Source organism: Schistocerca cancellata, chromosome 3, assembly GCF_023864275.1.
Source record: "Schistocerca cancellata isolate TAMUIC-IGC-003103 chromosome 3, iqSchCanc2.1, whole genome shotgun sequence".
NCBI classification, from domain to species: domain Eukaryota; kingdom Metazoa; phylum Arthropoda; class Insecta; order Orthoptera; family Acrididae; genus Schistocerca; species Schistocerca cancellata.
In genome coordinates this window covers 673,958,547-674,102,725 of record NC_064628.1, presented here as the reverse complement: position 1 = coordinate 674,102,725, position 144,179 = coordinate 673,958,547, and the positions used below count along the sequence as shown (strand labels likewise).

At 42.6% G+C, this 144,179-nt stretch overlaps 1 pseudogene; it reads right to left on the bottom strand.

The window, feature by feature from the left end:
• Nucleotides 1-133,999: 133,999 nt before the first annotated feature.
• LOC126177597 (5S ribosomal RNA) lies at nucleotides 134,000-134,117 on the bottom strand (annotated as a pseudogene).
• Nucleotides 134,118-144,179: the final 10,062 nt, after the last annotated feature.

Below are 144,179 nucleotides of genomic sequence, written 5' to 3'. Positions count from 1 at the left end.
TGACCTCATTTGTACTAACAAGGGGAGTGCCAGGGTTGGGAAATGAAGTTCGGAGTGCGACGGCGCGTGTTTGCAGCTCTACCCCATAGAGTTACAATGCCCCAGACATACGGACAGATGGCCAGCCATTCACGAGAAAAACGCTCCGAAACTTTCAGGTGTACAGTATATAATACCCATGCGTCCGCTCACTGAACCGAATGGCGCGGTGGCCGATGCAATATTGGTAACAATTCGTGCTTGGTATTTTCCAAGCATCTAATTGTTTTTCCTTATTGAAAAATACAGTGACGTTTAAATTGAAAACTTTTGTTCTTTCAACATTTTCAACTTTTCCAACCAAATTATTTCGTTCAAATTTTCGTTCGTATTGTATATTGAAAACTGTGTGCATGGGAGAATAATATTCATATTGTGAAGACTATGAATAATGATATGTTTATTCGCTGGATTCCGAAATTACACAAGAGCCAGAATGATATTCGTCATAAAACACTCGAAACAAAAGATGTTTAAACAATTTGCGCATCGAATAAATGAAAATTTTTTTACACGAGCCGCGTGTTTTGAGGATGTCTGTTGAAAAGCAGACCTCGTTAACATTTATAAAGATGTGTCCTTCTGCGGTTAGTTTCGACGCGAACCATGCGTATTGGATCATATTGTGAAAAACAGGAGATGATAACTGATGGTGAACGATCGAGTGAATTTTAATACAATCTTCTCGTGAATTAATCTCTCGTTCTTGTTCAATTAACGTGGCGCAATTTTGCAAGTATTTAATGAAATTTTTCACCTGTCTGTAAAAATAAACATCACAGGGCTGCACTATTGGTGTACATTTCGGTGGAATAACTTTGAGGGTACAGGTGGGATGTTGTTCGTCGTCCTGGAAAACCTCGTTATACAGTTCTGGTTGTGTTTGCCCTCCCCAGGAGTCGACGACGAGGAGAAACCTTTTGTCCCAACATAGGGCTTCAAAGATGTTTTAAGAAACTTGTTGTACGTGCTTGTGATCAGCTTTCCAGATTTTGATGACGTCATAATATGTTTTGGCGTATTCATCGATCGTCTTCTCAATTCGGGTACCAAATGCACCTGTTGTCTCCTGCAGGCATACGAAAACACTCGGCAGGACACGTCCAGAAAAGGTAATAGCATATTGTGTTGTATATGAATGCGTAACTTTCTTCATGTCCACGCTCTTCACAAGTACGGTTTGCTTCCTTTGTGGGTGAGAGTCAGGTTGAAAGTAGACTGGTACTGACATCCTGGAAGCAAATGAAACAGCACGATATTAAATGACCGAAACGATTGTACAATTACATGATTATATAAGAGAATTATTCAATAGGGTATTCGTTGTTTGAAATACCATTTATAGAATGTGGTTTCATTTTGTGTCACATACCTGTTTGATCCGTGTTGATAATATAGTTCTCGACAAAAGTGGGTATTAAATCTCGAGTTTGTAGCCAGAAAGTTCCTGCAACAGCCAAGGTTTCTTCCAACGTCACTGTTTCCTTTCGTGATACGAATTTTGTTACTTTCCGTTGTGGAATTCTGAGCCGTTGTTTAAATCTCGCCACCCATCGACAAGAAGCTTTAAATTCAAAGTTTTCATATTGTGCGGTCGCTGCTAAAGGCCATTGATGCAGATTTCGAGTGGTAACTTGCTGGTAATTGTGCCTAGCTTCGACACAGCGATCGTAAGTCCACCAATCTATCGCTGTGTATTTGTCAAATACAGATCCACCCTTTTAATTTCGTCTTCCCGTCGTGATAAATATTCCTTTTTTTCGATGACATCATTTACTTTTCAGCGCCTGCAGACTCCACCGAGGATGTGCTTTCGCAATGTTGACGCATTGTATTTTGTATTCTAGCGGAATATACTAAAGCTCTTTGGATATTTTTCTGTGGGGGTTCATACTCTTCCGAAGAATCGTCTATTGTAACCTCTTCGAATTCTACATCTTCACCACTTTCATTCTCATGAAGCAACTCTTCATCAACCATGATAGTGTTTTCACTCAAGAAATCTATCACTGTGTTGTACAACTTCTGTGCCATCAGCATAGCTTCGTGTGGAATTGACGACGAACCTTTTGACGCTAGTAAATCGTTTTCAACATTGAAGTCGATCGTGTACCTGAACTAGTCGGATAGAAGCCGAACTAGTCTGATAGAAGCTGTCGGATAGAAGCCGTACGCTCCTGTTCGACGGATGTTATGTATAATATACATGATAGAAATGAAATATTGTCAGTATACAATACGAACGAATATTTGAAGGAAATAATTTGGTTGGAAAAGTTGAAAATGTTGAAAGAACAAAAGTTTTCAATTTGAACGTCATTGTATTTTTTTTTTCAATGAGGTAAAACAAATAGATACTTTGAAAATACGAAGCACGAATTGTTACCAATATTGCATCGGCCACCGCGCCATTCGGCTCAGAGAGCGGACGCATGGGTATTGTATACTGCAGGACTGAAAGTTTCGGAGCGTTTTTCTCGTGAATGGCTGGCCATCTGTCCGTATGACTGTGGCATTGTAACACTGTGCGGTAGTGCTGCAAACACGCGCCGTCCCACTCCGAACTTCATTTCCCAACCCTGGCACTCCCCTTGTAAGACTACAGTACACGCGAGGAGCCTGTTTGCTTCCACCGCGCTGAGTGGATGCATATGTTCTGGTTAATGTTCACCAACTTGCAATCTTCTATAGTTGTTGACCCCTGCGCAAAAAGCAGCACTTAGGTCGTGAATCCGTTATCTTGAGACCGTAACAAGCTCTTAGCGAGGATCTGATATTTAGATATAATTAAATTTCTAATTAGTCTGTTTGTGCGGGATGCCATTCACTTTTTATTAACAGAACACGAGAAATTGCATGATTACATTCTAATGTAGTCACAAATAATTTCCACTCGTCAGCAAAATAATGAACTGGGTATTTCCGTAAGTACTATCACACCATTCTCTTCTATATGCCCAAATAACCAGATATTGCTAATAAAGTCTTCACTGACAACGACCGCCGGCCGGGGTGGCCGAGCGGTTCTAGACGCTACAGTCTGGAACTGCGCGACCGCTACGGTCGCAGGTTCGAATCCTGCCTCGGGCATGCACATGTGTGATGTTCTTAGGTTGGTTAGGTTTAAGTAGTTCTAAGTTCTAGGGGACTGATGACCTCAGAAGTTAAGTCCCATAGTGCTCAGAGCCATTTGAACCATTTGAACTGACAACGACCGTGCCAGACAACATGTCTGTGCTCCGAGGCTGTTCAACCAGCTCTCACATTTACAGATCATATACTGCTAATAAGGTCTTAAATGACACCGACCGCGGCAGACAACAAGTACGTTCTCCGTCACTGCCGAATCAGCTCTCATCTCACAGTCGAACCACTTCGCCCGCCATCGAGTTAGGCGCGATCCGAAGATTACCGAAGTGCTTCGTCTACCTTTTCATTTAGCACGCTGTTGAGACATGCTTTAATTTGAAATCCAAATAAAAATTCATTGTTTACTTTTTCTAATGTTAATAACAGAAATTATTATTTTGGCGCGCAATTTTTGAACGCAGCAGCCAACTACGGAGAAGGACCGTAATGTACGCGGTCTTTTGCACGATACCCGTACCGAAAAAACCATCTGTCTCTGGTACGTCACACCACATTACCTCATCTTGCAAACTGCTCCTTTTACATTCTTATCTTGCAGGACCGACCACCTGCGCATTTTTACCTTCACGGCTACACATAGAAAGTACGTTTCAGCACTACTCACCACGTGGAAAAAAAAAAAAAAAAAGGATTTGCTAGCGTGTGCTTCAGAGATCAAGCTACTTCTAGGATTGCTACTTGTAATGCGTCGTGAGTATACTTATTCTATCCTTGGCATTTGACAAACCTTCATACTACGAAGAATATTTACAAGTGCTCGTTTGTGAGCGAGTATGGGGAATATTTTATCCCTTGACAATCCTGACTTCATCGCTGCTTGTTAATTTTCGCAATATTTCATATTCACATACACATATTTCAAGCTGTATATCTGCCTTTTTGGTGCGATGACATATATATGTTTACCTTTGTAACGTGCGACCGGTAACTTATCTGTATTTTTGTCTTGTATAACTTCACTCATAATCCATTCCCGCTATAGAAGAAGGTGCTTATGCTAAATGTACTGCTTTCGCTTCTGCGAGTGTCAAGAGCTCAGTGTAGATAATATTGTTTCACTGCATTTTGTGTTCATCCATTGTACGATCTGTATATCATATTTTCATTCATATTCACCTTATGTTTGTTCAAGCTGTAACAGTTAGTCGCTAAGGAACTAGTTTTCATACTAAGTTGTTTTTCATTCTGATGTATGTCTAGCAAATTACTGTGCTGTGGTGTACATTAAATGTACCGTGTTCCTTCGTACTATTGACTTCACTGTCTCTTCTTTACTCTTCACTGCTTCTTCAAGATGTTCGTTTTCACAAATATTTATCTTACATGTATCGTACTTCGCTTTCACACTCATACAATCATTCATTCTAAGACTTAAAACTACATAACCTATTTTTTTACGTCGATTTCGTAGTCCTTTCCTAGATACCCCTGTAATATTCATCTTCATATTCATCGCCGTGTACTCATATAACTATTCATTACAAACCTTCCACATAAATCTCCATTTATACTCATATATTACCTGTGGGGTTCTCACACTGGCACCACCGCCCTATGTATTTCTGCAGATTAATATAAATAAACTCATATTACTCTAATACACTTTCATTCACTTCCTAGTTTCACTCCATGTATGATATGCCACCACTAACGTAGATTAACTAATTAATGCCTACAGTTGAATCTAGAAATCTTTCACACTCTCTCTAATTTCTAGTATTATCCAGCAATGGAATTTAATTTATTTCCACATATTCCTTATTAAACATACAGTACTTACCTCAATTATTTTGTTAAAGTTCATGTAATTACGTTGTATGCCTGTTGGTTTGTTTTCTTATTTACTTAGCTTATCTCCTGCATATTGTACGATTTATGTTTACAGTTTTGTTTCTCTGATTATGCTTTTCCTATAAGGTACTATGTAATCAATAGCAACTAACGTAAGTGAGTTCCGTAACAGCAAATTTGTGGGTATGTATTCTCCCTGGATATTTAGCTCGCTACTTCTAATGTTGCCTGTAAAGAAGTGTAGGTCTATAAGTGCACAACTGCTCCTTTCGTTATATCTTGAACGACATGTTATTTTATAGTTTACGTCTCAGTCACATGCATTTTTCTCTTAGTTCTTAAGTTCTGTGCTAATCGCTGTTTTTTAAGTGTAAATGTTATTACTTCTCTTTCAAACTTGGCTTAATCCCTGGCACCCCTGGAAGGGGGGCGCCACGTTTGCTGAGTGACGTCCACAAGCAGCAATCGGTGGATTCGGCCAGAATGTTTAGGAAATGTATCATGCTCTCTTCAAACGGCTTTTCACTGGTGATGAGGTAAAGATCACACATTCGGCAGCGAAGGTTACCGCAAGCATCTTTTGAGACTGTCAGGTGTGCTTCGCTCGTTCATTATATGCCTCGTAACACCACAATAAATGCACAAGAATCTGCGAGCGTAACAGTGAGTAAAACAGTCTCGGTCGCTACAAATGTTTATTTTGTTTGGCAACCAGTTTCGGTCTACAATTTAGCGCTGCAAATCAATAGTAATACACAGACGAGCCAAAGATACTGGCACACCTGCCTAATGTCCTGCAGGGCCCCCGCGGGTACACAGAAGTGCAGCAACACGAACTGGCATGGACTCGACTAATGTCTGACGTAGCATGGGAGGGAACTGACACCATGAATCCTGCAGAACTGTCCATAAATCCGTAAGAGTACGAAGGGGTCTAGACGTCTTCTGAACAGCACGTTGCAAGGCATCCCAAATTTGCTCAGTAATGTTCATATCTGGGGAGTTTGGTGGCCAGCGAAAGTTTTTAAACTCAGAAGAGCGTTCCCGGAACCACTTCGGAGAAATTCAGGACTTGTAGGGTGTCGCATTGTCCTGCTGGAACTGCCCAAATTCGTCGGAATGCACAATGGGCATGAATGGATGCAGGTGATCGACAGGACGACAGGACGCTTACGTACATGTCACCTGTCAGAGTCGTATCTAGACTTATCGGCGGTCTCATTTCAGCAAACGGTGTTTGGCTAATCATACTGTTGTTGTTGTTGTATTCAGTCCAGAGACTAGTTTGATGCAGCTCTCCATACTACTCTATCCTGTGCAAGCCTCTTCATCTCCGAATAAGTACTTCTGTATCTGCTTAGTGTATTCATCTCGTCTCCCTCTACGGTTTTTAACATCCACGCTTCCCTCCAATACTAAATTGGTGACCCCATGATGACTCAGAACGTGTCCCACCAACCGATTCCTTCTTCTAGTCAAGTTGTGCCACAAATTCCTGTTCCCCCCAATTCTACCCAGTACCTCCTTTTTATTTACGTGATGCACCCATCTAATCTTCAGCGTTCTTCTGTAGCACCACATTTGGAAAGCTTCTATTCTCTTCTTGTCTACACTGTTTATCGTCCATTTTTCATTTCCATACATGACTACACTCCTTACCAATACTTTCAGACAGACTTCCTCACACTTAAATCTATACTCGTTGTTAACAAATTTCTCTTCTTTGGAAACGCTTTACTTGCCATAACGAGTCTACATTTTATATCATCTCTGCTTCGACCATGATCAGTTACTTTGCTCCCCAAATAGCAAAACACATTTAATCTAATACCCTCTGCATCACCTGATTTAATTCGACTACATTCCATTATCCTCGTTTCGCTTTTGTTGATGTTCATCTTATATCCTCCTTTCAAGACACTGCCCATTCCGTTCAACTGCTCTTCCAAGTCCTTTGCTGTCTCTGATAGAATTACAATGTCATCGGCGAACCTCAAAGTTGTTATTTCTTCTCCGTGGATTTTAATACCTACTCCGAATTTTTCTTTTGTTTCCTTTACTGCTTGCTCAATATATAGAGATTGAATAACATCGGCGAGAGGCTACAACCCTGTCTCACTCCCTTACCAAACACTGCTTCCCTTTCATGCCCCTCGACTCTTATAACTGACATCTGGTTTCTGTACAAATTGTAAATAGCCTTTCGCCCCCTGTATTTTACCCTTGCCATCTTCAGAATTTGAAAGAGAGTATTCTAGTCAACATTGTCAAAAGCTTTCTCTAAGTCTACAAATGCTAGAAACGTAGGTTTGCCTTCCCTTAATCTTTCTTCTAAGATAAGTCGTAAGGTCAGTATTGCCTCACGTGTTCCAATGTTTCTACGGAATCCAAACTGATCTACCCCGAGGTCGGCTTCCACCAGTTTTTCCATTCGTTTGTAAAGAATCTGTGTTAGTGTTTTGCAGCCATGACTTATTAAACTTATAGTTCGTTAATTTTTACACCTATCAACACCTGCTTTCTTTGGTTCTGGAATTGTTATATTCATCTTGAAGTCTGAAGGTATTTCGCTTGTCTCATACATCTTTCTCACCAGGTGAAAGAGTTTTGTCATGGCTGTCTCTCCCAAGGCCTTCAGCAGTTCTAATGGAATACCTAAACATGTTACGGTCAGTATTAAATCTAATACTTGTATTATACCATATGTTCAACAAAAAGCAGTATCCTATGGTTGAAATTAAAAATTGAAGACGCTTTTAAGAAAAAAGATGCACTATATCTACGCTACATCTACAAAGATACTCCACAAGCCACCGTACGGTGTGTGGTGGAAGGTAGGCTGTATCACTACTTGTCATTTCTTTTCCTGTTTCACTCGTAAATAGAGCGAGGGAAAAAAGGCTATCCCTATGCCTCCGTATGAGCCCTGATTTATCGTATCTTATCTTCGTGGTCCTTACGCGCAATGTTTGTTGGCGGCAGTAGAATCGTTACGCAGTCAGTTTTAAATGCCGGTTCTCAAAATTTTCCTCGAGAACAGCGTCACCTTCCCTCAGTGATTCCTATTTGAGTTCCCGAAGCATCTCCGTAACACTTACGTATTGTTCGAACCCACTGGTAACAAATCTAGCAGCCCTTCTCTGAACTGCTTCAATGTTTTCCTTAGTCTTACCTGCAACGGATGCCGAACACTTGAGCAGTATCCAAGAATAGGTCGCAACAGCGTCTTATACGCGGTCTCCTTTCCTAAAATTTTTCCAATAAACCGAAGTCGACCATTCGTCTTCCTTACCACAGTTCTGACATGCTCGTTCCACCTCGGGTTCGATTCCCTGCCGGATCGGGGATTTTCTCTGCCCGGGGACTGGGTGTTCGTGTTGTCCTCATCATTTCATCATCAACATCATTCATGACAGTCGCTAGATTGGATTGTGTATAAATTGGGTCTTTGTACGGGCGTTGATGACCGCGCAGTTGAGGCCCCACAAACCAAACATCATCGTCATGATCATCGTTCCACCTACTATCACTTTGCTACGTTACGACCGGATATTTAAACGGCTTGACTCTGTCAAACAGGTCACTAGTGACAGACAGTAGTAATACTGTATCCGAACATTATATGTTTGATCTTCCTACTCATCCGCATTAACTTATATTTTTCCACATTTAGGGCTAGCTGCGATTCATCACACCAATTGACAATTTTGTCTAAGTCGTCTTGTATGTTCCTACAGTAACTCAGCTTCGACACCTTACCGTATACCACGACATCATCATCAAACAACGCAGACTGCTGTCCAACCTGTCAGCCAAATCATTTATGTGTATGGAGAGCAACAGTGATGCTATCACACTTCCCAGGGGCACTTCTGACGGCACCCTTGTGTCTGATGAACACTCGCCGTCGAGGAAAACACACTGGGTTCTGATATTTAACGAGTCTTCGAGCCACTCACATATCTGCGAACTTATTCCATATGCTCGTACCTTCGTTAGCAGCCTGCAGTGGGGCACCGTGTCAGATGCTTTCCCGAAATCTAGAAATATGGAATCTGTCTGCTGCCGTTCATCCATCGTTCTCAGTATATCATTGAGAAAAGGGCAAGCTGAGTTTCACACAAGCGATGCCTTCTAAAACTACGCTCATTCGTGCGTACAAGCTTCTCAGTCTCAAGAAATTTTATTATATTCGAACTGAGACTATGTTCAAGGAATCTGCAGCAAACAGAAGTTAGGGATATTGGCCTGTAATTTTACGGATCCGTTCTTTTACCTTTTTTCTTTACTGCAGTCATCTGAGCTTTTTTTACAGTCGCTTGTAGCTGGGCTAGACATTCACAATAAAAGCAACATTGAAATGTATACATTAGAGCTTAGGTTAGGTAGTACAGTTTCTCCTTTAATTTTTTCTACGTTACTTCATATTACAGATAATAAAATCGATTTCTTACAAGAAACTATTTCAGAAAGACGTTTCAAGATATCTGATGCACTAATTGAAGAGTAGCATTAGGTTTTAAATGAATGTCCAAAAAATGTGCATAAATTTTTTCCGAAGGTTTCTAGCCTTACTAATATCAAGTTTACAGTCACAGAGAAGGCACTATTAACTAACAGATTAAAATATAATTTATCTCTGATGCCCTAATAATGCAAATGTGAAGCGCATCATTGCTGACGTTAGAGTAGCTGCCAAGCGTTCACAACTCAGGAAATCTGATGTTTGCAAAATTGCATTAAAAATTAAAGACATTATCATTGCAGAAAGGAGTAGAAAAGAATTGTGATTCTGAAGTTGTGAAAAGTATTAATAATAGGTTCAGAGATGGAAAAGCTGTTGAGAACTAAAGTGGATAAAGGCAATACTCTGACTTTAGTTAGCGAGAACGATTATATTTATAAAACTTTACATTTTTTGGCTTTGGGAATGGCATTATGGAAATTGATAGAGATCCTACCCCGAAATTTCAGGTCAAGATTAAAATGCTAATCGATGAAAAAAATAGTCATTTAATTTCACTGAATGAGAAATTGTCTTTGCAAATGATGAATGCACAGCTATGAAAGCACAGCAACCGAAGTTACGACTGCAATTAAAACTTCAAAAGACTGGTTGGCAATACACCCAGTTGTTAATCGTAAAAAGTGTCCAACATACAAATTAAACAAAAATATAAATGAGATTTAAAACCATTTTACATATTTGAAAATATTGTTTCGTGATTTGCTGCTCGCATTGTTAGTAATCTCATAACTGTCATGCAAATACGATATCATTGACTACGGGCGATTATACACAATGTCATACAGGATGTCAACCGTCTCATGCAGCTAGCATACAGCTAGCACTAGAGAGGACAGACACATTGTGCAATCGGCCGTGCAGAATCCTGCGACCATGTTATGTACCTGGAGTCAGAAAATGAGCTTACAACCATGTAGACAGTGCAACAGTGCTTGGAGCACTAAGGATTGTCTGCGCGGGGACCAATGCTGTCACACTGGACTCGCATTCGGAAGGACGACGGTTCAATCCCGCGTCCGACCATCCTGATTTAGGTTTTCGTGATTTCCCTAAATCGCTCCAGGCAAATGCCGGGATGGTTCCTTTCAAAGGGCACGGCCGACTTCCTTCCTCCTTCCCTAATCCGATGAGACCGATGACATCACTGTTTGGTCTCCTACCCCAAAACAACCCCAACCAATGCTGTGACATTCCTTGAAGTGGCAGCAGAGAGAGTGTTAGTAGTACACCCAACACCAATACAGGACAGTAGTACATAAAGTACCCTTTGCCACACACCATAAGGGGACCCGCCGAATTTGTATGTGTTGACTTTTGCATACACAGGTTCACAGTCACTGAGAATTTCTTGAGCATAGTCATTTTCCGGTTGGCAGTTGATTTATTTTGAAATATTTGGAGTTGAAGCGCGAGCCCGGTATTTCGGCGGCTAGGTCCTGTTGTGCCCTGCAGGTGCCTTCCGGCTGTGTTGAGGCGTGTCTGCTATTGCGGCAGTGGAACTGTTCACTTCGGCGGCTTGCCTTCTTTAAGTTAAATTTAGTCTTTCCCTTCATAAGGCTCTGATCTACTTGCTTTATTTTCTAAATATTCTGCCTAAACGCCTATATGTGGGCGATGTTGTAATTAAACATTGAGGCAGTTTTTAATGTAATTCTGTTCTGATTGCTTTCTCCTTAGAGTTCCATTTTTAGTTATAATTCACTATTCTTTGCTTGAGCTTAATTTGTCACTGTATCCATTCTATGTATTCTAAATACCCGTTCTTAATTTAATAACTGTGACTGCTTAAGAAGATTTTAGAGAGGATTTAATAGAGATTTTATTATCATTTATTTTTATTTGTTACTGGTACTGATTCCTTGGAACAGCAAGAATCGGAAATTTACTCATGTCAGTATGTGGTTGAAATTTAAACATGCTTACTTTCATTTAACAACCTCTTATGTTCAGAGATATTTGGTGATTATTGTATTTTATTTTGTTCTACCATGTGCAATATAAATAAATATCATTCAAAGGACAAATGATGCAAGGATTGTGGACCCATCCTTCTATGTGATTCTTGTCTTATCCCAACCTGTATATTGAGGTTTCAAATAGATGTGCCTGTGACTGCTTCCTTCACAGTTGTTTACTGTACTGTAGCTTGACAATTCCCAAAGAGTCGAAATTAACAAATCACAAAATCTCTTTATCATATGTATATATGTATGTATATGTATATATATAAGTGTATATGTCTTTGTACAGGATCTCCTGTCAAACTTCCGGATCGATTTTAACAAAATTTGGCACAGAAACAGCAGGAATCATGAGTGTCAGCACCATATGGTTTATAACCTCCTAGCCACAGGGGGAGTGGAGATACAGGAGAGAAAGTATTTTTCCAGCTCCTAGCACATAGGCTGCCCTGTACAATATCTGTGTTGTGAGGGTAGTAATAACCTGCGTTGCAGGGTGTAATGATCGCCTAGACGTAGATATTGCTAATTGCTATAATCGCACTACTTCACTCCCATTTACAGAGCTTGATGTTAGGTTGGCACCATTAAAATGCATTGTGTTGTGGTAATCGCTGCTACTTGCTGGATCGCTGCTGTGTCTCGATGCTGATGCTGGCTCTAAATCTGGTTGTCTAGGGTTAAAAAAATGAGGTCCCGGGTTTTTTATGTGCTTTTGATGATAAAGAACGAGCGAAACCAACAAATATGTAAAAATCAATTATTTATTACTCTGGTGGCCATCTTAATTCCACAGTCCACCAAAGACCATGACACAACACAAAATAGTACTTCCTTTACATGTTCTCTGCATTGTTTATCCACCTCAAACAATAACACACAAACACACTTTACCAAAGTGACATTCTGACTGCCTCTCGACCCTTCTTGCTGCTTGTATTTATAACATTGTCAAAGAACTACTAAAAAGAGATATAGTTTATAAGTCACATGTACATCTGTTATCATAATTTGTGCAGAAAAGTTATTAATTTGCATCGAGTGACATAATTTAACATGTTATTAAAATGACAGACAGATTTGTTGACTTGACAGAATAATTCTTTGTTACAAAAAGGCCGTTTTTTAGAAGTTTGTCAATTGACTTCTCTAATTTGCATAAATAAGTAAATAACATGAATTATTAAGAATTACATTGGTTTTCCTCTAAAATAGGATTGATTTCGTGAATACTGAGTGAAACCGCTCCTAGTGAACAAATAGGTTTCACTGGGTGATTTTTATTTAAGGAGATCCAAAATACCTAAGTTGGCCACTATTTTTCGTACTTCATATTAATTATTTAAGATGAACTTAGTATTTTTACATGATGACATTTGCTGTATCAGTGATCAAGTGATATTAACTTTTGTGTGGGTCAGTTATTCAGTATAATTTAATGGGTTGACTGTTTATGGAGACATGTTATGCAATCATTGTTAACATACACAATAACTTTTCTATAATCATAAATACTCGTTAAACTGGTTGAATTTGGAGGGTATCGCATACTTCGGTACAGTAAAGCCTTTAATATGTTCCGTTACAAGGGCAGCCTTCATATAAAAGACAAGAAATGTTTTTCCTGCCCCACCATTAGGCTGCCTGCATGACAGGCATGTTGTATAGGAGTCAAAGAACCTGCCTCATCCACATGATCAGCTGGTCGCTTACACTGTTTTTTCCCTCTCAGAAGATACCACCTTAGAGTAGCACTGTCCGTGCAAACGAGAGGGTTTGCGTGCTTCAGGGAAGCAGAGGGCCATCCTGGCGGTAGCATAGCAGGGCCTCCCAAGCTGGACGGGCCTCTGCAGAGGAGGCAGGCAAAGTGTGTCTCACAACACCCTTTCTTTCCTCTTATCCTATCCTGTTTCCCATCTCTTGTCTTTGGAGATAGCGACTTTGTTAGTACTGGCATGCCATCCATATAGGAGAGAGACAACTCCAAATTGAAACCTGGAATCGCCACTTCCGTTAGGTGCAAGTACGGTCCAACCGGAAACGAGTGGCAGTTGCCTGCAGCCAACCTGACTCAGCACGTCGCGTATTTTAGCTCCTGTGGAACCAATCAGCTAGGCTGAGAGGGTGGTACACGTACTGGGCAAGCTCTTCATAATCTAAAAGCTGCGTCCCAGGTGCAGTAGCATCCACATAGAGCACACTCCATCCAAGGGAAAACATAACAGGTAGCGGCAGTTACTGGTCATAAGCTCGCTCAAACGGGTGTAGGAGCGGGCGCCAGAGGTTGCTATTGACAGTGGGCGGGACCATCGTAGGTCCACTGGCCAGTCACCACCCGCTTCGAGCTGGACAGCCTCCAGTCAGTTAGGTACTGGCCCATCTTGGTGCCGATTGTTCCTTTGGTGTATGGAATACTAGCACTGCTAGAAGCCGTCACCATAATATCGACACCCTCTGCTACAAAATAAAAATAAAATAAAAAGTAAAGATATTTCATTACGCATTGGTACATGGAACATTCTCACTATGCTGCAAGGCTTCTCGGACACCTGTGGAAGCTCACAAGACTTACGTAAAACGGCTGTTATCGACTTAGAGCTAGTCAGACTCAATATCGCTATAACAGCGTTGCAGGAAACCAGGCTACCAGAAGAACACTCAATACAGGAGAAAGCTAAATTTTTTCTGGAAGAGCAAAGATGTTGCTAGCCCAGACAGCACGGAATCGGTTTTGTTGTCTTCAATGACTTGCTGTGTTGTACCGTAAACCCGATTGGGATCTCAGAACGCATTATAACTCTGCGTTTCACGACAAATAGTGGACCACTGCCACTGATATCTGTATATGTATCAACACTGTCCATGAACCATGGACCTTGCCGTTGGTGGGAGGCTTGCGTGCTTCAGCGATACAGATGGCCATACCGTAGGTGCAACCACAACGGAGGGGTATCTGTTGAGAGGCCTGACAAACGTGTGGTTCCTGAAGAGAGGCAGCAGCATTTTCAGTAGTTGCAGGGCAACAGTCTGGATGATTGACTGATCTGGCCTTGTAACACTAACCAAAACGGCCTTGCTATTGTGGTACTGCGAACCTCTGATGGTTCAAATGGCTCTGAGCACTATGGGACTCAACATCTGAGGTCATAAGTCCCCTAGAACTTAGAACTACTTAAACCTAACTAACCTAAGGACATCACACACACCCATGCCCGAGGCAGATGAGTTTGGATTCCGTAGAAATATGGGAACACGTGAGGTACCACTGACCTTACGACTTAACTTAGAAGAAAGATTAAGGAAAGGCAAACCTACGTTCTATCATTTCTAGACTTAGAGAAAGCTATTGACAATGTTGACTGGAATACTCTCTTTCAAATTCTAAAGGTGGCAGCGGTAAAATACAGGGAGCGAAAGGCTATTTACAATTTGTACAGAAATCAGATGGCTGTTATAAGAGTCGAGGGGCACGAAAGGGAAGCAGTGGTTGGGAAGGGAGTGAGACAGGGTTGTAGCCTGTCCCCGATGTTATTCAATCTGTATATTGAGCAAGCAGTGAAGGAAACAAAAGAAAAATTCGGAGTAGGTATTAAAATCCTTGGAGAAGAAATAAAAAATTTGAGGTTCGCCGATGACATTGTAATTCTGTCAGAGACAGCAAAGGACCTGGAAGAGCAGTTGAACGGAATGGGCAGTGTCTTGAAAGGATGATATAAGATGAACATCAACAAAAGCAAAATGAGGATAATGGAATGTAGTCGAATTAAGTCGGGTGATGCTGAGGGAATTAGATTAGGAAATGAGACACTTAAAGTAGTAATGGAGTTTTTCTATTTGGGGAGCAAAATAACTGATGATGGTCGAAGTAGAGAGGATATAAAATGTATACTGACAATGGCAAGGAAAGCGTTTCTGAAGAAGAGAAATTTATTATCATCGAGTATAGATTTAAGTGTCAGGAAGTCGGTTCTGGAAGTATTTGTATGGAGTGTAGCCATGTATGTAAGTGAAACGAAGACGATAAATAGTTTGGACAAGAAGAGAATAGAAGCTTTCGAAATGAGGTGCTACAGAAGAATGCTGAAGATTAGATGGGTAGATCACATAACTAATGAGAAGGTACTGAATTGAATTGGGGAGAAGAGGAGTTTGTAGCACACCTTGACAAGAAGAAGGGACCGGTTGGTAGGACATGTTCTGAGGCATCAGGTGATCACAAATTTTACATTGGAGGGCAGCGTGGAGGGTAAAAATCGTAGAGGGAGACAAAGAGATGAATACATTAAGCAGATTCAGAAGGATGTAGGTTGCTGTAAGTAGTGAGAGATGAAGAAGCCTGCACAGGATAGAGTAGCATGGAGAGCTGCATCAAACCAGTCTCAGGACTGAAGACCACAACAACAACAACAACAACAACAACCAACACTTACCTCAGCTGCAGATGCCATGAATCAGTTTTACGAACTACTCAGTGATGTGGTACAAGAAGTGCATTCCGGGGACTGTCTATGCATCACTGGTGATTTCAACCCTCGTATTGGTAGTTATTTTGCCACTTCGCCTGGCTGCCTAGGCAAACACGGAATGGACAAGATGAATGAAAAAGACTACGGTTGCTTGAATTCTGTGCAAAGTATCAGTTGTCTGTCACCAATACATACTTTAAAGGCAAACTGAACCACAAGGTTTCCTGGATGCAGCGCCGCTCAACACATTGGCACCAATTAGATCTTATTCTAAGAGGAAAGATGCGGCTTACTTCCTTGATACACGTTCTTTCCGTAGTGCAGACTGTGGCACGGATCATGCTGCACTAGCAACAACAAAAATGCGCTTTTAGACTAAAAAGTTACACTCTGCCAGAACACCTTGCTAAACAAATGTAATCTTTGCCAAACAAGAAACACTGCTGCAGTGAAGTAGTTAGTGACGAGATAGGAAAAGAAGTGGATCCTTCGGACCCAGTCGCTCCTGTTTCTGAAGATAAAATCGCTTCTTACCGTTATAGCTGGAAATGTCTTCGGTAATCTGGAGGCAAATCCCAGGATTGGTTCATCGAGGGTGTAGATGTCCTGGAAACTCTCCTTGAGGCTAAGCGTCAGGCCACCATCATCCGGCATAAAAACCCACGCAATTATATACGCAGGGAACTAGTCAAAGCAACGGCAGCTATTCAACGCACTGTCCACAACTGCATCAATTCCTGTTGGGAGCAACTTTGCACTGGCATACAGGAGTATTTCAGTGCTGGCGTCATTGGTGGTGTGTACCCGGGCATCAAACTGGCCACTGGACCCATTCCAAAGATGAGCATACCACTCAAGGAAATAGATGGAAAAGTCATCACAGATCGAAATCGACAATTGCACCGTTGGGGAGAACATTACTCCAGCCTATACTCACATCGCATCAACATTAGTTCAAACGTAATGGATGAAATTACCATGACTTGGATGCCACGCCTACTATGGAGGAGCTTGAAAGAGCAATTGCACAGCTCAAATGTGGGAAGTGTCCTGGCAAAGACAACATCTCCACAGAAATTATAAAACTTAAGCCAGTTTTTCCGCTGCTTTTCAAACTCTTACTGAAATGTTGGGCTGAGGGTACTGTACTGCAAGACATGTGCGATGCCAATATTGTTACTTTATAAAAAGGTAAAGGTGATCGTGGCGATTGCAACTGTCACCATGGAATCTCACTTCTGAGTATACCTGAAAAACATTTGCCCGTGTGTTGTTGGGCAGATTTCAGAAGCTTGCGAGAGCATATATCCTGCGGAACAATGTAGGTTTCGTCCCCAACGATCTACAGTTGATATGATCTTCACATTCCGGCAAATTCAGGAAAAGTGCCACAAGCTTATGGAGCATCTCGGGAATATCATGGAAGGATCATGCGACAAATGATACGGTTCTGAAAACTTCAAAACAACAGAGTATCACTGCCACACTCAAGCAACGTCGCCTGCGATGGTTAGGATATCTGCATCGTATGGACCACTCCCGTCTGTCCCGGCGTACATTACTCAGTGAAACAGCAGGAGCGAAGAGACCTCTTGGAAGACCTTCACTGTGCTTTAGGGATTCCTTCAAGCATGATATGTGCGCATTTAATATTGACAGTGACAAGTGGGAGCAACTCGCTGACGATCGCAGCAATTGGAGGAAACTGACTACCGATGGATGCAAGATGGCTTAACAAGTTAGCTGCAAAACAATCTCACAAACATGAGCTTATGACTAATCTTCCTGCTGTAGCGACTCATGTTTGCCTCGCTTGTTGGCGCCAAGTCGGCTCTCGCATCGGACTTCTTAGCCACCAGCGAAAATGTCTCCAAGATGCCACTTGAATCTTCTGACAGGAGATATAGTCTACCCTGCACAACACGCATATTTGGGAGTAGTATCAGCAAGCTTTGTCAGCCTGCTTTGAACAAATACATGTATGGAAGGATACACCTGGGGGGAGTTTGAATGATTAGATGAGAGGATGGACAGAGAAAGAGGCAGAAGGGATGGCTAGAGGGAGAGGGGCATTAGGGGATGGACAGAGGGGGGGGGTAGGAGAGGATGGATAGTGCAAAAGGGAGGAAGAGTAGAGGGACTGAGAGAGAGAGGGGCAGGAGTGGGTGGGACTGGGGAAGGGGAAGGAGGAGATTGATACAAAAGGGCAGGAGGAGATGAATGTGGGACAGGGTGGGAGGAGATGAAAGGTGAGAGGTAGAGGGGTGGTAAGGAGAAGAAGATGAAGGAGGCGCGTGTAGAGGGGGAGTGGGTACATGGAAAAGAAAGAAGGAGGAGGAGATAGGTATCAGGAGGAGGATATGGACAGAGGGAGGGGACAAGATGTGACTGGAGAAGGGGCAGCAGAGATGGGCATATGGAGAGGCAGAAAGATATGAAAAGATGGACTGGGAAGGTGGAGATGGACAGAGAGTGATGGGAGGATGAGGTGAACTAAGTGATGGAGGGAGGTGGGACAGAGAGGGGAAGGAGGAGATGTATTCAATATTTGTGTCAAACGCATAAGCAAATGAAGCTGCTGTCAAATGGCTAGTATATATAAAAAATAGCATATGTGTATGAATCCAAAATCTCCCCCTAAACCACTTGATCGATTTTAACCAACTAATTGCCTGTTAAGTGAGAATCACGACTATGGTGATGAGGACCTCTGACCTCCAATATGAGCAGAGATACACACAAACAAGTGGTTTTCTACTCCTGACAGCAAGAACTGCCCTGCACAACTTGCATGCTATACAGGTTGTATTGGCATCCTTCACAGGAGCTGTATGTGCAGACTGGCATGGCTGACCAAAGAGAAAGGGGTGGGGGAGGAGACAGATAGTGAGAGGGGAAGATGAAGTGGACAGAGAAAGGGAGGAGAAGGACAGTCAGAGGCAGAGAGGAGATGATGGCCAGAAACAGATGGTAGGTGGGAATGGACACAGAGTGAGAGGGAGAGAATGAGTTGATCAGAGAGAGGGGACAGAAGAGATGGACAGAGGAGGGACAAGGAGGGAACATACAGAGAGTGAGCGAGGACAAGTTGTACAGGAAGGAGGGGAGAAAGAACTGATCATGAATTGGGGAGGTGGAAACTGACAGAGAGGGGAGGAGGGGTAGATGCAAGAAACAGGTGGAAGACTTAGAGGGATAGTAGGCAGTGAAAAAGGAAGAGGGAGCAGGGGGTGATGGTCAGAATAACTGGAAGAAGGATATCGATGGATGAAGGGTGGAGGAACAAATGGTCAAGGGGGAGGGGCAGAAGAGATGGACAAGGAGAAGGAGGAAGAGGAGACAGAGAGAGAATGAGGTGGATGTGATAGACAGATGGAGCTGTGAGGATGAGGACGACATACAGAGGAAGAGGGAAGATGGATATGTGTGCAATGTATGTATCAATAGCATATGCAAATGAAGGCGCAGAAAAAGAGCCAGTATATACATAAAAGGGATGTACATATATGTGTGTGTACATCTCCTCCTAAACTGCTTGATCGATTTCCACGAAAGTTGGTGTACATACTACTTGATATCTAAGAGTCAGGACTATGGGGGTTAGAACCTCCTAGCTTTCACAGGAGGGCAGATATGGGTGAGAAAGCTTTTTAACCTGTGACATCTAGACTGCCCTACATGACAGGTATTTTGTGTGGGTTGTATCTGCATACATTGCAGGGACTACATGAGAGGATGGGCATGGCTGAGCAAAGAGAGGGAGGAGGAGGAGATGGGTAGTGAAGGAGCAGAGAATGACATGGACAGAGAAAGGGGGCAACAGGAAATGGACAGATAGAGAGGGGTCAGGAAGAGATGGACACAGAGAGGCGAGAGGAGAAAGAAAGAGGGAGGGGGAGGGGAGGCTGGCACGAGAGACTGGGAAGGAGGACATTGGCAGAAAGAGTGAGGGAGGGGAGCTGATGGGCAAAGGGAGGGGGCAGAGGGGATTTTCAGAGATAGCGAAGGAGGAGGTGGACATAAAGAGGGAAAGGAGGAGGTTGTTACAGAGAGGGGGAGGATGACATGGACAGTGAGAGGAGGGAAATGGATGTATATGAAACATGTGTATCAAATGTGTACATGGGTGAAGCCATGGGGAAAAGGCTAGTTATTAAATAGTGCTTATTTCAAAATAAAACAACAGCTTATGCAGGAAGTTGACTGCAGTCAAGAGCTGCAGATGTTGAAGGACACAGGAGTGACAACAAGTTGCCTTTGAGATCCGTTCCACTACTGCGAACGAATGTTGTGGGGACCGCGTTTGTCATCATAACATGGGTCCAAGATCTGGAGTGACGGTACAGTGTGCCCCTGGGTATACAACACGATCATTTAATCTGGACAGCAACCATTACATTTCTGAAGTGTTATGACCGAAGTCTGTGCTGAATCTTCAAGATCTTAGAGACATTATGTTTCAATAAGATAATGCAACGCCACATGTTGCCCGAGCCATCTTGACAAACATCGACACTGTCGATGTTTAGCCGTCACTCACTGAAATCGTCTGGTTATGGATTGCTAAGAGATGGCGCGCAGCTACTAGCTCCACTCGATGCATTCCTGAATAGAGTTGAAGCAGCAGGGAATTTCGTACCTGGATCTGTCTTCCAACATCAGTTCGACTCGATGACCAGCCAGAAGTGGCTGTCCTCGGTGATAAATTTCGCAACCTGTTTATTCCTAAATTATAAATTTAATCCCGTTTCCTTCCGAATAAGAGTCAATAAGAGACTGGAATGATCCATCATTGTACACAAAGCGCGTCAGAACACTGTAAAAGAAGCATGCCAAATTCAGAAGAACGCAAAATCCCCAAGACTGGCTAAGTTTCACGGAAGCTTAAAATTTAGTGCGGACGTCAATGCGAGATGTTTTTAATAGGTTCCACAATGAAACGTTGTCTCAAAATATGGTAAAGAACCCAAAGAGATTCTGGTCGTATGTAAAGTACACCAGTGGCAAAAAAACAGTCAATACCGTCACTGCGCGATAGCGATGGAAATGTTACCGATGGTGGTGTCATTACAGAGGAGTTACTAAATACAGTTTTCCGTAATTCATTCACGAAAGAAGACGAAGTAAATATCCCAGAATTCGAAACCAGAACAGCTGTTGGCAAGAGTGACATAAAAGTAGGTATCTTAGGTGTTGCGAAACAACTCAAATCACATAAGAAAGGCAAGTCTTCCGGTCCAGATGGTATACCAATCAGGTTCCTTTCAGAGTATGCAGACACAATAGCGCCTTTCTTAGCAATCGTATACATCCGCTCACTTGTCGAAAGGTCTGTTCCTAAAGACTGGAAAGCAGCACAGGTGACTCCTATATTCAAGAAAGGAAATAGGAGTAACCCTTTGAATTACAGACCCATATCACTGACCTCAATTTGCAGTAGGATTTTGAACACATACTGTACTCGAACATTATGAGTCACCTTCAAGAAAATTACTTATTGATAGATAACCAACACGGATTTAGAAAATATCGTTCTTGTGCAACACAGCTAGCTCTTTATTCCCGTGAAGTAATGAGTGCTGTCGACAAAGGATCTCAGATCGATTCCATATTCCTAGATTTCCAGAAGGCTTTTGATACTGTTCCTCACAAGCGACTATTAATCAAATTGCGTGCATATGGAGTATCGTCTCAGTTGTGTGACTGGATTCGTGATTTCCTTTCAGAGAGGTCACAGTTCGTAGTGATAGACGGTAAATCATCGAGTAGAACAGAAGTGATATCTGGCGTTCCGTAAGGTATTGTCATAGGCCCTCTGCTGTTCCTGATTTACATAAATGATCTAGGTGATAATCTGAGCAGCCCCCTTAGATTGTTTGCAGATGACGCTGTAATTTACCGTCTAGTAAAATCATCAGACGATCAATTCCAGTTACAAAATGATCTAGAGAGAATTTCTGAATGGTGCGAAAAGTTGCAATTGGCACTAAACAAAGAAACCTACGGGGCCATCCACATGGGTACTAAAAGAAATCCGATAAATCCGATAAATTTTGGGTATACGATAAATTGCACAAATCTAAGGGCTGTCAATTCGACTAAATACCTAGGAATTACAATTGTGAGCAACTTAAATTGGTAAGACCACACAGATAATATTGTGGGGAAGGCGAAACAAAGACTGTGCTTTGTTGGCAGAACACTTAGAAGATACGACAAACCCACTAAAGAGACAGCCTACATTACACTTGTCCGTCCTCTGCTGGAATATTACTGCGCGGTGTGGGATCCTTACCAGGTGGGATTGACGGAGGACATCGAAAAAGTGCAAAGAAGGGCAGCTCGTTCCGTGTTATCGCGCAATAGGGGTGAGAGTGTCACTGATACGATACGCGAGTTGGGGTGTCAGTCACTGAAACAAAGCTGGTTTTCTTTGCGGCGAGATCTGTTTACGAAATTTCAATCACCAACTTTCTTTTCCGAATGCGAAAATATTTTGTTGACACCTACCTCCGTAGGGAGAAATGATCATTATAATAAAATAAGAGAAATCAAAGCTCGAATGGAAATATTTGAGTGTTCCTTTTTCCTACGCGCCAATCGAGAGTGGAATGGTAGAGAAGTAGTATTAAAATGGTTCGATGAACCCTCTGCCAGGCACTTAAGTGCGAATTGCAGAGTAACTATGTAGATGTAGACGTAGACGTAGATATGCACAATAAGTAAAAATCGTTAGTTGCTGTCTTTCCTGTTGCTGCAGTTTTAATGTTAAGCAGTGCAGTTGGTAAGCTACCTCGTATCTCACCCTATAGCCGTCCGCCATGGGGGGCTTTCGTTCAGTAGGTATCTTCTTTAGAAAGCTCTTTCGACGAAATTGCCATCCATTAAAATGCCGACGAATTTCGCAGAGGGGGGATATCAAAGCGTGTGTGGTAGTAGACGGGTTCGTTTGGGGTCCTGTGGTCCATATAAGTCTGTAACATTTTTGTTTTCCTATTTCCGTCGTCGTCGAAAATTATGGGGAACATCTCCGAATTTCGTTTACACGCGGGTTTATAGCTTCAAACGTTCAACTGCAGCTCCTATTGGAAGCCGCAATTGGTCCTTACTTCCTTGTTCTTTCTTTTCACTCACAAAGGTGCGGGAATGACACATATATTTTTAGGGGGACGTATTATCTGCGGACTTTCGCGCCTTCAGTCGTTAAATATGCTGCACTTGCCGATGGCCACCGAGTCCTCTGCCTCTGCCTCTTCATGCTTCTTGTCGACACAGTTACGCGCTGCCTGGCGTTCGGAGCAAATGATACACTGGAAATGGATACATGATCTTGTAGCGCTGATATGTTACACGTTAAATCAACATGGTAAATTGTCGTCGTTTTTGAGCAAATAAAAGAATATCTACTTTTCTGTTATAAAACTGCTTTCTAACAGCGGTGAAGTACAACTTTTATAAGACTTTTTTATGTATGTTCAACACAAGGATTTTAAAATATTTGCGGTTGTGCAACTATTTCCGACAGTGCATCATTGTCCGGCAGACTAGAAAAGTTTTAAACGCTGTATACCACATGTCTATAATTTTAAAATATGCATGGAAATTATGTTGAGCTGGATGACATCGTGCCGTATTCCAAAACCGATTACCTTCGCAGCATACCTCGTACAAGTGTGATTCTTGAGCAGAGCATTCGCTACTAATAGCTGAAATTTACTGCAGAACTCAGTTTGTGGTTGAAAATGTACAAATGTGTGTGAAATCTTATGGGACTTAACTGCTAAGGTCATCAGTCCCTAAGTTTACACACTACTTAACCTAAATTATCCTAAGGACAAACACACACACCCATGCCCGAGGGAGGACTCGAACCTCCGCCGGGACCAGGCGCACAGTCCATGACTGTAGCGCCCTAGACCGCTCGACTAATCCCTCGTGGCTCAGTTTGTGGTTCCCTTCTTTGATTCTTCCTATCAAACTCATATCCTCCCGTAACCCTTTCTTCTACTCCTTCCCCTACAACAGCAATACAACCCCCCGGGACTATTAGATTTTCATCTTCCGTTGCTTACTGAATTACCCATTCGATACACTGTAACCTTCTGTCTCTTCATCCTCTGCTTGCGACGTCGGCATATATACCAGAACTATTGTTGGTTTGCATTTAATTCTGGTGAGAACGATGCTATCACTGAACAGTTCACAATATCTCCCTCTCTGCTCTACCTTCCTGTTCATAACGAATCCTAGTCTCGTTTTACGGTTTTCTGCTGCTGTTGATATTACCCTATAATCGCCTAGATTGAGACTTAACATTTCGTTTCAGGTTTTCTAGCTGCCTTACCACGATCAGGCTTCTGACATTCCGCGTCCAGAGTCATAGAACGCCAAACTTTCGTTTATTATTCAGTCTTTTTCTGATGGTCACCTACTCCTTGGAGAAACCCTAATTATTGTGTAATCTCCTATACGCTGTCATCCGCGCATCTTGCATAAATTATCATCATAATTCTAAGTCATTTGATTCAGGGCAGTGCTGCCACGTTCTCAACAGTCTGTAACGGACTGTTCAGATACCGTGACTGGACTTGCGACATACGTGCATCTGACCGCAGTATTCTGGCGTCATAAACGACACATCTTAAAAAGGGGGCAACTGGCCCGTGATATTTTGTCACAGATTTTACATTTATATGTGTTTGGAGCGCTTGACAAATCTGTTTTACAACCACAGGTGGAAGCACAAGCGGCCAAAGACACTGCTAGCTAGGGCATAGCCACCTATGGTAAACTAACATACGCAAACAGCGACAAACGTCGGCAAGCCCCTGCATATCAGCAACACTGACTGGCAACTACCAGCTGCTATTAGAGCCGACCAACAGGTCATAGCAGGGACACCGACGAGCTCGCCCACAGACGCACAAACAATCTGTCAACATTCCCTCACACTGTGCCTCCGGTATATGACCTCTCGGATACAAGATCGATAACAAACCTAACTGTTGCAGATTGCCGACGCCGAACGAGGACTCTGTACCAGCACCCAGCGCCAGCCGCCGAGCAGCAAAAACGCACAACGTCAAGGTATCGACATGCATGATACCCACTACTAACAAAGCCTATCCTTGCACAAACTATCGCAGGCAGCAAGACAACCGCTACTGCTCTTACCACCCGACCTAACTTTCGCAGAGGTTTTTTTTTCCCTTGGCTCTTGCCTTGGCACTTTTTTTCCTTTGCCCTTCAAACCGCTACCCTTCGTCAGATTTCGACCAATCATCTCCAGATGAGCGCGTATTAATGGTTAATCCTAACCAGACGCACGCAAACATCGCAGTACCCACATCCTGCGACACCTCACTTTAGTGGATACTAACCCTTACGCAGAGATGGCAGTAGACCTTTTGTGTTGGCCATCATGCCGGTGTGGGCGTGGAGGGGCTCCACCTCTATTAAAAAAAATGACAATCTGTAAATTCGCGCCGACGTGAACACTGTAAGCTGGCCAAGCTGCAGCGAGACTGGCTCGGCCTGCAGCCGGAACACAATTAGGACGAGCGACCGGAAAGCTCGTTAAACGCGACACGGCCGTGCATGCCTTTCACGCTGACCGGCCCGTGGAGTGGGCTTTAATCAATACCGAATTAACTGCTGACGCCGAAGTTACCCGCATCGACTTCGTCCGTAACGCAATCACCAGCGGCCGCGCTGCGTCTGATGCGCGGCGCTGGGGACCAGCTAGCGAAGTTTCGTCCAGCAGGGGTCGGAATAAAACTGAAGATTCCATTCCAGCTTCTTGATAATTCTGATGGCTAGTACTTACTTCGTCTCGGTATGTGAACTGTACTACAAAGAACCAAGCACTTCTACAGATGGAAGAGGGTAGTGTTACACCTCGAACACCTTCACTGAAACTTCCTGGCAGATTAAAACTGTGTGCCGGACCGAGACTCGAACTCGGGACCTTTGCGTTTCGAGGGAAAGCGCTCTACCATGGCTTGCCCGCGAAAGGCAAAGGTCCCGAGCTCGAGTCTCGGTCCGGCACACAGTTTTAATCTGCCAGGAAGTTTCATATCAGCGCACACTCCGCTGCAGAATGAAAGTCTCATTCTGGAAACATCCCGCAGGCTGTGGCTAAGCCATGTCTCCGCTATATCCTTTCTTTCAGGAGTGCTAGTTCTGCAAGGTTCGCAGGAGAGCTTCTGTAAAGTTTGGAAGGTAGGGGACGAGATACTGGCAGAAGTAAAGCTGTGAGGAGGGGGCATGAGTCGTGCTTACGTAGCTCAGTTGGTAGAGCGCTTGCCCGCGAAGGGCAAAGTTCTCGAGTTCGAGTCTCGGTCCGGCACACAGTTTTAATCTGCCAGGAAGTTTCATATCAGACCACACTCCGCTGCAGAGTGAAAGTCTCATTCTGGAAACCTTCACTGAATTTTACCAAAATGATCCTCCAATACTTCCAAGCCTGTGGGATACAATTTCATTTTCTGTACAGAGATAAGATGTGTCTAACGTTACTGAAATTTTTCCACTAGAGATCGCAGAAAAGCGTTCCCGGGGGTGTGCAGGTGTGCGTTTCAGATTTTGACAAATGTCGAGTTATTGGCATGATATGGGAACATCATACCGATAGATCGCACAGACAACTGACTGCATGAAATGATTGCAGAACGATTACTGAGATGGACTCAGAACATCACCGTGGCAAGAAGAGAGGTCACCCCTTCATAAAGGCTCTAGTCTGACGAGTAGGACGATAACGTCCGAAGTCCGAGCAGAGTTTACAGGCAGAATATCACCAAGAAACTCGGGGAACAGATTACTGGAAGCTGGGTTGACATCACGAGTTACCATGCGTCGTTTACCGTTGACGCTGCACCACAGACAACGGAGACCTGAAGAGTGTAGTGCGAGGGTGTAACTGTGGCCGCCAGATCGACGGCAGCGTGTCCGTAGGCGAGCTGGTGAAGGGTCATAGTAATAAGTGATTCTCCAAGTCTATAACTTTTCACCTCCTCGAGTCATGGCGTGGGCAGTTATTGGAAATGATTTGCTATGTGGCAAGAATGGCAAACTTTTGGTCATACTGTGTGTCACCAGGGTCCCAAATGGCATATTCCAGCAGCAAAATGCAAGACATCATATTGCATTTCACATCACAAATCCCATGATGTCCAGTACCCTGATTCGTCTCTTATAGAGCAGGTTTTGGACGCGATGGGAAAACATGCACTTTCACATCGAGTTCCAGCCAACAGTTTGTTTCAGGTATGACAAAAAATTCCTTATGATGACAATCGGAGGCTCTTCACTTCCATGTCATATCTAATAAAGTAGTCAGGAATTACACCGTAAAATACACAGCTGTAATTATTATTTTAATTAGATTTCCATCAATTTCAGATGATATTCAGGTCATAAAACTTGTTCAGTTGTGTGTACCACATTTTGAAATGACTAATCATTTTGAAATATTGTACAAAGACAAAAAAAAGGGACAAAATCGGCGCACCACAAAGGAATTATCCGAATGGGATCGAAAAGCGGCAGATGTGATGTATATGTACAAACAAACAAATGATTAGATTTTCAGAAAAAATTGAATGATTAAAGAACTTCACAAATTGATCAGGTCAATAATACGTTGGTCCACCTCTGGCCCTACAGTTAGTCGGCTTGGCACTGATTGACAGAGATGCTGGATGTCCTCCTTAAGGATATCATGCCAAATTCTGTTCAATTGGCGCGTTAGACCGTTAAAATCCCGAGATGTTTAAGGCCCTGCACATAATACTCAAATTTTATCAGTTGGGGAGAGATCTCACGACCTTGCTGGACAGGGTAGTGGCTGGCAGGTACTAAGATTTTCAAATGGTTCAAATGGCTCTAAGCACTATGGGACTTAACATCTGAGGTCATCAGTCTCCTGGACTCAGAACTACTTAAACCTAACCAAGCTAAGGAGAACGCAGCATGTCATTCTCAATGGAGAGAAGTCTTCCGAAGTAAGAGTGATTTCATGTGTGCCGCAGGGTAGTGTCGTAGGACCGTTGCTACTCGCAATATACATAAATGACCTTGTGGATGACATCGGAAGTTCACTGAGGCCTTTTTGCGGATGATGCTGTGGTACATCGAGAGGTTGTAACAATGGAAAATTGTACTGAAATGCAGGAGGATCTGCAGCGAATTGACGCATGGTGCAGGGAATGGCAGTTGAATCTCAATGTAGACAAGTGTAATGTGCTGCGAATACATAGAAAGAAAGATATCATTTAGTTACAATATAGCAGGTCAGCAACTGGAAGCAGTTAATTCCATAGACTATCTGGGAGTACGCATTAGGAGTGATTTAAAATGGAATGATCATATAAAGTTGATCGTCGGTAAAGCAGATGCCAGACTGAGATTCAATGGAAGAATCCTCAGGAAATGCAATCAGAAAACAAAGGAAGTAGGCTACAGTACGCTTGTTCGCCCACTGCTTGAATACTGCTCAGCAGTGTGGGATCCGTACCAGTTAGGGTTGATAGAAGAGATAGAGAAGATCCAACGGAGAGCAGCGCACTTCATTACAGGGCCATTTAGTAATCGCGAAAGCGTTACGGAGATGATAGATAAACTCCAGTGGAAGACTCTGCAGGAGAGACGCTCAGTAGCTCGGTACGGGCTTTTGTTAAAGTATCGAGAACATACCTTCACCGAGGAGTCAAGCAGTATATTGCTCCCTCCTAAGTATATCTCGCGAAGAGACCATGAGGATAAAGTCAGAGAGATTAGGTGCCCCACAGAGGCATACCGACAACCCTTCCTTCCACGAACAATACGAGACCGGAATAGAAGGGAGAACCGATAGAGGTACTCAAGGTACCCTCCGCCACACACCGTCAGGTGGCTTGCAGAGTATGGATGAAGATGTAGATGTAGATGTAAGGACATAACACACATCCATGCCCGAGGCAAGATTAGAACCTGCGACAGTAGCTGCAGCTCGGTTTCGGACTGAAGCGCTTAGAACCGCTCGGCCACAGTGGTCTGCAGGTACGAAGACAGGCAATAGAAACTCTCACCGTCTGCGGGCGAGAATTATCTTGCTGAAATGTAAGCTTTGGTTGTCGGTCAGTATGTTGGTGACAGTCAGGTTGGTGTTCCACTGCTGTCCGTGGCGTCTCCAGATACATCTTCGCTGGTCGTCGGCGTTCAGTTGAAGCGGCACTGAAGGCAATTCTAGTCCAATCAATGAGAGTCCAGGCCAAAGATGTGTCTAGAGATGACCAGGGCAGCAGTAGGGTACCAAACCGACTGTCACCCGCCACACTGCCTGACAACCGGGAGCGAAGGTCTGGGATGCCATTACTTTTCATACCAGGACCCCCTTGGTTGTCATCTGTGGAATCCATACTGCACAGCGGTACGTCGACGCACAGTTCTGTTGCCTTTCATGACAAGCTAGCCTTACATTTCAGCAAGATAACACCCACCCGCACACGGTGAGAGTTTCACTGCATGTCCTCGTGCTTGCCAAACCCTACCCTGTCCAGTAAGGTCGCCAGATCTCTCTCCAACTGAGTAAATTTGGAGCATTACGTGCAGTGCTCCCCAAACCATTCCGGGATTTTGATGATCTAACGCATCAGATGGGCAGAACTCGGCGCGATATACCTTAGGAGGACATCCAACAACGGTATCAGTCAGTGTCAAACTGAGTAATTGCTTGCGTAAAGGCCAGAGGTGGACCAACGCGTTATTGACTTGCTCAATTTGGTGAATGAATCATCCAATTTTTCTGAAATTGTAATCATTTGTTTGCTTGCACATGTACATCGCATCTACCGATTTCTATTCCGTTCAGATAATTGCTTCGTGGTGCGTCGTTTCTGGTCTTAGAGTGTCTAAGACAAAAACTCATGTGGTATACACAGTTGAACAATCTGAGTGAAATCCATAACCTACATCAGTTTATGAAAGCTATCCTGCACCACCTATACAAAATAAATTATGTGATCAAAAGTATCCGGACACCCCCAATAACATACTTTTTCATATTACGTGCATTGTGCTGCATTCTACTGCCAGGTATTCCATATCAGCTACATCAGTAGTCATTAGACATCGCGAGAGAGCCGAATGGGGCGCTCTGCGGTACTCACGGACTTCGATCGTGTCATACTTCTGTAGGCGAGATTTACACATTCCTAAACATTCCTAGGTCCACTGTTTCCGATTTGATAGTGAAGTGGAAACATGAAGGGACACGCACAGCACAAAAACGTACAGGCCGACTTCGTCTGTTCACTGACAGAGACCGCCGATAGTTGAAGAGGATCGTAATGTATAATACGCAGACATCTATCCAGACCATTACACAGGAATTCCAAAATGCATCAGGATCCACTGCAAGTACTGTGAACGTTAGACGGGAGAGGTGAAAACTTGGTTTACATGGTCAAGCTGCTGCTCATAAGCCACAAATCACGTCAGTAAATGCCAAACGACGCCTCGCTTGCTGTAAGGAGCGTAAACATAGGACGATTGAACAGTGGAAAAACGTTTGTGGAGTGGCGAATCACGGTACACAATGTGGCAATCCGATGGCGGGGTGTGGGTATTGCCAATTCCCGGTGAACGTCATCTGCCAGCGTGTGTACAGCCAACAGTAAAATTTGGAGGAGGTGGTGTTATGGTGTGGTCGTGTTTTTCATGGAGGGGACTAGCACCCCTTGTTGTTTTGCGTGACACTATCAGAGCAAAAGCCTACATTGATGTTTTAAGCACCTTCTTGCTTCCCACTGTTGAAGAAAAATTCGGAGATGGCGACTGCATCTTTTAACACGATCGGGCACTTGTTCATAATGCACGGCCTGTAGCGGAGTTGTTACACGACAGTAACATCCCTGTAATGGACTGACCTACACAGAGTCCTGACCTGAATCCTATAGAATACCTTTGGGATGTTTTGGAACGCCGACTTCTTGCCAGGCCTCACCGATCGACATCGATACCACTCCTCCGTGGGCTGCCATTCCCTAAGAAACGTTCCTGCACCTGATTGAACGCATGCCTGCGAGAGTGGAAGCTTTCATCAAGGCTATGGGCGGGCCAACACCATACTGAATTGCAGCATTACTGATGGAGGGCGCCACGAACTTGTAAGTTATTTTCAGGCAGGTGTCTTCGTTTGCTTTCCTTAAACAAATTGAAAAGTAACTTACTATTTCCACAACTCGTAAGTTATTTTTCGGTTTGTATTAGATTTGTAAATTAATATTCACAATGTGCCATTCTGCGATATACCATTATAATCTTATCAGGACCAGAGTTTACCTAAATAGGGAAAAAAAAAACGATGCAGATTGTCGGAGCACCTGAAGATGTGCTCCCAGGGCTCGAAATGCATTGCACACTGAAATAAAATTACGATTGTGAATGACAGCTATTGTTCTTTATTTTACTGTAGTAGTTACGTTTACATGTAGGATTCTAACGTTTGATAAGATAATGTGCAGTGTGGAGGCTACTGGTGAACCAGTAGTTATACCGGTATCATAAACAACGTGTATAGCCATTGTGGCCATCCGATTCTGAAGCCAGATTGAGTCTAGAAGTTGTCCTGTTGAAAGTAGTACGCTTTTACTTGTTAACTAGGAAACTGTGTGTGCAACCGAAGGTCTTGCTAGCAATGTGAAAGCCAAAACTTTTAGTTTCTGATTACAATGTCTGATCTAGAACCGTCTTTGATACACTACTTTTGAATGTGAACAGCTCAGTGAAAATCACTTTTTCGGTGTGTGGCAATGGTGCATGGCATGACAATGCGGAATTTGACAACTGTGATTTTAAGTAACCGGAAACCCATATAATTGTATACAACCTCTGGCAGCCAAAGACTATATCACTAATGTGTTAGGGCAAGCAAATATGCTCGTAATGGGAAACATTCCGAACTCCTACTTTCTCAAGATATTTGCATTTTTTACAACATTTCTCGTAGTGTGTAAACCTTTCACTGTCTGACATTTTGTATGAGGTTAAGTTGCTGCTGTAGGGTTTCAGCTTCTTGTGTCAAACAAAACCTTAGATGTATATACATACATCGGTTCCTTATCTCAAATTATTCAGTGTAGCCGGCCGGAGTGGCCGAGCGCTTCTAGGCGCGCTTCAGTTTGGAACCACGCGACCGCTACGGTCGCAGGTTCGAATCCTGCCTCGGGCATGGATGTGTGTGATGTCCTTAGGTTAGTTAGGTTTAAGTAGTTCTAAGTTATAGGGGAATGATGTCCTCAGCTGTTAAGTCCCATAGTGCTCAGAGCCATTTGAACCATTTTTGAACTTTATTCAGTGTAGTTTACTCTAACATCAGTATAACTTTCATCTTAGAGTTTTGTGACACCCCACATAATGAGTTAACTTACCAGAAATATTTTTTTCGTTGAACTTCAAAAAAGTATCTTACTATAATTACCTTAGATAACTGCAAATCACAGTCATAGATGAATTCGTAATAATCTTGAATAATATTGTTTAACGGAATGATTTATCACTCGGCAGCGGTGTGTCAACATTATTTACGTAATATCTTTGGATCTGTCTCTCTCTCTCTCTCTCTCTCTGTATATGTGTATATGTGTGTGTGTGTGTGTGTGTGTGTGTGTGTGTGTGTGTGTGTGTGTGTGTGTGCATCTGTTATCTTTAAGTCACATAAATAACAGTTTTTTATCTCCTCAAAATGCACAAAAATTTTGTATACGTACTTTCCTTTTTGCATCCGACGTGCAACAGGTGTCATTCCAATTGGAACTATGGGATCAGTCAACGGCCCCTTGCTATTTCATGATTATATGAGACCGGTGATATACCATATGACTTACGGAAAAACACCATCCACACAATTCCGAAAATTGAAATGGCCGACAAGTGCGAGAATTATCGCACAATCAGCTTAACAGCTCATGCATCAAAGTTGCTGACAAGAATAATATACAGAAGAATGGAAAATAAAATTGAGGATGTGTTAGATGACGACCAGTTTGGCTATAGGAAAGGTAAAGACACCAGAGAACCTGTTCTGACATTAAGCTTGATAATGGAAGCGAGATTGAAGAAAAATCAAGAAATGTACATAGGATTTGTCGACCTGGAAACAGCGTTCGACAATGTCAAATGGTGCAAGAAATTCTGAGCAAAATAGGGGTAAGCTGAACGGGAAGGCGGGTAATGTACGAGTACAATCTGAAAAAGAACCAAATGGGAACAATGAGACTGGAAGACAAGGACGAAGTGATCCAATTAAAGAGAGTGTAGTCTTTCGCCTCTACTATTCAATCTATACAGTGAACAAGCAATGATGGAATTAAAATAAAAGGTTCAAGAGTGGAATTAAAATTCGAAGTGAAAGGATATCAGTGATGAGATTCGCTGATGACGTAGCTATCCTCAATGAATCTGAAGAATTACAGGATCCGTTGAATGGAAAGTATAGACTAATGAGTACAGAATATGCGTTGAGAGTAAATCGAAGAAAGACGTAAGTAACGAGAAGAAGCAGAAATGAGAACAGCGAGAAATTTAACATCGGGAGTGGTAATCACGAAGTAGATGAAGTCAAGGAATTCTGCTGCCTAGGCAGAAAAATTATCCTTATTTAAAGGAACAGGGAGGACATAAAAAGTAGACTAGCACTGGCGAAAAGAACGTTCCTGCTAGTATCAAACATAGGCCTTAATTTGGGGAGGAAATTTCTCAAAATGTATGTTTGGAGCACAGCATTGTATGGTAGTGATACATGGACTGTGGGAAAACCGGAACAGAAGGGACTAGACACATTTGAGATGTGGTGCTACAGAAGAAGGTTGAAAATTAGGTGAACTGATAAAGGAAGGAATGAAGAGGTTCTGCCCGGAATTGGCAAGGAATATATGGGAAAAACTGACAATATGAAGGTGCACGATGGTAGGACATGTGTTCCAAGACTTCGCGGGAAAACTTCCATAGTACTAGAGGGAGCTGTAAATGGTGCAAGCTGTAGAGGAAAATAGAGATAGGAATACACCCAGCAAATAGTTGGGGACGTAGGTTGAAAGTTCTGCTTTGAGATGAAGTGGTTGGACTTAGCGGCGGGCTGCATCAAACCAGTCAGAAGGCTGATAATTCAAAATGGAAAAATGGTTTCATTTTTCTGCGTGTGAATGTTGTGTGCCGATATGAATGTGTGAATATTATGTGAGAGCTCAAATTTGGCACTGACTGTGACGTCGGTCGCTGCTGCTTAAGCCAGTGGTGTGGACATGCCACCGTACATCCCTGGCAGAATGCCCTCGCGCCCCCGCCTTCAAACTGGCGGCGATGGGAGTCACGGCACAATGTCGATCGGCCTGTACGCCTCTGCGGAAGCGACGTGGAGGCCATTTGTCCAACACATGTGATCATCCTGTGCGGCGGTTTACCTGTGTGGTAAAGAGTCACCCTAGACACTGATGACTTCGGAAATGCAATATGATATGATCCATACGTCTGGCACCGATTGTTATCCCACGTTCGATGTCGGTTAACTCGCTGCGTGCAACCGTGTTGACTACAGATCAGTATGGAAAAGACTGCTCAGGTACAGTATCTATACTACCGCTGTAAGATGCATCTACCCGTAACATTTTAGCACCATATAATGCATGTCTTCAAATGAGAAAAAGCTTCTATTGACTTTTAGCCACTCGGTTTATTTCCATTCATAACTGCTGCTTTCAAGTGACAAAGTTCACATGCGCTGTGAGATGCGGCACTCATCTAATATAGCATCACTAATACTGTGTTCTCTGTATTGAATATCCCTCTGTTTCATGCCCTGGCATGTAGTTCCTTTGAAAAGAACACATTCTATTTCCTTCACCATCCTTTCCCAGTCTGAACTTCTGGTTTGTGTGTACTGACCACGCCGTCGACGGGATATTAAGACTTATTCCCCCTTCCCTCTTTACGCAGCTCTGTCGCGTTACTAATGGTTGCTTTTTAGAGTGACAGCAACAGGCTGCTTCTGCCAACTCAACTGCTTCAGAGCTGAGGTGGACCGTTTCTCAGTAGAGGTATCTCCTGACGGAAATATCGCTAATAAGCTACGTAGAACAAGGAAATGTTGTTGTAGCCTAGAAACTTTCAAAATAAATTTGACGTAGCAACTGTTCACGAGTGATATCAATTAAGGTCTAAAAGGAAAATAATTATTATTTAAAAGGAAAACATTTCTCAATGATCCGCAAAACTATATTTATTTGGCTACGAAGCGGCTTTTAGGTACAGGTCATCTTCAGGTGACAACTGAATGTCGCCAACACAGATAAACGTCTTACACAGATATTATTTGTATAGCAGGTACAAAAATGTCTGTTTACATAGGAAAACATTACACTTTTCGTCGCATAGAAATAATTGCATTAACTAAGGGGATAAAAAAAATCTTTTTATGTGGAAGCACATTTAACAACAGACAAGAAATGATGTGAATTTACGGTCTGAGTCTAGTATCTGTAGCACAACTTTAAGAAAGGGGAAAATGGGAATTGAGTCTGATCATTTAATATTAGACTGGCATTCTGTGTCATGTGTTTGTTGATTTCCAGTCTTTCCAGTAGGATCATCTTTCTCCTTCTTATAACAGAATGTAAAAGTTCATATTCTACATCGTATGGATCGTTTTCTGCTAAGAGATCGCCAGCAAAGTTTGAATGTGTCTTCCTTAATCTCCAGATTCTCTAATTTTCACGTAGTCTAATTGCCACAGCTCTGCCTTGCTGAACAATATATACTTTTTCACACTGCTAGCGAGTGATTTTATGTACACCACTCTGGGTCAAGAGTTTATTTTATTAATCTGAATCTTCTGCAGCACATTTCTGTCCGCAGAACGCTGGGGGACATTAAGTAAATCCTAATTGCTATGCCTTTTTAATATAAAGAAACGCTATCTGTATTTTCACTATATTATTACTAAAATGAGTTGACGTGTACATTCTCTGTTCTCGAATTGGTTCCATTTCCCTCAATTACAACAGCCTCCGACTGTTGCACAACAAACAGTCTGTCACTTTGGTACATTTTCATATTTAATATTATAACAATATTACTGGAATTGGTGGAAGCAGACACATGCTATAATTAGCACTTCTCATTCAATGCAATGTAATGCAATCCTGGTCCTCGACACTCTTCTGTTTGTCACTAGGCACGTGAAACTTGAAAGCCGTCCGATTGGCGTTCAATTGAAAGTTTTGCACCAAACCAAGGGCTACATAGAAGATAATGTAAGCAAGTCCAAGATAAATGTTGCTATTTTTGTGGACTGACTCACATTTTACTATCATAAAGCTTTTCATTACCCTTGCACTCTAACTACAATATTTTGGAATAATATCACTGGCCTGAACGGAAGTTGCCTAATCCCTAAATGCGGGCTGATAGTATACCTTTTCTATGGATATATTTTCTTTTACGTTTTTGTTTGCATAAACCAGTACCATGGCATTTTTAAAGGTCAGGACTTGTCCGTCAAACCAAGAATTCCGTCAGATTTTCGCAGTGTTACTGGCGGTATTCATATGTTGTTTCCTTTTTATTCTCTCGACATAATTAGTGTGCTGAGAAATGTGAACGGACGCCGTAATTCACGTGCGGGTAATCTGAGCACCATAAATGATGTGTGCTTTGCGTGCACTTGGATGAAATGTGATCCAGGGATTGCGTGCAAGCAGTATGTATACTTTCGACCCTGAACACGATGAAGAGGCTACGCAAACAAACAGAGCGTGTTTGTAATGGTAAAGCCACAAAAATAAATAAATAAATAAATAAATAAATAGATAAAAAATAAAAACAAATCACGAATGCTATCGTGCGCTGCCTATTCCTCTTTTGACCTAATTATAAGCGCAAAGTATTAGTATTCGTTTGAGTAAAAGACATGGGAGCTTAACAAAGAATTCCTGAGAGATAGGAAGTGCATGGCCAGCCCAGGCGAAATGGCTGCAGGAAAAATGCGAAGACATCGAAAAAAAAAAGGTCGTCGCAAGACGCCTTCAGCATATAATAAAGTCAAAATCAGAGACGTCAACGTTATGTAATCTATAGTGAAAAAGAGAGCCTCAAATATATACAACAGACAACTGACGACGTTTGGACCAAGTTATACTCTGAGATGAAGACAGGAGAGGAATTTTTAACGGGGCACATCAAACTATTCAGACGACAAACAAAAATTTGTAAATGTGTCTTTGAGGTTGTCCACATTTGTTTAACAACTTTTTGTTCGAAGCTCCTTGCAATGTTTTTTGATGATAAGCTACAGCCGTCACGAAACTGACGGGCAACGGCAAGTCGTGAAAGCTACACAGACATAAGGAACACTGCTTTCGCTGCTAGCAACGTGTCATAAGTAGAGAACTCGACCAATAGCAGTGAAGCGAATGAAAATAACACAGGTATCGTAACAATTTGTTTCGACACATAAAAATGGTACGTTTCGCAGAAACTGAAACAGATAAAGCTACACAGCAGTGCGTGAAAACCTGCGTCGGTCTGATGACATCGTGGACGTGTCTTGGCGTGGTCTCTACAAGATAACAAAAGTGATGGACAGCCATCCTAATCTGCGACTGCTCTCCTGATACGCACAACAGGACTGAATTCAGGAGAATTACAGGGTCACTCAAGTATCATGAAGTCCTTTCATTGTCCTTCAAACCATTTTGAAAGTAATTGGGAGAGATGGGGTACATTGTCATGCTGAAGTTCCAGAGCTGTAGTATGCAATAAACGGTTGCACAGGGCTGCACAGTAAGTCACTCTTACTTTCGCCCCTGAGAGACGATGGCAGATTCCTCTAAACCCTTGTAAACAATACTAAGTCGAGAATACCTACATCACCTGCCTGGACGACTTGGTGATGGTAAGAGAGATGTGTTGCAATATGTAATTTCTCTTTATACATTCTACACCAGTGATCTGGAATCGCCCATGGCCTAGGTGCAACTACATCGAGAGATATAATGCTAGACGTAAAGAATATAACAACTACGTACCACACAGTTAAAGTATTCAGTCCAGTCAAACAACTCATTGTTACCTGTAGGATCCAAAGTGTCAAGTTTACAAGACACGAAAGGTAATTAAAGTCTATGTAACCTAGTACTTTCAAGAATGCTGCACCAGCACGGGCGTCCTGTCACACAATTTCCGATAAGACTTGGTCGAGCCCTCTGCTGAAGACGGAGGCGGCAAAACCTGGACTTTCTAGACCCTTCGACCTAGAACCATTTACCGTTGGTTAATTTAACAATCCTTCCCCAACTGCCGGGGCTGATTGGACGTAAGGACTGGAGTAAACTGAGGTGCCAAAAGTCATGAAATACCTCATAATATCGTGTCAGACCTCCTTTTTATTGGAAGTCCCCTGCAGTAATATTGAAACATGCTGCCTCTATAGCCGTCCATAACTGCGAATGTGCTGCCGGTGCTGGATTTTGTACACGAACTTATCTCTTGATTATGTCTTATAAATGTTCGATGGATTTTATGTCAAACGATCTGGGTTGCCAAATCACTCCCTCGAATTGTCCAGAAACCAATCACGAACAACTGTTGCCCAGTGACATGGTTTATTATCATCCGCAAAAATTCTGTCAGTGTTTCGGAACATATCGTCTATGAATCGCTGCAAATGGTCCCCAAGTTGCCGAACATCCAGACGACTCAGTCCATTCTATATAATGCAGCCCACACCATTATGGAGCTGAATGGGAGTCCCACGCGTCTTGCTCCAAGTACTATTCCGCGCCAAATATTTGTAAATTCCCGTCGTGTGGCCATAATCACAGCCGAAAGCTTTTCACATGAATCACCTGAGTACAAGTGATAGGTGCGCGAATGAACTACCCTTTTATACTTTGTGTACGCGACATTACCGCCATCTGTATACGCACATATCGCTTTACAATGACTTTTGTCGCCTTTGTGTATATACTTCGAAACACTCACAAAATTGGTTACTCAAAAAATATGAAGACAAGAAGTTCTTAACATCAGTGTGACAGTACAATGCATACGTCATCAAAATTAAAAATTAAAAAAAAGCTACTACAATGCCTCAACAACTTTAAAACGATTACCCCAAAACAGTACAATGTCAACACAAGATTTAAAACAAGAAACATAAAACATTACGTAAAATCGCAAAAACATTAGGTAAAGGCTGTTCAGTTCTGTAAAGAAGACAGGAAACCATTCAGTAGAACAATAAAAAAGTTTATAAAAAATTACAGTCTGGCTGGAAGGTAATTAAGGTAATCTGACCTTTCGGAATCACAGCACCCTTTGCGGCAGACATTCCATATATTCTGAACATCTCTTAACGCTCAGTGGGACTAATGACGTTCGCTTTCGTTGCAACGTAAACCAGCAGCGCAATGTACCTTCGAACATAATGCAGTCCGTTTCTTGAAACATGTACATAGTAGACACAGGCTAATGTTTGATCATACAGGCAAGAAACTGAGAGTAGCGCTTGCTGCGCGACCGTAACCTATTAAATCTCGTCCACGAAAAGTGACAATATTAATCTTTCAAGTGATGCGCAATAGTTTAAATAAATCATTATAAGGTCCAGCGAGTCATGCAACGCCTCAAAAAATAGTGGAACATCAACCTTCGTTAGCAGTACAAATCGTAGACCACAATTTTACTTAATGACTCGCACAGGTTAATCAGTAATATTGAACAAGACAATCACAACAACATTCTTAAAATCCACTCGGACGAAATACCAGTCATTGTGCATCTTGAAGCAAGTAGAAAAAACTGCTATGCAGATTACAGTTGTAACAGCGATCTTTAGACTATGGTGAACAAGCGCAAGCGTACACAGTAAACAGCCTCCAAACCCTTGTCCCATCATCACAACATCATCCAATTGAAAGACGACCCATTAAGCATTACACTAGAGCGCCCACTCTGCTCGCCGACTGTGACTGTTACTTCCTTGTGGACACACATGAACAGGCATACTCAGCCGTACGCCGCAATATGTGTATTCCACCCGGGAAGCATTCGAACGATACTGCAGCAGCAGAAAATATTAATCAGGAGCCTGTAATCACAGTGCAGCTAAACACGGTACTCTTCGACGGTGCAGAAACCATGTGCCACTCCCCAAGATCTAACATCCTGCTCTCGGCACCATTTCCGTCGAATCCATTCGTAACCACAATACTGTCCTCTTGTCGGAACGCCCACCTCCGTTACTGCATACTCCGCAGATAACGTGTTGAAGAAGTCGCCTGACCCCGCCATGTCTTTGAATCGGCTGCAATCGGCTACAGTAGTGCCAACCACCGGCACAATCACTAATGAAAATTGTACAACAGGCTCCATGTAATTAGATGCTTGGGGTAGACGGTAATCTGACGAGATTTAATACACTGTGGACATAAAGAAGCTGGTACACCTTCCTAATATAGTGTAGGGCCCCCGCGAGCACAGAGAAGTGCCGCAACACAACGTGGTATGGTCTCGACTAATGTCTGAAGCAGTGCTGGAGGGAATTGACACCACGAATCCTGCAAGGCTGGCCATAAATCCTTAAGAGTACAAGGGGGTGGACATGTCTTCTGAACAGTACGCTGCAAGGCATCCCAGTTATGCTCAATAATGTTCATATCTGGGGAGAATGGCGGCCAGCGGAAGTGTTTAAACTCAGGAGAGTGTTTCTGGAGCAACTCTGTAGCATCTTCAAGTTTTCGCGGCGCAAAGACTGCTCCATTAAGTTTCGGGAATGCAGCCGCATGAATTCTGCTTCTTCTTCTAATATTTCGGCTGTATACCTTTCAGCCATCTTCAGAGAGAGCCGTACGACTGACGCTCCAGCGCTCGCTCCATCCATTTAAACTCGCGGACCGCGCCACTGCGCATGCGGCCACAGATAAACAAGGCGCCAGTGATGTTGATCGGCGGCAAAGACGTATAATATACATGAGTTACGTCTGTGGCTGCGCATTCGATCCATGCTGGGAGGTCGATGTATTACTGGGAACTGAACTGTAGCGACGTCTTTGTAAGTTCAATATTGAAAGTGCAGGATTCCATGATTTATCTAATGTGAAACCGCTGTCTCTATTAATTAGATTCTTCGTCAAGCGGATTTCAATGGCCTCTTTTACTACGGAGTCCCAGAAAGATGAAACAGAAGTCAGAATTTCGACATTTTCATATACCATAGAGTGACCAGAATCAATACAATGCTCTGCCACAGCCGATTTACTGGGTTGTAAGAGCCGAGTGTACCTGCGATGTTCCGTACACCTCTCTTGGACAGTACGATTCGTTTGTCCGATATATGAAAGGCCACATTCACATGGTATCTTGTAAACTCCAGGCTTGCGGAGTAGTAAGTCATCTTTAACGGAACCCAGGAGTGCAGCCGTCTTCGCCGGTGGACGAAAAATCACTTTTACTTTATTTTTAGTGAGGATCCGTCCTATTTTGGATGAAAGGCTTCCCACATACGGCAGGAAAGCCATGGATTTAAATGTTTCTGAAGAAAGCTGAAAGGTATACAGCCGAAATATTAGAAGAAGAAGCAGAATTCATGCGGCTGCATTCCCGAAACTTAATGGAGCAACAAAAAACACACCCTCTCTATCAGCTCTGTAGCGCTATAACACGGAATATAGGGCTGAGCATGGACTCACTCTGTTCATGGAGCATTCAACATCATCTACTTGAGAGAGCAGTGCTATTCAAGTCTCAGATGGAAGTTTGCTTTCGTAAATGTTGAACTTGTGCTTCAAATTAAGAGTTTGTAACTGAGTGCATCAAGTGATGCTTTAGTGTTCGTAGACAGGTGTATATATTCGACACACTCCTATGACAATTGATCGTACAAAGTTAAGTAAATCTTTCTATCATTCTCATAATAAAGTGAACTAACGTTTCTTATGTTGTCGTTCCAATCCGCTATCTCCCAGAGGAATCAAAAACCCAAAGCTACGACATTTGAGAGTGAGATTATTGAGCTTTTAACTTTTTTACTGAGGTGCCGTGACCATGGCATAATTCCGAAGTTTGCCAGGTTAGTACACTTTATAAAATCGACTTCCATGAACAAGATTTTAATTAAAGCTGGTTCTGCTATCGTTAAGGAGAGGATCCGATTTACACGAAGGAAGCTGGATCTTGTTTCTCAAGAACTTTATCGTCTGCACCTGAAGATGTCTGTGGAGTTACCCAGCAACTCTTGGAACTGGATAGAGGGTACAACATGGGCCAAATCAGACTGGGTTCGTGAGGTAGCGACATCAAGACAGACTGCAAAGTTCAGCCGACTTGAGCCATCTCCACAGCAAGAAAGTATCATTCGACGCTCCGTCATTAATATGACGGGTAGAGATTTGGACGATGCTACGATGATGGTCTTAAGCAAAGGACTGAATTTTGCACCCACGCCAAAGGTTTTGCCTATACCTGCATTCATCAGTGCCGTTGAAGAAGCTGTTCGACCACTCTCTACGAATTCTGCAGATGAAATAAGACGCGAAACTTGCCGAGCTGTTATGAAGGCTCGCCCACAAAGAAGCAATATATCTGTGGCAGAGAGAACTGCACTACGTATGCTTCGCCAAGATACCGAAACGGTGGTTCTCCCTGCTGATAAAGGTAATGCCACTGTTTTAATGTCACGTGACGACTATCATGATAAGATATACAGCTTACTGAATGATAGTATGTACCGGAAGATCAGTAAGGACCCCACCAACAGGGTGGTAAGGAAGACGGCGTCGCTTTTGAATGCCTCCCCATTTCCACCGGAAGTCATACGAAGACTGAAACCAAGTGGTGCAGTGCCTCCAAGGCTTTATGGACTCCCAAAGATCTATAAGAAAGACGTTCCTCTACGTCCTATCGTGAGCAATATTGGGTTTCCCAACTATGATTGTGCCAAGCACCTGGCGTCACTATTGAGGCCGCTTGTGGGAAAATGTGATCATCATATAAGGAACTCTGCAGATTTCATTGGCAAATTAAAATCTTTGAAACTGAACACCTCCGATCTATTAGTTAGCTTTGATGTAGTGTCGCTATTTACTAAGGTACCTCTCTCTGAATCTTTAGATCTCATTGGAAAAAGTTTTGATAAGGAGATTAGTTTTTTATATCAATTGTTCTTTTTTCTGCTCTTTTAATAAGATTTGGTTTAAATGAAAAAAAGTTTATTTGATTAAATAAAATTAGCCTTGTTTCACCATGTGATGACCTCCACATACTTTTTATTTAATAACGACTTTTTTGAACAGACTGACGGTGTCGCCATGGGTAGTCCTTTGTCACCCTTGGTGGCCAATTTATTTATGGAGGACTTCGAGGAGAAGGCCCTGGAGTCTGCTAGTTTGAAGCCTACAGTTTTTTGGAGGTACGTTGATGATACCTTCGTAGTGTGGCCCCATGGCGAGGACAAATTGCAGGACTTCTTAAACCATCTGAATTCCATCCATGGACAAATTCAGTTTACAGTGGAAGTGGAAAAGGAGGGATGTCTTCCATTTTTGGATGTCTTGGTTCGGCGTAAAGAAGATGGCACTTTGGGTCATGCAGTATATCGGAAACCGACCCATACGGACTTATATTTACATGCAAATAGTTGTCACCATCCTTCGCAGACGAGTAGTGTTCTAAGAACTTTGGTACATCGAGCACACATCATATCTGATGAAAGTAGTTTAAAAGACGAACTTTTACATCTGAAGAGAGTTTTTGAGGACAACGGGTATTCTCCACAACAGATACGTAAGGCACTACAAATAAAACCTAAGGTGTCCGTAAAGAATGCAGAAGATGACAAGGAAACATTTAAATCCATGGCTTTCCTGCCGTATGTGGGAAGCCTTTCATCCAAAATAGGACGGATCCTCACTAAAAATAAAGTAAAAGTGATTTTTCGTCCACCGGCGAAGACGGCTGCACTCCTGGGTTCCGTTAAAGATGACTTACTACTCCGCAAACCTGGAGTTTACAAGATACCATGTGAATGTGGCCTCTCATATATCGGACAAACGAATCGTACAGTCCAAGAGAGGTGTACGGAACATCGCAGGTACACTCGGCTCTTACAACCCAGTAAATCGGCTGTGGCAGAGCATTGTATTGATTCTGGTCGCTCTATGGTATATGAAAATGTCGAAATTCTGACTTCTGTTACATCTTTCTGGGACTCCGTAGTAAAAGAGGCCATTGAAATCCGCTTAACGAAGAATCTAATTAATAGAGACAGCGGTTTCACATTAGATAAATCATGGAATCCGGCACTTTCAATATTGAACTTACAAAGATGTCGCTACAGTTCAGCTCCCAGTAATACATCGACCTCCCAGCATGGATCGATTGCGCAGCCACAGACGTAACTCATCCATATTGTACGTCTTTGCCGCCGATCAACATCACTGGCGCCTTGTTTATCTGTGGCCGCATGCGCAGTGGCGCGGTCCGCGAGTTTAAAAGGATGGAGCGAGCGCTGGAGCGTCAGTCGTACGGCTCTCTCTGAAGATGGCTGAAAGGTATACAGCCGAAATATTAGAAGAAGAAGCAGAATTCATGCGGCTGCATTCCCGAAACTTAATGGAGCGAACTCTGTAGCAATTTTGGACCTGTGGGGTGGAGCATTGTCCTGCTGGAACTGCCTAAGTCCGTCGAAATGCACAATGGACATTAATGGATACAGGTGATCGCACAGGATGCTTACGTACGTGTCACCTGTCAGAGTCGTATCTAGTCGTATCAAGGGTCCCATATCACTCCAACTGCACACGCCACACATCATTACAGAGTCTCCACCAGCTTGAACAGTCCCCTGATGACATGCAGCGTCCATGCATTCATGACGTTGTGCCCATACCCGTACACGTCCATCCGGTTGATACAATTTGAAACGAGACTCGTCCGATCAGGCAATATGGTTCCAGTCATCAACAGTTCATTGTCCGTGTTGACTGACCCAGGCGAGGCGTAAAGCTTTATGTCGTTAAGTCATCAAGGGTACACGAGTGGGCTTTCGGCTACGAAAGCCCATATCGATTATTGTTCATTGAATTGTTCGTTCGCTGACAGTTGTTGATGGCCCAGCACTGAATTCTGCAGCAATTTGTAGAATGGTTGCACTGTTGTCACGTTGAAGAATTCTCTTCAGTCGTTGTTGGTCCCGTTCTTGCAGGATCTATTTCCGGCCGCAGCGACGTCGGAGATTTGATGTTTTATGGGATTCCTGATATTACACTTGTGAAATAATCGTACGCGAAAATCCCCACTTCATAGTTACATCGGAGATGCTGAGTCCCATCACTCGTGCGCCGACTATAACACCACGCTCAAACTCACTTAAATCTCGATAACCTGCCGTTGCAGCAGCAGTAACCGATCTAACAACTGTACCAAAGACTTACATATGCGTTGCCGACCGCAGCGCGGTATTCTGCCTGTTTACATATCTCTGTATTTGAATACGCATGCCTATATCGGTTTCTTTGGCGTTTCAGTGTCCAAGGTATTAGAGATAAAGTTAGTGAACTGCTTCTAGGTGCTGACCCTGACATTATTAATACTTCAGACCACTTGTTCAGTAATGTGATAATTCAGAGTTTTCTTTTACTAGGATACAGGTTAGATGGCTATTTTTCTAGGAGTTCTTTAGGCGTGGGGGTGTGGCCACGTACGTGAAAAGCAGTATTCCATTTCAGTCCACTGATGTTTCAAAGCACTGCACAGAATATTGGAATGTTGTGCAGGCGTGACTGAATTTAGTAGAACTACTACTTGCTGTTATTTATAGGTCCACTGATTTAAGAACATTTCTGCGAGAGAGGATTCTTGGTTCACTTTATAGGCAGTACAAAAAGTAGTTTTATGTGGTGAATTCAATATTAATTGTGTAAGTGAGGGTGCAAGAAAAAGGATACTGGTAGATCTCCTTAATTCATATAATCCGATGCAAATTGTAGTCTTGACAACGAGAATACTGGCGAACAGTAGTCTAACCATACACAAACAACATTTCTGTTCATTTTTCATTACCAGGGGGAGCATTCTGTCGCAAAAATGTGAATGGCCTTTCAGGCCACGATGGACAAATTTTAACGCTAAAAGGTTTTGCACTCCTTCGCATAAATATAATTACACCATTTAGAAAAGCTAATCCAGCTGCAATAGAGACGTTTTAAACCTCATTAAGGAACGAGAGTAGCAGTTTGTTTATAGTACTGATAACCAGACGATAAACATAATGCCTTCCTCAACAGGTTTCTCATGTTCTTTGAAATTTGTTTGCCATTACAACATTCAAAACATGGTACTAGCTTTAACAGGCAATCCGGGTGGCTGACTAGGAATAAGAATATCATGTAGAACCAAGTGGTAATTATATCAAAATGTTAGTCATAATCGAGTTGCAGCAGTCCTTACAGACAGTATTGTAAGGTGCTTAAGAATGTGATAACGAATGCAAAAAGTATGTGGTATGAAAATAGAATAGCTAATTCTTAGGATAAAATTAAAACTATATGATCAGCCGTGAAGGAAGTATCTGGTCAGCAGCACAAGGTTGAAGATATAAAGTCAGTGCGCTGTAGAAATGTTTCAGTTACTGATAAGTCAGACGTATGTACAGTTGAGCCGTGCTGTGGCTCGCGTTAGTGCTGTTTGTAGGTTTCCATCCTCTGTTGGAGGCCAGACTGTATCGTTTAGTTGACATGGTTGCAGTTGTTTGTCTTCTTCACGTGTTGACTGGCACCACTTGGTTTCGCAAGCGTTGCCTGTCTGCTGTGGCCCTATCTTTGGGGAGATGTTGTTCTTCCGCCGGCCGCGGTGGCCGTGCGGTTCTGGCGCTGCAGTCCGGAACCGCGGGACTGCTACGGTCGCAGGTTCGAATCCTGCCTCGGGCATGGGTGTGCGTGATGTCCTTAGGTTAGTTAGGTTTAAGTAGTTCTAAGCTCTAGGGGACTTATGACCTAAGATGTTGAGTCCCATAGTGCTCAGAGCCATTTGAACCATTTTTTGTTGCTCTTCCGGGTGGTGTCAGTGTGCAGTCCGGTAGGGGGACTCAGGAGGAGCCAGATTTGCACAGTGCGAGAACACGCCGGGACAGCTGACGGCACGCATGGACTACCGAATCGAAGGCATGTGGTCACGAGGGTGCACGACCTCGTCGTAAACCGGATCCTGCAAGCTTTAAGTAGAGTGCTTTTGGATTCAAATAGAGAAACCTTCTTGCGATTCTCAAGTGACTTGGGTTCATGTTCTGCTCATAGCGTTGCAATGTGAAGAGCAGCGAGTGGAGTGCTTGGGGAAGGCGGATCTGATTAGCTTTCCCCGACTTCTAATTACTATTTATGGCGTTCAATTTATTGCTATTTGTTAAGTTCAACCAGCGGTATTTTTCCTGCCTCGTGGCCGCTAACGCCCCAGTTAGCTGCCCTGTGGGTTAGTATATGTAACGCCAGTGTACGTTTCCACGGCTTGCCGCTGCTGTCAGGTGAGACGTGTAGTTTTGACAGCTTTCTTGATTGTACGTTGGTTGGCCATTCTTCTAATCTGGTGGTAGTGATTCCTTTCTCGTTCCAGGTGCTCTAAGCACAGTATTCTGTGGGTGTAGTCCAGGCTGCCAGCTCCAAAAAATGGCTCTGAGCACTATGGGACTTAACTGCTACGGTCATCAGTCCCCTAGAACTTAGAACTACTTAAACCTAACTAACCTAAGGACAGCACACAACACCCAGCCATCACGAGGCAGAGAAAATCCCTGACCCCGCCGGGAATCGAACCCGGGAACCCGGGCGTGGGAAGCGAGAACGCTACCGCACGACCACGAGATGCGGGCTGCCAGCTCCAGCTTTGGCGTATTTTTACATCTTGGCATTTGGTTTGTTGGACGCCAGGTAGCCTCAGCAAGATTATAATTAGTCATTCGTTAGTCTGCCACTAGTCTGAGTTACCATCTTGTGAAGTGAATGCCACTCTTGGCTGCCTATCTCATCGCTCGCGAAAATGTTTTTGCCGGACCTACTCATAGGTCGATTCCTGGTGCACTGTCTGTGACTGACCCTTGTGTTTTATTATTGTATTTGCTATTTTATTGTGTGTTTCTAAATTTTTCTATATAATTGCTATTCTTGGCGTTACTGCAGGTTTAAATGATTGTGCTACCAAGTTCACCATCATTTTGTCTCACCTGTTTGATGATCAGTTGCTTTTCCTTTTAAATTAACCTTTGCTGTTGTATTTGCAGTTTTACTGTGTGTTTTTTAAATTTTTTATATAACTGCCATTCTTGGCGTTACAGCACGTTTAAATGGTTGTGCTATCAAGTTTACCATTTTTTTGTCTCACTTGTTTGATGATCAGGTGCCTGTCTTTCTAAATTAACCTTTGCTATTACATTGCTGTTTTATAGTATGTTTGTTAATTTTTTTATAATTGCCGTTCTTGGCGTTAAATTCCTTCAGCCGTGACTGTGGTTACTTGCCTTAAAATTCTAATTAGCATCCCATTGGCTTGTTTTTAAAACATTATTTGCTGTGTCGGTATTTTATGCTCATTTGGTAAATTGTAACGCACTGAAAGTGCTATTAATTACACAGTTGTTTATTCCTTCATTAATAACGTGTGATATCTTTATTTATTAGTGAGTCTGGAATTCACGTTTTAAAATAAATGTGTGTAATTGCAAAAGGGAACCAATAGTAACTGATTATGGCCCCGTCCATAATCGTAACCGAATCCTGCCTTCCTTGATTACCAGGTTTCAACAGTATTTAATAATCACTTTCTGAATATAGCATGTGATTTAAATAGAAGCTTAGTTCCTACAGGGGATCATATAACAGTCTTAGAAAATAGCTTTTCGAGACTGTTGTCTGAAATACTCCTCCACGATATTGACAAGGGGGTGATTGAGACAATAAGTAAATCACTAGAGTAACAGACTAGACTAGATAGTCTCACGGCTCTATGGACATGACAGGATATCTAGCAGAATACTAAAGTACTGTTCTGCATATGGTAGCCCATATTTAGCCATATCTGTAACTTTTCCTTTCAGAATGTCAGTTTCCTGACCGATTAATATACTCAGCAGTGAAGCTACTTTATACAAAAGGAAAAGGGATAATGTAGACAATTTTAGACCTATGTCTATGCTATCAGAGTTTGCTAAAGTTATTGAAAAGGATATATATACAAGGATAACTGATCATTTCAGTTCACATAATTTGCTTCAAATGCACAGTTCGATTTTAGAAGTAGTTTAACAACTGAAAATGATATATTCTCTTTTCTCTGTGAGTCTCTGGACGGATTAAATAAATGGCTGAGAACGCTAGAAGTCTATCCGATTTAACTAAGGCATTTTATCGAGTTGATCACGAAACATTGCTGCAGAAGATGGACAGTTATGGAGTAAGGGGAGTAGCTACAAATTGGTTCACCTCTTACTTTAAGAACAAACAGTAGAAAGTCATTCTCCGCAGTAGTGAGAATGACTAGGGCTTGCTGTCCCAATATAAGTGGGGTTTGGGGGTGGGGGGGATTGCCCCAGGGGTCGGCGCTGGTGCCTCTCATCACACAGAAAGATTGTATTGAGTGCACAAAAACGAGCAGTAAGGATAACGTGTGGTGTTCACCCGGGAACGTAGATACCCCTTCAAGGAGTTAGGCGTTTTAGCTGCGCTGCCACAGTACATCTACATCTACATCTACATCCATACTCCGCAAGCCACCTGACGGTGTGTGGCGGAGGGTACCTTCAGTACCTCTATCGGTTCTCCCTTCTATTCCAGTCTCGTATTGTTCGTGGAAAGAAGGATTGTCGGTATGCCTCTGTGTGGGCTCTAATCTCTCTGATTTTATCCTCATGGTCTCTTCGCGAGATATACGTAGGAGGGAGCAATATACTGCTTGACTCTTCGGTGAAGGTATGTTCTCGAAACTTTGACAAAAGCCCGTACGGAGCTACTGAGCGTCTCTCCTGCAGAGTCTTCCACTGCAGTTTATCTATCATCTCCGTAACGCTTTCGCGATTACTAAATGATCCTGTAACGAAGCGCGCTGCTCTCCGTTGGATCTTCTCTATGTCTTGTATCAACCCTATCTGGTACGGATCCCACACTGCTGAGCAGTATTCAAGCAGTGGGCGAACAAGCGTACTGTAACCTACTTCCTTTGTTTTCGGATTGCTTTTCCTTAGGATTCTTCCAATGAATCTCAGTCTGGCATCTGCTTTACCGACAATCAACATTATATGATCATTCCATTTTAAATCACTCCTAATACGTACTCCCAGATAATTTATGGTATTAACTGCTTCCAGTTGCTGACCTGCTATTTTGTAGCTAAATGATAAAGGATCTATCTTTCTGTGTATTCGCAGCACATTACACTTGTCTACATTGAGATTCAGTTGCCATTCCCTGCACCATGCGTCAATTCGCTGCAGATCCTCCTGCATTTCAGTACAATTTTCCATTGTTACAACCTCTCGATACACCACAGCATCATCTGCAAAAAGCCTCAGTGAACTTCCGACGTCATCCACCAGGTCATTTATGTATATTGTGAATAGCAACGGTCCTATGACACTCCCCTGCGGCACACCTGAAATTACTCTTACTTCGGAAGACTTCTCTCCATTGAGAATAAAATGCTGCGTCCTGTTATCTAGGAACTCCTCAATCCAATCACACAATTGGTCTGATAGTCCATATGCTCTTACTTTGTTCATTAAACGACTGTGGGGAACTGTATCGAACGCCTTGCGGAAGTCAAGAAACACGGCATCTACCTGTGAACCCGTGTCTATGGCCCTCTGAGTCTCGTGGACGAATAGCGCGAGCTGGGTTTCACATGACCGTCTTTTTCGAAACCCATGCTGATTCCTACAGAGTAGATTTCTAGTCTCCAGAAAAGTCATTATACTCGAACACAATACGTGTTCCAAAATTCTACAACTGATCGACGTTAGAGATATAGGTCTATAGTTCTGCACATCTGTTCGACGTCCCTTCTTGAAAACGGGGATGACCTGTGCCCTTTTCCAATCCTTTGGAACGCTACGCTCTTCTAGAGACCTACGGTACACCGCTGCAAGAAGGGGGGCAAGTTCCTTCACGTACTCTGTGTAAAATTGAACTGGTATCCCATCAGGTCCAGAGGCCTTTCCTCTTTTGAGCGATTTTAATTGTTTCTCTATCCCTCTGTCGTCTATTTAGATATCTACCATTTTGTCATCTGTGCGACAATCTAGAGAAGGAACTACAGTGCAATCTTCCTCTGTGAAACAACTTTGGAAAAAGACATTTAGTATTTCGGCCTTTAGTCTGTCATCCCCTGTTTCAGTACCATTTTGGTCACAGAGTGTCTGGACATTTTGTTTTGATCCACCTACCGCTTTGACATAAGACCGAAATTTCTTAGGATTTTCTGCCAAGTCAGTACATAGAACTTTACTTTCGAATTCATTGAACGCCTCTCGCATAGCTCTCTTCACACTACATTTCGCTTCGCGTAATTTTTGTTTGTCTGCAAGGCTTTGGCTATGTTTATGTTTGCTGTGAAGTTCCCTTTGCTTCCGCAGCAGTTTTCTAACTCGGTTGTTAACCACGGTGGCTCTTTTCCATCTCTTACGATCTTGCTTGGCACATACTCATCTAACGCATATTGTACGATGGTTTTGAACTTTTTCCACTGATCGTCAACACTATCTGTACTTGAGACAAAACTTTTGTGTTGAGCCAACAGGTACCCTGAAATCTGCTTTTTGTCACTTTTTCTAAACAGAAAAATCTTCCTACCCTTTTTAATATTCCTATTTACGGCTGAAATCATCGATGCCGTAACCGCTTTATGATCGCTGATTCCCTGTTCTGCGTTAACTTTTTCAAATAGTTCGGGTCTGTTTGTCACCAGAAGGTCTAATATGTTATCGCCACGAGTCGGTTCTCTGTTTAACTGCTCAAGGTAGTTTTCAGATAAAGCACTTAAAAAAATTTCACTGGATTCTTTGTCCCTGCCACCCGTTATGAACGTCTGAGTCTCCAAGTCTATATCCGGCAAATTAAAATCTCCACCCAGAACTATAACATGGTGGGGAAATCTACTCGAAATATTTTCCAAATTATCCTTCAGGTGCTCAGCCACAACAGCTGCTGAGCCAGGCTGCCTATAGAGACATCCAATTACCATGTCTGAACCTGCTTTAACCGCGACCTTCACCCAAATCATTTCACATTTCTGATCTCCGTCAATTTCCTTCGATACTATTGCACTTCTTATCGCTATAAACACGCCTCCCCCTTCACTGTTCAGCCTGTCTCTGCGGTATACATTTCAATCTGAGTTTAGGATTTCGTTACTGTTTACGTCTGGTTTCAGCCAACTTTCTGTCCCTAGTACTATATGGGCGTTGTGATCGTTTATTAATGAGAGCAGTTCTGGGACCTTTCTATAGACGCTCCTGCAGTTTACTATTAGCACATTAATATTGTTATTCCCTGTTGCATTTTGCCTACTCCTATCTTGCCGCGTCTCAGGAGGCGTCTAGTCGGGCCTAGGGAGGGGATTCTCTAACCTAAAAAACCCCCATGTGCACTCCACACGTACTCCGCTACCCTTGTAGCCGCTTCCGGCGTGTAGTGCACGCCTGACCTATTCAGGGGGACCCTACATTTCTCCACCCGATAGCGGAGGTCGAGAAATTTGCACCCCAGCTCTCCGCAGAATCGTCTGAGCCTCTGGTTTAAGCCTTCCACTCGGCTCCAAACCAGAGAACCGCGATCGGTTCTGGGAACGATACTACAAATAGTTAGCTCTGATTCCACCCCGCGAGCGAGGCTTTCCGCCTTCACCAATTCCGCCAAGCGCCTGTACGAACTGAGGATGACCTCTGAACCCAGACGGCAGGAGTCATTGGTGCCGACATGAGCAACAATTTGCAGTCGGGTGCACCCAGTGCTCTCTATCGCCGCCGGTAGGGCCTCCTCCACATCTCGGATGAGACCCCCCGGCAAGCAGACAGAGTGAACACTGGCCTTCTTCCCCGACCTTCTCGCTATTTCCCTAAGGGGCTCCATCACCCGCCTAACGTTGGAGCTCCCAATAACTAACAAACCCCTCCCCCCGGGTGCCTGCTCGGACCTTGCTGAAGGAGCAGCTACATGTCCCATCACAGGCAGAGCGGGTGATGCCACACGGCCAGCCTCCACATTGACCTTCCGCCTCGTGCGCCGCGAACGCCGCTGAACCCGCCACTCCCCTTGGGGAGAGGGTGGCCCAACCGCGCCCGGTACCCGCGAAGATGTCTCGACAGCAGGGACAGTGGGTGAAGCATGTAACACCTGGGGTGTACCTTGCGACGCACCAGACTCCCCGCTGCCGCTACACTCCGAGGCAGCAGCCTGAAGACGGCTGACCGCGGCCATCAACACGCTCAGCTGTTCGCGAACAGTGGCCAGCTCCTCCTGCGTCCGTACACAGCAGTCACACATCCTATCCATCCTAAGGAAACAATTTACTGAAGAGACATAGTATACTGGCTGATGGAATACCTCATAAATAATCCTTCAAAATCTGAGAAGAATAGTGATGCACATAGCTACAACACTAGAGGGAAAGGTGACCATTATTACCCATTGTTAAAGTTGTCAGTGGATCAGAGAGGCGGTCAATATGCAGCAACAAAAATTTTTGATCACTTGTCCAGTAACATAAACTGTCTGATAGGTAGCTAAACAAGTTTTAAAGCTAATTTAAAATCATTTCTCCCCGACAGCTCCTATTCCGTTGACGAATTTCTACTCAAAGACTCGTAGCCAGTAAAAAAGTTAAGAGTAGTTGCATCAGTAGGACTAAAGTAATTTTTGTGAATGTTAACACAGATCATGCATTCATATTCCGTAGATGGACTCGTTTCACATCTTTTTGATAAACGTATCGTCGCAATGATCTATGGAAGATGTAAGTAAATTATTCTGGTACTTACTGGGACCACAGCTCCTGCAACCCTTTAACGATGTTTTCAATAGTATACCATTCTCGGAGGCTTTCACGGAGGGAATCGATGACCTGACATGCTCATGCTTCCTTACTGTTCGCATTTTTAGGCTTTCAAAATGCCCACGATTTCATCGAGTGTTCCTATCTAAGAAACTGTCTGCTGAGTTATGGGTTTTAGCCTCTTTCTTTCAGACTGTAAGGGGATACATCTAGCATACCAAAACCAGAATTAGGGTCAGTCAATCCCTCACATGTGCCGCAACCTTATATCGAGATCTGAAGCAAAGATGCTTGCTGTTGGCGACGTCATATGTGATGTGTTCCGCGCCCGAGGCGCAATCAGAACACAGCTCTGGTAAACAAGGCGGAATAAGGTTATTAAAGAACACATAAATTAAAGCTCTCTTTTAGAGTAAGTTCGTTACAAAAGCTGTAGTCGTAGATCGTGGTAATCACTGATTTTTCACAAGTTCTTAATTGTGCAAATGGCCCCAATAACGGACAAACTTAAAGTCTGAGTTCACTCTGGAGTTGAGAAGTTACAACATAAAGTAACGGCGACGGCCAATAACAAAGTCCTCTGCAGCATCCGGCGTAGATGTCATTTCCTGGCGAAGCATTAGGTAGTCACTGGCAGCTCTACATAAGGTGGTGACTAGTGGCGGTACGGCAGCGGACATTCCGATAGTTTCCTTAGCAAAAGCCGACTCCAGAGGGCTCGAAGGAATAGACTGGTTCTACGGATGAGACCACGCGGCTTGTCACTACTCGGTAGAGGCGCCAAAAAGTAACTCATAGAAGTAACTAGTTACTGACAAGCAGCAGGTACTGCAGTAATCGCTCATATGTTACTAACAGTTACGTTAACAACTGCCAATAGTGTGTTTACCGATGAGCATACTACGCTTTTGCTTCGTCTGAGATCTGATCACGGATAAATGAACGGAGCAGAGGGACCGACCATTTTTGAGGTATTCTGCAGCTCATGGAAATAACTCTCAGAATGCGCAGTCTTTAGTCTATCGCAGTGTGTACCTCGGATTCGTGTTATTAGGTAGAGTGACCTAAGGAATCCATCCGACTATGGAAATAACTGCCAGCAGACGAGTATATCTGCACGTTGTTATTCTGTGCCAATTACTTTTCGTTCACAGTTCTTTTTCTCTGGAAGCTGTGGGTTACAACTACAGGTAACCTGGAAGTTCATAACTGTGTCTTGGACTCCAATAAGTTACAGCAGATGGTGATTTTTCAGAAGACAGATACTGGAGTGAAACAAATATTTTCGTACTTCTACGGAAATAGGTGCCGGTCGTCAGCGGGTTCCACTGAATTTACAAATGATTGCATTGTTGTTGCTGTTTAAGTGAGTCACATGCCGCCACAGACGTAGTTGCCGCTAATCAGTATGCAGTTGCTGTTAGGCTGGCGTCGCGCACCAGAATCAACTTGCATGGCTACAAAAAAAAAAAAAAAAAAAAAATTAAATATTTCAATGAACGGTTCAGAGATTTAACTATAGGACCACAACAAAACAAAAAAATGAAAAATATTAATTAACAAAAAAGTTTCAAAGTAAGCTGTGGAGTCACACAACTGAGTTGCCGTGATGAGGCCCTGCCAGTTGGCAACCTTAAGAGGCCGGACTTCCCACAGATTAAGCGGCAAAATTTGAAGTCTGTCCCATAAGAAACATATTGGAGGGAAATTACTTAAGTCCGAGTGTGCACATATGCGAGCTGTGGGAAATGTAGCAGTTCGCATTTCGCGTGTGTTCAGTTTTAACTTACCCCCGTCTGGGGAATCCAGTACGTAAAATAACTGATAGTTATAAATAAATGTTAAAAGTAATTGGCATAAAAAATAACTGTAATCGCGACAACTGATACTCCGAAACAACAGTTTGGTCCATGTAATATCCACGACACTACGTTCTAGCCACAAGATGTTAAAATTAACTAAGTGTACAAACTTCAACAAATATTATCGATACTACGTATAAAAAGACGACCGTATCGTGTAAAAATGAAGATAATTATTTATGTAATAATTTAATTTCTGTGTAAATTAAAACTATTATCAGAGAACTACATTCATAGACAACGACAATTATAATCTTTTTTTTGTTATCTGTGGTAACTGTTGTTCAGTTGTTCTTCCGGTGCTAACCGATGAACTGTTCGGACGTGAGACGTGTGAGGTCTGTAAAGAGAAAGCCTGTAACTATATTGTTAGTTATTATTTGAAAAATAGAGTACCTATTGTCTAGACGTGGATTTGTATTTATTTCAATTGTAATCCAATGTAGTAAATATTTTTAAGTGTTAATTTTCAGCTCCGCAATTAGAAGCGCAGCCAGTAGCGCTAGGAGCTTACAGCGGAGTTTACCAGTAGCTGGTATAAAAAATATGGAACATTTTCACTGAGAATAACTTTAAAAGCTAAAAAATAGAGAACAAAAAGCTTAAAGACTTTTATCTGAATATATTAACTTGATATAAAAAGAATCGAGAATAACAATAGACACATTGACTATCGTTTGTCTGCCGACATCTTAGCAAAAATATCACCGCGGCAGTTTTGAATCGAGAATTTTAACAAACATAAACGTTGTTATACACTCCTGGAAATTGAAATAAGAACACCGTGAATTCATTGTCCCAGGAAGGGGAAACTTTATTGACACATTCCTGGGGTCCGATACATCACATGATCACACTGACAGAACCACAGGCACATAGACACAGGCAACAGAGCATGCACAATGTCGGCACTAGTACAGTGTATATCCACCTTTCGCAGCAATGCAGGCTGCTATTCTCCCATGGAGACGATCGTAGAGATGCTGGATGTAGTCCTGTGGAACGGCTTGCCATGCCATTTCCACCTGGCGCCTCGGTTGGACCAGCGTTCGTGCTGGACGTGCAGACCGCGTGAGACGACGCTTCATCCAGTCCCAAACATGCTCAATGGGGGACAGATCCGGAGATCTTGCTGGCCAGGGTAGTTGACTTACACCTTCTAGAGCACGTTGGGTGGCACGGGATACATGCGGACGTGCATTGTCCTGTTGGAACAGCAAGTTCCCTTGCCGGTCTAGGAATTGTAGAACGATGGGTTCGATGACGGTTTGGATGTACCGTGCACTATTCAGTGTCCCCTCGACGATCACCAGTGGTGTACGGCCAGTGTAGGAGATCGCTCCCCACACCATGATGCCGGGTATTGGCCCTGTGTGCCTCGGTCGTATGCAGTCCTGATTGTGGCGCTCACCTGCACGGCGCCAAACACGCATACGACCATCATTGGCACCAAGGCAGAAGCGACTCTCGTCGCTGAAGACGACACGTCTCCATTCGTCCCTCCATTCACGCCTGTCGCGACACCACTGGAGGCGGGCTGCACGATGTTGGGGCGTGAGCGGAAGACGGCCTAACGGTGTGCGGGACCGTAGCCCAGCTTCATGGAGACGGTTGCGAATGGTCCTCGCCGATACCCCAGGAGCAACAGTGTCCCTAATTTGCTGGGAAGTGGCGGTGCGGTCCCCTACGGCACTGCGTAGGATCCTACGGTCTTGGCGTGCATCCGTGCGTCGCTGCGGTCCGGTCCCAGGTCGACGGGCACGTGCACCTTCCGCCGACCACTGGCGACAACATCGATGTACTGTGGAGACCTCACGCCCCACGTGTTGAGCAATTCGGCGGTACGTCCACCCGGCCTCCCGCATGCCCACTATACGCCCTCGCTCAAAGTCCGTCAACTGCACATACGGTTCACGTCCACGCTGTCGCGGCATGCTACCAGTGTTAAAGACTGCGATGGAGCTCCGTATGCCACGGCAAACTGGCTGACACTGACGGCGGCGGTGCACAAATGCTGCGCAGCTAGCGCCATTCGACGGCCAACACCGTGGTTCCTGGTGTGTCCGCTGTGCCGTGCGTGTGATCATTGCTTGTACAGTCCTCTCGCAGTGTCCGGTGCAAGTATGGTGGGTCTGACACACCGGTGTCAATGTGTTCTTTTTTCCATTTCCAGGAGTGTATATAAATGAACGGAAGTAAATGTGCACCGGTTGTCCCGAATCTACTTTAAAAGACAGAATTCAACTCAGATTGAATTTTTAAAAATAATGCTCACAGCACGTTACATAATATCAATTTCTTATTTGCTGATGTATGAAGCCTAATTATTTCGGACGATTTACATGAAATATTTTAATAGGAGACATACGTCGGTGTTGTGAGCGCGTAGTATTTCTTGACTAAATGTTCCTTTTGCTAGAGAAAAGTGATTCCATCTTAAGTAACAGTTGTGTAAAATCTGATAAATGATATGCAATTTAGTTCCACTCACGACTTTACAGACAACATTACTACAGAACGTCAAGTGGAGATTTCTTCAGGAGAGTGACAAATATTAGCCAGGATAATCATTTTTGAGATCAAATAAACTGTTACGTTGACAATAGGTAATTGCTTTTATATTTTTTTGATCTACCTGAAATATCATTTATAAGTAATTAAAGTCACGAAATACTGTAAACCGGTTCCACCAAATCCACCTCTACTACTCGGGCGCTGACCCAAATACCCTGGCGGCGCAAGGATACAGCTGGAACTATTTGCGGCCACGTGACCCTGAAGAAGGGAGCAGGTCTACAGGGCCATTGACCTTTGGGGCTGCTAACATTGGCGCCTGTCTGCCGAAGAACGCGTGATTTCTACTGTTTATGGTCTACTGGTGAGTCCCCTGTAGCTTAATCAGGTAAGCCACTCGTATGACGTTGGTGTGAGAGGGGTTGCCGATAGAGAGGGCGACGAGCACCGGCGTATATCTTGTTGCCGAGAAGCCGACACGCAGCAATATGCATGAACTACTGAACCACTCCTGCAACGCCTCCATGCTAACTTCGAATGTTTCACATTACTCGGATATAAATATGGAGTGCAGACATGTGCAAATGAAGTGAGCATCATCGTTGCTGACGAAGAGGGTCTTTGTCTCACGCAACAACTTATACAAGAAATCACAATCACCAAATTTCTCCTCCGAATGCGAAAATATTTTGTTGACACCGACTTGCATAGGGAGAAACGATCGCCATAATAAAATAAGGGAAATCAGAGCTCTCACGGAAAGATAAAGGTGTTCGTTCGTTCCGCTCGAGACTGCTCGAGACTGGAATAATAGAGAATTATTGTGAAAGTGGTTCGATGAACCCTTTGTCAGGCACTTAAGTGTGATTTGCAGAGTATCCACGTAGATGTAGATGTCCAAGAATATGAAGAGGACAGCGACGCCATCCAAAATAGGCAAAAATTAGTCCGGCTACATGTGGGCCGTGAATTATGCCATGCACCAATCTCATTTGCTTCAAAATGCTCGCTCCATAAGCAACTGCGAATATACAGGACCTAATGGGTATAAGTGCAGACATTTCTATATGTGGTACCTCAGTGTGTTGCTTGTTTTTTCTCTGCGTTGAATAGTCTTCCTGCAAACACGTCACATATCGCATTTTACCGACTATAAGACGCATTTTTTTTTTCTCGCAAAATTGCCTCCAATATTCAGGTCCATCTTGTTTTCGAAGTGTCTGATTTAAAATTCCCGCCAGTCTTAAAAATGGCCATATATTCGATGCTGCGGGGAACCTATCTCTATCTGGCAACATTGAATTCAACTGGCGCAGCAGTGCAACGTTGCGACGAACATGAGGCGCGGGGGTTCACAAGCTTGCTAACACCCTCCCTCTCCGCCGTTACAAACCCAGAACACTGTCTAGCCTATGATGCGTCATTGCAGTCCACGGTGGCAACGATTGCAAGTGATTTGTGCAATCGGTAACAGTATAATATTTTTCCAGGATGAGATTTTCACTCTGCAGCGGAGTGTGCGCTGATATCGAACTTCCTGGCGCATTAAAACTGTGTGCCCGAGAGAGACTCGAACTCGGGACGTTTGCCTTTCGCGGGCAAGTGCTCTACCATCTGAGCTACCGAAGCTCCGTAATGGAAAAAATAAAAGATATTCAGATGATGCGAACTATAAATTGAAAGTAATATAATATGTAGAACAACATGGAAACAGAACAGTTAAGTGGCATTTCGGCCCTCCATCAATCATAAAAAAAACAGTTCGCGATTGGCGGGCTAGTAAAGAAGAACTGAAAAAAATGAGGAAGACTAAATGTGGAAATAGAAGACAGAATGAAAAAGACCGAAACTGGAAGATGATGATTTTCAGGGATTTGAAAGATCAGTCCAGTTTGATAAACTAAGAATTTCTTAAATCTGACTTTGCAATCTAACTATGAAAATGGTAAAAATGTTATTTAAAAACTGCTTAAAAAGTAGTCCGCATCTTATTGTCCGTAGCGTCTTAGAGTCCGCAAAATATGGTAGTTTACCACCTGACGTTTTCTGTATTGTCGTAACTGGACCACTAAGTGAAATATGCATGTCATGATACTAATCGTTTTGCTTCCATACGTCCACTCTTCGACACCTGAACTTCTCCCCCCGGGGGGGGGGGGGGAGACAAACATAACTGGTTTGCTGTTATCACAGGTGGTCTCGCGGACGCGTTCTTGCTTCCCAAGCGCTGGGTCACAGGTTCGATTCCCGGCGGCGTCAGGGATTTTTCACCTGTCTCGAGTTGACTGGGTTTTTTGTGTTGTCCTCATCGTTTCATCTTCATTCATGACAGTGGCGAGATTCGACTGAGCAAAGGTTGGGAATTTGTACGGGTGCTGATAACTGCGCAGTTGAGCGCCCCAAGAAACCAAACATCATCATCATCTTATCACATGTATCTGGACGTAGTAACCAATGTAAAAACATTCGACCTCTAACATTTATAATTAAATACTATAATTAAATATTGATTCTCAGTTACCAATAGAAATATCTTTAATTACACGTGTTATACTCCGTATCAGAGAACCGAATTAGGCATTTTAACGCACTGAAAGTGACCCATTTCATTAACATCTATGCCTTACCTAAACTCCACCACGTTTCTTCAGTCTACCCCATGCCAGTCAGCGTAGTGAAACAAATTCTTATAGCCGCTGATCTGGCAATTTGGTTGTCTAGCATCTTCTAGTTCCCTTTTCTAACAATAGATTTCCAAAGGCGGTTTGGATTTGCGTAATCTGCCAGAGCATTTCAACATTATTTAGGCTACTACAGTTTACAGTTTCTAACCAGCTACTAGAAATTCTATAACTTTAACGCCTCTAGGCCATTCGACGTGTCTGCACCAACATCCATGCCTGAAACCCCCCAGGGGGTCCACAACTCTTTTGTGGATACGTGCGTAGCGAGCACGGGACCCCGAGCTAATGTGGCCTTCCTTCCTTTCCGGGCTGCATACCTTCCCTTTCCGCATCCTTCCCCATCCCTATCTTCGCCCCTCCTCCCCTCACCTCTGGCTCTTTCCTTCCCTTTCTCCCCATCTGGGAGTATGGTTTGTGCCTACGTCCGGAGGCGGACGCTCATAAATGTACTGCATTCTTCGCCTTCCTTGCTTTTATGTCTTCTTCCTTCCTTTGTCCTTCTCTTTTCCTTACCTCTTCTCTTCCCCTTTTCTCCGCTGCGGCGTTTGAGACCTCTTCTTTCCTTTCCCTTTCTCTTTCTTCCTCCCTGTGCGTGTCTGAAGGCCGACCCAGGCCTTTTGTGCGTAGCCGGTGACGGGGTAACGCGTAATTCCCCGCCCCGGGTAGACAGGTAGGACACGTACGTACCCCTTGGTAACGGCCAGGCCCAGGGAGGGGTGATTACCCGAGCTGATACCTTCCGAAAATGCCGATTGGTCCCTCCGTCCGTTTGTCGGGAGGTGTGACCTGAGGTGTGAACAATCACCTAAGGCGGGAGTGCCCTCAGAGAGGGCCCCCACAAGGGAGGAGCGCGCCATCGGAGACGCCGGTAATCATGGGGGATTCTTCCGCAATGGTTTCCTCACCTTCCACTATGTCTGCTCACAAACGTAAGTATACTGAGTCTCAGCCACAGACGATTCTTCCATCGTTGCCACAGTTCCTTGTTGTTTCTCGGACTGATGAAGGTCACGACTTCTCCACGGTCAACCCTTTCATTATTCAGAAAGGTGTCGACGCAATTGCAGGTCCTGTAAAGTCTTGTTCCAGATTACGTAATGGCACCCTGTTGTTAGAAACACACAGTGCCCTCCAGGCACAAAAATTGCTGCGTACTTCTCTGCTCCACACCTTCCCTGTCCGGGTGGAACCGCACTGTACCTTAAATTCCTCGCGTGGAGTCGTTTATACACGCTCCCTCGATGGATTGTCTGACGAAGAAATTCAGCACTATCTGTCTGACCAGGGCGTAACGGCAGTTCATAGAGTAATGAAACGGGTTGACACGAACATCATTCCCACCCGCACTGTCTTCTTGACATTTGACAAAGTTCAACTCCCATCGAAAATCAAAGCAGGCTATGAGATAATTTCCGTTCGCCCTTACGTCCCAAACCCTACGCGTTGCTATCGATGTCAGCGGTTCAATCACACCAGCCAGTCCTGTTCCAATCCGGCCAAATGTGTTACGTGTGGCAAGGATGCCCATGAGGGTGCTTGTCCACCTCCATCCCCTTGCTGCATCAACTGTATGGGTGACCACGCTGCTTTCTCTCGAGATTGCCCCGTTTTTAAGGATGAAAAGCTCATCCAGGAAATAAGAGTGAAGGAAAAGGTGTCGACCTTCGCTGCTCGAAAATTATTCGCCAGTCGCAAGGCCACCGTGCCTCAGACATGAAAATACAGCACTGTCCTTGCTTCTCCTCGGCCAACAAAGGAGGCGGCCACGCAGACTTGCGACCTCACCTTTAGTGCCACGGTCGTCAGATCGGCCAGCGCAAAGATCGCTCGTTCAACCTCACCACTTTCGCCTGCCCACTCTATGGCTCACCATTCGTCGGGTTCTGCTAACTCTCGAGCCCAAAAGTCGGACGCCAAGTCTTCGAAAAAAGAGCATACTCGTGAAGAGTTTTTACGTACCGCAACTTCACAACCATCGGTTCCTCCTTCATCTAAACATCATTCTTCCAAGAAGGCTACAAAGAAACCCAGTTCCTCTCCTTCTCCGCCAAGGCGTGTCCCATCTACAGCACCACCTGGCGGAAATCGCCCTCGGCCGTCTTCTGTGTCGCCGAGGCGCACTGCTGGTGGCCGGTCAACCGGCCGATCGCTGGTGGCAGGGGCTGCTCCTGACCAACCTATGGATCACGATCTTCTGCCTTCGGCTGAATGTCGGTTGCTAGCTCCGAGCAGTCTTTGAGTTGACAGCAACTTTGGTCACATTCCTCCATTTTCTGTTCACCCCATGTTCATTATCCACTGGAATATCCGCGGCATTCGAGCCAATCGGGATGAATTGTCGGTCCTCTTACGATCCTACTCGCCGGTCATCTTCTGTCTTCAGGAAACAAAGCTGCGTCCCCATGACTGCTTTGTTCTCCCTCACTTTCAGTCCGTCCGATATGACCTCCCCTCTGTTGAAGGCACTCCAGCCCATGGAGGACTCATGATTCTTCTCCATGATACTCTCCATTATCACCCAATCCCCTTAAACAGTTCCTTCCAAGCTGTCGCCGTCCGTCTTTCCCTTTCTGGATACACGTTCTCTCTTTGTACTGTATACATTCCATCATCCACACCAATGGCACGAGCTGATCTCCTTCATCTTCTTGGTCAGCTTCCACCCCCCTATTTGCTGGTTGGAGACTTCAATGCCCACCACCCGCTCTGGGGATATCCACATCCTTGTCCACGTGGCTCTCTATTGCTAGACGTCTTCCACCAAGCGGATCTAGTTTGCCTCAACACTGGGGTCCCCACATTTTTGTCTGCCTCCACGACAAATTTATCTCATTTGGACCTTGCGGTCGGTATGTTCCACTACCTCGGCGCTTCGAATGGTTCGCCCTTGATGATACACACTCGAGTGACCACTTTCCATGTGTCCTTAGACTGCAGCCTCCACTGCCATATGTGCGCTCGCGACGCTGGAAATTTGCCCAAGCCGATTGGACACTTTTTTCGTCTCTAGCGACATTCGATGAGCGTCGCTTTCCCAGCGTCGACGATGAGGTCACACATATTACCGACATTATTCTTACAGCTGCGGAACGTTCAATACCACGCACCTCCGAATTGCCCCGGCGCCCCCAAGTTCCTTGGTGGAACGAGGCATGCCGTGACGCACTACGTGAGCGGCGACGTGCTCTTCGCATTTTCCGTCACCATCCTACTTTGGCCAACTGTATCCGCTATAAGCAGCTCCGTGCGCGATGCCGTCGCGTCATCCGCGATAGCAAGAAGGCAAGCTGGAAATTCTTTATTAGCTCATTTAACACCTTCACTCCCTCCTCGGAAGTTTGGAGTCGGCTTCGACGGTTCTCAGGCGCGCCTAGTTTCTCCCCGGTCTCTGGGCTCACTGTCGCGCATGATACCTTAGTGGACCCCGTCGCAATTTCTAACTCGTTGGGTCAGCACTTTGCTGAGATTTCGAGCTCTTCCAATTACCCGCCAGCGTTTCTCCCGAAGAAACGTGCAGCAGAAGTGCGACATCTTGCTTTCTCCTCTCCAAATCACGAAAGCTACAATACTGTTTTCTCCATGCGGGAACTCCAACATGCCCTCTCTTCTTCTCGCTCCTCCGCCCCAGGACCGGATGGTATCCATGTCCAAATGTTGCTGCATTTATCAACCCATAGTCTGCGTTACCTCCTTCGCCTTTATAATCGAATTTGGACCGACAGTACCTTTCCCAGACGGTGGCGGGAAGCTATTGTCGTTCCCGTTCCGAAACCTGGAAAGGACAAACATCTCCCCTCTAGCTATCGCCCCATTTCTCTCACGAGTAGTGTCTGTAAGGTTTTGGAGCGTATGGTGAATTACCGTTTAGCTTGGTGGCTGGAATCCCGCAGTCTTTTAACACCTGCCCAATGCGGATTCCGAAAGCATCGTTCTGCAGTTGACCATCTTGTTGCTCTCTCCACTTATATCATGAACAATTTTCTCCGGCAACGCCAAACGGTAGCAATATTTTTTGATCTGGAGAGAGCATACGATACCTGTTGGAGGACAGGCATCCTCCGCACACTGTTCTCTTGGGGCTTTCGAGGCCGGCTGCCCCCTTTTTCTTCGCGAATTTATGGCAGAGCGCACTTTTAGGGTGCGGGTGAACACTACTCTCTCCCGTACTTTCTCCCAAGAAAACGGGGAACCCCAGGGATCCGTGCTGAGTGTTGTACTGTTTGCCATCGCCATAAATCCAATTATGGATTTTCTCCCTCCTGATGTCTCGGGCTCCCTCTTTGTGGACGATTTTGCGATCTACTACAGCTCTCAACGGACCAGCCTTCTTGAACGATGTCTTCAAGGATGTCTCGATCGCCTCCACTCGTGGAGCATCGAAACTGGCTTCCGTTTCTCACCCAGTAAGACCGTTTGTGTCAATTTTTGGCGACGTAAGGAGTTTCTTCCGCTCTCCTTACATCTAGGTCCTGTCAACCTTCCGTTTTCAGACGTCGCTAAATTCTTGGGTCTTATGTTTGACAGAAAACTATGCTGGTCCTCCCACGTTTCCTATCTTTCGGCTCGCTGTCTGCGATCGCTTAACACCCTCCGTGTCCTGAATGGTACCTCCTGGGGAGCGGACCGAGTGGTCCTTCTCCGCCTCTATCGCGCCTTAGTGCGCTCGAAATTGGATTATGGAAGCATAGTCTACTCCTCTGCTCGGCCGTCTATTCTTCGGCGTCTCGACTCTATCCACCACCGTGGATTACGTTTAGTGTCTGGAGCTTTTTACACTAGCCCTGTGGAAAGCCTTTATGCTGAGACTGCTGAACCTCCGCTGTCCAATCGGCGAGCAGTCCTCCTGAGTCGATATGCTAGCCATCTGTCTTCCATGCCTGCTAATCCAGCCCATGACCTTTTCGACGCCTCCTTTGATGTAGGGTATGCAGGCCGCTCCTCCTCCCTACTACCCCCGGGAGTCCGCTTCCGTCAACTGCTCCATTCTCTTTCCTTCCGCTTTCCTAAAACCTTCTTGACAACTTGGGGTACAGCACCGCCTTGGCTCCGTCCCCGGATCTGCCTGCTCCGTGACCTTTGTCAATTTCCCAAGGATGGTACCCCTACACTTGTTTATCGTCGGGCATTTGCTGCTCTATGTGCAGAAATGACGGTCGCCACATTTATTTACACCGACGGCTCGAAAACATCGTTAGGTGTAGGGAGTGCCTATATTGTTGGCGACACCCCAAATCGCTTTCGGCTTCCCGACCAGTGTTCGGTTTATACTGCGGAGCTTTACGCTGTTCTCCAGGCTGTCCACTACATCCGCCGCAATCAGCGGATACAGTACGTTATCTGCTCAGATTCTCTCAGCTCTCTCCTCAGTCTCCAAGCTCTTTACCCTGTGCACCCTCTGGTCCACCGGATTCAGGACTGTCTGCGCTTGCTCCACCTGGGGGGCGTCTCGGTGGCGTTCCTCTGGCTCCCGGGACACGCTGGTATCTGTGGGAATGAGGCGGCCGATATAGCGGCCAAGGCTGCAGTCTCTCTTCCTCGACCAGCTATTCAGTCGCTTCCCTTCACCGATCTACGGAGCGGTTTATGTCGCCAAGTTGCTCATTTATGGCATGCGCATTGGTCGGCACTTCCCCGTAATAAATTGCGGGAAGTGAAAGCCGTTCCTTGCGCTTGGACCTCTTCCTCCCGAACGCGTCGTCGGGAGGAGGTAATTTTAGCTAGACTCCGGATAGGGCACTGTCGTTTTAGCCATCGACAGCTTTTAAGCGGCGATCCTCCCCCACTCTGTCCCCACTGCTCTCAGCTGTGGACGGTAAGACACCTTTTAATTGAATGCCCCTATTTTAATCCGTTACGCTCCCGTCTACAGCTATCGCCTGATCTATCGTCGATTTTAGCAGATGACACGCGCTCAGCCGACCGCGTTCTCCAGTTTATTAGTGACAATGAAATGACGTCATTCATTTGAAGCTTTTTTTGGGGACAACCACCCCCTTTCTGTAGTGGATTTTTAAGCATTCTTCTATTTTTAGTTTCTCCAATTTTCTGACTTTGTTCCCATTGCTGCTGGTTTTAAATTTCGGTTTTTTACTGTCTTAAGTCACGGGCTGGGCGCTAATGACCATAGAAGTTTTGCGCCCTAAAACCACAAAAAAAAAAATCCATGCCTGAAAAGGGCCACCGATGCCTTATGTATAGCCGTAGCTCGTTATGGCAGTTTATGTGGGAGAGAAAATCCTCCACTTTTCCACAGCTATTTTATACCAACAACCATTTCAGCATTCACCACTATATCCACGCTACAGGAGGTACCCGTTGACAGACTGGAGCAGAGTTCCGCACAATGTTCACCCAAAAATTCTTCCTTGATCAGATGTAACCTTTGGTAAGGTTTGAACTAGAAAGCACTTACGAAACATCCCGCTCTGCAGGATACCCTCGCACATAGATTCATTTACTAGAAAAAAATGCAATTTGGTTGCGGAGGAGGAAGATACCGGTTTTTATTGCAAGAACGAACCCTATCACCTAATTTGCCAGCCGGACTGGCACATATTCCTAGGAACCAAAGGATGGTCGTATACTTGGTATGTCGCTCATTTCACTCACAACTCGATAACCACTGCCACTTCGCACTGGACTTCACAGAATATCAAATCAAAACACCTTTAAGCCGTCTAAATTATTTCACTGAGCAAGCAGTTTCGGCGATATAATGTGCCATCTTCTGGCCCCTGACCGACGTGTCGGAAGATCCCCACCTCCAGCCCAGTAAAAACAGTGGCCAGCATTCAGTGACTGGTATCCGTAGAGTTCTGAGACAGCGATCTCTTCAATCATCACCTGCCATCTCGAAATAACACAGGCACTTCACTATCGTATTTACTCGCCGAAACCAGACAAGCGACATTAAAGTAAAATGCCTCACCTGAACGGATATATACTATATAATGGATGTACGAGTACAGGTTCTAGACGCAAGGTTGACAATTTAGAAGTTTGCGTCTGGCTGTGAGTCGTGCACGGGCAGCCAAATTGTAAGGCTATCGCTCGCGGTAAGAGCCAAATCCGGGTTCGAGCCTCGGTCCAGCACATATTTTCATTGTCGTCTTTCCATTCTACAGCTGATGGTTGTCCATATTCGCAGTTGCTAATACATTTAATGTATATCATTACTGTTGTATGGAGAGGCCAGGGAAATTAAAAAACACAAAAACAACTTTTAATAGAAGAGAAAGGATTTAAATTAGACATGTTGTGTGCCTTGGCGCTAAGTACAGCAAACAGCACCAAGGATTCTGCAGTACAGGTTCCATAACACACGCTGGAGCCAATCCATCATCGTCGTGCAGCGATGGGATGACGTTACAAGGCGTCCGTCACTCGGTTACGTATGAATAATTACGCTTGCTGTGATTATTTTAGTTCGAAAATCAACTAACGCAGCGTTTATAACCTCTGAGGAAGTCTTCCATATTAGTAGAGCAGTCAGGCACAGGAACATGGTAGAGTATGGTCTAATGCTCATACAGTTGCAATGCCAAAGTTGTAAATACAGTCCGTGAAATCATACGTTGTATAAGCATAAAATCGTCTCACTTTTCATACTTCCATTCATTAATAGCATTTAGAATAGTTTTTGGGGCATTTACACTCTTGAGCACAAAATATTCATTGCGCGGAAGCGTACTGTAAGTATACGGGGTGGTTCTTATAAAGGCTTAAGAGCCTCGAAACAGACATAGTTGGCGCCGAGACAAATAATTTAAGGTAAGTCGCTTGGGGTCTCAAACATCGGGAAATACCACAAAAGTGGAGACAAATGTTGGACACGTGAGGTCAGTCACCACAGGACGTACGTCGCCGCAGGTGCAGTGGTTGAGCCCGTAGGTCTGCCGCACCTGATCATTTTAAATCCCACGCGAATATTCACGTCGGTGCGGTTCTGTGCCAACGTGCGCGATTCTATGCGTGGAGGTCAGTATTCGAGTTTTGCGTATCACAAGCAGTATTTTTTTCATTGTGTGAGACAATTATGTGTTTACTCGTACACTGAGATAAGATTTATTATTTTATATACCGGTATCGCGGTCTCCGCTGGCTTATTGCAAAGTACACTACAGCAAAACCTACCTTTTAGTGTCACAGATAATTGGATGTAAGCTTTCGTATTGCGTCGTTAACAGTAAATGACCTTCCTTTTCTTTACTAAATAGTGTCTATAAACAAAAAAGAAGGAACAAAAGGAAATAAACAGTAAATAAGCACACTTTTACTTGAATACAGCGAGGACAACAATTTTGTAACTCTACGTTTACAACGTATCGCATTTAAAAAAGGTGTTCGAAATTTGTACCGTTTGCCCGAAGGCAAGCATTGCATCGCTCAATCATTCCTTAACGTCCAAACCCAATTGCTGCCCGTGCGATTAAGCTTGTCATCTGTTGACGTCAGATATTCAGCATTTATCATCTATTTTTGGGGTATTTCCCCACATTTGCGACCCCATGTGTCTTAAATTACTTGTCTCATCGTCATATAATCGCCTCGAGGGTTTTTAATCGTTAAGAAGAATCACCTTACATATCTCATGTCCATTAGTGAACCTCTCATGGACAACCGTTAAAAACAAAAAAAAGAACATCGATCATGCTGACAACAGCGTTGCAATACTTTTGCTGTCTTATAAAGTTTGTTTTGAAGTGCCCTAGCCAACTTGAAAGTGGTAACAAAATTTGTTACACCACATACAAAAATGGACTCCAGTACTCACGTCTCACAAAAAAGGGCGAAGAGGATATAAGAAAGTTTGACCCCATTCTTTTCTGAATTAAAATTCTGGCAGACAATGAAACAACTTCAAAAACAAACTGAAATCATTCCTAATTGGCAACTTCTACTCTATACATGAATTTTTTGTATACGTAATATCTGTGTGTAGTTTGACTGTAGGTTTCGATTAAAGTAAAAATATAGTTAAATAAATGACCATCATGTAGCTATATTTTCACTGAGAAATTGTATCTTATATATAAACATATAGAAACGTTCCATACTTTAGCGGATTGTAGAAAACGTGATCCTTGGAACACGAAAATAGCTGAAACAATAAAGTAAAAAAAATTACTACTAATTGTTTACAGCTGAAATGACCTTACTGCAGTAAATGTAAAACAGCGAACAGCCTTTTTAAGGATTACAGAAAATTTGTGCGCGCTTGGTGTATTTACGTGTATTGATCTCTAGGGCAATTTAAAGTAGCAAATATATTTTATGCTCCAGAAACTATAACTTGAAGCTGATTTTCATACGTTAAAGCGGTCTAGACAATCAGTACTAAATCAAAACTTATCTAAAGTCTAGGACATTAAGGGTTTGTTAGTCTGAAACACTTAGTGAAATATATTAAGAGAAATATGGCTACTTAATTTCGTTGGAAAAATATTTTCGAAGCGTGCTCAATTAGTTAATAGACGGGAAGTGGGGATGATGAGTCCACTGTGCTGGAATTCGGTCGCTTACCACAGCAATTCCGCCCTCATAGCCGTACGACATGCCACTGATGATGGATCGATAACCTCAGAGGTTACTGAACTCTGCTCCGAAAAGACCTTGTAAGCTCATTAAGGGAGTTTATGTGAAATTGACTTAACTGAACGTAACACTTGTTATGTGATAAACATAGAATATAGAAATCATGTTCTTCCCTAAATAGCGACAGTCATAATATTTTGATAGTTTCGAGAGCTTCATTTCGTTTGATAATATTTGGATACGCACAGACCGCCAGATACAAAATTACGATTGCACCCTTCAAATAATGAGTGCAAAACGTAGTGTTAGTGTGCACCAGACTCATTCAGCTTGTTCAGTAGGCCCATAGCGAAGGGGAATACTCGTTGTTACAGGATGAATCAAATTATATAAATTAGTACATAGAGGGTTGGGTTGGGTTGTTTGGGGGAAGAGACCGAACAGCGAGGTCATCGGTCTCATCGGATTAGGGAAGGACGGGGAAGGAAGTCGGCCGTGCCCTTTCAAAGGAGCCATCCCGGCATTTGCCTGGAGCGATTTAGGGAAATCACGGAAAGCCTAAATCAGGATGGCCGGGCGGGGGATTGTACCGTCGTCCTTCCGAATGCGAGTCCAGTGTGCTAACCACTGCGCCACCTCGCTCGGTTTAGTACATAGAAGTGGGTATCATACACTGTTTTTGTTGATTAAATTCACAACTAATTACACTAACTTATAAAGTGTCCGGACACCTCTCTGTAATGGGGAATTGACCATTAGGTGTCACAAGAGACGGACCTGTCAGTACAAAAGGAGGCGGGGAGTACTGTGTGGTCACTGGAGAAGCAGCAACAGCAAAATGGGTCGACCAGGAGAGAGCGGAGGCTTCGAACGTGGATAAGTCGTTCATCTACATCTACATGCACACTCTGCAAATCACATTTAAGTGCCTGGCAGAGGGTTCATCGAACCACTTTCACAATAATTCTCTATTATTCCAATCTCGTATAGCGCTCGGAAAGAACGAACATCTATATCTTTCCGTGCGAGCTCTTATTTCCTTTGTTTTATTATGGTGATCATTTCTCCCGATGTAGGTCGGCGTCATCAAAATGTTTTCGCATTCGGAGGAGAAAGTTGGTGACTGAAATTTCGTGGGAAGATTCCGCCACAATGAAAAACGCCTTTCTTTTAATGGTTTCCAACCCAAATCCTGTATAATTTCAGTGACACTTTCTCCACCATTTCGCGATAATACAAAACATGCTCCCCTTCTTTAAACTTTTTCGATGTACTCCGTAAGTCCCATCTGGTACGGATCCCACATCGCGCTGCAGTAATCTAAAAGAGGACGGACAAGTGTTGTATAGGCAAGTCTCTTTAGTCGATCTGTTACATTTTGTAAGTGTCCTGCCAATAAAACGCAGTGTTCCTTCCAATTTAAGTTGTTCGTAGCTGCAATTCCTAGATATTTAGTTGAATTTATGCCCTTTAGATTTGACTGATTTATCGTGTAACGAAGTTTAACGGATTCTTTTCAGCACTCATGTTGAAATTGGTCTGCTTCTGTGTTGGCACCGCTGTGTAGCCCCTTGCATTGGAACTCTGGCTGCTCTGTCGTTGAAAGAGACTCTGTGGCTGGTCGGACCCTTTGTTGGAAGTTAATCGCCAGTACTGTTGGGCAGTCGGAAGTTTATCGCCAGCAGTGATGGAAATACTATTGGGCAGTTGGAGGTGAACAGCCAACAGTGATGGTAGTTAGAAGTTAGCATTGATTGAGGGTAGAGGTCTGAAGGGTTAGCGCAGGCTAATGACCTGTGAATTTTCTGCTTGGAGATCGAATATTATTCATGGTTATATACCTTTGTACTAGATGTCAATGACCATTTATCTTCGTGTTTGAACTGGATGTCACATTATTAAGGTAAAAAATACATTATTTGGTTCGCAACGAAATCTTTCCTTTGCTAACAACATGTCTATTAGTATTCAGAGGCTTTAGTAATTAGAATCCTTTATTTAGCTGGCAGTATTGACGCTCGCTGTATTGCAGTAGTTCGCGTAATGAAAAGTTTTGTGAATTAAGTGCTTAATGAAATGTATAGGTTATTGTTAAGATTTCCTTTTAGTCAGGGCCATTCTTTTGAATTAATTATTTGAAGTCAGGTTGTAATTTTTTTGAGCAGTCAGATTGCGTTGCGCTAGAATATTGTGGGTCAGTGTTGACACGATAAAAAGTAAAGGTAAAGTAGGCTCAGTACGTTCAGTTTTACTCAGCTGTTTCAGAATCAAATAACGTTGAAGTTTCATCTTCTCAGTCATTCACAAAATCAAGTACAGACACACACATTTACATAAAGAAGTTTCAATGTGGGTGCCCTTACACTTTTCATTATTTAGGGTCAATCGCCAATTTTGGATGTCACCTGAGTGACAAATGCATCAGGGACATTTCTGTTCGGCCCTAGCGACAAGCGCCGGGACGTAGATGAAGAACGCAAGAGCAGAGAAGGCTGTGAAAAGACTTCAGGCAGTAGCCCGCTGACTAGGACCGCACCCCGACAGGAGCCGCCTCTCTCTATACGAACAGAATAGAAGCACCGCTCCTGGAAAGCGTTAGAAGAGGCCATAGAAGAGCGTCATCCTAACTCTTGTACTGAGACTTGTGCCATATATACATTGCTTACATGGACAGTGTATATAGAGGACACTGACTGCATGTCGCCATTCGCTTGCGACACGTTCTTGTAAACCAAAGTTTAGTATTATTAGTCTTCTTTATTGTAATAAAAACCATTAATGTGCTTCCCTTGTTGTATAGCTATCCGAGAAAGCAGCATCCTTTTGGCACCGTATACAGAACGACGAGGACACCTGCAATGGACGAGGCAATTCTTCGTGCAGTTGACGATAACTCTAATGTCAGCGTCAGAGAAGTTGCTACTGTACAAGGTAACGTTGACCACGTCACTGTATGGAGAGTGCTACGGGAGAACCAGTTGTTTCCGTACCATGTACAGCGTGTGCAGGCACTATCAGCAGCTGATTGGCCTCCACGGGTACACTTCTGCGAATGGTTCATCCAACAATGTGTCAATCCTCATTTCAGTGCAAATGTTCTCTTTACGGATGAGGCTTCATTCCAACGTGATCAAATTGTAAATTTTCACAATCAACATGTGTGGGCTGACGATTATCCGCACGCAATTGTGTAATCACGTCATCAACACAGATTTTCTGTGAACGTTTGGGCAGGCATTGTTCGTGATGTCTTGATTGGGCCCCATGTTCTTCCACCTACGCTCAATGGAACACGTTAACATGTCATACGGGATACTCTACCTGTGCTGCTAGAACATGTGCCTTTACAAGTACGACACAACATGTGGTTCATGCACGATGGAGCTCCTGCACATTTCAGTCAAAGTGTTCGTACGCTTCTCAACAACATATTCGGTGACCGATGGATTGGTAGAGGCGGACCAATTCCATGGCCTCGACGCTCTCCTGATCTCAACCCTCTTGACTTCCATTTATGGGGGCATTTGAAAGCTCTTGTCTACGCAACCCCGGTACCAAATGTAGAGACTCTTCGTGCTCGTATTGTGGGCGGCTGTAATACAATACGCCATTCTCCAGGGCTGCATCAGCGCATCAGGGATTCCATGCGACGGAGGGTGGATGCATGTATCCTCGCTAACGGAGGACATTTTGAACATTTCCTGTAACAAAGTGTTTGAAGTCACGCTGGTACGTTCTGTTGCTGTGTGTTTCCATTCCATAATTAATGTCATTTGAAGAGAAGTAATAAAATGAGCTCTAACATGGAAAGTAAGCGTTTCCGGACTCATGTCCACGTAACATATTTTCTTTCTTTGTGTGTGAGGAAGGTTTCCTGAAAGTTTGGCCGTACCTTTTTGTAACACCCTGTATAAGAGACGAGTGGGCAGGGCCGCACAATTTCGACGCTTCTATAGCTGCCCATATCGCATGTTGGTGATGTTACTGCGATGTGGAAATGCGAAGGGACAACCATGACCAAACCAAGTCAGGCAAACCTCACATACTGACGGACACGGACAATCGAGCATTCCGGAGTGTGGTTGTCAGAAAAAGCATGAAATCAAGGGAAGGAATCACACGTGAATTCTAAAGTGTTAGCAGTAGTCCATCTAGCACAACGACTGTGTCTACGTTGTTAAAAAAGACCAGGGTACTGTGATCGGGGAGCTCCGCATGAGCCACACATTTCTACACTCCTGGAAATGTAAAAATGAACACATTGACACCGGTGTGTCAGACCCACCATACTTGCTCCGGACACTGCGAGAGGGCTGTACAAGCAATGATCACACGCACGGCACCGTGGACACACCAGGAACCACGGTGTTGGCCGTCGAATGGCGCTAGCTGCGCAGCATTTGTGCACCGCCGCCGTCAGTGTCAGCCAGTTTGCCGTGGCATACGGAGCTCCATCGCAGTCTTTAACACTGGTAGCATGCCGCGACAGCGTGGACGTGAACCGTATGTGCAGTTGACGGACTTTGAGCGAGGGCGTATAGTGGGCATGCGGGAGGCCGGGTGGACGTACCGCCGAATTGCTCAACACGTGGGGCGTGAGGTCTTCACAGTACATCGATGTTGTCGCCAGTGGTCGGCGGAAGGTGCACGTGCCCGTCGACCTGGGACCGGACCGCAGCGACGCACGGATGCACGCCAAGACCGTAGGATCCTACGCAGTGCCGTAGGGGACCGCACCGCCACTTCCCAGCAAATTAGGGACACTGTTGCTCCTGGGGTATCGGCGAGGACCATTCGCAACCGTCTCCATGAAGCTGGGCTACGGTCCCGCACACCGTTAGGCCGTCTTCCGCTCACGCCCCAACATCGTGCAGCCCGCCTCCAGTGGTGTCGCGACAGGCGTGAATGGAGGGACGAATGGAGACGTGTCGTCTTCGGCGATGAGAGTCGCTTCTGCCTTGGTGCCAATGATGGTCGTATGCGTGTTTGGCGCCGTGCAGGTGAGTGCCACAATCAGGACTGCATACGACCGAGGCACACAGGGCCAACACCCGGCATCATGGTGTGGGGAGCGATCTCCTACACTGGCCGTACACCACTGGTGATCGTCGAGGGGACACTGAATAGTGCACGGTACATCCAAACCGTCATCGAACCCATCGTTCTACCATTCCTAGACCGGCAAGGGAACTTGCTGTTCCAACAGGACAATGCACGTCCGCATGTATGCCGTGTCACCCAACGTGCTCTAGAAGGTGTAAGTCAACTACCCTGGCCAGCAAGATCTCCGGATCTGTACCCCATTGAGCATGTTTGGGACTGGATGAAGCGTCGTCTCACGCGGTCTGCACGTCCAGCACGAACGCTGGTCCAACTGAGGCGCCAGGTGGAAATGACATGGCAAGCCGTTCCACAGGACTACATCCAGCATTCCTACGATCGTCTCCATGGGAGAATAGCAGCCTGAATAGCTGCGAAAGGTGGATATACACTGTACTAGTGCCGACATTGCGCATGCTCTGTTGCCTGTGTCTATGTGCCTGTGGTTCTGTCAGTGTGATCATGTGATGTATCTGACCCCAGGAATGTGTCAATAAAGTTTCCCCTTCCTGGGACAATGAATTCACGGTGTTCTTATTTCAATTTCCAGGAGTGTATGCTCAGTGCTAATGGACGCTTGAAGTCGTGTAAAGAGCGAACCCATTGGACAACAGGTGACTGGAAAAGAGCGATCTGGAAAGATGAATCACGCTTTACATTGTGGCAGTCCGACGGAGAGATTTGGGTCTGGCGAATGCATGGTGAATTTTACCTGCAATTACGTGCAGTGCCAACAGTGAAGTACGGAGAAGGTGGTGTTACGGTATGGGGATGTTTCTCGTGGTTGGAATGTGGTTTTCTTATTGTGCTTCAGGAAAGGCTAAATGCGGAAGGATTCGAACACACTTTACAGAATTGTGTACTGTGTACAGTAGAGGAACATTTTGCCAACGATGATTGTATCAGCGTACCAGTGCACACTGTCATAAAGCAGCAGCTGTGAGGCTGTGGTACTTGGAAAATAACATTTCTGAATAGGCTGGCCTGCCCAAAGTCCCGATCTGAACCGAACGGAACTCTTTTCGACGTGATACGAAGTGAACTTCACTTCAGAGCCAGCGTTCAACACCATTCTCTTTCTACTTTCGGCTCTTGGGAAAAAACTTGAAACTGTTCCTTCACAGGCACTTAGACACCTCATTGACAGTGTTCTCAGCAAACATCACGCCCTATATAGGCGACGTGTGACGCACCCCATTTTAATGTTCACTAATAGGTCTCCGGCTGCTTTCGATAAGATAGTATGTAATTAATTGTATCAGCTGTATGTTACGTAACAAGAGTGTTACTTTTACTCTTTACATTTTAAAAATACAGGAAAATGGTGTCACATTAACAGTACAAAAATTGTTGCTTTTCGCCTGACTTTACTAAGAAATTATTTGTGTGTCATTATAACTTTAGAAACTGAGTATGCTGATAATTGTTGAATCATTTTCGTCATCGTCATTATCCTTATCATCAACATAATCAACTATCTGACCTGCTGTGCTGGATAAAAGCTTCTTCTAGTCTTTTCCATGGATTAGCTGTACGAATCCGTGTGCCAGTGTGTCTCACCCATCACAAATTCAATTTCACTGCAGTTGTAATTACGTCTCCTACTCCAGTCTGTTCCTCGACCAATAGGTTTCTCTGTCTCTCTTCGTAGTTCCCAGCGTTCCCCACGTCACTGCTAGCTGAGCAATGCTCAGTTACTGAATGGTTTTCGCATTAGAAGTCCCATGTCTCTTGAAATAAGTCAAAACTGCTAGTGCAGACTGACTGTAAACATTCCGTCTGAAGCTCAGCCGAAGCTTAATGTACAAAACCCTACTCAATTTACCGAAACCACTTGTTCACATATTTATTTCTTTTGCTGTACATCCAAGGATTGTCTTCGACTGTCCTAAATACACTCTTTTTAACTGGTTATATAATTGCGTTTTAATTTTATATGCGATGATTATACATTATTTTTGTCTTATTACAATGGATTTTCAGACATACAATTTTACTTCCTCTACTGTATTAATATTTTATATTGATTAGTGAAGTTTATCTGTGCTAGAAGTAAACAGTACAACAATGGCAAAACGGGTGGTTGAGTTACGTTATATTAACTCTTATTCCTCCTCCATTTCCCCATTTTAAGGTTTGTAAACGTCCTCTAGGACTGCTGATAATAGTTCAGTTCCGCATTTCTGGTAATACTAATAAAGACTGGCGGAAGCTCTAGGGACATTCCATGAAAACTGAAGATCTGTAACACCTCATCTCTCTTGGCTTAGAATAAAATCAACACACTCGCATCATCAAACCTTCACTGTATATATTTACATATTGAGATCTATCCGTCTTTTTTATTTTAATACTGCAATGTAAACTGTACAAATGTTACGTCTGTAGCCACGGAAGAACGCTTTAGCATTGACTTATGTATTCTTATTTGCAGTAAAACGAGTTGGATCACTGTGTTATTTTTCGTGCCCTGTTCCTACAAATATTTTTATAACTGAGAGGTAACTTTTTCATAAATTTATGAATCCAAGGCAAAGTGGTAATTTATATTCATACTAGAATTTAGTTCAGGACTTGTAAATGATTCATTGTGCTGCATTCACTTTTAGTGGCACTATTTTGATTTGCTTGATGAAAGTCCAGTTTCTGCTCTACTCGGTTGGTGATTTAAGTGACTATCTTGCAGAATATGGAGAGTTAGCTGATGTGTCTACAGATTTTACGTCTTTTCTGTCTTACTAGTGAGGTAAAACATTTACAACATGCAACAGTTTTTGGGAATTGTTTTATTTTTCAGACATCTATAAATAATTTTGGTAGCCCCTCTTGTACAGCTTTATCACAGCCTTCAAACATTTTTATCGAAACACTATCACCCGGAATTACTTTTCAAACACCATTATGTTTTTATTAACTGTTTTTGACTCATCTCTTGAAATACACGAAGATTAAAAGAAATGTTTTAGTAGTTGTATGATTTACTCCCTATTTGTAGTTACATGGCCGTTGGACGAGCACTATGGGACTTAACTTCTAAGGTCATCAGTCCCCTAGAAATTAGAACTACTTAAACCTAACCAACCTAAGGACATCACACACATCCATGCCCGAGGCTGGATTCGAACCTGCGACCGTAGCGGTCTCGCGGTTCCACACTGTAGCGCCTAGAACCGCTCGGCCACCCCGGCCGGCTACAGGGCCGTCTGCTATCTTAAATTAGTATGTGTGACATCTATTCAGTATAATTCTGTTTTTTCTTCTGCAAACTCTTGTTATTTTTAATCTATTCTCTTACCAAAATTTCACTTTATCTTCCCTCATCCACATTTTCTCTCGTGATTGTCTAACCGTATCCTTGAAACTTTTAAATTAGCTTTAGTAGCTGATCTGATCAGTTAAAGCGTTTTTTTTTCCTTTTATACACCTGCGATGCCTTTTGATGTTTGCAAATACCTTATTAAAAATAATATCGCCTTTCATGACAGGAGGAATGTCACCATTTGTCGTAAATTTGTAATCTGTTTATTACAGATCGAATTAAAGCTACTGTGTAGCTATCTTCAATGCAATTATATTCAGATCATGATGACTCATCGTAAAAAAATCGCTAATGGCACCACATTGCCTTTACTATTAAAAAACAATTAAAAGATTTGTTACTTGTAATGGCAATGTGGTACCATTTTGATGAGTCATCACCGTGAATATAGCTCCACTGAAGATAGCTACACAGTAGCAATAAAGAGATTAAAACTTCACGACTGATGCTGCCCTTCATCCTATCTTGGAACTTATTAACACGGTCGTGGAGCACGGTGTTCCTAATAGAAACGGTCTGAAGGGAATTTCGCCTTTTATTATGTGAACGCAAAACATTACATGGCTGTTATGTTGAAATTTTACCTTAATTTAATCTGGAAATACCTCCCACTTCTTATGCGAGTGCTGAAGTATTCTTAAGTTTACTTTCGTAATCGACATTTTCTTGAATTTCCTTTCTGATGTTTTTTAATCTCTATGCATTCGTATTTATTTTTACTTTATATCTTATTAGGCTATGATGACATAAAATTATAAAGTGATTAAGAGCCGTTACAATCGGTGCAATTTCTTAATTGTTTGAGAAGTATAGTAGTTACACGGACACCCTTAAGACTCCTGGCACGTGAGTCGTCTGCGTGGAGTCAAGTACAGCGGTTTGCGCCACGTCATGGTTACGGAAGGTAATAATAATAACAGTAATAATAGCAAAGAAAATTGGCGTAAGAGAAATAGTTATCAAGATGTTTAAGAAACAGCGTACCACATGTTTACAGTAGACAGTAATGATCAAAACTGGAAAAAAGTCCTATAAACATACGCCCTGAAAAAATAATTATTGAAATATGGGTCATTCTGTCCAATGGTAATCATTGTTGATAGTACAATACGTGCTCAGTGTCATTGCCAGTCATTGTTCCACATCCTCTTGAAGAACTAGGAACACGTGCGAACACACATGGCTGCTGAGCGATGTGGTCGAATACATAGGCAACTATAACTTGTGCATGTTGCCGATGGGTCTGTGATCCGTTAATATCACAGTTAGAAATCTAAGAGATAAGTCTCAGGTGAATCGGAAGAATGCGCTACTGGACGTAGTCTAAACCGTCGCTCTTTTTTGGTGTGTGTTAGTTACTGACGAACGAAGCGCTGAAAATAGGACAGAATGACCAATATTTCAATAATTATTTTTTCAGGGCGTATGTTTATAGGACTTTTTTCCAGTTTTGATCATTACTGCCTACTGTAAACATGTGGTACGCTGTTTCTTAAACATCTTAATAACTATTTCTCTTACGCCAATTTTCTTTGCTTATTATTACTGTTATTATTATTACCTTCCGTAACCATGACGTGGCGCAAACCGCTGTACTTGACTGCGTAAACTACATCTGTTGTCTTTCCAGTAGCGCTGAGGCTGGTGCCAAACAGCATCTGTTACTATGTTCGGTAAAGTGTTAAGTCCTGTGAGTCTGTCATCACCATTTTATCCATAATTTGATACAAAAACGCATGCTACTTCCATGCTCGCTGTAGAAATTGTTTCCGCTCGCACGAATCATCGACGTGATTTATTATCCCACTCTCTGTGAATCCCACGTAATCCGTAAATAAATTACAATGCACAGACTGTGGATCTTCCCGGTGCCGCCTCAGAATCCACTTTCAAAACCGTAATTTTGTAAGACTGTTTTGCGGCATGAAAGTCTTATCCAACCTACCAAGATTATAAGCATCAGACCGTCTCTTACACCTAACCAGCCACGAGAGCTTGCAAACATATTAAGTGGTACAGGTGAAGCAACCGTCCATACAGAGTTCAGCACGTGACAGTCTCATTATCTCGGCTGTACACGCACCTTTTTTTATTTTCTCCTGGTAAGACTAGGACGATCCTGGAAAAACAATCCAATGAGCGATAGAATTAGAGCTACAAGTGGCGAATAGTTCTTGTATTGATATGTTTAAAGCCTTCAAGAGATACGAAGATAACCGAGACATGAGACGAGAGTCATATGACGAAGCTGTAGCGTGCCTTGACGGAAGCTTAGTGTGTTCACTCAGAGGGCTGGCTGCCCTCTTCAGTAAGAGAACTGAGTGAAATATTCAACGATGAACTTATAGGTGTGTCATGTGACGCCCGCCCAGACCCATCGGCAACGTGCACAAGTTATAGTTGCCTATGTATTCGACCACATCGCTCAGCAGCCATGTGTGTTCGCACGTGTTCCTAGTTCTTCAAGAGGATGTGGAACAATGACTGGCAATGACACTGAGCACGTATTGTACTATCAACAATGATTACCATTGGACAGAATGACCCATATTTCAATAATTATTTTTTCAGGGCGTATGTTTATAGGACTTTTTTCCAGTTTTGATCATTACTGTCTACTGTAAAGATATGGTACGCTGTTTCTTAAACATCTTGATAACTATTTCTCTTACGCCAATTTTCTTTGCTATTATTACTGTTATTATTATTACCTTACGTAATCATGACGTGGCGCAAACCTCTGTACTTGACTCCACGCAGACGACTCATGTGCCTGGAGTCTAAAGGTTATCCGTGTAACTACTATACTTCTCAAACAATTAAGAAATTGCACCGATTGTAACGGCTATTAATCACTTTATAATTTTATGTCATCATAGCCTAATAAGATGTAAAGTAAAAATAAATACGAATGCGTAGAGATTAAAAAACATCAGATAGGAAATTCAAGAAAATGTCGATTACGAAAGTAAACTTAAGAATACTTCAGCACTCACTTAAGAATTGGGAGGTATTTCCAGATTAAATTAAGGTAAAATTTCACCATAACAGCAATGTAATGTTTTGCGTTCACATAATAAATGCCGACAACAGTGACGAAACCAAAGGCGCAAGGGATAATGTGCTGGTTGATGGAGTATAAGGTTGTAGGTTCGCATCCCCCAACAAACCAAAAATTTTTTCATCATAGCCTGATTAACACATTCCGGGACTTTTTTTATAAATGTAATACATTTATGTTCTGCAATATTCGATGTTATGTAATATTTCAGTTCGATTATAGAACGAGTGTATGGTTAGGCAGGACCTAACGGGGCAAAAGTCGCAATGAAATTTATACTGTAATAAAATGGAATACTTGCAGCCGTCCTTTGGATGTTATTTATTATATAGCAACCAGTTTCGGTAATTCAAAGCATCATCTTCAGCCCTTAACTGACGCTGAGGAGGTTAACTCCCATCGTATGCACGATGCCATCAGCGGCCAACGCTATGAACTGGTTTCCGTAGACTGTTATCCAAACGACATAAAAAACGGTGAATACCAGAAGGTGTGACTCAACCACCCATACCTGAATGCCACAAGTACTTAAAAAACAGCGGCCATGTATCTTTAACCATCAACTACCAAGAGATGATAGTTGATAGTTGAAGATATAACAGCAAAGTAACAGGTACTTCTGGAATTCATTTTTAAAATGTCATTTTGATTAATAGTCTACGGAAACCAGTTCGTAGATGTTGGCCGCTGACGGAATCGTGTATATGATGGGAGTTAATCCCCTCAGCGTCAGTTAAGGCCTGAAGATGGTGCATTGAATCACCGAAACTGGTAGCTATATAATAAATAACATCGAAAGGACGGCTGCAGTTATTCCATTTTATTACACAAGTGAACCGCCGAAGTCCCTCAAACCTTCAATCAAGAGGCTGGACATACAGAAGTTCATATTCTTCAAATTCAAATTTTCAAATATGTGAGAATTCTTAAGGGACCAAACTGCTAAGGTCATCGGTCCCTAGACGTACACACTACGGAAACTAACGTAAACTAAATTATGCTAAGAACAACACATACACCAACGCCGGAGGGAGGACTCGAACCTCCGGCGGAAGTCATATTATTTCTTCTCAGAAATGTTTCGCTCTTTGTATCCGAACATGTGGTGATTTTCAAGTGCGTGGTTGGGCAGGAGCCTAAGGGAACAGCTTAAATTCCTGCTAGTGAAATGATGAGCAATAACATTCATATTTTTCCTTGTCACAATATTTCGCCGGTAACACTCATCTCATAAGACTTCCTTAAACCAAGTGGCAAGCCTTACTGGTATATTTCTCCCGCTAACGGCATGTGTGGTTGTTATCCGTGGGAGAATGGCCCGCGTCGAACGCTAACGAAAGTCGATAGGAGTTCCTGCGGTTGTCGGTACTAGGTGTGACGTCAAAATGACGTCCTGTTTCCAGCAAGTCTCGTGCAATGAGAGTTACGAAACGTTAACGATGGGAAGAATTTCGTGTTGTACGTAGTGCGACGAACATTTTGGGCCACAAATAGACTGCTGCACATTTTCGGGGAACTGGTGTATTAGGTCTCTGTTTGGTGGACGTTTCATATGACCCGGAACTATAGGAACTATATTATTATTCAAACGCTCATGAACGGTAGGTTGGAACATCATTTTTTCCAATAACCGCTTTAAATGAAATGCCACGCTACGAAAGATTGTTTTGTTAAATGTTCAGCAGCCGCAGTTCTCCGCATACTAACGTCAGGATTGTATCCTAAAGGCGTAACACTGTTTATTATTATTATTATTATTATTTTTAAGGGACCAAACTGCAGAGGTCATCGGTCCCCCAACACTGTTCGCTGTACTCCACGTGAGCTCTGTGGCATGTCTGTTACGATACTGACAAGTCGCTAGAATAGCCTGATGAGCATTTTTTTCAAATGGAAAGCGGTGAGGAGGACGTCGTTCGGCTCACATGACAAATGCCTGTCCGCCTAAGGCTGCAGCCGAATTATAACACAACACGCCATTTCCCGGGTGGAATAACAAGATTCCATTATTTCAACCTTTACATTGTTCATAGAACACGCAGCACAACCTCATAACGTTAGCCACGTAACGGCTGATATAGTAGGCAGTTTAAGTGCTATATCAGACCACCAAGGAAATATCATCAAGTTGACCTCATATTTTAAAAGCAAAGAAGCACACGAACAAGACATCGGCCCCAGCAATCGACCAAATGTGAAAATTTGGGCCATAGTTCTCACAGTACGTAGTTATGAACTTCCGAAAGTACAGTTTTTAAAGATTCGCGCGCACCGTTTGTTAGTCACTCCAGCCGCCTAAAGCCTAGCCTGAGCGCCAAATTTGTTGAAGGTGAACGATAAGGAAAAAGTAGGCACACAGAGTTGTCGAATGCGTTATGAGGTTTTGTTTGAGAGCACATATTATTTTACGCCAAAAATAGTATATATGTAAATCTCACGCGCATATACATTCAATATAATTTTAATAATATTCTCGCATTGATATTCCGCAACTATTACATAGTGTGATCAGAAGTAGACTGAAAAGCTTGTAAGGGTGTTGCAGGTTAGGTTGTGCTGAGAAACAATTGTTAAGGAAAAATTTCGAAAGGTTACGCTGTTTCCGAGTTAATAAGCATTGAAGTTAGCAAATCAGGCCGCCGCGCGATCAGATTCGAGCGGCCCGCCAGAGACGGTGTCACCAAATGTGTTCTTCGTTTGGTTTCATAAAACTGAAAAGAAAGCGATAAAAAAAATTGGACATAGGACGATTGCCAGGTTCGAAACCTAGACAAAGGCTGTGCAGTTTCGTGCGGTATCATATATGATACGAGACCAACTGACACTCATTGTATCTGACGACTGTGCGGCTGGTCCCGGCGGAGGTTCGAGTCCTCCCTCGGGCTTGGGTGTGAGTGTGTTTATCCTTAGGATAATTTAGGTTAAGTAGTGTGTAAACTTAGGGACTGATGACCTTAGCAGTTAAGTCCCATAATATTTCACACACATTTGAACATTTTTATCTGGCGAGCAGCTTGAACCTACGCATTGAACAGCCTAAGTGGCTAACTTGAATGCTAAATAACTCAGGAACGGCGCGAAGTGTCGAATATTTTCTTAACAATTGTTTCTCAGCACAACCTACCCTACAACACCCTTGCAAACTTTTTGGATTGTTTATGACCACCCTATATATATATATATATATATATATATATATATATATATATATATGGATTGTTTATGACCACCATATATATATATATATATATATATATATATATATATATATATATATAGGGTGATTCAGCTGCCCCTACCGCTGTCGTTTTATGCACGCTGCAATGTTATATTAGGCCTTCAAAGACCACGTACAAGATTTTAATACAGGATGGAGCAGAGGAAACGCATGTTTTTCACTGTTGAATGACTGGAACACGGTTTGATAAAAATAATAAAAACAAGCATTAAGTGATAAATTATTAATGCAATTTTGAAACATACATACTTCAATAAGGTTCGAAAAATAATGTCTTGGAGATGACGTCCTTCTTACTAGTTACAAATGTGGATCCTCTCCCCAAAGTTACGCATGGCTCTCTCCAACATTTCATTCGGCACGGCTTCAGTTTCCTGACGAATGGGATTCTACAGGTCATCGATTGTGCGAGGCTTGTTCATGTTGACTTTTGATTTTAAATATCCCCACAAAAAGGAGTCACATATCGACAAATCGGATGAGAGAAGGGGCCAGTAAACATCACCATATCTCGAAATAATATGTCCTGTGAAAATTTGTCGAACCACTTCCATGGATGCTCTCGCCGTGTGAGCTGTGGTACCGTCCTGCTAAAACCATATTTCTCTCATGTTCAGTTGACACCTTTCAAGTTCTGGACGAAGAAAGTTGTTTAACATTTTAACGTAGCGGGCTGATGTCACAGTAACTGCAGTTCCTTCCTCTTCAAAAAAATGGGGTCCAACAATCCCCATCTTTGAAATGCAGCACCACGCCGTTGCTTTTAAACTGTGGAGAGATCTTTGGTGTAATTCATGTGGGTTCTCCGGCGCCCAATACCGACAATTTTGAACACTGAAGTAACCGTCTACATGAAAATGTGCTTCATCACTCATGAAGACTGTAGCATCTGCATCTTCCGTAAAAATTTCGTCCATTACGCGACAAAACACTCTGCGCTGCACAAAGTCCCCTTCACTAAGCTGCTGGACGATCATTATCTTGTACGGGTGAAACTTACGATCATCACATAAGATGCGGTGAAGCGGATGACGTGACATATCCAGTGCTACAGCCTGTCGTCTAGCTGATCGTTTCGGACTAGCAAGAACTGCCGTTCTCACTCGGTCTACATTTTCCGGAGTACGAACTGAACGGGGAAGACCATGTGGTTTATTTTTCATCACGGATCCAGTACTTCTAAATGCTGCAACCCATCGGAGTACAGTATTTCGATCAGGCACTGCAACTTCTCGTCCAACTCTAAAATTCTGATGGAAAAGACGTTGCACTATGACTAGGGAATCATTGTTTCTAAAGTACTGCTCGACAACGAACACACGATGCTCAACGCTCCAACGCTCCAACGCTCCATAGCGACTGAAACTGCATTGTACGGGCAGTCTGCCAACATTCATTCAAGGTCAATACCCCCTCACGTCGTCGCGTACTAGTGGTTCAAAAAACATGCGTTTCCTCTGCTCCACCCTGTATTATCTCGCTCGATACGTGCAGACTACTAGTCCTACAGTAAAATTGAACAGGACATTTTTGTAGGAAATTTAATGTATTTAAATGTTGTACTATACGTTTTCGCTGGACGCCACGGTTTTCGAGTTATTCAAGAAAGCCATACAAAAGTGACCTTCAAACGCACGTCCACCACTACACTCATCCCTTACCTGTCAACATTCCCAGTATCTTATTCGTGCCACTGACTACACGAACTATTCCCAGTATTCGACCTTTTTTGGTTTCTATTGAGTGCACTGTTATGCCACAAGCATAGTCGTCTGTTTAGTTATTAACGTTATTAATTTGAACGTGCCCGTGAGAGTAATGAAAGAAAAACGACTTTTGCAGATGCTATGCTACAACTAATTACATTGACAATTCGTGCCAAACGTAAGCCTTACAATTAGAGCAGTTTCGTAGTCAGAAGGCCTGACTAATACGACGACGAAATTTTTTACCTTATGCTGTTAAAATTAACAAAACGTTAGGTAAAATTTACACAATTTTGCAAGTTGTAAATGCTCTACTAAGCCAGTGACGTAATAAAGCAAGTCAATGAAGACTAAAAAAAAGGTCCAATCTAGGTAATAATTCATGCAATCGCGAATTTTTGAACAGTGGTAGGAGGGAGTGCCATGAACAATAAACTAGAGATCCTGACTAGCGGGGCTGAGTGTGGGTGCAGGAGTGCGCTTGAAGGCCTTTCGTACGTTTTTCTTGAATTACCCGAAAACTACGGCCCCTAGCGAAAACTTACACCGGCACAAAAATTAAGTATCTTAAACTTCCTACAAAAAAGATCGTGTTCAGTTTTTCTGTAGGACTAGTAGATTGCACGTAGCGAGCGAGGGAATATGAAAATCTCGCGCGTCGTTTTTGGAGGCTGGATATAACATTGCGGGCTGCATAATACGACAGCGGTACGGGCAGCCCACTCACCGGGTAATTTACAATTTCATCGTGGTACTCACATTCAACAATAGCGCGTCTCCAGCAAATGTACTTCATTTTATCAGAGCCAGCTTCAATATCCGAAGAAAATAACGCACAACGGCGATGCTAATAAATGAACAGCGCTACGCTACTTCTTTAATGGCGCATTCAGTCATTTCTTTCATTTAGGCTAGTCCGCAGCTCGCGGTCTTGCGGTAGTGTTCTCGATTCCCGGCGGGGTCAGGGATTTTTTCTATCTCGAGATAACTGGGTGTTTTTTGTCTTTCATCATCATTTACTCGCAAGTCGCCGAAGTGGCAATACGGCGGCCGAACAACCCCGCATGGAGTCTCCCGGCCAACAATGCCACACGATCACTTCTTTTCTTTTTTTTCCATTTAGACTGCATGTGTGTGATGCAACATAAACATATTCAGAGTATAGAGTTTCTGGCACTAGCTATTGGTTAGAAACCTCCCACTGTGACAAAATGAACCGAGCAGGTAGCCAACGACAAAACATTATTTCACGAACCACTTATTCACTCCACTGTACAGAGCTTCGTGCTCGGGTATTAGGTGACTGCAGTGGGGCGGGGCGAGCCAAACAAAAGGTGCGCGGTAGAGCTTGAGAGTCGTACTGTCAGGTCACAACTACACTGTATCAGAATAATGGCCCAAAATATCACGCGGGATCGATTTCTGGAGCTGACATTGTGCTAGTGTGCGTTTTTTCTCCTTAAAATAGGAGGTCGAGTTGACGATGTTTCCTTCTAAGTACAAAGACAAATACAGCCAATATGTGTAAGCAAATTAGACTGTTGCTGGTCATAAATATGCACAAACTCTAAATAATTTTAATCGGCGTTAGGCATCCAGAATAAGATTTAAATGAGTTCGTGATGTTTCCGGCTTATGACTAAGTTTTCAGGGCTGAAAAACCACGATATTTTTTTATATTTTTTAATTATTCGCTCATACCTTGGGAACGATACATCCATAGAACGTCCTTAAGACACCAGAATGAAAGAACGTAAAATTTTGCGTAGAATTATCTTCTTAAAAGCTATAATCGTTTTAGCCGTTTATCCGCAATCGGGCGTTAAAGATCGGCAGTTTTTACCAACATGCCCGAAAAGTGATTTACGTTCATGTTCCAATGCCTGCAACATAAAAACAGCTATTCCAAATGAAAAGTGTCAGTCATAAAAGTTGGAGAGCGTCGATCTCTGCGTAAAAAGAGCTCTTAAATTTTAAAATTCAATCATACCTGTGCAAAGATAATAAAAACGTGGTATTCATAGAGCTAAATTTTTTCTGGAAAGGAATGATGATGTTCAATACTAGCTACATAAACCCCTCGTGCGAAGACTAGCACTGGCTAGTGGACTAGCCGGCTCAAAGTCGTTATCTTTTCTCGTATCTACACTGCAGTGAACGATCTTGCCAAGGCCTCCTGGTTGTGCAGAATGTGGTGTTGCAATGCTAGCCAGTACGTACCTATTACGACTTCCTACCCAGACTTTACCTTTGCCACAGCAAAACACCCTTCAGAAACCTACTGAGAACTACACGCAAGAATAATGGTAACTATTGATGGCCCCTCCCAGTAGGTGTGAATTCGTACCAGTAGTGATAATCAATGCAAAAAAATAATAAACCAATTCAAAATAATGAATCAACGGTATCACACTGCTGAAAGTAAACATTAGATACCGAGTAACGGAAGTCTTTACTAACCCAAAGATCAGAAAGCATAACATAAACAAGTAAGAAAAAATACAATGGGTGAGAGTAAACTCTGCATTAACAAACATTAGAAAATATCGTTGGCAAAAGGTATGATAGGAACGGAAATGAATCCCCTTACCTCCCGCGGAAAGGAATTTTGGATAACACAATCTAACTGTAAATAATATTCAGAAGTTGACTATGATTGTGAACCAACAAAATGGCCTAGCAATAATTGTCTGCTCAGTTCAGAACTGGTGGAAACAAGACAGACAGTGAACTAACACTCGACTTTCCCTAACTGAAAAGTTTCAAATATTCTTACCAAAAGATACAGCTGTCTATCAGAAACGGTGACGCGGCAAAAAATTGTTTATCTGTCTTCACAGTGCGGGCAGCTACCGTCGCTCGCCGCGCCAGTCTATCTCACTATTCTGTTTAGCACGCCGCACCCGTGTTTCCCTCTGCAGTTCTTAGCGCAAGGCATCTGTTCTCATTCTGCCTCTGCAAAACGCTCATTGGCCACGCCTCTCCATCAGCATCGCATCAAAAAAGGCTTTCAGCTACTCAGAGTGACTCCATGCGTTTTCATCACCAACTGACTCATCTTACACCAACACATACATTCCTTCCATCGTCCATGCAACAGTGTCAGACTATCGGAGCTTTTCCCGTAAAAAAAGAGGCAGTTCTACCTGTGATTCTGACGTCATCAACTGCACAGTCAGTCAAATTGAGTTTCACCGCTTTCAGTAGGAAACGCATCTTCCAGGCGTGAGTGATGTAAATAATAATAATAATAATAAAAACTTGCGCCACTCTGTCATGGGAACCAGTGTTGTGTCCACATCGCTGTGGCGTCTGGTGGTGTCAACTAAAAATTTTTCTCACCGGTCGACGCCCTACAGTGCTCATAGAAAAATAGGCCCAATCAACCCTAGCGTAACCAATGCATACTTTCACAGGCTCTCTGGCCCTGAGAGGTGCGGCGCCAGTCTGCCGTGTGAGAAGCGATCCTATTGTGTGGCCTGCCTTCCAGCGTGGCTGTTTCTCTGAAATGCGGCTTGTCTCTCTGCATTTTGTGTCAGGCTGCCACCCGTTAGCGAACTTACAGACAGCCTTGACTTAAAGCAGGCAGAAATCACTCCCGGCCAGAAAATTAACTCATGCAGATATGCTGTAATGTACACAAACAACACTCAATCTCTTATTAAAATGCATTATTTTTAGCCTTTCCTGAGGTCATATTGATTGCTTAGTAACTGCATAGTAAAACAGCGCAAATCAAGTCTGAGAACTAAAACGGCGGCTATTGGAATATTGGGAGAAATAACCACTTGTCACAGTCCGCCAACTACGATTAAATTGTTGTATGGGAACATGTTTTCCCTCTGATAAACAAAATAGGAATGTAGAAATGGCAGCGAAACTTTCGACAACTTAAACGAAATATTTCAACTGCTCCACAATCAACATACACTCCTCTGAGAGATTATCATCCGTTCACAGTCACTCTTATGCACTGTTTGTAGTCAAAGGACAGGCCTGTTCATAAATACTGGACCACTTGGTCTACACAACCATCGGTTTTTCTCACAGCCAGCAGAGAACTCATTAACATTGTTACCAAGGTTAATTTACAACGTCTATTGATCCTGAAGACTTCTCATATCGCTGCTTACAAACCTAAATGCAACAAAGTAAGTACAACAAATTGAGCAACCAGACATTATATGAGTTTTACAAATGGCAACAAAAACCAGACATACTGCCATTCATATGTACATCCTATTAGCACGATATACATGATGAAGAACTTTATGTAGATCTTCCATCAACAATATATACGTATATATAACATTATTTTTGGTACACAACAATGTGTAGGCAATAATTTAAAATGATGGTGATATCAAGCTGCACCTTAACGTAACTTGAAACAAATAAGATAGTATTTTTATATAAGACAAATACGGTAATCATCGACATTTTAGATAAGGAATAGTGTTTCTGGACTTTTCATTGCAAATGCCTGATAATCACATGTATTGGGTGAAGCTAAACAAATCGAGTAACTACGAAACAAAAAGCACAAGTTATTCTTAATGAGGAATAGCAAACGTAAGTAACAAAACGAACTGTTGCCTCAGTTAGTTGAACAAGTGATAATGGACACACAGAATACATGTGTGAAAGTTGGGGTGATTGCAAAAATGTCAAATAAAATAACTTTATATCAACACTGTAAATGAATGTAAATAATAATAACCTCAGGAAAGAACATGTGTAAACGAGAATATAGCTTCAAATTAGAAACATAAAAATACACAACGGAAAATAGAAACGCTAAAATATGAGACAAAAACAAATAAGGTTTTCTGACCCATGTACAAGTGTTTCTTTTTACGAAAATTCGATTCTTGTTCCCTGAAGCACTGGTGGTGATTTAAATTGAATATCTTTCTATCAAACGCGAACATGGAGGAATACTTTCCTTGGTTCATAGACACACAAAAACAAACATTATTGTAGTTGCAGTTGTGGCAATGGTAGGGTTGACTTAGCAAGTTATCTGCGGATATCTCTGTTTCAATCTGGCTGTTTGTTGAAGTAGACAGATTTCGATTTTCTTGCTCTTCCAGAGATGGATGTTTGCTAAAAAATGGAGTAGCTCATTGCTATTCAGTGGTCATACAGAAGTACTGTGTTTTTATTGAGTCCCTTTGTACAGGTGATTTGAAAGAACGTCCTCTGTGAAGAACAAGCTGGGGATTTGGAAATCATACGGGAGTACAAGTATACGCAGTCTGTGTTTAACTGAGTTTCAGACTTGGAAATCAAGAAGGTTAGATAGTAGGCAGAGGGGATCTAATGTGGATATGAGACAATGTCCTGCATCTTTGGATAAGAGCCACTAACAAGTCTTGGGTCTTGAAACTCTTTGCTGTCGGCGCTATGGGCAACAATATGTCGATGCACTTCGCTGACACTTCACCGTACAAAGTAGGTAAGTGAGAAAACAAGATGAATAAGCTGAGAAAAAGTTTTAAAAAGAAGTTTACTTATTGCCCTGAAATTAAAATAATGATGTGGGCTCGCCTGTACTGCTTGTACACGAATCAAATGCCAAGTGACCAATGAATATGGAGTTCACATTCATGGTATGGCATTGATCATAACGCAAATAAAATGAATTACTTCATATACCCTCATGCGTCTCTTGTGTCGGAGTCGACATATGTCCAGTTCATCAGCGACAAGGATTCTGTTCCCGATGTCATGGAACTTCATCGTATGATTTCGATATTCAAATCAGTGTTGATAATTAGGTCATGGTATGCAACTACATCTTTTTCTGAAACTCAAAATGGCGATATAGATTTCCTATCACAAGATTATTCTCTTTTCTACTCTGAATAAAATGGGAGTACTGTCATGGGATACAGATACAGCCACCATAAAGTTCTCCTTAGCATTTTTTCTTCTTTTTTTTGACAACTTCGTTGATATACTCTGTCCATGAGCACAAATTCGTGATTCTAGTATGACTCGCACCGTAAGTGTTATACCTCTCTCGGTACCAAAGCTACGAATGCCACACACACGTACGATGACATGGGGCTAAAATAAAACTTACAATGGAAAAGAGGAACCAAATCGCCGCAGCTATGGCCCTAACTTCGCCAGACTCGCTTACTCCGCATGGAGAAAATTAACAGGAAACTCCACCGAAAAGACAATACGACAAACCTGCTAATCCATGTGGCCAAACCTCAGACTCTACAAAAGAAAAAATTCTTCGCCGTCTAAGCGGGGGAAAACGAACACGTCCATCAGACACACAAAATTTCAAAACAAATTCTTGGGCGACCAGATTGTGCACATCATTAAATCTCTACATAGAATTTGTTGATGAGAGCTTACTTTCACGCGTTACTGACAGATCTCACAGGCATACTTCCTGTAAGGGGGAAGCATAGAAAATAGAATCTTTATCTTCATTTCCAAAGCCTGGTTTCGGAAAAATACACAAAACATTACTAATGACATTGATATTGAAACAAAGAGCTAACAACACAAACCGTACCATCGTCTCGAATGCACCACTTGTAGAACCATGACATCAAAACTGTGGGGTGAAATTGTGTAACATTACCATCATACATCTATGTAAAGCTAACATCACCACTACATTCAACAATTTACAGACTCATGCAGTTCTCCAATTAATTTCCAGGTGTACCTCTATTCTGTTGCTCTTCCGTCGGATTTGGACCCCGTAATTCAATGATTTCAGTGACATCCGTTTTCATAACCTCCTGCGCCAATGCTCCGCGAATTATTATTTCTACGACCGTTTACTCGATTCATTTGCGAATGAAAGTTTCCATCAGAGCTTCCTCTCCTTCTTGCGTTAAGCGCCATGTGTGCAAGCCAAGTTCATGGAGAATACTCTTAAATCCCTCTTTGTTGTCATCGTGATGTCTCGCTAATACTTGGTGGTAACGGAAATGCAACTTCAAATAAAAAGATCGAATGATCTCGGTTGCACTGCGTGGCTCGTCTAAGAATTAGTTGTTCTTCACGAGACCCTCTAAGCAACTTCAGAGGGCTTCTAAAACCAGACGATTCCAGATCCTGTTTTATGCGATTTGAGTTTCACACGATCAGCAGCTCGCAAGGAATGCTTCCTGAATAACTTAATATGACCTGCTTGTGGAAGCTGTTCCACACATCTTTACTCCAACTGACTCTTCATTCCGGCCGCAGACAAACTCTAATTTATACTGCAGAGGTCAGTCCGGTGGTACCGTTCAATCGAATTGTCCAATAAATGACTTGGGCTGCAAAGTACACTCGGAGTCTCCAAAATTCTGAAATTTTCGCACCGATGAAAAGTGCTTGTGATCGAACCCAGCCACGTTACTCATACTATTTTTTTCTCGGCATTCCGGATTACATACATCTTCCCAGCTGTGGCAGACGCCTGCTATTTTTCTGTTTTCGCAGTGCCAGCGGCTACCCTCTCTCGCCGCACCAGTATCTCTATCTCACTGTCCTGCTCTGTGTGCTGCGCCCTTGGTTTTTGTCTGCAGTCCTCGACCGTGCGTCTCCATCAGGATCGCACGAAAAAATGCCTTCAGTGAATCGGAATGAGTCGGTGCATTTTCAGCAGCAACCGAATTATCTTGCACCAAAATATACACTCGTTCCATCGTGTACACAACATGTTGTTGTTGTTGTTGTTGTTGTTGTTGTCTTCAGTCCTGAGACTGGTTTGATGCAGCTCTCCATGCTACTCTATCCTGTGCAAGCTTCTTCATCTCCCAGTACCTACTACAACCTACATCCTTCGGAAACTGCTTAGTGTATTCATCTCTTGGTTTCCCTCTACGATTTTTACCCTCCACGCTGCCCTCCAATACTAAATTGGTGATCCCTCGATGTCTCAGAACATGTCCTACCACCCGATCCCTTCTTCTAGTCAAGTTCTGCCACAAGCTCCTCTTCTCCCCAATTCTACTCAATACCTCCTCATTAGTTATGTGATCTACCCATCTAATCTCCAGTTTTCTTCTGTAGCACCACATTTCGAAAGCTTCTATTCTCTTCTTGTCCAAACTATTTATCGTCCATGTTTCACTTCCATACGTGGATACACTCCATACAAATACTTTCAGAAACGACTTCCTGACACTTAAATCTATACTCGATGTTAACAAATTTCTCTTCTTCAGAAACGCTTTCCTTACCATTGCCAGTCTACATTTTATCCTCTCTACTTCGACCATCATCACTTATTTTGCTCCCCAAATAGGAAAACTCCTTAACTACTTTAAGTGTCTCATTTGCTAATCTAATTCCCTCAGCATCACCCAAGTTAATTCGATTACATTCCATTATCCTCGTTTTGCTTTTGTTGATGTTCATCTTATATCCTCCTTTCAAGACACTGTCCATTCCGTTCAACTGCTCTTCCAAGTTCTTTGCTGTCTCTGATAGAATTACAATGTCATCGGCGAACCTCAACGTTTTTATTTCTCCTCCATGGACTTTACTAACTACTCCGAATTTTTCTTTTGTTTCCTTTACTGCTTGCTCAATATGCAGATTGAATAACATCGGGGACAGGCTACAACCTTGTCTCACTCCCTTCCCAACCACTGCTTCCCTTTCATGCCCCTCGACTCTTATAACTGCCATCTCGTTTCTGTACAAATTGTAAATAGCCTTTCGCTCCCTGTATTTTACCCCTGCCACCTTTAGAATGTGAAAGAGAGTATTCCATTAAACATTGTCAAAAGCTTTCTCTAAGTCCACAAATGCTAGAAAGTTATACAACATAAGGACGGATTTTACTGGCATGCGTGATGTATAAATAAATAAATAAATAAAAATAAATCTGACGCCACACTGTCGTGGGAGCCAGTGTTGTGCCCACTTCGCTGTGTCGTCTGGTGACGTCACCGACACGGTTTTCTCCCCAGTTAGCTCCTTGAACTGGCTCGGGGAAAAATAAGCACTACTACACCTGAGATGACGAATGCATACTTGCACTGGCCCGCCGCCTCTGAGGGGCGCGTCGCCATTCTGCCATGCGAGAGGCGAGCCTGATTTGTGTCAGGCCCTCTAGCGCGGCTGGTTCTTCAAAAAGCACGTGTCCTGCCTTTTGTGGCAGGCCGCCATCCGTTAGCGAACTTCATAGCCAGCCTCGACTCAGAGCATATAGAAATTATTCTCTGCAGATATGCTGTTCAATGTAAACAAACCACAGTCAACCTCTTAGTAAAATGTATTGTTATTACCCTTCTATGAGGACATACTGCTTCATTAATAATTGCATAAAAACAGCGCAAATCAAGCTGAGAAGTGAAATGGAGGCTATAAAGATAGCATCTTTTCAAAATCTAATGGCTTTTGAAGACAAATATTCTGACTTAAGGGTAATTTAGTTAGGTACCTGGCCACCTAGATAGTTAGTTCTATGCATTAATATTAATTAGCCATTAAGCCAATCCAAGATGATAATAAGTAGATTTGAAAATGAAAAAAAAAAGCATGTCAAATGGAAGGTTCTGTTAATGGAAATTCTGTTAATGGAAAAATACTTTAGTTACAATATAAAATTGATTCTTTAAGCAATTATTGTTCTGTGTTAATATTCATTTAAAATTATTTTTGCTGTATTTCTACGTTTTGCAGAAGGGGAGAAAACGTGGTCATCCAATTCTTCGTCTTCTTCCAGCATTGGTTCTACATCGATTTCCTCCTCGACGACAACTGCTGAATCTCACGGTCGATTTGCGTCGATTCAAGGAAGATGTCCTCTCCTGTTGGGGAGTTGGGAAAACGTAGTGGCCAGGAAGAAATTCACTGTGTGTGGAAGTTAAGTAAGCATCGGAAGCTGACTTGTTGGCACACGTTGCAGGATTCACTCGCCAACAGCCATAACACGTTGAAAGGAGTAAGAAAAGGGTAAAAATACGCACGTTCTCGTCCGATCACCGAAGTTGAGCTTGGATTGGTGACCGCCTGGGAGCACAGGGCGCTGTTGGCTATAATCTATGTTTCTAGTTTTCGGTGCAGCTCGTTATGTTATTTCCTTCGATTCACATTCCCACGAAAGCCCATAGCAATCGCTAGCGGAGCGCTTTATAGATGCTTTCCAGCGTGAACAAACCGCTTTGCATCCCTTCTTACACATGCGGGATATTGTGTTGAGCAGTTTCAGGGGCTCTGGTAGTTTGGTGGATGCAATGAGGATCAGACCGTTTTATTTTTTTTCCCTTGAGTATTAATAACCGCTTCAGTTGTATTTAGTCCTTTATTATTGAATCACGAAGGGGTTCGTGGCACTAAAAGCCACATCTTCAGATGAACATGTGACTAAAACATATGTTCACTAAAACATACGTTCACCTGAAGATGTGGCTTTCAGTGCCACGACACTGGTAGTGATCCAATAATAAAGAGGTTTTAGTACCCAAGATGACTACTCATAGCTGTGGTTGCCCCATCTGCAAGGTCGTCGGCGTTTTTCATTTTTTTTTTTTTGTGGTCGTCCATCCTTATTTTAATGAATCTAGCTGATTGTTCCTCCAGACCTGATCCTAGAGTAGAACCTAAGTGAGTGATGGCGAGCGGTAGCTTCGGTGGAAGGCAAACATGCCAAACTGAAGTTATTAATTTTCGATTCATTTAAATGTTTGAATCTGGTACCCGTCTGAAAACACAATGAACTTCACTCCTGCCTCAGCGACCTTATCATGAGTGACGTTGGAATCCATGAAATGTGAGGCGTTGTGTTGGAGTTTTGCACTCTCTTGAAATGTGCTTCTAAATTTAAATTTGGCCTGTCAAAAAAATTTAGACCTGGTGTCAAAGCCACTGAAGCCGTGAACAGGTGTTTTTTAGTTTCTTCAGACAGCTTAGAAATGTTGGGGGTGTAAATGAATGTGTCTTAGTGGCCTTTTCCAGGTTTCATAGGGAAGATACTGGTGACGGTTTCTTCCTGCTCACTACTGTCAGTTATGTGATCAGGACCAATAAATCACTATCTTTCCTCGATAATGAAGTCGTTGCCGCCTGTCTAGACTTTTCTATGACTGTACTCACAGGCAACGATATTCCACAGAACTCGATATAAGAGAAACCCATAGTCAAGGACAGCGCTGCTTGTGATTTTAACATTAACTGAATTGAACATTTTGGTGAGGTCTGATTTTCTTATCTTGAGCAGTACTCCGTTATAATCAAAACGCGGAAATGGATGTGGAGCTAACTGATAGGCGAATTATGACTCGAGCCGTTGTGGCGACATCATACGGAAATGGATTCGACGGAAAATTGTATCAGGACTAACAGGGATTGGTTACCATTGATCCCAACTGTACACTTCACGGCTCGTAGCGGCACTACTCGATTGTTCCTCAGGAACAGCACTTCCTCGTGGTTTTCTCTTGAATTTTTTCCGTGGTCTTTTCCTCTTTTGTTACATATTTCTTATATACTTAACACAAACACAAGTAATTAATACAAGACACTACAAATTACTTACTTGAATAATGAAACTAATAAATAGAGCTAACTACTTATGTAGGTAGGTACCTAACTAAATTTCCCCTAAATTTCGGTATCTGGGCAAATGTGGATGATTTGATCTTCAAAAGTAATTTTAATAGTTAGGAACTCTTTGTGTGCAGAATTTTACGTTCTGAAACTTTCGAGGCCGACACTTGCAGTGAAATTGGGATTGTGAGGCCGAAAGTGCAGGAGGTCAGGTCCATATGTAGGAGGATAAGAGTGGAGAAACTTCAGGATAAGGAAATCAGGCACAAGTACATAACAGCGATCTCAGAAAGGTACCAGTTAGTTGAATGTAGTCAATTACAGTCATTGGAAAAGGAATGGACAAGGTACAGGGACACAGTACTAGAAGTGGCTAAAGAATGTCTTGGAACAGTAGTCTGTAAAAGTAGGATGAAGCATACAGCTTGGTGGAATGATACAGTCAAGGCAGCCTGTAAAAGGAAAAAGAAGGCGTATCAAAAATGGCTACATACCAGAACCCAGGTAGACAGAGAAAGTTATGTTGAAGAAAGAAACAAAGCCAAACAGATAATTGCAGCATCCAAGAAGAAATCGTGGGAAGACTTTGGAAACAGGTTGGAGACTATGGGTCAAGCTGCTGGAAAACCATTCTGGAGTGTAATTAGCAGTCTTCGAAAGGGAGGTAAGAAGGAAATGACAAGTATTTTGGACAGGTCAGGAAAACTGCTGGTGGATCCTGTGGATGCCTTGGGCAGATGGAGGGAATATTTTGAAGAGTTGCTTAATGTAGGTGAAAATGCGATCAGTAATGTTTCAAATTTCGAGGTAGAATGGGATAGGAATGATGATGGAAATAGGATCACATTTGAGGAAGTGGAAAAAAATGGTCAATAGATTGCAGTGCAATAAAGCGGCTGAGGTGGATGAAATTAAGTCGGAACTCATCAAATACAGTGGAATGTAAGGTCTTAAATGGCTACACAGGATAATTGAAATGGCCTGGGAGTCGGGACAGGTTCCATCATACTGGACAAAAGCAGTAATCACACCAATCTTTAAACATGGAAACAGAAAAGATTGTAACAACTACAGAGGTATCTCTTTAATCAGCGTTGTGGGTAAAATCTTCTCAGGTATTGTTGAAAGGAAAGTGCGAGTATCAGTTGAGGACCAATTGGATGAAAATCAGTGTGGGTTTAGGCCTCTTAGAGGTTGTCAGGACCAGTTCTTTAGCTTACGGCAAATAATGGAGAAGTGTTATGAGTGGAACAGGGAATTGTATCTATGCTTTATAGATCTAGAAAAGGCATATGACCGGGTTCCTAGGAGGAAGTTATTGTCTGTTCTACAAGATTATGGAACAGGAGGCATACTTTTGCAACCAATTAAAGGTCTTTACATGGATAGTCAGGCAGCAGTTAGAGTTGACGGTAAGTTGAGTTCATGGTTCAGAGTAGTTTCAGGGGTAAGACAAGGCTGCAACCTGTCTCCACTGTTGTTCATATTATTTATGGATCATATGTTGAAAACAATAGACTGGCTGGGTGAGATTAAGATATGTGAACAAAAAATAAGCAGTCTTGCATATGCGGATAATTTAGTTGTGATGGCAGATTCGATTGAAAGTTTGCAAAGTAATATTTCAGAGCTAGATCAGAAACGTAAGGACTATGGTATGAAGATTAGCATCTCCAAAACGAAAGTAATGTCAGTGGGAAAGAAATATAAACGGATTGAGTGCCAAATAGGAGGAACAAAGTTAGAACAGGGTGACGGTTTCAAGTACTTAGGATGCATATTCTCACAGGATGGCAACATAGTGAAAGAACTGGAAGCGAGGTGTAGCAAAGCTAATGCAGTGAGCGCTCAGCTACGATCTACTCTCTTCTGCAAGAAGGAAGTCAGTACCAAGACTAAGTTATCTGTGCACCGTTCAATCTTTCGACCAACTTTGTTGTATGGGAGCGAAAGCTGGGTGGATTCAGGTTACCTTATCAACAAGGTTGAGGTTACGGATATGAAAGTAGCTAGGATGATTGCAGGTACTAGTAGATGGGAACAATGGCAGGAGGGTGTCCACAATGAGGAAATCAAAGAAAAACTGGGAATGAACTCTATAGATGTAGCAGTCAGGGCGAACAGGCTTAGATGGTGGGGTCATGTTACACGCCTGGGAGAAGCAAGGTTACCCAAGAGACTCATGGATTCAGCAGTAGAGGGTAGGAGGAGTCGGGGCAGACCGAGGAGAAGGTACCTGGATTCGGTTAAGAATGATTTTGAAGTAATAGGTTTAACATCAGAAGAGGCAACAATATTAGCACTGAATAGGGGATCATGGAGGAACTGTATAAGGGGGGCTATGCTCCAGACTGAACGCTGAAAGGCATAATCAGTCTTAAATGGTGATGATGATGATGATGATGGCCGTTTTTGAATTACAGGCGTTGGAACACGAGCGTAACTCACTTTTCCACCAAGTGGTAAAAATTATCTATATCTGATGATAGACTGCACCTAAACGGCTGAACGGATGCTAACATTTAAGTAGGTCATTCTACACAAAATTTTATATATTTCATTTTGAAAATTTTAGCGAAGCTATGAAAAAAGTCGAAAAATTTCGCCGCTCTCAGAAGTTTAGCAGAAGCCGAAAACCTTCGCAACTCATGCAAGTCTTATTTTGGATGCCTAACGTTGATTACAATTATTTCCAGTTTGTGCATATTTATTGACCAACGCGGCCTTTTTTCGGTCTAATTTTCCTTTGACTAATAAGAAATGAGTGATGAAAGTCAACAGGTGGACAGCCTACGCGAAGAAGTACTGAAAGTTCTCGTTACAAATTTAATGGACCATATCTCAACAAGTATTTATTTCAAGACATACGTTTACAGGAGTTTTTTCTGGGTTTGACGAATATGGGTCACTTCTTTTAAACAATGTATAACATTATGCCGAAAATCTACATTTGTAGTGCATCTGCCTCTGTCTTCTTTGAGACTGAAACTCAGTGCATTTGTACATGCGTAAGGGCATTGAGAACAGTTCGTGAGGTGCGCCATACATTACACACACGCCAACTATCTCTGGGAAAGCCGGCACAAGCGATCGGGTATTCTTTGGGAGGCTCCTAAATGCCGGATAATCTTCCTACTACAGGTCAATACATTACAACGGAAACAGATAATAAACAACAGTTTGATTTTTATAGTGCTCTGCCCCTTCAGGCACTTCATTCTGTCTGCATTCTAAGCAACCCAGTTCGTTGCATTAGTCAGCATGAAGTTTCTTAAAAGTTAATAACAATAATAATAACGATAACAATATCCTGTACCGTCAACATATATACAAAGACTGAATGATAGCATCTTACAGCCCTGACATTTTTGCGTGTCATCCAAAGAACCGCGCGGAGTGGCCGCGTGGTTTGAGGAGCCACGTCACGGATTGCGCGGCCCCTGCCGCCGGAGGTTCGAGTCCTCCCTCGGGCATGGGTGTGTGTGTTGTTCTTAGCATAAGTTAGTTTAAGTAGTGTGTAAGTCTAGGGACCGATGACCTCCGCAGTTTGGTCCCTTAGGAATTCATACGCATTTGAACATTTCATCCAGAAAAAATACACTCCTGGAAATTGAAATAATAACACCGTGAATTCATTGTCCCAGGAAGGGGAAACTTTATTGACACATTCCTGGCGTCAGATACATCACATGATCACACTGACAGTATCACAGGCACATAGACACAGGCAACAGAGCATGCATAATGTCGGCACTAGTACAGTGTATATCCACCTTTCGCAGCAATGCAGGCTGCTATTCTCCCATGGAGACGATCGTAGAGATGCTGGATGTAGTCCTGTGGAACGGCTTGCCATGACATTTCCACCTGGCGCCTCAGTTGGACCAGCGTTCGTGCTGGACGTGCAGACCGCGTGAGACGACGCTTCATCCAGTCCCAAACATGCTCAATGGGGGACAGACCCGGAGATCTTGCTGGCCAGGGTAGTTGACTTACACCTTCTAGAGCACGTTGGGTGGCACGGGATACATGCGGACGTGCATTGTCCTGTTGGAACAGCAAGTTCCCTTGCCGGTCTAGGAATGGTAGAACGATGGGTTCGATGACGGTTTGGATGTACCGTGCACTATTCAGTGTCCCCTCGACGATCACCAGTGGTGTACGGCCAGTGTAGGAGATCGCTCCCCACACCATGATGCCGGGTGTTGGCCCTGTGTGCTTCGGTCGTATGCAGTCCTGATTGTGGCGCTCACCTGCACGGCGCCAAACACGCATACGACCATCATTGGCACCAAGGCAGAAGCGACTCTCATCGCTGAAGACGACACGTCTCCATTCGTCCCTCCATTCACGCCTGTCGCGACACCACTGGAGGCGGGCTGCACGATGTTGGGTCGTGAGCGGAAGACGGCCTAACGGTGTGCGGGACCGTAGCCCAGCTTCATGGAGACGGTTGCGAATGGTCCTCGCCGATACCCCAGGAGCAACAGTGTCCCTAATTTGCTGGGAAGTGGCGGTGCGGTCCCCTACGGCACTGCGTAGGATCCTACGGTCTTGGCGTGCATCCGTGCGTCGCTGCGGTCCGGTCCCAGGTCGACGGGCACGTGCACCTTCCGCCGACCACTGGCGACAACATCGATGTACTGTGGAGACCTCACGCCCCTCGTGTTGAGCAATTCGGCGGTACGTCCACCCGGCCTCCCGCATGCCCACTATACGCCCTCGCTCAAAGTCCGTCAACTGCACATACGGTTCACGTCCACGCTGTCGCGGCATGCTACCAGTGTTAAAGACTGCGATGGAGCTCCGTATGCCACGGCAAACTGGCTGACACTGACGGCGGCGGTGCACAAATGCTGCGCAGCTAGCGCCATTCGACGGCCAACACCGCGGTTCCTGGTGTGTCCGCTGTGCCTGCGTGTGATCATTGCTTGTACAGCCCTCTCGCAGTGTCCGGAGCAAGTATGGTGGGTCTGACACACCGGTGTCAATGTGTTCTTTTTTCCATTTCCAGGAGTGTATATAATGCCTCTTAATCAAAGTTTCAGTCCGAGATGATGGGGCGTTAGTAATACGAAATTGAAATAAAAGGATACCTTCATCAATGTCAATCGAATATGGAGTTTAAAAGCTATTTCCTTCATCAATGGTGCCTGCGAATGAATATCATCTAACCTGAGGAGGGTTCTGTCTAGAATACAAGGATGCGGTAAAGACAGTGAAATATAGTACTATCTTGAGCAAAATATTGTAGAATCGCTGAAAGAACCGGACCCACTCCTCACTGACCTGTGCGTAATTGACTATACCCAACAATGCAATCTCGGTAGTGAATAATGAAGGTGATAAGAATAATAAGAGAAATAATAATAATAATGACATTAGAAAATTCAGGTTAACACTTTATCGATACTGTAAAAAAATTGAACCCAGACAGACTTGCAAAACAAGTAGTCGAATTCTTTGACCATAGGAGGAATGCCAAAACGGACACGATGAAAAGGATTGGCTAGATAAAAATTGGTCTAAAATTGCCAGGAAATGCACCAAGAGATGTCCAAAACCGCGAAATCTTCTGGTCTAAAAGTCACAAATGGCAAGCTGACCAACAGGAAAAACCACAGAATAAAACTGGAACAAACATTGTCCGGAGAGAGAAAGGAAGCCGACAGGAAGAGAGTGAAATAAATGTGGGAACAAAGGAAGGGAAATGCCCACCTATAAGTATTCCGTGCCTTCATAATGCGTTTATTCGCTAATAATAATAATAATAATAATAATAATAATAATAATAATAAATAGCAATAATAACAGCAATAATTACAGCTCTCCCTGCCACGTTACTGCTGCAGTGGAGTGCAAAATAATAGCTGATAAAAGAATGAAGTTACCATGATATAAAACCATTGTTTCAACTTTCCCAGGCCAATGAGAAACAGGATATCTCCATCTGTAATTTACCCCTTTCATTTGTTACTTACACCAATTAATTTCGTTACGGAAACTGGTGTCCTATATTACTTAATCAGAACAGTGCATCAGTTGCATTGTAACTACTGGTCTGTACAGTAGAAGCAGGCAGCCACATAGTTAGTTCCGTTGGGTTGCGTAATTAGTTCAGTTGGAGCGAAAACACAGAGCTTGGCATCCAGCCAAAGTCTTGTTGCGTTAACTAGGATCCATACATCAGCCACTCTGAAAGTCTCCATTGCTGTTCACTAACACGGAAAGTAAACTGCTTGAAGTTCACACATTTTCTGTAACGTGACGAAAATACGATGTTCGCATTTTTAGTCTTTACAAACGAGATGCAGTGTTACTATTGTTTTAAAATTTCTCGTTTGTTATTTTCAAATAATTGCAACTCGAGTATGGCTACCTAATTTTTTTATAACGATCGTAGATTGCTAACTGCAACTCTGTTTTTAATTGTTTATTTATTTGATATAAAACGCAGTTAATCGCTTTGTTGAATTTGTTGATACGATTTATTTCCTGTAGCGTTTCTTCCAGAATTTACTAGACTCTTCGCACCTAAACACCAATAAAATAATAAGATGTATTCATTCTCCTGCATAAATTATTATTCTTTTATTCACGTAGCAACTACGCCACTCTGTTTGTTTACTCATTTGTTTGTTCTTTATTATTTATATTGCCATAGCTCTATGAAGAAAAGCTCTGTCACATATGGCAACAACTCATTAACTCTTTAATTACGTAGAAAATATATCGCTTTATTTGTTTATCATTTTGTGTTACTTTTTGATCCATATTACACGTATATTGGCAATATATGAACAGATCTGTAGCTTGCAAGGTACACTGAATCCATTATCTATGCTTGTAAATATTTATTCTGTAATGCGATGCATTTGAAGTGAGGTATAACGAAGTGCAAAGTAGCTGTAATATCTGTCGTATTCACACTGCTTGTAATTACGCTCAGCGTGTACTTATTGTAAATGTGTGAGAAACCAAGTGCAGCTAAATATTTATACTGTGTATGTGTGCATATTAGCTTCAAAATATACATTACCAGAACGGATTTGCAATTGATACCACGAGGCAGTGCAATGTTAACACCGAAAACATAACAAACTATTCGTTACTGCTAAGTAAATTTCCGTTATTTCCGCCAGCATCACAACAGCGTCGTTCTGATGATATTCACGGAACACCTCCATGTAATAATGAGCGTGCAGTGTCTAATGTCTCTCCTTTTTTCTTTGGTTTATTTTTAATATGTTTTTCATTTATGATGGTGCATGCACGTATAGAATTCTCTCTAGATACACACACGTCCATAGAGATTAATTAGGCTGTATTGGTAATTTTTATCTCTTTAATCGCCTACGTTCGACTGTCACGTATTTTAACCCTTTATAGGGCAAAAAATGAAAATGTATTTTATCTCTCTCTTTTCACTTCTAACAGGTCTTTATGATCCCCATTAACTAAAAAAATGTCATTATAATTTTTTTCAAGATTAGATTGACTAATATGTGTACCACTGACCTATAACGACGACTATAATCTGTAAATGGGCAGTGGTACATATATGTAACAGTAGGAGTAAGGTACAAAACAGGTTTCAACAAACATAGTTTTATTCATATATGTGTATGATCTTACATTATAAATTTCCAAGAAAGGTTTCAAACAATAATTAGCAGAAACTATAACAATAAACTTGAATTATTTTTGCACTGATTTGTGAAAAGGTCAAATCACCCTTTACAAAGCTCTACTTTGCAAGTATTGCAGCACAGTATACTACGTTTTTGAATTTTCTTCGTACTGCAATAAGCACACCGTCGTCTGCTACCAACTTCGGGCAAATGGATGCCAATATTAGCAAAACGAACAGCGTTTACCACAGTCTTTCTACCAGTAGGAAGTTTTCTTTGGGAGACGGATGAATTTCCTGGTGAATACCCACTTTTCATTCTGGACGTAAAATCTGCAAGTAGCTCGTTTGCCAACTGTGAACGAAATGCCAGTTGAGTCATCTACATTTTCTTATCCTGCATTCTACAATCCTCTAGATAAATAATGTAGCTGTTAACAATAGTAGCATCAAACAGGTAATAAAATACTCCCATCCACCACCTTCGTGACTTCCAGCCCACACTGTATACGGCCATACATTGGTCGAATTTATCGACACTACCCATACACATATTATAGGATGCCACTGCAACGTGACACGAAACTTTTTTTCACATCGTGATGATTAGTACGCTGCACAGTTGTCTCGTCAGAGGGATTGTGTTGAACTTGCTACACATACTGCCTTCTTCCATACGTCACCTGACTGGGTGAAATCACTTTCGGATTGTTTGAGTAAACGGTCTTCCTTCAGCAGTGATTTTGGAAAATATTTCCTATACGACCTAACTGTCCAACAGGAGAAAAGGTTCTTCGCCAACAGACGCTTTAGAAAAGGAAGAGATGTAAAAAATTATCGAAGTATATACAATATCCCAAATGTTGAAATGGCTCTGCTAGAGCATGAACCACTCTTTCACCTAAACCAACAGTAATTTCCGCAGAGCCCGATTTACCAGTGCATACCCAAAATCCCAACATATAACTTGAAACTGCGCATGCAGTAACCCACACTTTGAAGCCCTCTTTATAGGTTTCATAAGCATGTATTGATGTAGGGTATTTCTTCCTTTGAACCTGATCATGCTTTCCTCTATAGAAATGTGTCTAGACGGATAGAATGAACTTTGGAATGATTTCTATAAAAAGCTTATTAGAGGCCTTATTTTGAACAATTTATGAAATTGTGGTGTGTTACCAGTTGGAGCTTTCGTATTATCGTTTACATTACTACATAGAATAAGTTTCAAAAAACGTTTCACTGACATCACACTGGCAACTGTTTCCACGTGAAAATTTGGATCATTTGACCAATAGAGGCTCATGCTTGGTACCTTATGAAAGCCCATTATTACAAGAATGCCACAGAAAGCTTTCATCTCTTCTGTTGTAGTACAGAGATTTGTACCCACTGTTTGACTGGCATAGAGATTGGATTGTTCCACGATAGCTTTCCAAACATCAGTTGTAAGAAAGACAAAAATATTTCACCGGTGTTTTATTATCTGTGTCTATTTTTGGACCATAAGGTTAGTGAAATTGTATGCAACTAAATTTAGTGGGCAAAAACGTATACTTGGACCAAGAGAACAGTTCGTCAGTATTTTCATCAGAATCTGAGTCTGTATCAGAGCTGGAAAAGTTGTTATTCTGAAAACCTCGAATTTTTTCCTGACTTACTAACTCGTCTCGCGAAAAATAATTGGGATTGTTAACTGACGAGATATCGTCATCACTTTCGTTTACAGTTTCTGTGAAGTTTGATAGACGTGCAGATGTTCTTTGAATGCCCAGCTGCTGTGGATGGAGATCCTAACATGCAGGTTTTGCATGGTGATCCATGCACTGTCACTGGCAGTAAATCTTCGACGTCATCATCGCCTCCATCATCTGAGTCGCAAACTTGATCGTCGGTAAACCAATTGAGTACATCTTTCACTTCTTTATCTGTAAGTCCCTTCATTATCTGAAAGGATTGTAAAGCTGTATTGTTGAGAATACCAAATATTATCAAGCGTCAAACTCTTTGTTGTAATTGTTTATCAAACTGTATAACCTGAAATAAATAGTTTGAAAGATAATTGAAAAGACGAAATAAAAATAAAGTAAAAATTTAAGTGGACACACTCTTCTGAGATTTCTTTTTATGGCACGAAATTTTCGTAGTGTTATTGAAACTGCTTCAGTATTATCTTTCTGGAAACATATTCCTAACAACTGATTATCCAAGTACAAGCCCAAAACTCTATAGTCCTCGGCAATACGTGAAATTTCATTCAAACTAAAAGCGGAAATGGTGAAAAATGCAAGTAAAAAGCCCCCACTTTCATGTACCTCGTTGTGATACAAACTTATTTTTCTTGAAAAACTATCAAATAGTTGAAAACTAAGGTCGTCATCCAACTTATTTTAGTATCTTATTATTATATTGTACTTACAGATGCTGAACTGCAATCACTCTTCTTTTGTTCGCCGAAAAATTCACAAAAGTTGTAACAGTTGCAAAGCAGCAGCGGAAGTAACGGCCAGTGGAACACATGTGTACCGATCAAAGACATTAGTCATTGCGCCATCTATAATATCGGTTCCAAGAGCGCTTAATGTTGTCGAATCGATACTATATTGTGTTTAGAAGGCGCTGAGTAAGCGGTACACTGTTGTACTGCAAACGTTTGGGAAATATAAATTTTGTAAGAAAGGTGGTACATTATTGTACCATGTCCTCTATCATATTTGAAGGCAAGCACACACGTGTGTGTGTGTGTGTGTGTGTGTGTGTGTGTGTGTGTGTGTGCTCGTCTTCAAATATGATAGATGATTTAAAATATTTCTGTTTACTGATGACACTAGCTTAGTAATGAAGGATGTTGAGTGAGACACTGGCAATGTATCAAATAGTTCAGTTCAAGACATAAAGTCATGATTTATAGAAAATAGATTGATGTTAAATCACAGTAAGACCAATTTCAACAGTTTCTAACATACATTTCAACTACAGCCAACATTTCAACTACATACATTGGGTATACTATAAGTGAGTCTGAGCAATCAAATTTCCTAGGTATTCAGATTGATGATAATCTGTTATGCATAGCCCGTGTTCAGGATCTTGTTCAAAAACTGGTTATGTTTAACATTAGAACAATATCTGCAGTAAGTCCAACACGAATATTAGTATACTTCGCTTTTAGTTATTCACTTACGACACATGACGTTATATTGTAGAGTAACACTTGCCATGCACGATGCGTATTCTTGGCTCAGAAACGGACAATTCACTACTATGTGGGCAGCTGGAGTAATATGTCATGTAAGTTCTCGAACCTCTTGTTGATGCCTGTTCAACAGCTTGGGAATTCTGAAATTGGTCTCTCAATATACATTTTCTTTAAGGGGCTCCAGAAAGGCTCAAAATCATGAAAAGTTCAATTTTTACTTTTTTGCGTTTTCTGAATCTGCAGACTATTACCTTTTAATAGATATATAATTTATTCAATTCCGAAGACTACAACTATTTTAAAATTTTTTTTGAAATGTGTTCTACATGGGCGTGACCCACTGTGGCGCTGTTAAACTGTTGTCAAATGGTGTTATTATTAACGTCCGTTTTCATCAGGTACATTTTAGTGATGTGAGATAAAGTATGTGTTGTGGCTAACCTATTTTCAGAGACTTAGCAGCACCTGAACTGTTGAAATAGTGTATTCACGGAAAAACTCAAAACCCCAATGAAAGTGTAAATAGTGTTATATGGTCGAGAATCCCCAAGACTGTATTTGTTGGAATAGAAACACTTCACTTTGGTGTGTATGATGCTGTTGCGACTTTCAATGATGGCAACGTTGTAAGGTGCAAGGTATTTAGAAATATGGGAATGAAGATAGGTTCTATCATGGTACAAGCGATGTTTGCTTTAGACAAGGAACGCCTTCGGGCTGCAGACAGGGCTGTAAAGAGTCTAGAAATACAAGCAAGAGTAAACAGGAGGAGGAACAAGAGGAAGCTGGAGGAGGAGTTTGCAGAGGATGGGGATAATCCATCCTATGGACCTGGAATGCACTAAAAAGTTAATCCAATCTTTGTCGCTCGATTCCCAAAACTTTTATTTTCTCATACTAATTACATGTTTTCTAAGGATCTTCCAAACATATTTGTTTCAAACTTTCAATAAATGTTACACAGTACCTTCTGCATAATTTAACACAGCCTTTTTCCAAAAAAACTGTATATTTGTGAATATATAAATAAAAAATTGCAAAAAAATGTTGTGAATTTTCATTACAATTGAAAAAAAATCATCTTTAATAACTGAACTAAAATTTTGTAAAATCCCTGTCTTAAGTTGTAGCCCATATTCCAATAAATAATCTGTAAAAAGTTCAACTTCCTACCTCAAATACTTTGTGAGGAAAGATGTAATTTATAAGCGTTATTTTAACATTGCAAGTATAGGGCGTTCCAGAGCCCCTTAATGCTGTTTGTTGTTTGTAATACGAGCTTATTCTCAGGAATGAGCTGCTTTCATTCAATTAAAACTAGGCAGAAAAGTACTTGTATCTCGATCACATCCTTTGACTCTTGTGCAGAAAGACGTGAAGTATTCCACTGCATTCATCTTCAATAACACAGGCCAACGATGGAAAAACATTTTTGCTGAGAATACCTTATTCTTATTTTTTAGGGTGGGAAATACAAATATGACACGTAAAAAACTGTACCACCCACCATTTCTTCACATTTCTCTGTTAAATTTATTAAATTTAAACAATTTAACAACTTTTATATAGTTAAAATAAATTTAAAAGGAGGTGTAATGAATGTAGATGATGCTGGTAGCACTGCTGAAAAACATTTGCTGGCAAAAAAGGTCGATTGTATTTTTGTTAACAGATGGTATTTTGTTTATTGTCAACCTAACCTCACTTTTACGTTTCCTCTACATGTGCCCAATACAATGTCTAATCGTGGTTGTAAAAACTCTGCTGACAGTTTTTGTTATATTTGTGGTGAATTTGTGATTAAAAACACCAAAGAAACATTATGGACCTTGTGAAAAAGATTTATCCATCGTACTTTGGATCTAAACTTGGTGTTTAAGATAAATCTTGCACGCCACATAAGGTATGTTGTGTGTGTGTTGAAGATCTGAAAAAATTGTCCAAAAAGACGAAAAAAGCCTTCAGATTTGCTGTTCCTATGATATGGAGGGACCCAAGAAATCATTCCAATGATTGCTACTTTTGCAGTGTTGATATTACTGGTCATAATTCGAAAAACAAGAAGATAATAAGCTACCCTAACCTTCCATCCGACATCTGACCAGTACGGCATGGAGTAGATTTGCTAGTTCCTGAAAGACCAGATGATTTAAATTCTATTCCAAAAGAAGTATTTTCTGATGTTCAATCTGACTTAGATGAACCAGATGATGATAAATTTCATTGTAATACAGAAAGTCTAGAGCTCAAATTGTTTACTCAGACCGAGCTTAACGATTTGGTTAGGGATCTGGGCGTAACGAAAGAAAAAGCTGAATTGCTTGGCTCTAGATTAAAAGAAAAGAATTTATTGGCAGTTGGAACCAGTATGTACATGTGTAGAAAGAGAGAGATAGCAGCAATTTTCTAAGTTTTGTCAACAAGAAGGTGATTTAGTGTACTGTTCAGACATTCCCAGTCTGATGAATGAGTGTAGTATTGAATACAAAAAGGAAGACTGGAGGCTGTTTATTGATTCATCCAAAACTAGTTTAAAGACTGTTTTATTACATGATGGTAACATATATGCATCTATACCTGTTGGACATTCTGTACATATGAAAGAAAGCTATGGAACCCTAGAAATAGTGCTGAATAAAACAGGCTATTCTGCTCATGGTTGGATGATAGGTGACGATCTAAATGTAACATGCATGATCCTTGTCAGCAAGGTGGTTTTATCAAATTTCCATGTTTCTTGTGTGAATGGGACAGTAGGGCTAGGGATCAACACTGGTACAGAAAGAACTGGCCTGTGAGGGAGTCTTTAAACCTGGTGAGAACAACATTCTACACAAAAACATTGTAGATCCAAAAAATGTACTCCTGACACCTTTACATATAAAGTTAGGCCTAAAGAAACAGTTTGTAAAGGCCTTGCATAAAGATGGACCATGTTTTAAGTATCTGCCAAAAGTTTCCACACCTTTCTGAAGCTAAACTGAAAGAAGGAGTCTTTGTTAGACATGAAATTAGAAAATTGATGTCTGATGTTAACTTTGAATCCACAATGACCTTAAGTGAGAAAGAAGCATGGGTATTATTCAAGCAAGTCGTTATAAAGTTCTTAGGACATGAAAAAGACCCGAAATATGTTTATATAATAGCTACAATGTTAATGAAGTTTAAAACCTTAGGATGTTTAATGAGCCTGAAAGTTTACTTTTTGAACAGTCACCTTCATTACTTCCCAGACAATATGGGGGATGTTAGTGAGAAGCAAGGAGAGCGTTTTCAGCAGGACATTAAAGTGATGGAAAAACGCTACCAAGGCCGCTGGAACACAAACATGATGGAGGACTAAAGTTGGTCACTTCACTGAGAGGTCCAGTAAGCGACTCATTGTAGAAAAAGCTACACAAGAAGCTTCAAAGAAAAAAGCGAAAGAAAATACAAACCAATTCCAGCTGACAAGTGAAACCTCTATTAACACATGTCATTATTTTAAGTAGCTTACTGTAAATACAAACCATGCTTATGTTGTAACAAAGCATTTCATTAATTTCCCCATTTAGTATATAGCATAGGATTTTTATACTATATAATAAAAAGCATATTGCTCGAAAACTATGGGTGATACAAAACAACTATGGCTAGATTTGGATTCTGCTTATAAAAATCTATAAATATCAGGTATCAAAGTAAATACGTTTTTCAAAAAAAAATTTCGTTGGCGTGTATAATCTACAACAAGAATTTAAAAAAAAAGATATCAGCAATAATCCACCCACTTTTAACTATAAATTGGGAATTTTCTCATGGCTCATCCCTTCTGTCCTGCTGGGGAGTTTCTTCAAAAAATTATGCAATCTCTAGTGCTGCATTGTTGATGTTAGTTTAGACACAGAAGTTTGTTGTCTGCATAGGATTTGTTCAAATTTTATTTAATCTATAATTATCTTTTGTGATGATAACTTTATGTATTGACTCATTCCATGTTCATGAATATTTGCTCCACACGTCTTACGACACTAGAACTGCAAAATAAAAATAAAAACAAATCCGACATATTGTGCCATGTAAAGCTCTCATGTAAACTTTGTAAACGTAACAGCAATCGTTATTTGGAGAGCACAAAATACGCAGTAAACACTCTTTCTGACCTATTGAAGATAACACAAAAGGTTTACACAATGTTCTTAAATAAATATTGCAAAATACACTTGAAGTTTACAAACTCAATTATTTGCTGGATGTATTGCGCTCTATGTTATCCTCTACAGCTTTTACCCTCTACAGCTCCCTCTAGTAACATAGAAGTTATTCCCTAATGTCTTAACAGATGTCCCATCATCCTGTCCGTTTTTCTTGTAAATGTTCTCCCCATATTCCTTTGTAGACCGATTCTGGAGAACCTCCTCATTCCTTACCTTATCAGTCCTCCTACTTATCAAAATTCTTCTGTAACGCCACATCTCAAATACTTTGACTGTCTTTTACACTGGTCTTCCCGTAGGCCATATTTCAGAACCATACAATGCTGTGCTCCAAACGTAAATTCTCAGAAATGTCTTCCTCATATTAAGGCCTATGTCTGATACGAACAGGCCGCTCTTCACCAGGAATGCCCACTTTGTCAGTGCTAGTCTGCTTTTTATGTCCTTACTCCTTCCGACACGGGTTATTTTGATGCCTAGGTAGCATAATTCCTTAACTTCGTGTACCTCGTGAACCTCGTTTCTGCTGCTTCTCATTAGTTTCGTCTTTCTTCGGTTTACTGTCAGCCTGCATTCTGTGCTCATTAGACTGTTCATTCCATTAAGTAGATCCTGCAATTCTTCACTTTCACTGTGTATAGCAATGTTGTCAGCGAATCTCGTCATTGATATTCTTTCGCCTTTTAATCCCACTCTTGAAGCTTTCCTTTATTTCTATTATTGCTTCTCGATATACAGATTGAACAGTAGGGGTGAAAGATTGCATCTCTGTTTTCCACCTTTTTTAATCCGAACACTCCAATATTAGTCTTATTATTTCCTCTTGGTTATTGCACAAATTGTACGAGTATGTTACCCAACTTTCCCTATTTTTCTCAGAGTTTAGAACATCTTACATCATTTTACGTTATCGAATGCTTTTTCCAAGACGAGACATCCTACGAACATGTGTTGTTTCTTCCATTATCGACCGCAACGTTTGAACTGTTTTTCTGGTACCTTTACCTTTCCTAAAGATAAACTGTTCGTCATCCACCCGATCCTCAGTTTTCTTTTCCATTCGTCCATATATTATTCTTGTCAGCAACTTGGACGCATGAACTGCCTTAGTTCATCTTAAGTCTTCCAAAGCTCTTTAAATTTTGATTCTGGTACTGGATCCCCTATCTCTTTCCTTTCCACTCATGTTTCTTCTTTTATCACGACATCTGACAAGACCTCCACCTCATAGAGGTCTTCAATGCACTCTTACCACATATCCGCTCTCTCCTCTTCATGCAAAAGTGGAATTCACATTATACTCTTAATGTTACCATCCTTGCTTCTAATTTCACAGAAGGCTGTTTTGGGTTTTCTGTATACTGAGTCTGTCCTTCCGACACTCATTCATTTTTCGATTTCTTCATATATGCAGCCATGTCACCTTAGCAACCCTGCCCTTCCCATTTACTTCATTCCTAAATGACTTGTATCGCTGTATTCCTGTCTTTAACTGTACATTTTTGTTCTTACTTTCTTCGTCGATCAGTCGAAGTATTTCCTCTGTTACGCATGGTTTCTTTGCAGTTACCTTCCTTGTAGCTACGTTTGTCTTTTTTAGAGAAGTCTATTTCTGTTCAACTGAACTGCCTACTGAGCTATTGTCGCAGTCTCTACAGCCTCGGAGAACTTCAAGCACATCTCTTCATTCCTAAGTACTTCTGTATCCCACTTCTTTGTGCAGTGATTCTTCCTGATTAGTCTCTAAAATTTCAGCCCACTCTTCAGCATTACTAAACTGTTGTCTGAGATTATATCTACTTCTGGGGTGCCTTACAATCCAATATCTGATTTCCGAATCTCTGTCTAACCATGATGTAATCTAACTGGAGTCTTCCAGTATCTCCCTGCCTTTTCCAAGTATATTTCCTCCTCTTGTGATTCTTGAAAACGGTATTCGCTCTTTTAGCTGAAATTGATTGCATAACTCAATCACTTTGTCTGTTCTCTCATGACTACTACCAAGCCCATATTCGTTCGCAACCATTTCTTCTACTCCTTCCCACACAACCGCATTGCAATTCTCTCTGAATATTAGTGCATAATCATGGCACAACCGGTAGAAAAGGACGCCTAGTGTCGCAGGGAAGCATCAGCAAGCATTTTATCTCTAACAAAAAACGTTCCCCGTGACCTGATCTGGCACCACTAGAAATTTGAAGCAAAGGCTTTGAAACATCCTGCATGTAACATGGTCCATTGATCGTGACCGGGCCAAATATCTCACGAAGTAAGCGACAAACGAAAAAACTACAAACCACGAAACTTGTCTAGCTTGAAGGGAGACCATCATGCACTAGGTACACGAAACGTGAACTAAAATAGCACGAACCCTTGCATATTTGTGTCTGCACTTCCACACCGTAATCATAACTAATACATAATATTTATCAAACACAACTCTAAAGTGCAATGGGCTGTGGCTTGCAAGATTTAGTATTTGCATGCCAGAACACATTTGTCTGCCAGATCTAAAGGAATTAATAGGCGGTGAGTGTGCATTGTTGTGGCGCATATTTCAATCATTACTAGAACGTTAATTAGTGTAGGCAGTTACAAAACAAATTTACGGTGCCTTTATGGTTTAGGATGTGACCACGAAAAGTAGAACTGTAATACTGGCGCAATTAAAGTAAGACAGAATATCTCTGAAGAGTTCCCTTTTTAGTGACAGCAGTGCAGGCCGTTGCTATTCTAGCAAACGTCAGTACAATCGGATGTGTTCCACCTCCTCTGCGGCGAGAAAATCTTGGCCACGACCGACCTTCACCTTGAACAAAATTAGACCCTTCATTCGTTTTCCGTATGTCCACATTAGTTAAGTCAATACAGATGAGCTCGCGCGGGAAAGCCGTGCTGTGTGAGGCGCCTTGCAACGGTTCGCGCGGCTCCCCTCGTCGAAGGTTCGAGCTCTCCCTTGGGCATGGATGTCTATGTTGCCCTTAGCGTAAGTTAGTTTAAGTTACGTTAAGGAGTGTGTAAGCGTAGGGACCGATGAGCTCATCAAAAAAAAAAAAAAATGGTTCAAATGGCTCTGAGCACTATGGGACTTAACATCTATGGTCATCAGTCCCCTAGAACTTAGAACTACTTAAACCTAACTAACCTAACCACATCACACACATCCATGCCCGAGGCAGGATTCGAAACTGCGACTGTAGCGGTCACGCGGTTCCAGACTGAAGCGCCTAGCAACGCACGGCCACGTCGGCCGGCGATGACCTCAGCAGTTTGGTCCCATAGAACTTACCACAAATATTCCAAATTTCCAATACAGATGAGTTTCAGAGCGGAAAAGCGAGAGGGTTGGTCCACCATCACTGCATTTGCTCAGTGCCTTGACTGCATTACGGTAGACACGCCCCCTTCATCAATAACTGGATACTGACTTCTATCTCAGCTATCCGGAATATCACATGAAATACAGGGTGTTTCAAAAAGGACTTTACAACTTTAAATTCATATAAATTTATTGAAAGAAGATATAAGCTGGGTTTAGTGTTATTTTTTAGGGAAACACATCCAGTTTTTTTACCTTAAACCAGAGATGTTGTATGTGATTTCCGTTGGTTATCCTGCAAACAGCCCATCGGAAGTCAATTTCTTCCCAAACTCGCTGTACAATTTAAGGTGTAACTTGCTCAGTGACGGCGTAAATTCTTGCTCTAAGTTCAGGTAGAAAAGCCGGCACAGAAGGTACAAACACGATATTCTTGATGAATCCCTATAAAAAAAATTGACTTATGTCAGGTCTGGGGAACGTGGGGTCCATGCAATTGGCGCATCACGGTAAATCGACGTTTTGGTCATCCTCATCGATCTGTGGTATCAAAAATTGTTGTAACATACCAGGTACACTATCCCGTTGATGGTTCTCTCATGGAAAAAATGATTTCCCTTGTCTTACCGAGCACCCTGTTTCTACGAAACATTCATGCCACTCGTAAATTGTATACCTAGTAGGCGGATCTTTAGCGCACTTTGTACAGGAATCGGACGGAACTGTTGTCGCAGACTTCGCTTATTCAAACCAAAACACACAGCTAGGACGCTCGGGTCCAGTGAAGGTAGCCATCTTTAACGCAACTGCCGCTAGCGCTCTTTACGGTGCGGTTCGGCACTAGCGAGCTACCCGAGACAAAACTTGATGTATTTCCCTGCAAATTGATACTACAGTCACCCCTATAGATACTGTGAATTAATTTATATGAGTTTTCCAAGTTGTAAAGCCCTTTTTGAAACACCCTGTACGTATTTCAACCACCATGTGAACAGCACAAGTTTACGCGTTGTGGTACTTGTGTCAATGAACACAGCTGTTGACTCCACTGCTATAATGTCACGCACAATCCTGCAAGAGTATCGTTACTTACATCTGTGCCGTGACATAGAATCGAATAATGATGGTTGACAGTGGCCTAACACCGGAACAGAAACAGCAGAATAGAAACTTCTACAGCCCTTAGCGGAAAATGGGGTCATTTATACGTCACGAAGTAGTCGCGAAAGCCTCAAAAATGTTATCCCTGTGTAACACACAGACGATGACCACTTTCAACAGTACGTGTGTCATATGCTGGAGGAGATCAACTGCAGTAGTACGTATTACATACCCACATGAAGATCAACAGTTTGTGTTATATACAATGATGGAGGCTACTTGCCACGATAAATATTACATCTCTTTTGAAGGTCACTTGTAACTGTAGTTCCGTAGTATCCGGACACCTATTAGGGACATTAATGTGGTATGTGACCGCCCTTCGCCTTTTAATGGCTTGAATTCCGCTGTGACACTTTCAGTGAGGTGTCTGTGACGGAATGACAGCCCGTTCTTCCTCAAGAGCCGAAATTACAGATGCGACCTATGTTGGACGCTGGAGTCTGGAGCGAAGTCGAGGTTCTAATTCATCACAAAGGCGTTCCATTGGGTTCAGATCGGGATTTTTGGCTAGAAAGTCAACTTCAGGAATGTTGTGGTTCATAAACTATTCCCTCTCAGATGCTGCAATATGGTAGGTTGCATCGTCTTGCCGATGCAAACCATCGTTGTCTCCGAATTGCTGCTCTACTGTACACAGTAGACTATGCTGTAAAATGTGTATGTTTCCATCCGCATTTAGCGGGTAATCATCCCCTAACCACGAAAAACACACCCATACCCCAACACCAGCTCCTCTGCTCTTCACTGTTGGCATTACATATGATGACAGGCTGAAGTTTTACAGACATTCACCATACCCAAACCCTTCCACCGGACTGCCATAGGGTATATCGCGACACATCACTACAAATCACTCGTTTCCAGTTATCCACCATATGGTGAGGTTCCCGTGAGATCACCGAAGTTAAGCGCTGTCGGGCGTGGTCGGCACTTGGATTGGTGACCATCCAGTTCGCCACGCGCTGTTGCCGTTTTTCGGGGTGCACTCAGCCTCGTGATGCCAATTGAGGAGCTACTCGAGCGAATAGTAGAAGCTTCGGTCAAGAATACCATCTTACGACAGGGAGAGCGGTGCGCTGACCCCACGCCCCTCCTATCCGCATCCTCCACCGAGGATGACACGGCTGTCGGATGATCCCGGTAGGCCACTCGTGGCGTGAAGACGGAGTGCATCATTTGGTGACATCGCTCCTTACGCCACCTCAAGCGTTGCTTAGCACCCACTACTGGAATGTGTGGCTTATGAAAGGCAGCTCGACTATTGTACCCAACACGTTTGTACTCCTTAAGCTACCTGTGCTACCTGAACTGCTAAGAGGACTTTGGAATTATGGTGATTTCATGTGATTTTTTTTACCATCACCCTCCGCTGAGCTTGACGGTCCCTGTGCATCAGCATATAAGGTCTGCCTGGTCTTGCTTTAGCTGTGGCTCACACTTCTGAGCCACACCACCAACAGTCTATTTCGACAGCTTTAGAGGGTAATACTGATTCCATTCCATTTTGGCTTCCTGATGCACCGACTGGTTATGAATATTTTTGAATGAAAACAGTCAGCCGGCCGCGGTGGTCTCGTGGTTCTAGGCGCGCAGTCCGGAACCGCGCGACTGCTACGGTCGCAGGTTCGAATCCTTCCTCGGGCATGGATGTGTGTGATGTCCTTAGGTTAGTAAGGTTTAAGTAGTTCTAAGTTCTAGGGGACTGATGAGCACAGCTGTTAAGTCCCATAGTGCTCAGAGCCATTTGAACCATTTTTGAAAACAGTTTCGATCGGAAAACAATTTTGCATCCGAGACTGCTTTCATTCAAAAACCTTAAGAAGTATTGTAATGGCCCTGACGGATTTGTTACTCAGGTGACATCCAACGCCTAGTCCATGTTCTAATTTATACAGAGCTCTCCTGACCGCCGCCGGCCGGAATGGCCGAGCGGTTCTAGGCGCTACAGTCTGGAACCGCGCGACCGCTACGGTCTCAGGTTCGAATCCTGCCTCGGGCATGGATGTGTGTGATGCCCGTAGGTTAGTTTGGTTTAATTAGTTCTAAGTTCTAGGGGACCGATGACCTCAGAAGTTAAGTCGCATAGTCCTCAGAGCCATTTGAACCATTTCTCCTGACCGCCCCATTGTGCAATTATTGCTTCTCTACTGACAACAAAATACACCAGCCCCTCCTCCTTTCCTTTACACCGATAAGTCCGCCTCTCGGGACATCCTGTAATGACTTCGGCATTACATAGGGTGTCAGGATACTTTTGATCGAATGGTGTGTACAGTGTGAATTACCCAAAACGTGCACCACAAATATTGCGAAAATGGAAAGAGTGCTACAAATGTGCGGTTTTCGCCGATCGGGGTAGCCCACGCGGTCTTTGGCGCCTTGCCACGGTTCGCGTGGATTTCCCCCCCCCCCCCCCCCCGTCGGTGGTTCGAGTGCTGCTCCCATTGGTGTGGGCGTGTGTGTTGTCCTCAGCGTATGTTACTTTAAATTAGATTAAATAGTGTATAAAACTAGGGACGTATGATCTCACCAGTCTAGTCACACACGAAATTACCACCATCAAGGAGCGGTTTTCACTGAATGGGTTGGTAGACACGGATTCGTACTGTTAACCAAAGAACAGATTGTAATAATACTTGGGACGTACATTTTTTGTGGAAACATACACTTTTTTTAAATGGAACAATGTCTATTGACTTTAACAAACTAAAAGCAGGGTATATTAGACTTTTGAGGGCTCCATAAGGTTCCCTTTGTGTGCAGCGACCGTGGAATATAAAATTATAAAGAGTGTAGCAACCAGTCACGGAAACATAATTTGTTTATTTTGATGAAAATCGATTTCGATTGGTATCAGTCATCATCGGTGCATTTTTCTAAGCGATACATGCCATAAGTAGAAGTACTGCCTTGGCAGATTTCTATCATGATAGAAATCTGCCAAGGACAATCAGTTGAAATCGATTTGCGACAAGATAAATCAATTATGTTTCCGCGACTGGTTCCTACATTCTTTATAATTGTATATTAGACTGTCAGTGGTGTTTGTTTCCGGATTCTAGTGCGAGTCGTTTACGGGATATGATATTTTGAAAAATTCCCACAGCGACACTTCCACAATACTGTGGTAGCACACACTAAAGAACAACAGAAGTATATACACCAGTTATGTAGATTCTGACCAGTAACGAGACAACTGATCCTCATATCACAGATTGTGTTCAAAATGACCACCGGCAGCGGCAATACACGCTTCCAGTCTGGTATGGAGCGACTGCTGTCCACGTGCTAGCATTTCAGTGGAGATGCCCAAGCAGCTGCAGTAATATGTCGTTGCATATCATCGGGTGTACTTGGTACGTTCCTGTAGACAGCGTCCTTCCGCTCTTCAGATTTCCGCACAAAAAAACGGTCTACAGTTGTTATATGGGGGGACGGGCTGGCCAAGGTATAGACCTTCTGCGTCTAATCCAACGATTTGGGAACAATTCGTGAAGACATACTGTAGTACTTCGTTTACTATGGGCTGCACAGCCATCATCTTGGTACCATAGTCTGCAGAGGAACGTCTTCTAGCATCCGCGGAAGACGATCTGTTAAGAGACACCGATACTTGTGCGTTTTCAGTGTTCCTAGTATGAAAAACGGGCCTGTGAACTTAATGGTTCGTTATCCCGCAACACACGTTTACCCTCTATGGATGCTAAAGTTCCACCTGACGAAACCAACGGGGATTGTCAACAGATCAATGGTGCTCTATTTCGGCGGTTTACCTGACAATGATTGGTAAATGTGGCTTCATCACTAAACAAGACACAGGATACATCTGGAGCATTCTGTCTTAATGCCCACGTACAAAAGTTAATACGACTCTCATTCGATGCAGCTCTTGATGGAAAGAGATGTGATAGGTATGGGACATATATCGATGGAGAGTGCCTAGGACACTTGCCTGAGTCATGCCATTTCCTCGTGCGATTGCGCGGGAGCTAATGTGCGGATCTACTGCAACAGCAGCAATAACATTAACTTCCCCCTCTTCTTTCGCCGCTTGTTCCTTCCGTTACGTTGTCTAAGTGTTACACCACCACTTTCACGTAATTGGCTGAAGAGGTTGACAATAATTGCCGAGATAGTTGACGCCTATTGCGATATCTTACCGCATATATTGTACAAGAACGAACTGCATTCTTCGTACACTCTCCACACACCATGAGCATGTCGGCTTTTTCTGCATCGGTAAATCCCATCGGCCATTCACGACCAACTGCTTCGACTGTCACATGCTAACTGACTAACAAGTCACAGTGCACTCAAGGAACACACAAACACACTGTAAGCAACGTCGCACCTAGCAACTACGCATGCTGAACGGCACAAAAAGTGTTAGTGTGGAAACTTTTCAGAATACGATATCTCGCACTAAAATCCTGCAACAAACACCACTGAGTTCTAACTTCTTCTAATTTTAGTTTGTTAGTGTCAATGGTCGTGGTTCAATTTAAAAAAGTGTTTTTTCCCGAAAAATGCACTTTCTAAGTATTATTACAATCTGTTGAGTGGATAACAATACGAGCCCCTGATTACCAATCCGTTCTGTGAAAACTGCACATCAGTAGCACTTCCCATTTTCGCAATTTTTGTGCTGTAAGTTTTATGTAATTCACCCCGTATATTACATACTCTGACGAAGACCACTTGGAACAGTGCTTCAATAATGATAACAAAACCAGAGGCTGTATTTGAATTCAACGTCGTTTATTCTTTTTAACACATTCTACCAGTTTCGACACCAAATGGTTTCATCTTCAGGGCCCATACGTAACCTGCCATCCACAACAGTTTTCATGTGCAACGAACAGAATCGAAAGCAGCGGGTCAAAATTAACTGGATTCGCTACCTTCCGTGGCAATAAGAAGTCCAGCGTGTTCAGAAGAAACGTCGGTTGCCTTACAATATGGCGCCATCCAAAACTGAGAACAATTATTTTTAACCTGACTCTGGTCACGAAGTCTACGTACATACGCGACAGAATAAAGTTGAAATAATGTAAACCACTGCCGAATGATGTGAGAAAAAGAACGTAATCAATTACTCCTTGTACTTAGAGAAACATTTTGTTTGTTAAGTCTTTAAATTCAGTCTGTTGTGCATAAACACTTCTCTCAGCAGTATCAACATTTACTGAATTATAGAGCATTTTTTAAAATTTCTACAGCATAATTTTTACTTTATGCTGGGCGTGCACAAGAGGCCAGTTAACCATACCAAATGTCACTGGTATCAGTTAACCATACAAAATATCACATACATTATTACACCGTAAATACAGATAGAAGCTGTGTTTAATGAGAAATACAAAGAACTGTTTAACGCCGTTCAGTCGAGCCAGTTGCGTATTTCGTTTTTGGTCGGTCCAAGCTCGTTATATCGCTAATGGCCATTTATTATGCCCGTAGAAGCATTTTTTTAAACGGAATGTCGCTTTTGATATTTCTCTATAACGCCGTCAAACGGTTTGCTTTAATCACGCTACGAGTTAATGACTTCCTTTGTAGGCCTCTTCACAGTTTAGCGGGCGTTTAACATCTGGCAGCATTTAAGCTCATCTGCAACACCAACGTTTATGACTTTTCGCGTGCTTTGAAAAGCTATTATAATTGTGCAGGAATGATGAGATCGCTGAAGCCACACCAGTGTTAAAGACTGGGAGATAGATCGCGATAAGACTTATATTTTAACCCGAAAGTATAATAAACGCAGTCTTCTGATACTCGTATTTCATTACGTTATAATATGACTTTTGTGTCCTTTGGGTTTAATCGACAGATGTAATCTAATTTTCTTATTTCCACAGCACATGAGCGAGATGGCGTCTTGGAGAAGTGCGTGCTTGTAACGAAACGTTTGTGTTTTGAGAAAGAAGAATCGAAGAAAATGAAAGGAACTAAGAATAACGTTGAGAAAGTGACTATAGAAGATGAGATGAATATTCATTGAAGTTGTGTTGGGAGAGGACAAGTTACTCTCTCACCTATTTTTTATAAGGATTTTGTGACAACGTTACGCAACTTATGCGAGACCCCAGAAAGTTAACAGCCCACGGCCGCATAGGGGTCAACAGAGCACCCTCTAGTCGAGACGGGTTTCCAGCAGGACAATGTCCACTTTACGTCCATCGGCGCCAGCCGAAAGCTGGGCTCTGGGCGACGGACTGAAGGGCACCTCTACACATTGGGACTGTAAACGGAACATTGTGGACTGCGCCACGTCTAATAAAAATTTACAAGGTTTCATGTTCGCCGAAACTGCAAAGGGGCCTGTGACCCACTTCCATCGGCCGCCTTGGTTGTAGAGGAAACGCTGGCGTCTCGGGAAACGTTTAAACATAGAATCTTTATCACACCTCATAGCTAGGACTAACTTGCTCGGAGGCACAAGCAATTAAGATAAAGATGTGTAAGATTGTATCTGTTCGCTTGTTGCTGTGGAAAGAGAAGCGACTTCAGAGAAAAACACTTTCTCCCCCCCCGCCAAAACTATAAAAAGTCAGTAATTGAGGGTTTCTTTTTTTTCCAGAGATGCAGGTCTCTTAAAATTGCACTGAGTTTGTCCTGGCGTGTAGGAGGGGAAATATAGCGCCTCTAAAGTTCGGTGGTTGGCTCAAGACGGAATGGAAGGTGTTGTTGATAGTGTACTGTGCGGAAAAACGGGAATTTTTTTTTTATCTGAAGAGGTGCGAGGCACTCTGACTCTGGACTTTGGTCTGGAAGGAACTGCTGGTCGAAGTTCTTAGGTGTGGTTGGTACTTGGGACCTGTCCTAAGACTGACTCAACGTACGAGTAGTTAGACTGGGGAGCCTGTGGTGAAGTTTTCACTGTACCGACAGTGTGACCATAATCGTGTCGGACAACTCGTTTGCCGAGGGCACACTTATTCGTTTTGGCTTACCAGTTTCGACGTTCGGCATCCTTGGGCGCTCTGCCGTATAACTGAGCCGAATTGGTGCTTGGTACGACCAGCGAATTGGTGTGTCACACAGTGAAATCTTCCGTGATTTCAGGGCTCTAGTAGTGAGTAAATTGCGATCCGTCTGCCTGATCGCTAGATCGCGGGATTTTTCATTTCTTTCGTGGCGCGATCGACTCACAGGTGCCGCCTTACGACTCGCCACTGCCGGACACGACTCGCCAGATGCAAGTTACATCGCTTCACGAAGCAAACGGGGTAAAGTACTGCTGCTCTGGCCTTGTCTAGGTGTGCAAACCACAATCGCCACTTGCTCTCAGCTGCACCCACATAGCCTAACGTAAAATGAACAGCCAAAGTCTGCTCAGCGTCAGAAGAATTAAAAATCTCGATATCCACATTTCTTTTTAGGGCCAGTGTATTTAACTCACCTTTGCCACCCAAGATCCTTGACCACCTGTTAGTTGTTTACGATATTCGAAAATAATCTGGTTAGGTTTAATTAGACCTGTCTTCGTTTCTTTTGTTTTTGTGTATTTGGAAAAATAAATGTTGTCAGAAAACAAAATTTTGCCTGCCTTCTCAATCAAATCATCACTTTAATATAGTCACCCCAAGTGTTAACTTTCATTATGTACGACTCTGCTAGGATATTATGCATTTTAGCGTCAGCTGCCAAGAGTGAACATTCCATTCAGCGGACCCTGTCAGAAAAATTTTCGTAACCATTCCATTCAGCGTACCGTGCGAGGATCACCTTTTTATATATATAGTTTTTGCTATCTTGCAGTTAGCGTCCCCTGCCAGGATCTCTTACTTTATTAACGTTATCTTTCAATGTGGCATCCCCTGCCAGGATATCTTTCAATGTTAACGTTTAGCTTGGAGAACAGCACTTAACGCCCCGCGGGGTAGCCGCGCGTTCTAGGGTGGGGCCTTGCCACGGTTCGCGCGGCTTCCCCTGTCGGAGGTTCGAGCCCTGCTTCGGGCCTAGGTTTGTTTGTTGTCCTTAGCGTAAGTTGGTTTAAGTCAGATTAAGTAAAGTGTAAGCCTAGCGTCCTACGACCTGAGCAGTTCGGTCCCATAGGAACTTACCACAAATTTCCAAACATCACTTAACAGTAATACACCACCATCGCACAGAGTGGTGTCCTGCCCAACATCCAGGCCGTGCTGCTCCCAAAGAAGACCGAGAATAAGGCTAAAACGGCACGCTGACGCGGCCCCGTCCCGCCCGCCCCTCTCAAATCTCTAAAGGACTACCACCAAATTAAATATAACCAACAGTATCCATCATAAACTAAAACCCTGGATCAGCACGCGTATGCAAACGTCTTAGGCGTCATCTGTTAAAGTCAACGGCAACCACGTCGGCGGCAGCCATCCGCCTATCGAATTACAGCCAGGTGATATTTATGGGCCATGATTGCCCAAACAACAGCTTACACTCCTGTACCACATGGAAAAAAGTTTAATGGTGAGAGGAAGATCATTTCATACATCACTTCGTTCCAAGTGCGCTTGCAGGTTGGACGAAAATATGAAAACACCGCGAGAAATGCATGCTTGAACATAACTGCGGATGCTAGACAATTGTGAAGGGTGCGCTGTCGTATTTGGCCACGAACGGGACCTGTACATTGTCTTCCATCGGTTGCAAATTTCAGTCGTAGTTAGAACAGTGTTCTGTTTAGTGTGTGAGTGCATTATGTCGGAGCTAAGTGAATTCGAACGAGGGCAAATTGTTGGTGCTCGTACAGTGGGTGCTTCCGAAAGTAAGAAAGAGAAGTGTTTGCTGTTTGAAGAGGTAGTGTATCGAAGAATTATACCGCGCAAAAACGCACTAAATCACAATGCGGACGGAAGTGTGTTGAATGATCGTTGAAGACTGTGACGAGAAATGAGAGGACAACAACTGCAAAAGTCAATGCAGAACTGAATGTCGCGCCCGTGAACTCTGTCAGCACCAAAACACACGAAGGGAGCTCCGTAAACAGGAAATTGCAGCGCGTGCTGGAAATCGAAAACTACTCGTCAGCGATGCAAAAGCCTGTAATAGGAAAAAGTGAGGCTCACGCCCTGAAACCTGAACTATGGAGCTATAGAAGAAAGTCGTTTGGTCGGCTGAGTCTTGTTTCACACGGTTTCTTCTGGTCTAGTTTACGTCCCAGTAATGAAGCATGGGAAAGTTCGCTGATGATTTGGGCAGCCATATCGTGGTATTACGTCGGAGCCATGGTTATTCTACAAGGTCGTATTGCTGCTGATGTTATGTGACCAAGGTGGCCACGGTAGAATGTTTGTTCTCGATTGGTAATGCTGTATTCTAAGATGAAAGGGCCCTTCTTCACGCACCTTGCATCGTCCAGTGCTGGTTTTATGAGCACGAGATTGCATCTCTCCTGGCCACCACAGTCTCCATATCTCAATATTATTGAGCCCTTGTGGTGTAGTGTGGAAGGAAGGGTCATCATCACCGTTCACCTTGAGAAATCGGTTGGAAACTTTCCTCATGTCAGCAAGTTGTAGGTGTCGCCACCGTCGCCAACCTAGCATGAATCCTCTCACAAGCTAATCATTTGCATATCATAACATTTTCTTCCTGTCGGTTAAATTTCGCGTCTGTAGCACGTCATCTTCGTGGTGAAGCAATTTTAATGGCCAGTAGTGTATGATGAGATAAAAGAAATTACTCAGATAGTGAAGGGAGACAAAAATTTAATAGTCATGGGTGACTGGAATTCGATAGTAGGAAAACAAAAAAGAGAAGGAAACGAAGTAGGTAAATTTGGAATGGGGGTAAGAAATGAAAGAGGAAGCCGCCTGGCAGAATTTTACACAGAGCATAACTTAATTATAGCTAACACTTGGTTCAAGAATCATGAAACATGGTTGTATACATGGAAGAACCGTGGAGATACTAAATGGTTTCAGATAGATTATATAATGGTAAGACAGAGATTTAGGAACCAGGTTTTAAATTGTAAGGCATTTCCAGGGGCAGATGTCGACTCTGACCACAATCTATTGGTTATGAACTGTAGATTAAAACTGAAGAAACTGCAAAAAGCTGGCAATTTAAGGAGATGGGACCTGGATAAACTGAAAGAACCAGGGGTTGTAGAAAGTTTCAGGGAGAGCAAAAGGGAAGAATTGACAGGAATGGGGGAAAGATATACAGTAGAAGAAGAATGGGTAACTTTGAGGGATGAAATAGTGAAGGCAGCAGAGGATCAAATAGGTACAAAGACGAGGGCTAGTAAAAACCCTTGGGTAACAAAAGAAATATTGAAATTAATTGATGAAAGGAGAGAATATAAAAATGGAGTAAAAGAAGCAGGAAAAAAGGAATACAAACGTACCAAAAATGATATCAGCAGGAAGTGCAAAATGGCAAAGCAGGGATGGCTAGTGGACAAATGCAAGGATGTAGAGGCATATCTCACTAGAGGTAAGATCGATACTGCCTACAGGAAAATTAAAGAGACCTTTGGCGAAAAGAGAACCACTTGTATGAATATCAAGAGCTCAGATGGAAACCCAGTTCTAAGCAAAAAGGGAAAGCAGAAAGATGGAAGGAATATATAGAGGGAATATACAAGGGCGATGTACTTGAGAACAGTATTATGGAAATGGAAGAGGATGTAGATGAAGATGAAATGGGAGATACGATACTGCGTGAAGAGTTTGACAGAAGAGCACTGAAAGACCTAAGTCGAAACAGGGCCCCGGGAGTAGACAACATTCCATTAGAACTACTGACAGCCTTGGGAGAGCCAGTCCTGACAAAACTCTACCATCTGGTGAGCAAGATGTATGAGACAGGCAAAATACCCTCAGACTTCAAGAAGAATATAATAATTCCAATCCCAAAGAAAGCAGGTGTTGACAGATGTGAAAATTACCGAACTATCCGTTTCATAAGTCACGGCTGGAAAATACTAACGCTAATTCTTTACAGACAAATGGAAAAACTGGTAGAAGCGGACCTCGGGGAAGATCAGTTTGGATTCCGTTGAAATACTGGAACACGTGAGGCAATACTGACCCTACGACTTATCTTAGAAGAAAGATTAAGGAAAGGCAAACCTACGTTTCTAGCATTTGTAGACTTAGAGAAAGCTTTTGACAATGTTGACTGGAGTACTCTCTTTCAAATTCTAAAGGGGGCAGGGGTAAAATATTGGGAGCGAAAGGCTATTTACAATTTGTACAGAAACCAGATGGCAGTTATAAGAGTCGAGGGGCATGAAAGGGAAGCAGTGGTTGGGAATGGAGTGAGACAGGGTTGTAGCCTATCCCCGATGTTATTGAATCTGTATATTGAGCAAGCAGTGAAGGAAACAAAAGAAAAATTCGGAGTAGGTATTAAAATCCATGGAGAAGAAATAAAAACTTTGAGGTTTGCCGATGACGTTGTAGTTCTGTCAGAGACAGAAAAGGACTTGGAAGAGCAGTTGAACGGAATGGATGGTGTCTTGAAAGGAGGATATAAGATGAACATCTACAAAAGCAAAACGAGGATAATGGAATGTAGTCGAATTAAGTCGGGTGATGCTGAGGTAATTAGATTAGGAAATGAGACACTTAAAGAAGTAAAGGAGTTTTGCTATTTGGGGATCAAAATAACTGATGATGGTCGAAGTAGAGTGGATATAAAATGTAGACTGGCAATGGCAAGGAAAGCATTTCTGAAGAAGAGAAATTTGTTAACATCGAGTATAGATTTAAGTGTCAGGAAGTCGTTTCTGAAAGTATTTGCATGGGGTGTAGCCACGTACAGAAGTGAAACATCTACGATAAATAGTTTAGACACGAAGAGAATAGAAGCTTTCGAAATGTGGTGCTACAGAAGAATGCTGAAGATTAGATGGGTAGATCACATAACTAATGAGGAGGTATTGAAAAGAATTGGGGAAAAGAGAAATTTGTGGCACAACTTGACTAGAAGAAGGGATCGGTTGGTAGAAGATGTTCTGAGGCATCAAGGGATCACCAATTTAGTATTGGAGCGCAGCGTGGAGGGTAAAAATCGTAGAGGGAGACCAAGAGATAAATACACTAAGCAGATGCAGAAGGATGTAGGTTGCAGTAGGCATTGGAAGATGAAGCAGCATGCACAGGATAGAGTAGCATGGAGAGCTGCATCAAACCAGTCTCTGCACTGAACACCACAACAACAACAACAGCAACAAAAATGTGTTGTGTTTTTAGCGTTTCCACATTTTTGAATATTTTTGTTATGTTTACGTCAGAGTGTTGCTGCAACGAGAGCTAACCTCGCCACGAGCCGAGCCGCGTACATGATGGCTCGCGCGGCCTCAAATAACAAAGATAGCGGCACCAAATAATTAGATTCAGATTTACGTTCGTACGTGATATTGATCCTCTTGTTACAATTAACAATCTAGTTTACATCATTTTCTTGATATTACCGTCAGAATCCGCTGAAAATTTGGACGAATTCTTCTTTTGAAAGAGGCAACATTACATAGAGAATGTCCTCCTTCGCGTCGGTTGGCGCCTACACGAGATGGGAAACCTTGAGAAACGAAGACGTTGTATGCTTTCTGTGTCGCAGCAGTTAGATGTACGACGTTGCGTTTCTCAGCTGTCGGCAGGCGACCCATTTCTTTTAAGGTCGTAAGCGTACTGTGTACCGGTGTCTCCGAGATCATAGATCTCAGCCCCACTCTTCTTGTTTGAACAACAGCAGTTCCTCGTTCGCAAGGCGCCAATGGTTATCACGTTCGATTACAGCACTTTCCGCCTAGCCTCTCGTTGCAGTTAGTAACTTTGCATTGTTTTTTGTAACCTCTTTCCACCTCCTCAGTTTGTTAACAACAGACACTAAAAAGGAGAAAATTCTGCATCATTACTACACCTGCGGAAAGGTTACTGCTCCGTATTTTATTCAAACCAACAAATAATTTATAGTTTGTGTTCTAGTTAATTAAAATTATAAGTCTCCAGTGGTACGTCACATACAAAGTAGGTACAGAAGTCCTGTTATGTGCCCTATACCGACAACACCGGAATTAGTACCGACGGCAATCATAATTTTTACGACGTTTCAGTAATCTAGGCTTCATTACTCAATTTCGAACCACTTGAAAGTAGGTACGAGTTCGAGTGCACTACGCGGTCAAGACTGAGACCAGAAAACAAAAATAATTTCCACACGGGCTACGCACAGGGCGGAGACAACCTTTTGTCCTACTTAAATGTATTGATGATTCCCTATAGAAGTCCAGTTGCAAAAGCAGCTGGAAATTCTGGTTAATTGCAAGTTAACTTAAGGTGAAGTTTTGCAACCGGTTCGAAACTTCACAGCTTAACTTGGTTAAATTTTAATTATAATTTAGAGCTAGCGAAGTCGTAAATTTCTTTTCCAGAAGTAATTTCGGCCGAAGACATCGTTACTCTATAGCTAGAAAGCGATTTTAAAGCTGTTACTATAATTTTTGCTAGTATTTTGCTTATGACGGCAGTTTCTTTGTAATTACGTCAACTGTTCGCTTTTCTAAAAAGTATATTAATATTTATCTGCCGTTCTTATTCATTGATGAACTTAGTAATTATTTACAGAAGTTGCCTAGTATTATTTATATGTTAATTAAGGACGCTCTCCAATTTAGCTAATAGTGCTATTTTTATTTGTTGAAGTTTGGTACTCTCTACTCCGCATAGTTACAGATGATTTTATTTTGACAGACTCACCTTCAGGCTGGCAGTAGGTTTACGGGATAAAAACGTTTTAATAAATTAAAATAATTTCGAAACAGCTGATGAACCACGATAAATTGGAACTCTCATACTCCATCAGTAAAAAATTATTTGCAGACGCAAACGTGTTTCATTCAGAACGCAACAGTTTAAGTAGCTGACCTTCTGTGCAGCAGCGATTAAAGGTATGTTTCAAATCAAGTTTATTCTTAAATGTATATTTCTGGGCAGTGTTAGGAAAGTAAAATATCATTAAAGTGCTTTTTTGTAATTTAAATATTAGGATATAAGTGTCCTTAAAGTATGTAATACTTGAATATAGCAAAATCCATCTGTCGCCGTGGCAAAGGCATTAGGTATCTGGTAAAAGAAAAGTTAGGATGTGTTAAATGACGACCAGGTTGTCTTTGGGAAAGGTAAAAGCATCAGAGAGGTAATTCTGGCGTTGTGGTTGATAATTGCAGTAAGACTAAAGAAAAATCAAGACATGTTCAAAGGATTTGTCCACCTGGGAAAACCGTTTAGCAGTGTCAAATGCTGCAAGACGTTCGAAATTCTGAGAAAAATAACGGTAAGATACAGGGAAAGACGGGTAATAAACAGTGTGTACAAGAGCCAAGAGGGAACGGTAAGAGTGGAACACTAAGAACAAAGTGCTTGGCTTAAAAAGGATGTAAGAACAGGGATATAGTCTTTCGCCCCTATTGTTTAGTCGATACGTGGAAGAAGTAATGACGGAAACAAAAGAAAGTTTCAAGAGTGGAAATAAAATTCAGAGTGAAATGATATCAACGATAAGATTTGCTGGTGACGTTGCTATCCTTATTGAACGAGAAGAAGAATAACAGGATGTGCTAAATGGAATGAACAGTCTAAATGAGTACAGAATATGTACTGAGAGTAAATCGAAGATAGAGGAAAAAATGAGAAGTAGCAGAAATAGGAATAGTGAGAAACTTAACATCAGGATTGGTGATCACGAAGTAGATGAAGTTATGGAATTCTGTTACCTAGGCAGCAAAATAACCCATGACGAACAGAACAATGCCGACATAAAAACCAGAGTAGCACTAGCAAAAACTGCATTCCTTGACATGAGAAGTCGACTAGTATCACAACACTGAATAATAGTGAAACATGGACTCTGGGAAAACAGAAACAGAAGAGAATAGAAGCATCAGAGATGTGGTGCTACAGAAGAATGTTGAAAATTAGGTGGACTGATAAGGTATGGAGTGAGGAGGTTCTCCGCAGAATCGGCGAGGAAAGGAATGTATGGAAAAAATTGACAAGAAGAAGGGACAGGATGATACAAGACATCACGGAAAGACTTCCATTACACTAAAGGTAGCTATAGAGGGTAAAAACTGTAGAGGAAGACAGAGATTGGAATGCATCCGGGGAATAATTAAGGACGTTGGTTGCAAGTGCTACTTTGGAGAGGTTGGCACAGGAGAGGAATTCGTGGCGAGCCGCATCAAACCAGTCAGAAGACCCCCTTCCTCCCCTCCATCCTCCACCCCCCTTCCCCCAAAGAAAGAAAACCTGACTGCAGACCATCACTATGTCGCCAGTTCGTCATTGCCCGGGTGCTACAAGAGAGTCACACAATACTTCTCGTGATAAGTGTGTTGCCTCGTAACATACTGTAACCGTGTCAGCCTATGAATTAGCAGCAGTAAAGCTTCTAGGAAGGGCGGAAATACGTATTCGAAGAACGGCAAAATCCACTTGTCGGTGTGGGAAAACATTACGTATCCGGTAATAGAGTTCATCGTGACAGAGGGGGCCATTACCTATCCAATCGTTGCCCAGGTGGTACAAGACAGTCGCACCACACACGTTCTAATTGTGTTGCCTCAAAACATACTGTAACCATGCTTGCCTCTGAATTAGCAGCAGTAAAACTTCCAGGAGGGGCGGAAATACCTATTCAAAGTGCTTCCTTTCATTCTTTCTGGGAATGCACTCGTTTGATATTCATGCATTATTTCGTCTGACATCTAAGCAGAGACCGTTTTAAACATTCTCTTTACCAATAGCAACAAAAAGAAAGCACTCCGTCTTCAGGCCACGAGTGACCTACTGGGACCATCCGACCGCCGCGTCATCCTCAGCGGAGGATGCGGCTTAGGAAGGGCGTGGGGTCAGCACACCTATCTCTCGGTCGTTATGATGGTAATCTTGACCGAAGCCGCTACTAATCGGTCGAGTAGCTCCTCAATTGGCATCACGAGGCTGAGTGCACCACGAAAAATGGCAACAGCTCATGGCGGCCTCGATGGTCACCCATCCAAGTGCCGACCACGCCCGACAGCGCTTAACTTCGGTGATCACACGGGAACCGGTGTAGCCACTGCGGCAAGGCCGTTGCCAATAGCAACAAACCTTAACAAGAAATGGATTACACAACTATAATAAAAATAGCGTTAATAATTACATCGTAAATAGGACTGTAAGCTCAGGTTGTGAATCGTGCCTCATTTCTCAATGTGTAAGGCTACTGCAACACGAGATGAAGATTGCTATCAAGTCACGGTCCAGCACTTAGTTTTAACCAGCTAGGAAGATTCACACTCCTGTGCATAGTAAAAGCCCCATTCTGAGTATAAAGAAAATGAAGTACTTACTTACTTGCTCTTCACGGATAGTTTTATAGCCTGATACGACCTCAGATTTATTCTAAGATTTATGAGTAACGTAGTTTTATGTGGACGTGATACCAGCACTTCGCACAAGCCGCAGCATGGACGACCAGGGACGTTTTCAGTCGAGTTTACTTTACGTTAACATAAGAAAAATAACGAAAGCAGAAAATGAACATTATTATTAACGCACTACATAACAATGAAGTGGGAATAATCTGTATCACCAAACAGTTAAACCAGTCAGCTAATCGTCCGCTCCTGCTTGCGGGTTGCCTATCTAACGGTTTCCAGGGACAAAAAAGTAATTTTCAGTAGTCCACACAATTATTGACCGAATTTTAAAATTTCAGAAGCTCTCATAATCGACCCATGGATTCAATTTTGTCAAATAAAGACACGGCTGGAGACAGTGGCTGTTACGTGAAGTAAATCCTTGATTGCGTACAGCAAGCAGCCGTAAATTGGTTTTAGGTTACTTTATTCAAAAAGTACTGTTACCGGATTCAAATTTAAACAGTTCATCGACGGACGACTTTCATTTGACAAAAGCGTGAAAGCCGTTTGGTGATCAATTGTATAAATTCGAAAAGGGCAATCTTATCATTAACAGGTCCTAAATTACAAACAGGTTAGATATAATAGTTATATTAAAGAGATTAACGAAGCTTCTTTGATTATACAAGGTAAACTTTTGTAACACAAGAAGAGATATAATAGTAACTGAAATAAAGGAAACTGGCGCATATGAGTAAGAAGGGTAAATTACAACACATCCTGGAGGGGATTATGAGTAATATTTGCAGTTAGAAGTGGTGAGTAAGTGAATTGTGTCTGGTCATTCAGTACAAAGATTGGGCTGATGGACATATGTTTACTAATTTCCATTATTTAAAGATTCATCTTCCTTCCTCTATCGATGTGATCCATACTTCACATATCAACTTTTAACTATGGCCTTGTTTAAGCAAGTGGTTGTAAGAAGTAGAGTCTACTTTTCTAAGTTTCCAACTTTTGTGGTGGTCCTGCAATCGGGTAGATGTTGCTCAGCCAGACTGACCTATGTGGAATTTTCCACAATTACAAGTAATTTTGTATATTACATTCTTTTCCAAAGCTGGTGTGCTGTCTTTACCATTGGGAAAAAGTGTCCGACAGTGTGGTGCACATAAAATGGTGCTTTTATTCCTGGATTTAAGCTTCCTGGCTATAACCAGTGAGACTTTTCCTAAATACGGAATTGTGTACCATTTACTGCGTTCTTCAGGCGATGGGTCAAGAACAGGGTAAAGAAGAGAATGCACCAACTGTTTTTGCTTTTTGTGCGTTACGGAATCCACTGAGGTAGGAGGACAGCTACTGATAATGACGACGTGCATACCTTGTACGGAAAAATAAAGGCTAAAGTTAAGAAACTACCAGTGGTAAACAACTTTCAAAACCAATTCAAAAGCTAAATTTTGCACAGCCTGTAACTAGTCTTTCGGACTTAAAAACGACCAACGAAGAATTCATTGTACTAGGAAAAGGCTTCGAATATGCTCCACCACAAAAAGGCTCCGAAAAACAACTGGAAATAATAAAAATAGATCTAAATTAGGTGAGGACATCTCCACAAAACATCTCGGAGCCCATGTACTGGCCGGCCGTCGTGGCCGAGCGGTTTTAGGCGCTTCAGTCTGGAACCGCGCTACCGCTACGGTCGGAGGTTCGAATCCTGCCTCGGGCATGGATGTGTGTGATGTCCATAGGTTAGATAGGTTTAAGTAGTTCTAAGTTATAGGGGACTGATGACCTTAGAAGTTAAGACCGATAGTGCTCAGAGCCATTTGAACCCATGTACAGGAAACATCTCATCTCGTACCTAGTGCTCCGCCAGGTAAAGAATTTCAAGAACAAAAAGAATGAAAATAGGTTACAGCAACACGATCATACAAAGGAAATGCTGTTGCTAACACGAATCCTATAGCTTCCAAATTTTATGGCCTCCCTAAACTCCATAAAGATAATATCCCAGTTATTCCTGCGCTGTCTTAATTCTCAGATCCATGTTACATATGAGCCACAGAGCTAAGATCAAAAGCAAGTTCAAACCTAGTGACAGTATGCTTAATTGAGTTGACTTAATGAACAAGTTAAAAGACAATGTAGACCCCCTCCCCCCCCCCCCCCCGTATTGGCTAGCTACTTTATTTTGATGTTAGTAACTTATTCACTAATGTACCCATTCAGCAGTAACTAAAAATTCTCACAGACTTACTATATAAATCGGTAGTTAACCAGGTTGTCACAGGCGACACAAGGTTAGAGAAAAAACTTTTTCTAACAGAAAATTATTCCCGTTTCAATGGCAGGATACACAAACATTTGGATGGTCTAGCTATGGGGTCCCCCCTCAGTCCTGTCCTTTCTGAAATCTTTATGGACAATTTTAAAACACAGTTTTTGGAAAAAAAACATTCTTTTCCAAGACTGGATATTCGTTTAGGTGCACTGACGATGTGTTGTGCTTGTGGACAGCTACTACTACACAACTTCAGAAATTCCTCAAGCAACTAAATTCTAAACACAAAAGTATAAAATTCACAATGGAGATTGGGGCTAACTAAATAAATTATTTAGATCCAAGCATAGACATCAGTAACCGTATTCATACGTCCAAGATTTATAGGAAACATATCACCACAGATATGGTAATATCGGCCAATTGCCAACACCCAGTGACCCAAAAACATGCTGCCATTCATTCAGTGATACATCGCCTAATGTTTATCCCTACGAGTGAAGACAAATTGCAGACGTAATTAAATGCTGTAAAAGAATTAGCATAAAGCAACGGCTATCCCCTCCTACCTTAGTCGACTCCATATTGTACAAAAATCAAAAACAGGTCTACTCTCTTCGTTACCCTGTTCTTGACCCACAACCTCAAGAACCTATTAACGACAAGATCATTATGTCCAGCCACATCTATGGAATATGTCACCGACGTTTATTGTTCAATTATTGTCTTCTATGAAGAACTTTTGTAATTTGTCTATAATGTTCAGCCACATCTATGGAATATGTCACCGACGTTTATTGTTCAATTATTTTCTTCTATAAAGAACTTCTGTAATTTGTCTATAAATAATTTTACATCGCATTTATACTGAAATAATCCCTCTCGTTTTATTCCTAATTCTAACATTAACATTTCTCATCTTTGGAAGTGGAGGTATGCACTAGTTTAAAATATTTGATCCAACAAAGTTTCACTGCACCATGTCAGTTCTAGTGTAATATATTTGTCCAATGAACACCCGTTTATCATTTGCATTTCTTCTTGGTGTAGCAATTTTAATGGCCAGTAGTGTATGTGAATGGGGAGCACTGCTGCGACGTTTTAAATAGATGAATATTGAATAAAGAATGTAGCTTCTTGATTTTTGTAGCCTTCCCTCCTCTCAACACTATTCCTTAAAAAAAAGTCTCGGCCAACTCGAAAGATGGGAATTTAGTCTTGTAGACAGGAGCATTTCTACAGCTAGAATTACATTTGCTTGTATTTTTCATAATTCAGTTGTATATGTGCTCCTTATTCAATAAATTTTGCCACACATGACCCTCTCAGGAGCAGCAGTATGTTGCTTATTTTTGTGATCAGCATCACTGAAATCCCACAAACACCTATGCGAAGCATAGATATCCAAAAAGTGAACATTAGTCTCCGTTCCCCATTTCATATTTCAGTTTGTCTACACTCTACAAACACACATAACCTCAAAACTCATGCAAATTAGTGTCGCCTAAGTTGGAACACGCCGAAACTGTTTAGTTTCACCGACGATTTGCGCAAACTCGCGGCGTGCATGCGCAGTGGCCTGTAGCGCAGTTGCGTGCAACCTAGTGTCGTCGTGTAAACTAGGCTTAAGTAATATGTTTCTTGACTTCTATTAGAAAGTGGTCTCTGTACAGGTATAGCGTCTGATGCTGTCCCACTATGAGTTTCGCCAAAATGCTAAAAATTGTTTTCATGTCTAACAATAAATTATGTTACCAACTGTTATTTATGCAAGACTGCAAATTGTTTGTTTGCCCGCATCTCGTGGTCGTGCGGTAGCGTTCTCGCTTCCCACGCCCGGGTTCCCGGGTTCGATTCCCGGCGGGGTCAGGGATTTTCTCTGCCTCGTGATGGCTGGGTGTTGTGTGCTGTCCTTAGGTTAGTTAGGTTTAAGTAGTTCTAAGTTCTAGGGGACTGATGACCATAGATGTTAAGTCCCATAGTGCTCAGAGCCATTTTTTTGCAAATTGTTTGTTGGTGTTTTCTATTGTTTGTGTACTCGACGCTGAGATCTGTTACAAGCATATGGTTCTTCATGGCACACTACGAACTTTTCGGGTCACTGGATCTCATTATCTCCGAGCCGAATGCTGTTCCTCGCGAGATGATACCTGAAGCTCTGAAGAATTCCGTTGTTCATTATTAACTTCTAGAAAGACAAAATATTAATGTCAACTTTGTAACACTTCTCAATTAGCAGTGATTTCTTTCTCAAATCTGCTGAGTAACTTAAAGTTCCATTTCGTGCAATGACATGCATATTGCTATGAGCGATAAGATCATATGAAGTGCAGAAAATAACAAAATGTCTTTGTGTAGTGCATTTTACAGAAGATACTGGCCCTTGAAATGACTGGTACTATCCCTACTAAAAGATTTATTCGAAAGATAGAGATCGTCTAGAAATGGAACTGAACTGCAAATACGACGGAAAACTCCCATGGTAGAGGTTGATCTCTGGTCTTGATATGTTACGACGAAGTGAATTTTTTAATGATTATTTTGACATCTTCCGAAAGAAAAGAAGCTATGAGTTGTCTGTCAAACACAGCTACACTACTTTAATACTTTCACAATGATCGTATTGACAACCAAGGAGCTTAATTTCGTAAAGTGGCTACAAGTCCACCATATTTGAGCCGATTGAACTGCCACGTTTTCTAGGTTAAAAGGTATAATCTAGAATGTCAAACCGATGGATCCTAGCGCACATTCAATCGTTATTTAATCGAGGAACTGTTTTCAAAAGGCAAGCAGATAACATTTTCTACGAGGTTTGGTATACTAGCTGATACCTTTTGCTCAGAAGGAACGACAGTTCAATTTACCTCAAGCATGGCTGACGTACAGTTACGCTGTGAAATTTTAACTCTTTGCTGTGAACAGACCTTTAAAAAATTGAATTTACCTGTGAATAATGAATCTGTATCCAGACATTAATTTAAGTTGTTACTGTGCGGTTGTCTCATAGCATCTCTGGTTCTCATAGCAACATGCTAAACAATAGCGTAAATATTACACAACGCTTTAATTTGAACTGTTACTAGATAATGATAAAATCGATTGTGCGGCTATTCTTTCTAAAATTTTAGACGAACATGCAGCTCGATTCTCCGGGAAAAAACTCTATTACTGATCCTAATGTAGTCATGCGCTTTCGTGAGGAATGCCAAATGCACTTCAGTTCTCATAACTGTGAGAGTAAGGCTTTCCGCTACGCACAGCGCCTTTCTTGTTACTCCTTACACTGGAGTTTGTTTACCATTACCGTGGCACTCTCGTAGTCATTAAATAAACCTCTGATTACAGTAATGGCGCACCTCTTTTTCGCATTCTCCCCCTCCCTACCTCTCTATCTCTCTCTCTCTCTCTCTCTCTCTCTCTCTCTCTCTCTCTCTCTCTCCCGATAATCGAACTACTGATCTTGCTAATGGTTGCAGGCCGTCGGAAAATACTCACGAACTGGTCTCTCGGAGGCTTTGTGAGTGACATCTTTTGTGCGTGAATTACATTTCCTTGGGCTTCTTCTTGTGCATTCGAGTGTGACTGACATCAGAGCTACAGACGTAATTTGAAATTCCTAAATTTAAGCTTTATCTTTGTTACTATTATATTAGTGTGATATTATAAATTCCTCGTACTTGACCATTGTATAAAATTTATCATAATTTCTACTTTCTTTGATGAAGAACTAATAATTTGTAGAAAGTCAACCATCAGTACTTTTGCATAAACATTAGTAATCTTAACTGTGTTGAGATTAACTAATATGTGTGAATCCACAGTATCCGTAGATGGGCTCATTTATCTTCGATTTGAAAAAGAAAGCGTTAATGCGCAGTCCACAACTAAGAGCCGCACACGAGAAAGTGAAAAACTACTAGCCATAGTAGCTCTTGCAGCACAAGCGAACTGTTCAATTTCTCGTGTGCATCTCTTACTTGTGGACTGCGCATGGTGATGCTTGACGTTAGCCGTCCTGTAATCTGCCGTGGATAAGATGCTGCGTTTGTCACTCTAAACTGCTTCTTTTTCTGACTAACCGTTCTAGTCGGATGGAGAGGGAGATGTATGATACCTGAAGTACGCTATTAACCACATGGCTGACAGCGCAGATTGCAACTTCGTCGCTGTAATGTTCCGGAGAAGCAGCGACACTGTATTGTTTCTAAGGCAGTGATTAGGTTTTATTTGCGAATTTTGCCACATATTTCACTTATAATAATGAGCAGAATAATATTCGATTAATCTGAAAACGTAGAACATACGCGGTCGTAAACTAACTTACTGAATAAAGCAAACAGGTGGCAACTACCAGGAAAGTATTCTAGATTCAACATTTGTATATGACATAATGTAAAACTTATAAAAATATTTAATAGATATTTTGAATTGTACTGTACTGACCACCTATTTAGACAGGAAATGAAACAACAGCATCACATTGTCGGTGGTGCTAATCATCATTGTTTGAGTACACTGCGGCGATGATATTTGTAATTGCTATGCGCGTGTATGTGTGTTAATATGAGTAATGAGTAGCTCTACTGACGCGAGTGCGGGAGTGAAGAATTCTGTTATATATATAAGGCCTGAAGTGAGATCAATGTGTCTTGGGCGAATGCTCTCTACGAGACGGCGCTCACCAGCTCTACTGAGGTGATGGTTTGAATCGAAGTGCTTTCAACAACATTCATTGAATATACATTGCTGGAAAAAGAAAATAAGTACACCATTTTAGAAATTTCCAATTTGCTCAAGATTTATTGTTGCAACAGTTCATATGGAGTACAAGAAATGATTACTTACACATCAATAACACAAGCGATTCTTAGGGATCAGGTGTCGACGCAAACTGAAATACTTACAGGGTGTTTCAAAAATGACCGGTATATTTGAAACGGCAATAAAAACTAAACGAGCAGCGATAGAAATACACCGTTTGTTGCAATATGCTTGGGACAACAGCACATTTTCAGGCAGACAAACTTTCGAAATTAAAGTAGTTACAATTTTCAACAACAGATGGCGCTGCGGTCTGGGAAACTCTATAGTACGATATTTTCCACATATCCACCATGCGTAGCAATAATATGGCGTAGTCTCTGAATGAAATTACCCGAAACCTTTGACAACGTGTCTGGCGGAATGGCTTCACATGCAGATGAGATGTACTGCTTCAGCTGTTCAATTGTTTCTGGATTCTGGCGGTACACCTGGTCTTTCAAGTGTCCCCACAGAAAGAAGTCACAGGGGTTCATGTCTGGCGAATAGGGAGGCCAATCCACGCCGCCTCCTGTATGTTTCGGATAGCCCAAAGCAATCACATGATCATCGAAATATTCATTCAGGAAATGAAAGACGTCGGCCGTGCGATGTGGCCGGGCACCATCTTGCATAAACCACGAGGTGTTCGCAGTGTCGTCTAAGGCAGTTTGTACCGCCACAAATTCACGAAGAATGTCCAGATAGCGTGATGCAGTAATCGTTTCGGATCTGAAAAATGGGCGAATGATTCCTTTGGAAGAAATGGCGGCCCAGACCAGTACTTTTTGAGGATGCAGGGACGATGGGACTGCAACATGGGGCTTTTCAGTTCCCCATATGCCCCAGTTCTGTTTATTGACGAAGCTGTCCAAGTAAAAATAAGCTTCGTCAGTAAACCAAATGCTGCCCACATGCATATCGCCGTCATCAATCCTGTGCACTACATCGTTAGCGAATGTCTCTCGTGCAGCAATGGTAGCGGCGCTGAGGGGTAGCCGCGTTTGAATTTTGTATGGATAGAGGTGTAAACTCTGGCGCATGAGACGATACGTGGACGTTGGCGTCATTTGGACCGCAGCTGCAACACGGCGAACGGAAACCCGAGGCCGCTGTTGGATCACCTGCTGCACTAGCTGCGCGTTGCCCTCTGTGGTTGCCGTACGCGGTCGCCCTACCTTTCCAGCACGTTCATCCGTCACGTTCCCAGTCCGTTGAAATTTTTCAAACAGATCCTTTATTGTATCGCTTTTCGGTCCTTTGGTGACATTAAACCTCCGTTGAAAACTTCGTCTTGTTGCAACAACACTGTGTTCTAGGCGGTGGAATTCCAACACCAGAAAAATCCTCTGTTCTAAGGAATAAACCATGTTGTCTACAGCACACTTGCACGTTGTGAACAGCACACGCTTACAGCAGAAAGACGACGTACAGAATGGCGCACCCACAGACTGCGTTGTCTTCTATATCTTTCACATCACTTGCAGCGCCATCTGTTGTTGAAAATTGTAACTACTGTAATTTCGAAAGTTTGTCTGCCTGAAAATGTACTGTTGTCCCAAGCATATTGCAACAAACGGTGTGTTTCTATCGCTGCTCGTTTAGTTTTTATTGCCGTTTGAAATATACCGGTCATTTTTGAAACACCCTGTATATTACTACATGGTATAGCCTCGACGGGCGGCAATACAGGCGCAAACTATGGCATCCAGTCGATCGCATGCATGGCGAATATAGTCCTGGAGTACATGCCACGCCTGCTCGACCTGTTCACGTAGTTCTGTAATTGGCGAGTCGCACGAGTCACCTCTCGTCCTATCATATCCCACACAACCTCCATTGGAGACAAGTCCGAAGATCGTGCTGGCTAGTGAAGTTGTTGCACGTCTTGCAGAACACGTTGAGTTTCAAGGGCAGTGTGTGAGAAAGCATTAGCCTGTTGGAACAATACAATACCTTTCTGTTGGAAGAAAGACAAAAGAACAGACACAACAATACTCTGCACGTACCGAGTGCTGGTTAACATCCCCTCCAGAAGCACCAAAGGTGAAGGAGAGTTGTAGCTTATCGCACCCCAGACCATAAGGGCTGAGGGGAGGCCAGTGTGTCTTACACGAATGCTCTCTACGAGACGGCGCTCACCAGGTTTACGTTGTATGCGCAAGCGATCATCGCTGGCGTGCAGGCAGGATCTGCTTTGCTTGCAAAAGCGCGCGGGGTGCCATTCCATCTTACAAGTGAACCTCAGAAAACACCAGTCGATCTGTGCACGTCGAAGCTGTGGCCTGAGTGGTAGACGGGCTAGTGATGTGCTTGCCTGTAGTCCCACTGCAAGTAACTGGTTCGCAACAGTTTGTGTTGACACGTCTAGGCTCATAGGCCCTTTTATCTGTGTTGTGTAGCAGTAAGATCTGCCACTGCTTCCCTTACAATACGACGATCCTGGAGGATGTCTGTGCTGCGTGAACGTCCAGAGTCTTATTTACAGGTATGACAACGTTCACGTGACCACTTATACCAGCATCGTTGCACAACTGACGCACCACATCCAATTTGTGTGGCAATTCTCCCGTCACTCTGAAGGACACAATTTGAGCTGTTTCAAATCCGCTCAGTTCGCAGTAGGAAGCACAAGTACGACTCTGTGTCATGGTTGCTTACTTGCTTCACACGCCTGCAACACACTGAGCCTTTTGGCTTTGAGC